The sequence below is a fragment of the Rhinoderma darwinii genome, chromosome 7, assembly GCF_050947455.1.
Source record: "Rhinoderma darwinii isolate aRhiDar2 chromosome 7, aRhiDar2.hap1, whole genome shotgun sequence".
Taxonomy (NCBI): domain Eukaryota; kingdom Metazoa; phylum Chordata; class Amphibia; order Anura; family Rhinodermatidae; genus Rhinoderma; species Rhinoderma darwinii.
Genome location: NC_134693.1, coordinates 55,729,707 through 55,873,885, shown reverse-complemented (window position 1 = coordinate 55,873,885; position 144,179 = coordinate 55,729,707). Strand labels below are relative to the sequence as shown.

General features: G+C 42.3%; 2 protein-coding genes and 1 long non-coding RNA gene across 3 annotated transcripts; 2 read left to right on the top strand and 1 right to left on the bottom strand.

Moving 5' to 3' along the window:
• Positions 1 to 36,270: 36,270 nt before the first annotated feature.
• Positions 36,271 to 50,815, top strand: DDX59 (DEAD-box helicase 59). The gene is made up of 7 exons (XM_075833393.1): positions 36,271 to 37,754; positions 39,011 to 39,178; positions 41,139 to 41,228; positions 41,420 to 41,671; positions 43,194 to 43,346; positions 47,005 to 47,133; positions 50,418 to 50,815. The coding sequence occupies exons 1-7, from the start codon at positions 36,444 to 36,446 to the stop codon at positions 50,676 to 50,678; spliced, it is 2,364 nt and encodes a 787-aa protein (XP_075689508.1). The 5' UTR covers positions 36,271 to 36,443; the 3' UTR covers positions 50,679 to 50,815.
• Positions 50,816 to 56,854: 6,039 nt separating this feature from the next.
• On the bottom strand, positions 56,855 to 58,844 carry LOC142657194 (uncharacterized). Its single transcript, XR_012849839.1, has 2 exons — positions 58,770 to 58,844; positions 56,855 to 57,103 (listed from the first exon to the last, which is right to left on the bottom strand). It is a non-coding gene; the product is annotated as an uncharacterized LOC142657194 (long non-coding RNA).
• A 162-nt stretch (positions 58,845 to 59,006) lies between these two features.
• On the top strand, positions 59,007 to 123,962 carry KIF14 (kinesin family member 14). Its single transcript, XM_075833392.1, has 30 exons — positions 59,007 to 59,082; positions 66,048 to 67,034; positions 70,091 to 70,345; positions 71,714 to 71,798; positions 72,260 to 72,358; positions 79,390 to 79,442; positions 79,580 to 79,610; positions 80,402 to 80,509; positions 81,494 to 81,610; positions 81,694 to 81,809; positions 88,222 to 88,394; positions 89,525 to 89,672; positions 92,041 to 92,104; positions 92,828 to 93,012; positions 93,122 to 93,224; positions 93,727 to 93,887; positions 93,997 to 94,144; positions 94,231 to 94,383; positions 94,699 to 94,816; positions 97,882 to 97,975; positions 110,635 to 110,776; positions 111,416 to 111,516; positions 113,153 to 113,247; positions 114,031 to 114,276; positions 115,365 to 115,549; positions 116,542 to 116,700; positions 117,984 to 118,106; positions 119,895 to 119,969; positions 121,364 to 121,487; positions 121,724 to 123,962. Exons 2-30 carry the CDS (start codon positions 66,205 to 66,207, stop codon positions 121,966 to 121,968), a joined length of 4,536 nt encoding a protein of 1,511 aa, XP_075689507.1. The 5' UTR covers positions 59,007 to 59,082; positions 66,048 to 66,204; the 3' UTR covers positions 121,969 to 123,962.
• Positions 123,963 to 144,179: the final 20,217 nt, after the last annotated feature.

The following is a 144,179-nucleotide window of genomic DNA, read 5'->3' as shown; positions in this document are numbered from 1 at the left end:
CTTTTGAAAAAACTAAGGTGCAAACATCTTTTTTTTTTTTTTTTTTCTTTTTGGCGTAAGTTTGTTTAAATCTATTTTTGCCCAAAAAAAAGCTTAACCCCTTAGTAGGGATGAGCGAACCGGGACAACCGAACCCGGTTTCGGTCCGAACTTCCGGAAAAGTTCGGTTCGCAGCGAATCCGAACTTCACCGGGTTCGGCCGAACCCGTTTTGACCGAACCCGGTCAAAAATATTATACAAATCGGCAGCCACTTGTCTCTATCAATCACTGATAGAGAAAAGAGGCTGCTGATTAAAAATAAAATAAAAAGCATTTCATACGTACCTGGTCGTTGTCTTGCGGACGAGTCCCTCTTCTTCCTCCAGTCCGACCTTCTTTTCTGACGCGGCAGCCTGTGATTGGCTGCAGAGGCCTCTGCAGCCTGTGATTGGCTGCAGAGGCCTCTGCAGCCCGTGATTGGCTGCAGAGGCCTCTGCAGCCCGTGATTGGCTGCAGCGCTCACATGGGCTGCATCGTCATCAAGGAATGTCGGGCCGGATGTCGCGAGGGACGCGTCACCAAGGCAACGGCCAGGAGACCGGACTGGAGGAAGCAGGGAGTTCCCGGTAAGTATGAACGTCTTTTTTTTTTACAGGTACTCTATATTGTGATCGGTAATCACTGTCCAGAGTGCTGAAACAGTTACTGCCGATCAGTTAACTCTTTCAGCACCCTGAAGAGTGACTATTTACTGACGTCGCCTAGCAACGCTGCCGTAATGACGGGTGCACACATGTAGCCACACGTCATTACGGGGCCTCATGCACACGACCGTAAAAACACCCGTTATTAGGGGTCGTAATTACGACCCGAAATAGCGGGCCCATAGACTTCTGTTAGCCACGTGGACCTTCCCGTTTTCTCACGGGAAGGTGCCTGTGCCGTTAAAAAGATAGAACATGTTCTATTTTTTTATTTTACGGGTCGTGCTCGTAATTACGACTCGTAATTACGAGCACGGCCGGCCACGGGCAGCCGGCCGCTTTTACGAGCCGTGCTGTCATTATAAGGGTATGTTCACACGACAGCGTCCGTTACGGCTGAAATTCCGGGGATGTTTCCGCCTGAAAACATCCCCGTAATTTCAGCCGTTACGGCATATGCAGGCGCTTGAACGCCGCGCCCATTACGGACGTAATTGGCGCTGCTATTCATTGGAGTCAATGAATAACGGCTCCAATTACGGCCAAAGAAGTGACAGGTCACTTCTTTGACGCGGGCGTCTATTTACGCGCCGTCATTTGACAGCGGCGCGTAAATATACGCCTCGTGTGAACAGACAAACGTCTGCCCATTGCTTTCAATGGGCAGATGTTTGTCAGCGCTATCGAGGCGCTATTTTTGGACGTAATTCGGGGCAAAAACGCCCGAATTACGTCCGTAATTAGTGCGTGTGAACATACCCTGTGTTCACACGCACTAATTACGGATGTAATTCGCAATTTTTTGGCCCGAATTACGCCCGAAAATAGCGCCTCGATAGTGCTGACAAACATCTGCCCATTGAAAGCAATGGGCAGACGTTTGTCTGTTCACACGAGGCGTATATTTACATAAATAGACACCCGCGTCAAAGAAGTGACCTGTCACTTCTTTGGCCGTAATTGGAGCCGTTATTCATTGACTCCAGGCGGAAACATCCCCGTAATTTCAGCCGTTACGGACGCTGTCGTGTGAACATACCCTAAATTTTATAGCAGCACGGCCCGTAAAATAGAAAAATAGAACATGTTCTATTTTTTTAACGGCACGGTACCTTCCCGTGAGAAAACGGGAAGGTACCCATGGGTAACAGAAGTCTATGAGCCCGTTATTGCGGGTCGTAATTACGACCCGCAATAACGGGTGTTTTTACGGTCGTGTGCATAATGGGAGCACGGCTTGGAAAAACGACCGGCTGCCTGTGGCCAGCCGTGCTCCTCTCCTGAAATACTCTGTGCTGCATTAAACTCTGTGGACAGGTCAGGATCCTGTTTCTTTTAAATGCTGCTAGGGAACCCGCTCGATCCACTATATAAGGCTGCGCTAGAGTGCAGCATTTAAAAGAAACAGGATCCTGACCTGTCCACAGAGTTTAAGGCAGCACAGAGTATTTCAGGAGATGAGCGTGCAGATTCAGTGCTGCTGTGAACTCTGCTCTTACCATTACGTAGCTCTCAGTCTGTTACCTCTCCTCCACTACTGTCCTCAATAACACCTTCATGATTGGCAAGTCACCACGTAACGGTAAGAGCAGAGTTCACAGCAGCACAGAGTATTTCAGGAGATGAGGGTGCGGATCTTGTGCGCAGTGGTGACTTGCCAATCATGTGAAGGTGTTCTTGAGGACAGGAGTGGAGGAGAGGTAACAGACTGAGAGCTACGTAATGGTAAGAGCAGAGTTCACAGCAGCACAGAATATTTCAGGAGAGGAGCGTGCAGATTCTGTGCTGTTGTGAACTTTGCTCTTACCATTACGTAGCTCAGTCTGTTACCTCTCCTCCACTCCTGTCCTCAATAACACCTTCACATGATTGGCAAGTCACCACCCCGCACAAGATCCGCACGCTCATCTCCTGAAATACTCTGTGCTGCTGTGAACTCTGCTCTTACCATTACGTGGTGACTTGCCAATCATCTCCTGAAATACTCTGTGCTGCCTTAAACTCTATGGACAGGTCAGGATCCTGTTTCTTTTAAATCCTGCACTATAGCGCAGCCTTATATAGTGGATCGAGCGGGTTCCCCAGCAGCATTTAAAAGAAACAGTGTGTGTGTTTGGGTATGTGTCTTTGTCTGTTTTTGTTTTTATATGTGTGTTTGTGTATATATGGGTGTGTTTGTGTATATGTGTTTGTGTATATATGTGTGTGTATATATGGGTGTATGTGTATGTTTGTGTGTAGATGTTTGTGTGTGTGTTTTTGTATATGTGTGTGTTTGTGTATATGTGTGTATATGGGTGTGTTTGTGTATATATATGGGTGTATTTGTATATATGTTTGTGTGTAGATGTTTGTGTGTGTTTGTGTTTTTGTATATATGTGTTTGTGTATATGGGTGTGTATTTATGTGTGTGTTTGTGTATATATGGGTGTGTTTGTTTATATGTGTGTATATGTGTGTTTGTGTATATGTGTGTGTTTGTGTATGGTTGTTTGTGTGCGTGTATATATGTGTGTAGGTGAGTAGAAGTATTGTTATTGTTCACATTGATAACTGTTTTTTTATGTTGTTGCAGATTTTGATGTACCAATTGGACTACATCTTCGATTCGTTGGACTACTGCGTAGATCTACGTTTTTTCAAATTTTAATAAAATGGTTAACGAGGGTTTTGTTGGGGATTTCTTATTTCAATAAAAAAAGAATTGTCTTTGTGGTTTTTTTTTAACTTTATTAGTGCCTAGATAATGGCAGTTGGCTGATTGACAGCGTCCATTATTAAGGCGGTACTTAGTGTTAGCCGGTGCAGAGGCTAACACTAACCACCCATTATTACCCCGGTACCCACCACCACCAGGGGTGCCGGGAAGAGCTTGGTACGATCCAGTACCCGACCATCTGTTGTGATGGTCGGGTACTGGGGCGGCCGTAGGCTGGTATTATGAGGCTGGGAAGGGCCAAAAACAGTGGACCTTCCCACCCTTGTAATGCTAGGCTGCTGCTGCTGTGTTGTATCGGGCTGGTTATAAAAATGGGGGGCACCCCACGTCATTTTTTTTTTTGAATTTAACAAATTTAACAATAGACGTTGGGTCCCCCACATTTTTAATAACCAGCCATATACAAGGCCGCAGCAGTCTGGCATTACATGGGTGGGAAGGGCCACTGGTTTTGTCCATTCCCAGGCTAATAACACTGTGTTGTATGTGGCTGGTTATGATAAATTGGGTGGAACCCCATGTCTTTTAAAAAAAATAAAAATAATAAAAAAAAAATAATAATTTTAAAAAAATGACGTGGGGGTCCCCCCCACTTTTATAACCAGCCAGATACAACACAGCAGCAGCAGCCTAGCATTACAAGGGTGGGAAGGTCCACTGTTTTTGGCCCTTCCCAGCCTCATAATACCAGCCTGCGGCCGCCCCAGAGCCCGACCATCACAACAGATGGTCGGGTACTGGATCGTATCTGGCTCTTCCCGGCACCCCTGGTGGTGGTGGGTACCGGGGTAAGGCAACTAGTGGAAGACCACCTATCTCACAATGTTGTAAACAGATCACATTGGTGTGCACCACCTGTAGTAACTATGTATTTGGGGAAGGAAGAAGAAGAAGTATGTGATCTGAAATTAATATGTAACTTTTATTGATATGCATTAAATGAAATGAAAATAAACAGTAAAATATCCGATGGTGTAAAAGGTATGTGTGAGTGACCCCCAAACTCACATACCTAGGCCATATATATTGAAGATGTCATTGTTAGTGATTCATGACAAAGTGTTCAAAAAGGAACACGTGTGACTATGCTTCCAAACCAGCAATTGTATTCTCAGGTCTGCGGTAGTGCAGTGTTAAAGCAGGGTAGCTAGTGTCACCACCATGCAGCTGCACTACAGCAAAGTGTGAACATGGGTCTAGAGACTAACCCTCTCATAGGTATGATGTGTGCCAGACCAGGAGCACAAACAGCCACTCAGGCTGTGCTGCTGTGATATGCAAAGACCTTGTGTGTATCCTTGTTATATAAGAAACCGTGTAGTAAATGAATTATTTATTATGAACTGAATTAGTCGGTTTCAGTAGGGATGCCGGCAACCTTATAAGAATTGAAGCAAACGGGTCAGAGTAGTGGGAGCCACTCATGCCCGTGATGTTCCTGGTTCAGGATGAATGTCCTACTGCACCCATACACACAATTGCCGCAGAGGGTGTGAATAGTAAGCAGACAGCTACGCTGTCATGCCTTCGCTCTGTGTGCCAGAGCAGTAGCCTGGAGATAAGCTCTATATCCCCTGCTGTGCCGAACTAAGACGCGTGTAGCCAGCCGCTCATGTGTGACAGCAGATTGCGCTGTGCTGAGCAGCACTGTCACTAAAGCACACGGGTCAGAGTAGTGAAAACCACTCATCCCCGTGATGTTGCTGTAGGACACGGCTGATTCAGGGTGAAATCCTGCCGTACCTACAAGCACAATTGCCGCAGAAGGTGTGAGTATTGAGCAAGCAGCTGCACTCTCACGCCGCCGCTCTGTGGATCAGAGCAGTAGCGTGGAGACCAGCTGTATCTCCCTTGCTGTGCTCGCGCCCAGTGTGAGCTCAGACGCGGCACAGATAATGTGCCAAGGCGCAGATCCACTGTGAGTGGACCTGAGCTATGTGTGCAGCCCTGTCCCCGTGGGTGACCGGGGTAAGCAGTGATGAGAGAGCCGCACGGCAATTGCACCGGCGGTCAGATTAGAACGGCGGCTGGAAGAAGCGTACAACCAGCCGCTCGTATATGACAGCAGGATACGCTAGGCTGAATAGCACAGCCGCACTGTTAACTGTCGGCTGAATAAACTGCTGTCAACCAGGTAGGAAGCATTGATAATTCATTAGCCTGTCAGGCATATATGGCCATGTGTTACACCAGGGAAGGATTAAAAGGATTGAGCACCCGACGCGCGTTTCGCCAGCATTCTGGCTTCTTCTAGGGGTGGGGGACCGCCATTAAACCGTCCTATTAATAGGACTGAAATTGATTGACATCCAGGCCAGCCAATCCTGAGCCTGGGAAAGAATGCAATAGTGATGTTAACTAAATAACCACTTGAATAAGGAGCAGTGGATTATAAATGCTCACAATTCTCAGACAATAGTATCAATGTCAATTATCCAAATAGGAGTAAAATAGATTTAAAGGGGCCAGAAAAAATCTCTACCGGAGAGAATCTCCTTGCAATAGAAGAAATGATTAACTAAAAGAAAATAATTCTTATTATCAGCAACAATAGTAAATAGTAAGGGAAGAATTATTCCAACAAATTAAAAATTCATTGTCAAGATATCCAGCACAGAATAATTCTCTATATTTAGAAATTACCAAATTGTCACATTTATCGCAAGAGTTATGTATATGTGTTTCTCAAATTATCAGAAGGTCCTATGAAAAAATAACATATTCAGAGCAAAACCAGTATCAAAGAAAACTACCGAACCCAAAGTTCTCATTCAGTCCAGATGGATTGACTGTATTGAGATTAAATATCCATTCACTTTCTTTTTTGAGGAGTGCCAGATCTAAATCTCCCCTTCTAATGCCCAATCGTACTTGGCATATAGCCCAGCCTTTAAGAGTAGTCCAATTCAGATTGTGTTTAATTTTAAAGTGTCTGGCTATTGGGGTAGGGCAGAATGGTCTATTTCTAGACTGACAATCACTCAGATTTTTATCGTAATTGATGATGGAGTTGATATGTTCCCTGATACGGATACGTAATTCTCTCACTGTTTTGCCAATGTATTTAAGGCCACAAGGGCATTCAAGGCAATAAATCACCCCAGGTGTGTCACACCTGATGTGGTCCCTGATGTTATGCTTGTTTCCATATGCGTCTATAAAGTGTCTTTTCTGTACCAGGATTCTACAAGCCCTGCACATTTTGCAAGGATAAAATCCAGGATTCAAAGTAGTCTTGACACTATTCGCCCTTGAAAAATGGCTACGTACTAGCACGTTTGAAATAGTCTGACCCTTTCTATAGCCCAAAGAGACTCTGTTGTCCAAAAGGTTTCTCAGTGTCGGATCACTGAGCAAAATTTTCCAATGGCGATTAAGGACGTTATTCATTTCATCCCAGTTTTCATGAAAATCGGTAATGAAACGTGGTTGTTCTCGTCCTGTATCTACTTTCACCTTTGGGACCAACAGCGTTTGACGATCTGTTCTCAAAGCCCAATTGTATGCCCTCTTAATGCTTTTTTTAGAATAATTTCTAACTGACAGTCTGTTTTTCAATTCAGCTGCCCTTGTTTTAAAGAGCTGAAAAGTTGAGCAATTCCGTCTAAGACGCAAAAATTCCCCCTTAGGGATCCCTTTGATAGTATTGATAGAATGAGCACTCGTGGCATCTAGAAGGCTATTTGTGGCCGTGTCTTTACGGAAAAGGTCAGTCTCAATGGTTCCATGTTCATTTACAAAAATCCTCACATCCAAGAATGGGATTGATTGTTGATCGTATATCATGGTCAGTTTTAATGGGTACCGGGGTAATAATGGTGGTTAGTGTTAGCCTTTGCACCGGCTAACACTAAGCCTCGCCTTAGTAATGGATGTTGTCACTCAGACAGCGGCCATTACTAAAGTGGTAGTAATAAAATTTGAAAAGAAAAAGACAAAGATATAGATAAAATATTTTATTGAAATAAAGCACCCCCAACACAACCCTCATTAACCATTTTATTGTAGAAAAAAAAACCGTCATCGAAGTAGTCCTCGAAACCGACGTAGTCCAAACACCAAACCTGTAAAAAAAAAAAAAATGAAATAAAACATGTCGTAGGCTTAGATTCAGTTTAATGTGTGATACTGACTGTTATACCATGTATAGAAGCCTGCCACGAAGTTGACTTAGATACAGGGCGCCAGCAGACAGTATCATACATGGCCATACAGACATATATACAAACAAACATACATGCAAACATACATACATACATATATACAAACATACACACATACATACATGCAAACTATCATACATACATGCATACACACACACATGAAACCATACATACAAACATGCAAAGATACATACATACATATATACAAGCATGCACAAATATACATGCAAACATAAATACATGCAAACATAATTACATACATGCACATATATATAAACATACATGCAAACATACATGCAAAAATAAAAACATGCAAACATACATGACAACATACATACATACAAACATACATACATACATACAAACATGTATACATACATGCCAACATACATGAAAACATACATACATACATGCAAATATACATTCATGCAAACATACATAAATGCAAACATACATACATACATACATACATGCAAATATATACATGCAAATATACATACAAACATGCACATATATACATACATGACAACATACATACATGACGACATACATACATACATGCAAACATACATACATACATACATGCAAACATACATAAAATGCAAACATACATACATACATGCAAACATACATACATACATGCAAATATATACATGCAAATATACATGCACATATATACATACATGCCAACATACATACATACATGCAAACATACACACATGCAAACATACATACATGCAAATATACATACAAACATACATGCACATATATACATACATACATACATGACAACATACATACATGCAAACATACACTCATGCAAACATACATTCATGCAAACATACATACATACATACAAACATACATTCATGCAAACATACATACATGCAAACATGCATACATACATGCAAATATATACATGCAAATATACATACACACATGCACATATATACATACATGCCAACATACATGCAAACATACATGCACATATATACATACATACATGACAACATACAACATACATACATACATGCCAAAAAAAATAATAATACGTTCATACTTACTTTCCTCCTGTCCGGCCTCCAGCGATGACGTTTCATCCATGTTGCCGCTGCAGCCTGTGATTGGCTGCAGAGGCGGTCACGTGGGATGAAGCGTCATCCTGACGTGCGTGACCGCCACTACAGCCTGTGATTGGCTGCAGCGGCGAAAGGGATGAAACGTCATCGCTGGAGGCCGGACAGGAGGAAAGTAAGTACGAACGTATAATTTTTATTTTTTTATTACATTTAAATTGTATTTTCCGCGCGCCGAGCATGGTACTGTCAAGGTTGCTGAAAGAGTTAGTGCAGCCCATTAACTCTATCAGCACCCGAGACAGTAGCATGCTCGGCGCACGTAAGTGACAGGTTCGGTCCGAATCAAACTTTTTTGTGAAATTCGGCGAACTAGCCGAACCGAACTTTTGAAAAGTTCGCTCATCTCTACCCCTTAGTGACCAGCCCATTTTAGGCCCTAATGACCAAGCTATTTTATTCGTTTTTCTATAGTCGCATTCAAAGAGCTATAACTTTTTTATTTTTCTGTCTACATAGCTGTATGAGGACTTGTTTTTTTGCGGGATTAGTTGTACCATTTTAGGGTACATATAATTTTTTTATTAACTTTTATTAACTTTTTTTGGGGGGATTATAAAAAAAAACTGAAATTCCACCATTGTTCTATGCGTTTTTAAATTGACGCCGTTCACTGTGCGGCGTAAATAACATGTTACCTTTATTCTATGGGACGGTACGATTACGGCGATACCACATATGTAGAGGTTTTTTATGTTTTACGACTTTTGCACAATAAAAACACTTTTGAACTAAAATTATTTGTTTTTGCATCGTCGCTTTCCAAGAGCCGTAACTTTTTTATTTTTCCATCAATGTAGTGATTTTTTGGGCTTGTTTTCTGCGGGACGAAACCTAGTTTTGATTGGTACTGTTTTGGGGTGCATGGGACTTATTGATTCATTTTTATTATTAATTTTTGGGGGGCAATGGAAAAAAAATGCAATTTCGCCATTGTTTTTTGCGTTTTTTTTTTACGGTGTTCACCTTGCGGTTTAAATTACATATTAACTTTATTAATGGAGTCATTACAGTAGCGACGATACCATATATGTGTACTTTTATTTATTTTTTACACTTTTATAAAACCACTTTTTATGGAAAAAAATGGTTTCATTTTTTTTTTTTACTGTAATTTTTATTAATAATCTTTATTTCACATTTATTATTTATTTCATTAGTCCCACTAAGGGACTTTACTGTGCGATCTTCAGATCGCTGCTATAATGCTCTGGTATACTTTGTAAACCAGAGCATTATTGCCTGTCAGTGTAAATCTGACAGGCAATCTGTTAGGACGTGCCTCCGGCGCGTCCTAATAGGCATATGTCCAGGACAGACCTGGGGGCTTTTATCAAGCCCCCGGCTGCCATGACAACCCATCGGAGACACGCGATTGCATTTGCGGGCCGCCGATGGGTGACAGAGGGAGCTCACTCCCTCTGTAAACAAGTTAAATGCCGCGGTCGCTATTGACGGCGGCATTTAAAAAACGGGTTAAACGGCCACGATCTAAGTAAACTTCGATCGCGGGCGTTGGAGCAGGAGCTCAGCTGTCATCAGACAGCAGAGCCCCGGCTCCAGCCTGCTCGGGAGACCTGCTTAGGACTTAGACTAGGCTAACGTGAAAAGGCGTCAGCCTAGCCTAAGGCCCCTTAGTGACGACCGTGAAAAGGCGTATTGTTGGTCACTAAGGGGTTAACTTCGTTCAAAATTCTGGTGCGACAACAATAGTATATTTGTCCCATTGTTTTTTATGCCGTTTGGTCTAATAGTGCAACAGACCTGGCTTCATACTATTCTGACCTTAAACCAGACAGCATAGAATAATGACAGATCTGCTTTAAAGGGGTTTTCTGGAACCAGTTAATTAATTTCTATTTCACTGCACATATAAAAATAATGTAATTTTTAATATACTTATGTTTTGATTTTATCTTCTAACACCCGATTCTAGAGCTGGTCACGTGAAGAGTCTCCAGCAGCAAAATCCTTACTTCCGGCGCTAGCCCGTCCATGATCTGAGTTCCGTTTTCCGGCTGGCTCAATGTACGGGTACGTCATTCTTGATGGAAGTGGTGAACCGGATACTCCCTTTCTTTTGATAGTTTCCGGTCTGCTACAGACCAAGCCCGAAAGAAATTAGGGGACTCTAGTCCCAAGGGAAAAAGTGCATTGCCACAGAGTGGAGCCAGCAGTAGGAAAGGAGAAATTAATTTAGCCGAGTACTTAACTGAGTTCCAAAATCGCAGGGAGTGAGTCAAGATGGGGTTGGTAATGAAAGACAGCTGAGATGGAAGAAACTATAAGAGCCCATCTAATGGGATCGGGTGGCATTCGGGTGCTACAAGCTCCAGCCATAGGGGTGTTCCTGCAGTAGTGCGATAACATTGTATCTAACAAAGACCTTGGGAGTGCTATAAAGGGTTTCAAGTGAAGTGATAAAAAAGGAGGGGAATCCCCACAGGCTCAGTACCACAAAGAGCTATGTCAAGGAAATAATATCCAATGGCTTCCTAATATCAAGGAAAAGAACATAGACTCAATATATATGGACAGTGATGTAAGGAGCAGAGAAGGAGTCCCAGGCAGAGCGCTAGCGGCTCTGCTCCTGGACTGTGTCTCTGGGGAAGCCCCAGACATCACTGTCCATATATGGACAGTGTTGTCAGGAGCAGAGCAGTGTCCCAGGCAGTGGCATAGCTATAGAGGTTGCAACTGCGACCGGGCCCTTAAGCCTGTGGGGTCGCCACACCGCGCTGATCGCACTGGTCCCGCTTCCAACTGACTCTGCAGGATGCACATTCAGTTGGGTTCAATGCTGGAGCCTTGCTCCAGCATTCACTGTGCAGCGAACGGCTCGGCGCTGGCAGGCGCGATGTAGTGACGTGGTCGAACCTCTCTGCACCGAGTCACTCACAGCACAGTGCAGAGGAGGAGAGGGATCCTCCACCCGTTGTGGGAACGGGGATAGGTAATTGTTATTATTTTTCTAAAGGGTACATACATATGGGGGCATTATACTGGGTATGGGAGGGGGGGCTCATATGGTAGCTGCTGAGGGGGCATTATACTGTATGGGGGCATTATACTGTATTGGACAGCTACAGGGGGCATTATACTGTATGTGGCAGCTATGGAGGGCATTATACTGTATGGGGGCATTATACTGTATGTGGCAACTATGGGTAGGCAATATACAGGGTGGGCCATTTATATGGATACACCTAAATAAAATGGGAATGGTTGGTGATATTAACTTCCTGTTTGTGGCACATTAGTATATGGGAGGGGGGAACTTTTCAAGCTGGGTGTTGACCATGGCGGCGATTTTGAAGTCGGCCATTTTGTATCCAACTTTAGTTTTTTCAATGGGAAGAGGGTCATGTGACACATCAAACTTATCGAGAATTTCACAAGAAAAACAATGGTGTGCTTGGTTTTAACGTTACTTTATTCTTTCATGAGTTATTTACAAGTTTCTGACCACTTATAAAATGTGTTCAAAGTGCTGCCCATTGTGTTGGATTGTCAATGCAACCCTCTTCTCCCACTCTTCACACACTGATAGCAACACCGCAGAAGAAATGCTAGCACAGGCTTCCAGTATCCGTAGTTTCTGTTGCTGCACATCTCGTATCTTCACAGCATAGACAATTGCCTTCAGATGACGCCAAAGATAAAAGTCTAAGGGGGTCAGATCGGGAGGCATTTCTTCTGCGGTGTTGCTATCAGTGTGTGAAGAGTGGGAGAAGAGGGTTGCATTGACAATCCAACACAATGGGCAGCACTTTGAACACATTTTATAAGTGGTCAGAAACTTGTAAATAACTCATGAAAGAATAAAGTAACGTTAAAACCAAGCACCCCATTGTTTTTCTTGTGAAATTCTCGATAAGTTTGATGTGTCACATGACCCTCTTCCCATTGAAAAAACTAAAGTTGGATACAAAATGGCCGACTTCAAAATGACCGCCAAGGTCAACACCCAGCTTGAAAACTTTCCCCCCTCCCATATACTAATGTGCCACAAACAGGAAGTTAATATCACCAACCATTCCCATTTTATTTAGGTGTATCCATATAAATGGCCCACCCTGTACTGTGGGGGCAAAAATAGGGGCATTATACTGTGGGGGCAGCTATGGGGGGCATTGTACTGTGGGAGGGGCAGCTATGGGGGCATTATACTGTGGTGGCAGCTATGGGAGCATTATACTGTGGGGGCAGCTATGGGAGAATTATACTGTAGGGGCAGCTATGGGGACATTATACTGTGGTGGTCAGCTATGGGGGGACATTATACTGTCCGGGGGCAGCTATGGGGAGCTTTATACTGTGGTGGTCAGCTATGGGGAGTATTATACTGTGTGGTGTCATTATACTGTGGAGGCAGCTACGGAGGCATTATACTGTGGGGGCATTCATGGGGTCTGTCGGGCAAGGCAGCTGGGCTTAGGCATGCACGGGGTCTGGTGGTGTTGGGGAGGGGTAGGGGGGCCCAAGCTAAATTCTTGCACCAGGGTCCATGAGCCTTTAGCTACATCCCTGGTCCCAAGCAGAGTGCTAGTAGTACTCTGCCCAGGACTATGGCTCTGGGGTTGCCCCTGACAACACTGTCCATATCTGGACAGTGACGTCAGGGGCTTCTCCTGATGCGGAATCCCCAGCCAGAGCATCGGCAATGCTCTTGCTGGGAATTCCACTTTAGAGGCAACCCCAAAGGCACTACCTACAGGGTGGGGGGGGGGCTGTGTGGCACTACCAGGGAGGGGGGGTTGTGTGGCACTACCAGGGAGGGGGGTTGTATGGCACTATCTACAGAGGGCACTACATTTATGGAGGTTCAAACTGGGGGTTAACTTCTATGTCGGGGCATAAACAGGGCCTAAGGTCTATATGGGGGCAAAAATAGAAAAAGAGGGGGGAGGAATCCTCCAGCTCACCTGACACTGTGGGTTGTGTCACAAATAGCGCCCGGATCCTCGTGTCGGCACACGGTCTGAAGCAGGGAAGAAGAAGAGTGTTTGGATCCTGCGCTGTATGCAGTTTAAAACGGAAGCAAGTTCCAAGTTTAATAGTCCTTGGTTTAAAAATTAGTCCAGAGGTATGGAGTCCAGGTGTGGAAATAAGCGGGCAGTGGTGTCCTCAGAGCCTACGCGTTTCGGACGCTTCTGCGTCCTTAGTCTTGGCTGTAGTGTCTTAAACCAAGGACTATTAAACTTGGAACTTGCTTCCGTTTTAAACTGCATACAGCGCTGGATCCAAACACTCTTCTTCCTCTATATGGGGGCACAAAGTGATGTTTTCTTCCATTTTACTGCCACCGTGAGTTCCCCCGCAAAGGGGCCTACTAAGTCTGTGTCGCTTAAGGGCCCACATAAACCTGGAGCTGGCTATTGGTAGAACCGTCGTATATTATACAAGGCCTACCGGCACTGAGAAAAGCCAACATGATCCCTGTGTAGCAAAGCACCTAAGCCAGTGTTTAAACGCAGGGACGGGATCTTCGCTAGCAATTTAACATCTATGTTTATTAAGGAAATTACGCGATAGTTGGACCAACTCAAGTGATCAGTTTTAGGTTTTGGAAACCTAGAGATAGATAGTCATCATGGTGGAGTTGGAGATCTCACCATTCTTGTGAGAGTTAACCCCTTGAGGACCAAGCTCATTTTGGCCTTCAGGACCAGACCCATTTTTTCAAATCTGACATATTTCACTTTATGTGGTAATAACTCCGGAATGCTTTTACCTATCAAAGCGATTCTGAGATTGTTTTCTCGTGACACATTGGACTTTATGATAGTGGAAAAATTTGGTCGATAAATTCAATATTTACCAGTGAAAAACACCAAAATTTGGTGAAAAATTGCAAAAATTAGCATTTTTCTAAATGTAAATGTATCTGCTTGTAAGACAGGCAGTTATACCACTCAAAATTGTTGCTAATTAATATCCTCCATATGTCTACTTTAGATTGGCATCGTTTTTTAAACGTCCTTTTATTTTTCTATGTCGTCACAAGGCTTAGAACTTTAGCAGCAATTTCGACACATTTTCAAGAAAATTTCAAAAGGCTATTTTTACAGGGGCCAGTTCAGTTGTGAAGCGGCTTTTAGGGCCTTATATATTAGAAACCCCTAAAAAGTCACCCCGTTTTAAAAACTTCACCCCTCAAAGTATTCAAAACAGCATTTAGAAAGTTTCTTAACCCTTTAAACGTTTCACAGGAATTAAAGCAAAGTAGAGGTGAAATTTACAAATTTCATTTTTTTTTGCAGAAATTCATTTTTCATCTATTTTTTTTGTAACACAGAAGTTTTTACCAGAGAAATGCAACTCAATATTTATTGCCCAGATTCTGCAGTTTTTAGAAATATCCCACATGTGGCCCTAGTGCGGTAATGGACTGAAGCACCGGCCTCGGAAGCAAAGGAGCACCTTGTGGATTTTGGGCCTCCTTTTTATTAGAAAATATTTTAGGCAACATGTCAGGTTTCAAGGGCTCTTTCGGTGCCAAAACAGTGGAAATCCACCAAAAGTGACCCCATTTGGGAAACTACACCCCTTGAGGAAATTATCTAGGGGTATAGTGAGCATTTTGACCCCGCAGGTCTTTTGCAGAAATTATTGGAAGTAGGCCGAGAAAATGAAAATTGTCATTCTTTCAAAGATAATGTAGGTTTAGCTAATTTTTTCTAATTTCCACGAGGACTAAAGGAGAAAAAGCACCACAACATTTGTAAACCAATTTCTTCCGAGTAAAACAATATCCCACATGTGGTTATAAACGGATGTTTGGACACACGGCGGAGCTTAGAAGGGAAAGAGCGCTATTTGGCTTTTGGAGCTCAAATTTAGCAGGAATGATTTGCGGAGGCCATGTCGCATTTGCAAAGCCCCTGAGGGACCAAAACAGTAAAAACGCCAAAAAAGTTACTCCATTCAGAAAACTACACCCCTTGAGGAATCCATCTAGGGGTGTAGTGAGCATTTCGCCCCCACAGGTGTTTCATAGATTTTATTAGAATTGGGCAGTGAAAATAAAAAAAATCCTTTTTCTTCAATAAGACGTAGCTTTAGCTCCAAATTTTTAATTTTCTCAACAAATAAAGAAAAAAAAGAACCCCAACATTTGTAAAGCAACTTCTCTGGAGTACGGCAATACCCCACATGTGGTCATAAAATGCTGTTTGGGCACACGGCAGGGCTCAGAAGGGAAGGAGCGCCATTTGCTTTTGGTGTACAGATTTTGCTGCATTTGGTTTCTGGTCGCTATGTTGCATTTGCAAAGTCCCTGTGGAACCAAAACAGTGGATCCCCCCCAGAAGTGACCCCATTTTGGAAACAACACCCTCAAGGTATTCACCTAGGGGTGTAGTGAGCATGTTAACCCCACAGGTGTTTTGCAGAAATTCGTGTGCACATGATGTGGGAGAATGAAAATGGGAATTTTTCCTTAGATACGCCAATATGTGGTGCCCAGCTTGTGCCACCATAACAAGACAGCTCTCAATTATTATGCGGTGTTTCCCTGTTTTAGAATCACCCTACATGTGGCCCTAATCTTTTGCCTGGACATTCGACAGGGCTCAGGAGTGAAAGAGTACCGTGTAAAATTGAGGCCTAATTTGGCGACATATAAAGTATTGGTTCACAATTGCAGAGGCTTTGATGTGAAATAATAAAAGAAACCCCTGAGAAGTGACCCCATTTTGGAAACTGCACCCCTCAAGGCATTTATTAAGAGGTGTAGTGAGCATTTTCACCCCACGTGTCTTTTCCATAAATGATTGCGCTGCGGAAGGTACAAATGAAAATTTTTCCCTAGATATGCCAATTCAGCGTCAAATATGTCGTGCCCAGCTTGTGCCACTTTTTTTTTTATATACAGCGTTCACCGTACGTTATAAACTACATGTTACCTTTATTCTGCGGGTCAGTACGATTCCGGCGATACCAAATTTATAGAACTTTTTTATAACTTTTTGCACAATAAAATTACTTTTGGAAAGAGAATGTATTTTTTCTGTCGCCATGTTGTGAGAGCCATAACTTAAATTTTTTCGTCGATGGAGCGGTGTGAGGGTTTGTTTTTTGCGAGACGAGGTATAGATTTTTTTGGTACCATTTTTGGATACATGCGACTTTTTGATCACTTTTTATTTCAATTTTTGGAAGACCAAAAAAACAGTAATTATGGCAGTGTTTTTGAGTTTTTTTTTTACGGCGTTCACTGCGCTGGATAAATAACATAATATTTTTATAGTTCAGGTCGTTACGGTCGCTGCGATACCAAATATGTATGGCTTTATTATTTTTTTCTATAATAAATGACTTGATAAGTGAAAAAGGGCGATTGTGTTTTGTGTTATTATTTGAAACTTTTATTGTATGTTTTACAACTTTTATTTTTACTTTTTTTACACTTTTCTTTAGTCCCACTAGGGGACTTGAATGTCCAACTGTTTGTTTGATGTTCTAATACATTGCACTACCTATGTAGTGCAATGTATTGGAACTGTCAGTTGTTCACTGACAGCAAGCCGATCAGGCTCCGCCTCTGGGCGGGGCCTAATCAGCTTACGTAATGGCAGACAGGAGTCCATTGTTAGGGCTCCTGTTGCCATAGTAACAGTCGCCAGCCTTGCCATCGCATGGCAAGGCTGCCGATTTTCTACAAACCTCTAGGATGCAGCGATCACAATGGATCGCTGCATCGAAGGGGTTAATGCCAGGAATCGGAGCTAGCTCGGGGTTCCTGGCGATAGATCGGCATGTCCGCTGTAACATACAGCGGACACCCACTGCTGATGACGCCGGCTCAGCTTCTGAGCCGGAAGCTGAGCCGGCGCCATCTTGCCGATGGTACCGGAAGCCTCCTGGGCCCCGCCGACGACGGGGCATAGGAGGATTCCGTTACTGGCGGACCGGGAGGTAAGCATTAGCCCTCCGATCGCCTTTGCAGCCACCGGCAACCCAGCGATCAAGTTGCTGGGGTGCCGGTGGCTATAAACACCTCACATGCTACGATCTCTATTGAACGCAGCATGTGAGGGGTTAATCGGTCGGATCGGAGGCTAGCTCCGGTCCTGGCCGATACCTCATGGTGCCAGCTGTAACATACAGCTGTCACCCGGCGGTGATGTCTTTGGCTCAGCTCCTGAGCCAGCTTCATCTCCATGACGTACAGTAACGTGAAAATGCGGTAAGACACCAGTTTTCTTGATGTTACTGTACGTGATCCGGCGGGAAGGGGTTAAAGGATTTAGAAAGGGGTATACTCAAAACAGAGGCATATTTTTTATAATATAAAGCAGTGAAGCCGTCAGGGCCTGGCTGTTTATTGAGCTTCAACATTTTATTGGCAGCCTCCACTTCTTCAGGGTAGATCTCTCGACCCAAAAGGTCAACTAACCCATTGGACAAGGGTGGCAATGGGGTGGTAGAGAGAAAATCATTCATTGCACATGGTAGTATGGGGGTGCAAGAGGAAGGAAAACCAGGTAAGACGTGGTTGTTATCTGACCATGGGACTGTGCGGATGGTGGCAAACTTATTTTAACACCATAAGATCGTGACCTCTTGGACCAAAGGACGCAGTGATTTACTTTTTTTTGTCATCTCCACATAACTTTTTTATTTTTCTGTCAAAGTAGCTATATAAGAGCTTGTTTTTTTTGCGTGACAAGATTTTTTTTTTTTAATGACACTATTTTGGCGTACATATAATGTATTGTATAACTTTTATTAACTTTTTTGGGGGAGATAGAAAAAAAAAGCAGCAAATCCGCCATTGTTTACTAGGCTTATTGTTTTTACGAAATTCACCGTGCAGATAAAATAACACAATTAAATGTATTCTGTGGGTCGCTATAATTACTGAAATAACAAAAATATTATATAAAAATCTAAAAGTATATAAAAAATAGTAAAAACAATAATTTTTTTAGCACATTTTTTTTTTTTGTGTTGCTTCAAAGACCCTTAATATTTATATGTTTCTCTCAAAGGAGTTCTATGAGGGTTTCTTATTAAGTTGTAGTTTTCATTGGTACCATTTTAAATACACACAATTTTTTTTATCACTTTTGATTTTTGCAAAAAACTTTATTAATGCTTTTCCAATTTGAAGAAAAAATTCCACACAAGAGGGGCATAAGCAAAAAAAAAATAAATGTAAACATCATGAACAACAAGGTTTAGAGCCTCCATTGTACATTACAGCCAAAATAGAGCATTGCATAAGCATCAAAGAGGAAAAGAACAAGACTTGTACAGTCCTGGTAAATTGTAGAATCTGGCAAAATGCTTCGCCTGGCGTCACCCTGAAATGAGATCCATCATGCTTTCCCAGCACTTCTCATCAAATTGTTAAAGATTAAAAAGTTTAATTAAATTAGATTAGTCCCTGATTTTTAGCCTCCTCAGTGCCTCTAAGATTTTCCCTGGCATACAATTAAGTGTATTGAAAAGTGGACATCAACGGAGATATCGGTTACACAGTTCAGTAAATAACAATAAAAGACTTCCATGTATTTTAACCCCTTAGTGACCAGTCTATTTTAGGCCTTAAAGGGGACCAGTCATTAGGTCCTAAAAAGTGAACCATCAGTCTCCCATTATTACTGCTGTCTCATGGACTCCAGCGGTGCTTTTGTTTTATTTCTAGATAGACACCCCCTCCCCCCCCCCCCCCCCCGTTCCTGAGATATGTCTCCCGGCTGTTTTTTCGGTGCATATATGCGAGTGAATCGCTGGCTAGCCAAGAGAGTGTCAACACCAGCGATTCTCCTGAGGTGGAGCTACATCACCGCCTCTGACGCTGTCCTATCAGCATGAGGCTGCTTTACACACACTTTACACTCAGTTTGGTCGCGCTAGATCACGCTGCCCTAAGACAGTGTGTGTTTTAAGCAGCCTCACGCTGATAGGAACGTCTGCTATGATTCCAAAGCATAAATCGACATGATGTGGATTAAAAAACCGCCGTGTGGATGACATTTGTCCAAGCTGTGTACAGGCTCATAGACTTTCTATTGAGCCCGTACACCGCTGCATTGGCTTTCCGGGAAAAGCCAAACAAGGATTAAGCTTTGTTTTAGCGATTGGTGGGTGTCTCAGTACTCAGACCCCCACCGTTCAACAAACTTCTGACATGTCATAGTGACTTGTCAGAAGTTTGTTGAACGTTTAGTTAACATTTCAAAAATAAAACATCATTTAAAGTACAACATCCCCAATACTTTTTTTTTTATTAAAAATTCTTCACTGGTTACTTTAAGGCACTGTTCACATCTTTGTCAGGCCATTCAGTTATTCTGTTCCGTCAGAGGAGTAGAACAAGGAAATACCAGAAGCAATGGTTCCGTTGCACCATTGGCGGCTGACGGAACCCATTGACTTTAATGGGTTCCGTTGGAGTATCCATGGTTTTAGCGGAAACAATAGCGCACCATGCTATGGTTTCCGGTAATCTCTGATGGATCTGCAAGGGAGCCCCCTAACAGAGCCTCTAACGCAGACGTGAACAGAGCCTTATCCAGTAAATTAGGATTTATTTGCTTTGTTTTTTATTTTTATGGAGATGTGATGAATTTAACAGAATCCGCAAACATTCCACCGACAATACATGTGAATATCCCCCAGTTACACGCTCAAGAAAATATCCATGCCTAATAATAAAAGCGGATATTAAAATCCATAGCCTGTTCATTATTGCAGCAAATTCCACGCTGAAAAGTTGTGGATTAGCTTCACTAAATTGCAATAGGGCTAAATCCATCTCAAGAAAAGAAGGACTATCAGCTTACTGCGGGATCAGGTTACTGCTGCCTGTAGAAGTCTATGGAGATCAGAGCAGGAGCAGAGGGAGAGAAACAAACGAGAAAGACACAGACACTGCAGCTGATCTTAATAAGAGTTATTTCTCAACCCAGTGCTGGATTCACAGCTACACTGCTTGTTGCTGCTATATGATGTCCTCCATGTTTCTGCATATACACTACCGTTCAAAAGTTTAGGGTCACTTAGAAATTTCCTTATTTTAGGAAGAAAAGCACCGTTTTTTTTCAATGAAGATAACATTAAATTAATCAGAAATACACTCTATACATTGTTAATGTGCTAAATGACTATTCTAGCTGCAAACGTCTGGTTTTTAATGCAATATCGACATAGGTGTATAGAGGCCCATTTCCAGCAACCATCACTCCAGTGTTCTAATGGTACATTGTGTTTGCTAACTGTGTTAGAAGGCTAATGGATGATTAAAAAACACTTGAAAACCCATGTACAATTATGTTAGCACCGCTGTAAACAGTTTTGCTGTTTAGAGGAGCTATAAAACTGATCTTCCTTTGAGCTAGTTGAGAATCTGGAGCATTACATTTGTGGGTTCGATTAAACTCTCAAAATGGCTAGAAAAAGAGAGCTTTCATGTGAAACTCGACAGTCTATTCTTGTTCTTAGAAATGAAGGCTATTCCATGCGAGAAATTGCCAAGAAACTGAAGATTTCTTACAACGGTGTGTACTACTCTTTTCAGAGGACAGCACAAACAGGCTCTAACCAGAGTAGAAAGACAAGTGGGAGGCCCCGCTGCACAACTGAGCAACAAGACAAGTACATTAGAGTCTCTAGTTTGAGAAATAGACGCCTCACAGGTCCTCAACTGGCAGCTTCATTAAATAGTACCCGCAAACCGCCAGTGTCAACGTCTACAGTGAAGAGGCAAATCCGGGATGCTGGCCTTCAGGGCAGAGTGGCAAAGAAAAAGCCATATCTGAGACTGGCTAATAAAAGGAAAAGATTAATATGGGCAAAAGCACACAGACATTGGACAGAGGAAGATTGGAAAAAAGTGTTATGGACAGACGAATCGAAGTTTGAGGTGTTTGGATCACACAGAAGAACATTTGTGAGACGCAGAACAACTGAAAAGATGATGGAAGAGTGCCTGACGCCATCTGTCAAGCATGGTGGAGGTAATGTGATGGTCTGGGGTTGCTTTGGTGCTGGTAAAGTGGGAGATTTGTACAAGGTAAAAGGGATTTTGAATAAGGAAGGCTATCACTCCATTTTGCAACTCCATGCCATACCCTGTGGACAGCGCTTGATTGGAGCCAATTTCATCCTACAACAGGACAATGACCCAAAGCACACCTCCAAATTATGCAAGAACTGTTTAGGGAAGAAGCAGGCAGCTGGTATTCTATCTGTAATGGAGTGGCCAGCGCAGTCACCAGATCTCAACCCCATAGAGCTGTTGTGGGAGCAGCTTGACCGTATGGTACGCAAGAAGTGCCCATCAAGCCAATCCAACTTGTGGGAGGAGCTTCTGGAAGCATGGGGTGAAATTTCTCCCGATTACCTCAGCAAATTAACAGCTAGAATGCCAAAGGTCTGCAATGCTGTAATTGCTGCAAATGGAGCATTCTTTGACGAAAGCAAAGTTTGAAGGAGAAAATTATTATTTCAAATAAAAATCATTATTTCTAACCTTGTCAATGTCTTGACTATATTTTCTAGTCATTTTGCAACTCATTTGATAAATAGAAGTGTGAGTTTTCATGGAAAACACAAAATTGTCTGGGTGACCCCAAACTTTTGAACGGTAGTGTATATATATATTTTTACACACAGACACACACACCTCAATATTGAAATTGCGTAAAAGTTTTGGAATTGTCAAAATCACAGGATCGATAGGCATGTTAATGATATGCAAATCATAAAAAAATGGATACAAAATATTCTTAATATATGTAGTATAGAGTATGAGCGCCACGCGCAGAAATACACGCACTTGCACGCCTTGGCATGCTATTAATGGTTGTCTGAGGAATGTTATGCCACGCTGAATGCACTTGGGCACGCAAATCATCAAGATTGACTGCTGGAAGCTCCCTTTGCAATTGCCGACCAATGACATCCTAGATGTGCTCGATGCAAGACAAGTCTGGAGAAGCTGCAGTACGTTTAGGCTACGCAGGCTGCTCACAGTAGCACGAGCAACATGCGGCCTGGTGTGCTGTTGAAAAACAGTTTCTAGGACACTGGAGAAATGGCCGAATCACTGGTTCCACGATCAAATCAATCAATGTAACGCCAAGCTGTTAGTGTACCTGAAATTAAGACTCGAGGGGTCCGGCTGCCTTACATTATGCCACCCACACCATAATCCTGGGAGTAGGACCGGTGGGACGTTTCCTTGTGAACAAAAATGTGGTTGTCACAGCACCGGAGAAAGATGTAAAAATGCTGGGTACAAGCCTCAGAGGGACCCAATCCAAAGTCCCACAACAGATATCCACAAACCAAATAGAGACGAGGCAGCACTTCCAAAATACAAAGGGATTTATTCACCCACCAGTGTGACGTTTCAGTCTAGTCGGACCCTTTTCAAGCATGCAAAAGATCAAATTTTTAAGCACGAGCTCCAATCTGTGGCATGTGGGAGGGGCATAAAAGCCCCTCCCACATGCCACGGATTGGGGCTCGGTGCTTGAAAATGTGATCTTTTGCTGTAAAGGATCTGCCAGGCACTACGTCTGTGGATACTCCCAGGATTAATCAGTCGACACCTGAGGCCAGACCTCTTATACTGACACCGGCTCCCACCAATCACGGTGGCAGGCTCAGGAGTGGGAGAGCCTATCACGGCCTGGTCAGTCGGAGTTAGCTCCACCCCCTGTCCATCTATACCTGCCGTTTTCTCTTCCTCATTGCTTGTTATTCTTCTTGGATTCCTGGCCCCACTGCTGCCTTGCTCCAGCCTGCTTCTGCCTTGCTTCAGTTCCCGCTTATCCTGCTTCGCTCTGCCCCTGGCTTGCTTCCTGCTCCGTGCTCTGCATTTGTATACTCCACTACATCCTGATCCTGACTGGCTCGTTCACCACTCCGTTTCCTCACGGTGTTCCGTGGGCTACTGCCCCTTCCTTTGCTTGTTCCCTGTTTGTATCCCCTTGCACTTAGTCAGCGTAGGGACCGCCGCCAAGTTGTACCCCGTCGCCTAGGGCGGGTCGTTGCAAGTAGGCAGGGACAGGGCGGTGGGTAGATTAGGGCTCACTTGTTCCCATCACCTCCTTCCTGCCATAACATTTGCAGATCTTAGCAAAACCTGCTACTTCCTCGATTTGAATAACCTTACGGCTTGTCCTTCTTGGTGTTGCAATTTCAATGTTGAGGAGCGTGTTTGTGTGTGTGTGTGTGTGTGTGTGTGTGTAATTATATATATATATATATATATATATATATATATATATATATATATGTTAGAGATAGGAGAGCAGCATGTTCTCTGCTCTGTGTGTGTTGTGTATGGGAAACCGGATAGCAGTTAAAGAGGCTCTGTCACCAGATTTTGCAACCCCTATCTGCTATTGCAGCAGATCGGCGCTGCAATGTAGATTACAGTAACGTTTTTATTTTTAAAAAACGAGCATTTTTGGCCAAGTTATGACCATTTTCGTATTTATGCAAATGAGGCTTGCAAAAGTACAACTGGGCGTGTTGAAAAGTAAAAGTACAACTGGGCGTGTATTATGTGCGTACATCGGGGCGTGTTTACTACTTTTACTAGCTGGGCTTTCTGATGAGAAGTATCATCCACTTCTCTTCAGAACGCCCAGCTTCTGGCAGTGCAGATCTGTGACGTCACTCACAGGTCCTGCATCGTGTCGGCACCAGAGGCTACAGTTGATTCTGCAGCAGCATCAGCATTTGCAGGTAAGTAGCTACATCGACTTACCTGCAAACGCCGATGCTGCTGCAGAATCATCTGTAGCCTCTGGTGCCGATGTGTCCTCGCTCGTCTGACACGATGCAGGACCTGGGGCAGGAAGTGAGTGACGACACAGCGTGATCTCTGGAGAACACGGCTGTGTCTGCACTGCCAGAAGCTGGGCGTTGTGAAGAGAAGTGGATGATACTTCTATGCACAACGCCCAGCTAGTAAAAGTAGTAAACACGCCCCGATGTACGCACATAATACACGCCCAGTTGTACTTTTGCAAGCCTCATTTGCATAAATACGAAAATGGTCATAACTTGGCCAAAAATGCTCGTTTTTTTAAAATAAAAACGTTACTGTAATCTACATTGCAGCGCCGATCTGCTGCAATAGCAGATAGGGGTTGCAAAATCTGGTGACAGAGCCTCTTTAAGCTCAACCCACTAATTCAGAGATAATTGAAAATTAGAGAGCTTGCAGAGAGAGGGGAAAACTATAGCGATACGGAAAGGTGTCCGCGGCCAATAGAACTGAATGGGTCCGAAATTGCGGAACGTATTACGGTCCGCAATTACGGCGATTTTATACAGTCGTGTGCATGGGGCCTTAGGGATCAGAGCGGCCACGTGGCAGAATCACTCGGATTTAAGCTCATTTCTCAAAGACCCTTTAAAAAATAAAAGCAATAACATGTATGGTATTTATTGGGAACTCCTCCACTTTTCACTTGTGCGAATTTTTATAACCCTCCCTACAAGATCTCTGCTTGCTGTCAGAGACCAAAAACATTTATTTATATTCATAGGCTGAAAACTTGTCTTGGCCTAGTTCTGCTCTTATAGTTCATGACGTTATTATAGGGTAACATTGCATATAATCTTTTGTGTGCTAAACACTGCAGAACAAATCTCCCAAGCTGATACTGCTTACCTAACAATAGCACTGTTTCCCACTGAATGCTAATTTACCAAAATACTCATGTTAAAGGGAAACTCTAGCAGGAAGATGAAATCATTCCCACAACCCCCTATCGAACCTCTTATAGCTGTGTTCTTCAATAACTCTCCATGCTACTTGCTTTTTAGAAAATAATAGTCCAGCCCCTGTCATTTTCATTGCAGGAATCATCAGCATGAAGTAGCTCTATGTCTACATATCATATCTCTACATGTCCCATGATTCCGTGCCCATGCATCAAAAAGGAAGGTGTGGCCAGATGACAGCTCTCAGATTCTATAGTTATATAGATCATTCTACATTGCGATCAGGATAATCAAGAGATAAAGATGCAGGTACAAAGCCCCTTTTACACGTACCGATGATCGGGTAGTGGAACGCTCGCTTTTACTAGTTTCCATTAAAAAAAAAAAGGGGGGGGGGGGAGATCTGGAATAACACATTAAACCTGATCTATACCACAATATATTCTTCTGTCCATACATCCCCTTCTGCTGTATATGGTACCTGTCGTGTGCAAAAGATAGCAGACACTATTGTGATATAACAGTAATATACAGCCTAGAAATAGATACATTATTGTGACAATCAAAATAGAGCAAACCCTAGAAATAATTATTATGGTGACATCACAATATTGTGACATTATTACGTTTTATTGCTCAAAAACCAGACAGCAGTGGCACCCGACATCATGATTATACTGAGAATTTACAAGTGAAACTATAGTTTATCAGAGTTTTCCTTTTACCCCTTCACTGCTAAGGACAGATGTAATAGATCAGTTTTGCTGCTAGAATATTAGGGCTAGAGCCCAGATCAAGCCAGGATCAAAGCTTGCAGCAGCATACCTTTTAAAGGACCAGTGTCACGAAAAAAAAATTTTTTTTTAGTGTTTTATTAAACATTTTTTTATTTATTTGTGTGTTTGTGTTTTACTTTTTTTTATTTTTTCACTTTTTCTTGTCCATGGGGGCTACCATTTCTTTTTCCATCTCTGTATGTGTCGATTAACGACACATACAGACATGGAATACGGCACATACAGTCCCATAGTGAATGCGAACGGGGCCCGTTCCATCCACTATGCTGTACGCCGTCTGTGTGGGAACGGCGCATGCGCCGCTCCCACACAGTCCAAATAGAACTGTGCGACGTCCGGCGCCATTTTCTTGTGGACCGGAAGTCGCGGCCGGACAGTAAGATTACTACTTCCGGTCGCGGCTTCCGGACTTGTGCACTTGGAGCGGAGGTAGCGGACGGACCGGAGGGAGCGGCGGCGGCAGGAGCAGGTAAGTTAGGTCTGTGTATGTACGTGTTTTACTGTGTGTTTACTACTGTATGTTAACCTACTACACTGTGTGTTAGCTCAAAAAATGGCGACACACAGTGTAGGAGGTTTGACCGTTCAATCCCCTCGTTTCTCCCGGCACTAGCCAGGATAAAGGAGGGGGGATTCTGAGAGCTCACTAGAGCGAGTGAGTTTTCTCAAATTTTGCAGCATAAAGCAATGTGGTTGCTTTACCACATGCAATGCTGCAATTTTGGGAATTGCTCCATCTAGTGACCAGCGCTGGGAAATATTATAAATTACAATCTAATTTATAATATTTCCTGACTCGTGAAAAAAATTAAAAAATTAGAACAATGTTTAATCACCTATACACGAACTGCTTAACTAAAAAAAAAAAAACGTTTTTCTAGCGACACATTCCCTTTAAGTCGGGGAGCAGGATTACATTTTTTACTTCCTGGTTCTGTGTTTGTGTAGGGGAGGAGGGGAGGTGGTATTGGGGAGCTGAAAGTGAGAGCAGTGAAAAAGATCAGTTGTCACTGCCTGTCATTGTGATCTCTTCTCCTGTACAGCCTTCCAGTGACCCCAGGGGTGTGATACATGAACTTTTCACACACTAGGGATATTTGTTTTCTAATAATAGGGGAAAGAAAAAAATGAGCAGCTAATCTAATCCCCCACTGTGCCTAATCAGGACACTTCTCTATGACTTCAATGTTTAGGAAAGGTTCTCCTGATTTTGTAGGACGGGATTGGCACTAAATGCTCGGCAAAGCGAGATTTTTAAAAAAGGACCTGTCACAAGTTCAGTAAAGCCCAACTTCCTACCTCATGTCACTTGTATCCAAATCCATTTTTTACTTTCCAAGTTATGAGGCATTTTCTTATTATGCTAATTAGGCTATACTAGCCAAGGAGGCGGAAATGCTGAGGTTTCACTGGCTTCGGTGTCTGTATTGGCTGTCCTACCAGCGTCATACAGCTTCTCCCACCTTCATGATAGAAGCTGAGATCATGCTGTGCAGGGACAGCGTCATACAGTCCACACAGACATGGCCCCCAGTGAAATTTTAGCGTTACTGCCCCTTGGCTAGTATAGCCTAATTAGCAAAATGGTTCATAACTCGGAAAGTAAAAACGGATTGTGATATAAACTATACTGACATCATCAGCGTGACAGCACCTATGACATGAGGTAGGAAATTGGGCTTTGCTGAACTGGTGACAGGTCCTCTTTAATTAAATATTTTCAGATGGAAAAAATTACGTGCTGTGAATAATGCAAAATTTGTTATATTAGTGCAAAGAAAATTACAAATACCTATCAAACAACAACAACAACAACAATATACTAGAGTACAGATTACATATTTGTTTTCAATATCAAACATATAAATACTCTATAGAATACAGCTAATAAATGAAGCGAGGGAGAATTTCATGTTGGGGTTAGGCGTTACTCCTGGTCAGTATACACGCTAAAGTAATTGTGTCCTTGTACATTATTCGTATCTTAGTAAATATCTCTACATGTATATCTTTTTCCTAAGCAGCAAAAAGTATTGGAACGCTATTGGGGACAGGGACCAATGACAAAGAGGACAATCTCTGCACAACTCTGGAATATGCTGGCGCTATATAAGCAACAAGAGATCAATCAGAACGATTTTCAGATTTTGGGGGACATTCTTAGGTCTATGGTCAGCTTTAGATGTAATTAGATAACGATCGTTGGCCGACAACTATTCCTAACGACTGCCCCATACACATACACGCTCGGCCGAGCTTGCATGTGTTTTTCAATGGGGAAGAGGGAGAAAGCCGCTGCCAGACTCCTCTGGCAGCGGCTTATCTGCTTGCATACAAAAGGGTCTGCATGTTGAGATTCAACAGCCTCATCCTTCTCTTCCCCCTGACATGGAGAGTCGGAAAACCGCCATACACATTCGATGGTTGGCCATTCCAGCCAAAATCAGGAGGTTCAGCCACCATACATCTAATGTGTACGGCCACCTTTAGAGATAGAGATTAGTATATAAAGCAGTTTACCCATAATCCATATTTATCACCAAATCAACTATAGGAAAACCTATTTAAAGAAGTTTTCCCACTATAGTAAATTATGCCATCACTAACTGACTGGTGGGGGTTTGACTATTGTGACCCCGTATTGACTCTCAGAACAAAAGAGCAGCAGCGCTGGTTAAATGCTGCTCCTCCATCACATATTTTGGACGGTTCTTGTCCCAAAGGTCGACCGCCATCGATCATAATGTTATGGAATATCTTAATTATAGCTCTTTAACTGATGGATATTATTAAAGATATATTGGGTATGATATTTGAATGTTGCCATTGCAGAGTTTGCTATTCATATTCTTAGCAGATAACCTTGTATATTTGTAATTGTATTATACAGATTGGTTATACATGAGGAATGCACCATATGGCCAGCAGTATATGGAAACCCCTACTAATTGAATCTGTTTCAGACACACCCATTGCCAACAGGTGCATAAAATCAAGCACACAGCTATGCAATCTCCATAGACAAACATTGGTAGTAGTATGAGTCGTACTGAAGATCTGTGACTTTGAACATGGCACTGTAATGCCACCTTTACTACAAAACAGCTTGTGAAATTTTGATCTTCTAGATCAGCCCCAGTAAGTGCTATTATTATGAATTGGGTGTCTAAAAGGAACAGCTCAGGCACGTAGCTGTAGACCACGCAAACTCACAGACCGTGGCCGCTGAGTGTTGAAGCGTGTCATATTGCTTATAATGCATTCGGAAAGTCTTCAGACCCTTTCAATTTTGTCATATTTTGTTATGTTGAGGCCTTGTGCTAAAATAAAAACTACAAGTTTTTCCCCCATCATTCTGCACTCAACACCCCATAATGACAAAGTGAAAACAGAATGTTAATAATATTTGCTAATTTATTGAAAAGGAAAAACTAAAATATTGCATTGACATAAGTATTCAGACTCTTTGCTCAGTACTTAGTTGAAGCACCTTAGGCAGTGATACCAGCCTCCAGTCTTCTTGGGTATGATGCCACAAGGTGTGCACACCTGGATTTGGAGATTTTCTGCCATTCTTCTCTGCAAATCCTCTCAGGTTGGATGGGAACCATCGGTGGACAGCCATTTTCAGTTCTCTCCAAATATGTTCGATTGGGTTCATATCAGGGCTCTGACTGGGCCACTCAAGGACATTCACAGAGTTGTCCCTAGGCCACTCCTGTGTTGTCTTGGCTGTGTGCTTAGGGTCATTGTCTTGTTGGAAGGTGAACCTTCGGCTCAGTCTGAGGTTTAGAGCACTCTGGATCAGGTTTTCATTAAGAGTCTCTGTACTTTGCTCCATTCATGTTTCCCTCAATCCTGACCAGTCTCCCTGTCCCGGCCACTGAAACCCCCCCACACACAGCATGATGCTGCCACTACCATGCTTCACTGTAGGGATGGTATTGGGCAGGTGATGAGCAGTGCCTGGTTTCCTCTAGACATGAAGCTTAGAACAGAGGCCAAAAAGTTCAATCTTGGTTTCATCAGACCACAGAATCTTGGTTCTCAGTCTGAGAGTCCTTTAGGTGCTTTTTTGCAAACTCCAGTCGGGCATTCACATGTCTTTTACTGAGGAGAGGCTTCTTTCTGGCCACTCTGCCATAAAGCTCAGATTGGTGGAGCGCTGCAGTGATGGTTGGTCTCCTGGAAGTTTCTCCCATTTGCACGCAGGATCTTTGGAGCTCAGCCAGAGTGACCATTGGGTTCTTGGTCACCTCTCTTACTAAGTCCCTTCTCCCCCGATTACTTAGTTTGGTGGGACGGCCAGCTCTAGGAAGACTGCGGGTAGTTCCAAACTTCTTCCATTTAAGAATTATGGAGGCCACTGTGCTCTCGGGAACTTTCAGTGCAGAATTTTTGTTGTACCCTTCTCCACATCCTGTGCCTCCACACAATCCTGTCTCTGCGCTCTACAGGCAGTTCTTTCCTCCTCATGGCTTGTTTTTTGCTCTGATATATATTGGTCAGCTGTGAGACCTTATATAGACAGGGGTGTGTCTTTCTAAATCATGTCCAATCAAATGAATTGACCACAGGTGGATTCCAATCAAGATATAGAAACATTTCAAAGATGATCTAGAGAAATGGGAGGCACCTAAAACCAAATTTCAAGTAACATAGCAAAGGGTCTGAATACTTATGTTCATGCGAAATTTCAGTTTTTCATTTTTAATAAATTTGCCAAAAATTCTAAAATTCTGTTTTCACTTACTCCAGGGTTTTGACTAGACCCTTTATCTCCAGTGAAGGATAATGTTATTGCTGCAGCATACAAAGACATTTTAGACATTTGTAAAATTGCCGGCCTTGTGGCAACTGTTTGGGGAAGGCCCTTTCCTGTTCCAGCATGACTTTGCCCATGTGAACAAAGCGAGGTCCAGAAACACATGATTTGACGAGTTTGATGTGGAGGAACTCCACAGTTCCAAACAACATTAGAAAATGTTTTCCAGGGACACTTTGGTTTTCCAGACAAATTGGGGCGCGTCTCAAGAAGGGGGCGTAGCTTTCTTACATTTTTGTATACACAAACAATTTTGGAAAAACCTCAAAAACACTATTAGCAAATGCTGATTTGTTCGATCTAAGGGATTGATATAAAATAATACATAGGGCTAAATAAAAAGGGTCCCTCGACCCACCAAACACAAAAATGAAGAGGCGACAGAACTGTATAAGGACTGCAGCCACTGTAAAGTTGTTCCCTGCACTGCGGCAACCCCAGCTACCTGCAGCACAGCCCTATTCACTTGTCAGGACCCCCACAAATGAGAAAATAATAAAAACTGTTCTGTATGAAGTTTTTACATTTCTATAACTCATAGGGTAGGAGAATAAGGAAACATTTCCCAAATGGGTGAGATTAAGGTGTTATACAAGATTTGAAATACCACAGGCAATCTGTTGACAGATCTGGAAGAAAGCAGCCCTCTAACTGTTTTGGGTAAAGAATGGAACTATGTTTCAACTAACCTTTGATGCAGAAAATCCTACCTGGTTAATGACACATTACAATTTTCACAGAGGACAGCCACTGTACTTACCACTGGTGGGTTGCATGTGACAGACTTCCAAGACTCAGATCTGGACGGTTAGATTTAAAGGATAAACATATAAAAGAAAAAACGGGCACAGGGTGTCTCATCGTGCAGAATGTTCAATGGTAATAAGAGTAGAAAAAAGCAGCAGGTATTAAAGAGACTGTCAACACATTATAAGTGCCCTATCTCCTATATAAGGAGATGGGCGCTATAATGTAGGTAACAGTAATGTTTTTTATTTTAAAAAAACAAACTATTTTTACCACTTTATTAGCGATTTTGGTTTATGCTAATGAGTTTCTTAATGCCCAAGTGGGCGTGTTTTTACTTTCGATCAAGTGGGCGTTGTACAGAGGAGTGTATGACGCTGACCAATCAGCCTCATGCACCCCTCTCCATGCATTTACACAGCAGCATCGCGTTCTTACTAGAACGCGATGTGCAGCCACATACACAGACATTAACGTTAATCACGTGTCCTGATAATGAATATATATGACCTCCAGCCAGGACGCCATGTGTATTCAGAATCCGGACACTTCTGAATCTTTTCTGTGAGATTTCCAGCAAGGGAAACGAAATCTCGTTTACCTCGTAATCTCGCGAGATGCAGCAGTTCCTTACTGGTCGGTGCGATTTTACCACCGCTGTACTTGTCGGCTAAATGTTTTCTAAAATGCGAAAACTTGAAAGAGATGCCAACACCCAAAACAACAAATCCAGAAACGTAAATATTTATTGCGGCTACGCATTTCAACGTCGAATCGGCGTCTCCATCAGGCCATTACCAAATAAAAATGCACTTATAAATACAATTTAAAACACCAAGCGTTTCTAACGTTATTATAACGGTAAAAGTGGAAAAAATAAATACGACAGTCATAACTATTAAAGGGGTTTTCCCACGAGGGACATTTATGACATATCCAGAGGATATGTCATAAATGTCAGATAGATGCGGGTCCCACCTCTGTGACCCGCACCTATCTCTAGAACGGGGCCCCCTAAACCCTGTTCTATCTTTGTCTGCTATCACTGACTCCCGGCCACTTCCTGACTTTATGGTCGGGAGTTACGAAAATAGCTGAGCTACGCTGTTTCCGTAACTACCATAGTAGTGAATAGCAGATACGGAAGCAGCGCAGCATGTGAGCTACGCTGTTTCTGTAACGAACATTCAGTTCTATGGAGCTTACGAAAACAGCGTAGCTTAGCGAGCTACGCTGTTTTCACCTTCATGGTCAGAAATCAGCTGACACACAAAGAGGTAGAACAGGGTTTTGGGGCCCCGTTCTAGAGACAGGTGTCATTTATACATTAGTATTGCAGTATATCGTGCAAGCGATCTAATGATCGCTGGTTGAAGTCCCCTAGGGGGACTAATAAAAAATAGAAAAAATGAGTAAAATAAATAGGTTTTTTTATGTAAAAAAATTAAAAGTTCAAAAAAAAAACCTTTTCCCATTTTCCCCCTAGAGCATAGTAAAAAAATTAATAAACATAATTGGTATCGCCACATCCGTAAAAGTCTGAACTATTACAATATATCATTATTTAACCTGCACGGTGAACGCCGTCAAAAAAAAAATTGTAAACGCCAGAATCTCTATATTTTGGTCATCTCATCTGCCGCAAAAAAATGAAATAAAAAGTGATCAAAATGTTGCATGTACCCCAAAATGGTATCATTAAAAACTACAGCTTATCCCGCAAAAAATAAGCCCTCATACCACTTAATCGACGGAACGATAAAAAAGTTATGGCTCTCGGAATTTGGCGACACAAAATACATTTTATTTTTTACACTTAGGTTTTTACTTGTAAAAGCAGTAAAACATAGAAAAAACTATATATATTTGGTATCGCCGTAATCGTATTGACCCACAAAATAAAGTTAACATGTTGTTTTAATTGCACCGTGAATTCCGTAAAAATGATGCGCAAAAACCAATGGAGGAATCGTTTTTTTTTATTTTCTACCCCACAAGTAATTTTTTCCCCGTATCCTAGTACATTATATGGCACAATAAATGGTGCTACGAAAAAATAAAACTCGTCCTGCAAAAATCAAGCCCTCATAGGACTAGATCGACGGAAACATAAAAAAGTTATGGCCTTTGGAATGTGGGGAGGAAAAAAACAAAATGAAAATCTGAAAAAGGACTGCGGCGGGAAGGGGTTAACAGGTAAGAGAGTTTATGGAGAAACATTTTGAAAGGCGGAGCCTGCTCGTGAAGCCAGGTTTGCATGATAGCCTTTACCCCTGATTCTACTACCTAATGCAATAGTCTATGAGCTCCGGGGTAACACCTATGCACCTCAGGATCTAAATAACCAAAGATTGCCCATAAAGCTGTGTCGGGAACATAATTTGTGAGATGTTTAGAGGTAAATAGCCGTATTCTGGACCATAAAGTCTGAATATTGGGGCAGGACCATAGACATTGGTAAAGATTTGCAGGGAGAAAAAATTGCTGGACCATCAACGGCGCTGCTGGTAATAAAGGTAGAAGCAGTTCCATTGTTTTGAAATACAAAAAGAAACAATTTATTGTAAAAGACTACGCGTTTCAACACTGAACCAGCGTCTTCATCAGGCCAAGTGAGTAAATGGTAAAGATTGACTTCTAGTGCCTGCCATTTCAAGCAGTGTGAGGTAGGATAGATACCACTTTTGTGGTCTAAACATGGGGTTAGGTAAGACCTATGAGCAACCTTCAATCTCATCTCCAGGAAACGTGCTGACGGGAGAAATTTATGTGCCTGTTCCAAGGCCGCTTGAATAGTTGCGTAAGTGAATATAGTCATCAGTTTGCCATTTAGTCAGAAGGGTTTGGGTATGGGAATAATCCAAAGGAATGTGGATAAACTGTTAATTGAGCAATATTTGTCCTTTAAGGGCGTTGTGCCATGAGAAATTAATGACAGTTTACAGCGAGATTACGCTTGCTGTGCTGTAAGTGACACACAAACGTTACTGAAGTGTCGGGATTGTGAATAGACATCTCGTCCTGGCTGGAAGCGATGTCTATTTACTGTCAAGACACTTCTGTAACGTTAATGTGTGAGCATGTGAATGCACATCATGATCTAGGAAGATCACTATGTGCTAAGTACATGAATGGAGAGAAGTGTATGACGCTGATTGGTCACTGATTGGTCAGCGTCATACACTTCTCTCCACAACGCCCACTTGGTCAAAAAGTTAAACACGCCCAGTTGTCTATTAAGAAACTCATTAGCACAAGGCGAATATAGGTCATAACTCCGTCAAAAAGAATAGTTTTTCTAAATAAAAAAATACTGCTGTAATCTACATTACAGCGCCGATCACATCATGTACAATATAGGCCTCTTATAATGTGGTGACAGAGCCTCTTTAAATACAGGGCCCAGCAGAAAGTATTCTACATGATAGGCTTCGATACAGGGCCCAACAGACAGAATCCATTCATATACTTACGCTCCTGAGTTGGGTCTGCTTTATCTCAGGTGCAGCGCTGGGTCCTGACGCCATTCAGCATCAGGGCATTACCTGTGCCGCGCATACAACACCCTGACACTGAATGGCGTCAGGACCCAGCGCTGCACCCGAGGTAAAGAGGACCGGGGAGGATAAGTATATGGAGAGTTTACACTGGCGGGCAGCGGTGTCACAGAGGGCGGAGTCACCAGCACACGCTGAGAAAAAAATTTGTCTCTGAATATTTGGCAAATATGGAACTGGAATGGCTGCACAGAGCCCTGGCCTTAACCCTATAGAAGACCTTTGAGATGAGATGGAACGATTACAAGCAAGACCTTTAGCACCGTATGACGCCTGGAGTATCGTGATCGGGCCAAATTTTTATTAATTGGGGTCATGCAACATTGTCACCCAGCATGCAAGAGCGTCTCTCCACACCCGATGTTAATCTGGACAGGGCAATATAACTCAACTGACATTTTAACATCAGCCTCTCATTCCTCCTAACCATCTAATTTTTCGCAGGGGTGTCTCACAAAACAGGAGGTGCTTATGCAAATAACCTCCCAAAATGGGCATTTATGGGATGTTTTGTGGGAATTCCCATGTGGATCGGGGGCAGGGCTTAAAATGTCCCGCAAATTATTTAAATGTTGGAAGGCATGGTGCCCGACCTCACGAATACTTCTTTGGGTAAATGGGTACAAATTCCAAGACGCATTTCAAATGTTGTAGAAGTCCTTCCCAGAAGAGTGGAGGCTGTTATAGCTGCAAAAGGAGGGGGATCCACTGCATATCAACTCCCATGATTTTGGAATGGAAATGTGCAACAAGCTCATATAGGTGCGATGGTCCAGTGTTCTTCATACACCGACTTGGTGAATAGTTATCTGTAGATGTTAGTCTTCTGCTTAGATTTCCTTCTGTTATTAATGTACATGAAGCTGAATGACACCCAGCAGCCGATACCGTGACTGGTCAGAGCATGGATAGAACTGCAAACCCAGACACGCTTCTGTAACCTAGGGATGAGACATGACGTCATCAATGTGAGACGGAAGGACTGCTGGCCGTGCGTCTACAACGTTGGATTTCACCTAGTGATCTCTTTTCCGCACAGCGACCTCTGCTGACCGGAACTAGAATTACTTTGTACGGAATGACGGTTTATTACCGAGCAAAATATTCAGCTGATAATGTTTGTGCCGAGAGCAGTGAAACGGCGGCAGGAGACCGAGGGAGCCGGCGGGAAGAAGAAGAGGGGGGCGGGAGAACTGAAATACCAGTCATCTATAATTAACACTATTTCCTCTGATTCAGGTCCAGATCTATTATCTGCTGCTCCCTGTTTGGCTTCACAACTTGCTGTCACTTCCCCTGATAATACCTTCCGCCCCAACTATACTGCAGCCTCCTTATCCACCTCCTGTGATGTTCCTCTCTCACCTCAGACTCGGTCTCCTGCTGCTGCAACACATGCAGCACCAACTGATGATGATGATGCTGCAATGCATGTCTCCCCATCTGACTCTGCTGCAACACCACATGCATTACCATCTGCAGCGAAACATGAACTACTATCTGCTGCAGCAAATGCACCGCCATTGGTCTCTGCCGCTGCACATTCACTGCCATCAGGCTCTGCTTCTGCAAAACATGCACCGCCATCTGTCCCTGTTGCAGCACATGCGCCGCCACCTGATGTGGCAGCACATGCGCCACCTGCAGCAGCACATGATTCTTCATCTTCACAGCACCCAACCTCTTCTGCGCCTCTATCTCCTGTGCCTCATCCTGCTCTTCTTCCAGCATCTACTGCTCTTACCTCATCCTTATTATCTACCCCTGATGCAGAGGATGAACCCATCAAATCATACAGCAAACTTCAGCGCTGGCCTCTCCAGGGAGAACCTGTATGTGTTGTATGTGGAAGATATGGAGAGTACATCTGTGACCAGACTGAGCATGATGTGTGTAGTCTGGAGTGTAAAGCCAAGGACTTACTGCAATGTACAGGGAAGTCCTATTCTGAAGACCCGACGTTCACTCATCAGCCTTTATCCTTCGTTAATAATGTAACCATAGAAAATGCTGTTGTGGAACATTTACCTTTCTCTAATCCAGATGACATTTTGGCTTTATTACCCCCTGGGCATCAATCCATGGAAGCAGAATCTTCCCAATCAAACAATTCAACCTACACCTACAAAGAGCACGAGTTTATCACCCAACTGGGCCAGGATCAGATAGACAATTTAAGACAGAAGCTTGGCTTATCTGTACAAGGAAAAGAGGTGTGCAGGCCAATTCTAGAGTTTGAGCATTGTAACTTTCCTCCCACACTTTGCACAAACCTGAAACGGGCTGGCTATGATGCGCCTACTCCCATCCAGATGCAGATGGTCCCTGTCGGCCTGATGGGAAGAGATATACTGGCAAGTGCTGACACAGGATCCGGAAAAACTGCTGCTTTCCTTCTTCCAGCAGTTGTCAGATGTATGGAACAGGTATTCTCTGGGGTTCAAGTAAAAACTCATGTGATTGTTCTTATAGGTAGACTAAAGGCCCTTTTACACCGGCCAATAATCGGCTGGTGCAGCGAGCACTGATCAACAAGAGATCGTCGATCGGCGCTCGCTTGCTCCTGTCACACTGAGCTATGGATGGGGACGAGCGGTTGTTACTCCGATCTCTCATCCAGATACGTTGTCATGTCGGCAGCGCGTCACCCTGTTTACACAGGGAGATGTGCTGCCGACAACGATAATATTTTACTTTTTTAAAACTATACGATCAGCTGATGATTGAGCGTTTGTGCGTTCATCTGCTGATCGCTCTTACACAGGGCAATTATCGGCAAGAGCGTTCTATGAACACTTGTCTGCCCGATCATCGCCCTGTATGCAGGTCAATCTCCATAGTAATGGATAGGAGATACTGAAGAGGCTGAGTGCTACCTCTGCCAGGAATGAGAACCCCCGTTCTTGGGATTATGAGGGTCCCAGAGGTCCAACCCTCACCTATCAAGCGCACATATATATATATATATATATATATATATATATAAAATGTGATGAGAAATCTTCTTTATTGACATTATTCAGACATGTTACAATAGTCCGATCAATGGGACTCCTATCTATATTCCCGGTCGCTCTACATTTAAATAAAACCTTAAAGTTCTCCCTAGTCATATATCTGGAGAATGACCGGGAACTTAACCCCTTGTTTTTAGGATTGTTGGGGATTGTAGTTGATTAAATAACAATTCCGCAGCACCTTTTCTTAGAATTCTGCATTGTGTCATTCCTCTGTTATTCCTCCTGGATATGTATGAATAAATTGACAATTGGGTGTTACCAATCCCCTTGTGTATAGGGCATGTCCCTATACAGTCTGGTAGGGACACGCCTCATTGACAAGGGGATTGGTAACACCCTGTTGTCAATTACGCCTTTATTGCCTTTTACGTTTGACCGGTTTAATGATTGTCCAGTTATGATCTTCTCTGACAATACAGCTGCTTAGTGCATGTTTATAGATGGTCTGTTTAAAAGATAGAAGGAAGACATGTTGTATAGCGGTAATCTCTAACCTGTGGCTCTCCCGTTGTCACAAGGAGGCCCTGACGCCTGAGAGTTTTCAACAGCTGGTGGGCCACTATTTGAGGCGGTGGGGAAAGGGACACTAGTGTAAAGTCTAGGAGGATAAATATAGATACCGGGAAGGAGTTTCATGAACCTTTTGTGTGTCTTCTGTTTAGAAGGACGCTCCAGCTGCGCTAATCCTTACACCCACGAGAGAGCTTGCTGTGCAGATAGAGAAACAGGCCCAAGAGCTGATGTTTAAACTTCCACAAATGAAGACCGCTTTACTTGTCGGTGGGATGCCATTACCACCCCAACTGCACCGACTGAGGCAAAATGTGCAGGTAATTGAACATGTCTCAATTTCCGCTACTGATAATGCAGTTGGTTTATTCATGTTTTCTGCTCACGGTCTTCGTTTAGTAGTTTTGGGGGAACATGTTTTTTCTTCTACAAAATATGTACAGTAAATGCATCAATTTCTGAGTCTGCTTTCCAAAACTGTCAGGTTTTCCATGCTACCTATCGCTAAGATCTAAGATAGAAGAAACGACTAAGGAGCCTCACACACGAGCGTGATCGGTCCGAGATATTGGGTCCGTAAGTCGGCCGCATTTACTGGACCGAACACACTGCAGGGAGCCGGGCTCCTAGCATCATAGTTATGTATGACGCTAGGTGTCCCTGCCTCCCCGCGGAACTACTGTCCCGTATTGAAAACAGGATTACAGTACGGGACAGTTGTCCTGCAGCAAAGCAGTGACACCTGGCATCGTACATAACTATGGCTGCATTTCCCTGCTCCCTGCAGTGTGTTCGGTCCGGGAAAGGCAGCCAACATACGGACCGAACACAGTCGTGTTTGAGGCTCCTAAATCTCATTCACTTTGCTTCTAGTGTAAATGCTGCGGAATTTCCACACAGAATTCCATTGTGAAAATTCTGCAGCATACACGCTTTGTGGGAACCCAGCCTAAAGGCCCTTTTACACATGCCAATTATCGGGCAAGTAAGCATTCAAAAAACGCTAGTTGCCGATAATTTCCCTGTGTAAACACGGCAGCGATCAACAGATGAACGTGCAAACGGTCGTTCATCAGCTGATCGTATCGTTTTAAATGTGTAAAATATTATCGTTGTCGGCAGCACATCTCCCTGTGTAAACAGGGAGACGTGCTGCCGATACAATACAAATGTATGGGGATGAGAGATCGGAATAAACAAGTGCTCGGCCCCATACTAGATCCTTGTGAGAGGAGCAAACGAGCGTCGATCAATGAGCTCTCATTGATCGTCGCTCCCTGCACTGCCAAAAGTACCTTAACCCCTTAGTGACCACCAATACGCCTTTTTTACGGCGGTCTAGTCTAAGTCCTGCAAGTCCCATGCAGGCTGGAGCAGGGTCTGCTTCACCTGCAAGGGACGCGATCGAAGTTTAACCCGTTAAATGCCGCGGTTGATATAGACCGCGGCATTTAAATAATTTACAGAGGGAGGGAGCACCCTCTCTCATCCATCGGTGGCCCGCAAATGCAATCGCGGGCCTCCGATGGGGTGCCATGGCAGCCGGGGGCCTGATAAAGGCTCCCAGGTCTGCTCAGGGCATATTCCTATTAGGATGTGCGGTGCTAAAAGGCAATAATGCCCTGGTATACTAAGTATACCACAGCATTATAGCAGCAATCTAAAGATCGCATAGTAAAGTCCCCTAATGGGGCTAATAAAAGAAGTAATAAATGTGAAATAAAAATTACAGTAAAAAAAATATAATTTTTTTTCCATAAAAAACAAGTCCCATGCACCCCAAACAGTAGCCATCAGAAGTAAGTCTCGTCCTGCAAAAAACACGCCCTCATGTCACTACATTGACGGAAAAATAAAAAAATGACGGCTCTTGTAAAGAGCAAAAAGCAAATAATTTTAGTTTTTAGTTCAAAAGAGTTTTTATTGTGCAAAAGTCGTAAAACATAAAAAAAACCTATGCATATGTGGTATCGTCGTAATCGTACCAACCCATAGAATAAAGGTAATGTGTTATTTACGCCGCACAGTGAATGGCGTGAATTTAAAACTCAGAGAACTATGGCAGAATTTCAGGGTTTTTTTTCTATTCCCCACTCCCCCAAAAAAAACAGTTAAGAAAAGTTAATCAAAATACGATATGTACCCCAAAATGGTGCCATTAAAAAGCAAAACTAATCCGGCAGAAAACAAGTCCTCATACAGCCTATGTCGAAGGAAGAATAAAAAAGTTACAGCTCTTTGAATTCAAAAATAAGTAAATTTTGCTCACAATTTTCTTAGGTTATTATTGCAACTCCTGGAAGACTTCTCGAAATCCTCAATCAACAGTCTGTAAACCTTGAAGAGCTGAAGATCCTGATACTGGATGAGGTATGTGAATTTGAATACTGGCATTGCTGTGATATTCCATATTTACTGTCCTTTAATATGTAAAATATTGTAGGCAGTTTCTTAATAAAATGCAGCGAGCGTCTGTGCTAAACCAGTTACCCTTCTTAATGTTTTATTGATCCAAAATGAAGCAACAGGATAACCGTCTGGAATATATTTTCATTTTGCAGGCAGATACTATGCTAAAGATGGGGTTCCAGCAGCAAGTGCTGGAGGTTTTGGAGAACACCCCCCTAGATCGCCAGACAGTCCTGGTGTCGGCCACCATTCCTGACAGCATTGAAAAGTTTGCGCAGCAGCTTTTGAGGGATCCAGTGCGGATAACTGTTGGCGAGAAGAACCAGCCATGCGCTAATGTTCGTCAGATTGTACTCTGGGTGGAAGAGCCTTCCAAGAAAAAAAAGCTGTTTGAAGTACTGAATGTAAGCATTTCATACAGCGTCCTCGTTGAAGCAGTACTAGATAATTTTATCATAATGTTTAGCCATTTCTTAGTTCTATCTGTGTCTAGAAAATCAGGTTAACAACCCGTGTGGACACTGTCAGGGTACGTTCGCAACCGATTTAATTGCAGAAAACCCGCAGCGTATTACAGTAGCAGCGAACAAATCTCATCAACACACTTTGGAAAAAATCAGCCGAAAACCCGTTCATAAATTGACCTGCGATGCGTTTTGTTTTAATCCGCAGCATGCCAATTTATTTTTCGGAATCGCTGCTCTTCCGTTGCAGTTTTTCACTATTGAATTCAATGGGAAGGTAAAACCTGCAATACATAGCAAGTATTTCGATTTTTACGGTGGAAAAGTAACGATTCCGCTGTAGGCCGGTCTTCTGGGATAACTTTTCATCTTGTGACTGCCGCAGCGTTATCCCAGGAGGACGGGCTGCACGGAGAACAGAAGAAAGTGTCGCTATCACAACGGAGAACGGGGTTAGTATTAACTTTTTTTTTTTTTCGAGCAGTCTTTCCGCAGTGGAGTTTTCACCCGAAAATCTGCACCACAATTTGGTGCAGGTTTCTCAGACGGAGTTCCCTGCGGGTTCCAGGGCGGATATGCTGAGTACTTTTACCCAGTGTATCTGCCCTGTGTGAACATAGCCTTATGGTAGCCATATCGGTTATTACCCAGCTTTTGCAAGAAACAGATAAAACTCCAAAAACGTAAAAGTTCACGCAAGTGGACAAGTTTTTCTATTTAAAAAGTAAGTAGTTTAGTTCGTACAGCCAATTCACAAACGTTTTTGAATGTTACACAACTGTCAGCTTGGCAGGATTGTGGCGTAGCCGATATGACCATTTTCAATGCTCACTAGCCCGCCACTGATACCCAATTCTTCCAGCGGGCATTCATTCATTTTTCCATTCCCTGTATACATATATTGCTGGTAGAATTGCAATCTCATCGCGAGGCACGGATGGGCTGACAGAGTTAAATGTCGTGACCAGAAGCTTCTCTGAACCCGGCCCGTACAGCATAAGCCCAGCTGTCAATCACAGCCGGTCTCCTGCTGTTGACCAAGGCAATCCATGACATTCAGTTACGTCACGGTGTATTAAGGGGTTAAACACTCTTCATAGCCTTTAATGGGGGTTTCTCATTTGCGAATGGATGAAATAGTACATGTTTGGCTTTTGAAATACGCACATTTTATACGCTCATGTATATAGCCTCATAGATTAACATTAGTTACGTATTCGGCATCATTCACATGGCAGTATTTTGGTCTGTATTACATGTTCAATAGGAACCTCTGTCAGATTCTGCAAAAAATCTAGGGAAAAATAGCGCAGCATGCAGCGCTATTTTGTCGAGGAAAATGACGGAACGTTTTCGTTGTTCTCCTATGACGGAACAGAGCATTGAAAATAAAAACTGCTGATATGAACTAAAGAATACGCTCGTGTGAAAGTGGCCTCACATCAAGCCTTTCTCTCAATAGGACTCAAAGCTTTTCCAGCCTCCTGTACTGGTGTTTGTGGATTGCCGGCTGGGAGCAGATCTGCTCAGTGAAGCTGTCCGTAAGATTACCGAATTAGAATGTGTTGCAATACATTCCGAAAAACCCCAGTCAGAAAGGACTAAGATATTACAGGTAAAATCGTTTGTGATGGATACTTACAGGGTAATGGGGGGGACCAAACATTATTAACAGTGTACACACTGCAGTATGTGAGTACACTCGCTAATATACACTCCGGTCCCCGACGCGCTGATTCTGAGATTTTTATAGTGCTGCCGGGGAACCGGAGGTGTAGTTCCACAGCTTCATTTGATGGAAATTCGACTCCTCGTAACATGACCGACCCCGCTGTACTCTATCTACAAGCAGTAGTACAGCGAGTACACAGAGTACAGCGGGGCCGGTTACGTGATGAAAGCTGTGCAACTAGACTTCCGGTCCCCCGGCAGTGCTATAAAAATCTATGAAAATCTCTGAATCAGTGCGATGTACTCACATACTGCAGTGAGTACTCTGCTAATAATTGTTGGTCCCCACATAACCCATTTAAAGAGGCTCTGTCACCAGATTTTGCCACCCCTATCTGCTATTGCAGCAGATCGGCGCTGCAATGTAGATTACAGTAACGTTTTTTATTTTTTAAAAACGAGCATTTTTGGCCAAGTTATGACCATTTTCGTATTTATGCAAATGAGGCTTGCAAAAGTACAACTGGGCGTGTTGAAAAGTAAAAGTACAACTGGGCGTGTATTATGTGCGTACATCGGGGCGTGTTTACTACTTTTACTAGCTGGGCGCTCTGATGAGAAGTATCATCCACTTCTCTTCACAACGCCCAGCTTCTGGCAGTGCAGATCTGTGCCGTCACTCACAGGTCCTGCATCGTGTCGGCCACATCGGCACCAGAGGCTACAGTTGATTCTGCAGCAGCATCAGCGTTTGCAGGTAAGTAGCTACATCGACTTACCTGCAAACGCCGATGCTGCTGCAGAATCATCTGTAGCCTCTGGTGCCGATGTGTCCTCGCTCGTCCGACACGATGCAGGACCTGGGGCAGGAAGTGAGTGACGTCACAGCGTGATCTCTGGAGAACACGGCTGTGTCTGCACTGCCAGAAGCTGGGTGTTCTGAAGAGAAGTGGATGATACTTCTATACACAACGCCCAGCTAGTAAAAGTAGTAAACACGCCCCGATGTACGCACATAATACACGCCCAGTTGTACTTTTACTTTTCAACACGCCCAGTTGTACTTTTGCAAGCCTCATTTGCATAAATACAAAAATGGTCATAACTTGGCCAAAAATGCTCGTTTTTTAAAAATAAAAACGTTACTGTAATCTACATTGCAGCGCCTATCTGCTGCAATAGCAGATAGGGGTTGCAAAATCTGGTGACAGAGCCTCTTTAAAGGGGTTTTCCGATTCTCAAAAAAGAAAGCAGAAAAAAAAGTTCCCTCCAAAACATGGTTAACATACTTAACCCCTTAATGACCAGCCTATTTTAGACGTTAATGACCAAGCTATTTTTTAAGTTTTTCCATCGTCGCATTCCAAGAGCTATAACTTTTTTATTTTTGCGTCGACATAGCGGTATAAGGTCTTGTTTTTTGCGGGACAAGTTGTATTTTTTAATAGCACCATTTTGAGGTACATATTATTTATTGATTAACTTTTCTTAACTTTTTTTGGGGGGGGAATAGAAAAAATCTGAAATTTCGCCACTCTTTTTTTGCATCCTAAATCTACGCCGTTTACCGTGTGGTATAAATAACACAATAACTTTATTCAGCGGGTTGTTACGATTGCAACGATACCAAATTTGTATAGTTTTTGTATGTTTTACTACTTTTACACAGTAAAAACGCTTTTTTTTTCAAAATTATTTGTTTTTGTGTCTCCATATTTGAAGAGCCGTAACGTTTTTATTTTTTCGCCGATGCAGTTGTATGAGGGCTTTTTTTTTGCGGGACGACTTGTAGTTTTTATTTGGTACCATTTTGGAGTAGATGCGACTTTTTGATCACTTTTTAATCAAATTTTTTTAAAGTCAGGATTCACAGAAAACAGCAATTTTTCCATCTTTTTTTATTTAATTTTTTACGGCGTTAACCGTGCGGGTTAAGTAATGTAATAGATTTATAGTTGGGGTCGTTACGGACGCGGCGATATCAAATATGTGTAACTTTTTTACTTTTATTTTGGTTTTTTTAATACTAAAGCAGTTTGTAAGGGGAAAAAGTGGGTTTTTCATTTTTTTTTCACATTTTTTTTAAATTAGGGGACTTTAATATGCGATTCTGCGATCGCTATTATAATACACTGCAATACTTCTGTATTGCAGTGTATTATGCCTGTCCGTTTAAAACGGACAGGCATCTGCTAGGTCATGCCTGCGGCATGATCTAGCAGGCATTCATTACAGGCAGACCTGGGGGCCTTTATTAGGCCCCCGGCTGCCATGGGAGACACTGACACTCGGCGATCGTATCGCCGGGTGTCGGTGGGAGAGAGAGGGAGCTCCCTCCCTCTCTCCAAAACCACTCAGATGCGGTGCTCACTATTGAGCACCGCATCTGAGGGGTTAAACGGGTGAGATCGATACTAATATCGATCTCACACGGCAGAGCAGGGACGCTCCCAGCCCTCAGCTACCTCTGGCAGCTGAGAGCAGGGAGATGTGACAGCTTCCTGCTCTGTTTACTTATTCTGATGCCGCGACGTAAAAAGTCTATGGCATCGGAATAAGGCCCGTTAGTGACCGACGTAAAAAGACTATGGGCCGGTCACTAACGGGTTAAAGGCTATGTAAACCTTTGAAACCGTTTTTATCAATCAGTGTGTTTTGTGCAAGTTTATAATTCGTTTTTATTAAAAAATATTTTTACTTTGAGATAAAGCTGCTTTGTATCCTGTATGCAGAGCAGCTGTATCGTGCGCGAAGACTTTAATCCGTCAGGTCCACGGGACTGACAGGTTCAGTGTCAGCGGGTCCTGTGTGTCTCTGACATGCAGGATCCACCTGTAATCGATCTTATCTAAGTTATGAACTTAGAGGTGATCGATAGCAGCTTGATCCTGCGTGTCAGAGCCGCCGACACTGAATCAGTTAGCCCCGCAGACCTGACGCGTAGAGGATTCAGCGTGAGATACAGTATACAAAGCAGCTATATCTCAAAAAGTAAAAGTAATTTTTCATAAAAACTAATTCTAAACTTGCACAAAACACACTGATTGACCTAATATATATATATTAGTTAAATTTTCGCTTTCAAAGGTTTACATAGCCTTTAAAACAGTAAGTTTTAAAAATGTTTTTGTTTTTTACCTTTATCCCTGCTTTAAGCGCGCACAGTTGTTATAATAGTCTTCTTTCTGATGTGGGGTGTTTTAGTCGTTTCCGTATTAGGCTGATGAATGTTGGACTCGAAAAGCCGCTTTAATGTGTTATTACCAAATTAGACATTTATGGCATATCCACGTGATTCCAGGTCAGGACTAAGTGGAGAGGAGGCCACGTTTGCATATGGCTCTCTCCCTTATGTTCTATGGGAGTTACAGAAACAGCCAAGCAAGCATGCCCCCTCACCACTTAGTCCCCGTCTGGTGAGCCGGTCAGCAGCACCTTGATGTAGGTGCGGGTCCCAGTGCTGTCAGATATTTTTGGCATATCTGTGGATAACAAAGACAATAAATGTCTAAATTGGGAATAATCCTTTAATCTTTGCAAGCCAGGTATGGAATGTTGGAAAATTGTTTCTTGGAATAACGCATGTATTTCTATTTTTACAGGGATTACTACAAGGGGAGTATGATGTTGTTGTTAGCACTGGTGTCCTAGGCAGAGGTTTGGATTTAGTACATGTGAAGTTAGTTGTGAATTTTGACATGCCATCAAGCATGGATGAATATGTCCACCAGGTGAGGAGGTATCACATGATTAATACATTTGCTTGCTGTTTAACTCCTAGATGACAATACTTCTATTTACATTCCAGCTGCTGATGCCCTGTACAGCTGCCCTGTCTTTTTTAACCCCTTCCGGACATCCGCCGTATATATACGCAGTACCATTACTATGAGGTGATGGTGCTGGCTCAGAAGCCGAGCCTGCACCATCACTGAAGGGTGACAACTGTATTATACAGCTGGCACCCTCCTGTAACCGCCAGGACCGGAGCTTTTCTCAATAGAGCACGCAGCATGAGGGGTTTTAACCCGAACGGCAACCCAGCGATGCATCTGCTGGGTTGCTATGGCAATCGGAGGACAAATAATGGCCTCCGTGTCTGCCTTCTACGGAAGCCATCAAGGGGTGTAGTTTCTCAAATGGATTCACTTTTGGGGTGTTTCCACTAAACTAGTACTACAGGGGCTCAGCAAATGAGACAAGGCGCTGAGAAACCATTCCAAAATCCAAATGGTGCTCCTTCCCTTCTGAGCCCTACCGTGTGTCAAAACGGCCGTTTAGGACCACATATGGAGTATTGTTTTACTTGGGAGAAATTGCTTTACAAATGTTGTGGTGCTTTTTGTCCTTAAGTCCTTGTGGAAATGAAAAAAAAATTAGCTAAACCTACATTTTCTTTGAAAAAAATTTAGATTTTTATTTTCACGACCTAATTCCAATAATTTCTGCAAAACACCTGTGGGGTCTAATTGCCCACTATAGCCCTAGATAATTTCCTCAAGGGGTGTAGTTTCCAAAATGGGGTCACTTGTTGGGGGGGTTTCCACTGTTTTGGCACCGCAAGACCTCTTCAAACCTGACATGGTGCCTAAAATAATAAATTTTAATAAAAAGGAGGCCCCAAAATCTACTAGGTGCTCTTTTGCTTCTGAGGCCTGTGTTTTAGACCAGTAGCACATTAGGGCCACATGTGGGATATTTCCTAAAACTGAAATCTGGGCAATAAATATTGAGTTGCGTTTATCTGGTAAAACCTTCTGTGTTATAAAAAAAAAAAAGGATTAAAAATGAATTTCTGCAAAAAAAAATCAAGTTTGTAAATTTCACCTCTACTTTGCTTTAATTCTTGTGAAACGCCTAAAGGTTTAAGAAACGTTCTAAATGCTGTTTTGAATACTTTGAGAGGGGCCGTTTTTAAAATGGGGTGACTTATTGGGGGTTTCTAATATATAAGGCCCTCAAAGCCAATTCACAACTGAACTGGTCCCTGAAACAATAGCCTTTTGAAATATTCTTGAAAATGTGAGAAATTGCTGCTAAAGTTCTAAGTTTGGAACGGCCTAAAAAAATAAAAGGATGGTCAAAAAACTATGCCGATCTAAAGTAGACGTATGGGGGACGTTAATTAGCAACAAATTGTGTGGTATAACTGCCGGTCTTACAAACAGATACATTTAAATTTTAAAAAATGCAAGATTTTGCAATTTTTCGCTACATTTTGGTGTTTTTCACAATTAAATACTGAATGTATCGAGCAAACTTTGCCAGTAACATAAAGTCCAATGTGTCATGAGATTGGGCTGAAACAGTATCTTCTGAAGTGACAGGGAGTGGAAATGATCAGATCCCTGTCACAAAAAATGCTAAACACAGTGCTAAAAGTGAGTGGTGTTTAGCAGTCGGACCTGAATGTAAAAAGCGTCCCTCCTGCGTTCGGGCCGTTGCCATGGAAGCCCATGATGTTGCAATAATGTCGAGGGCCTCCAACTCTCACATAGGGCAGAGAAGCATGCTGGGAGTACATGATCTGTGTCCTTCCAGAATTCCCTTTTGTGCAGATCACTGGTAATAGTTTAGATTTATTGGCCAGCAGGCATAGGATCAATATTATCTGTGATCTGCGTACAGAGGAATTCCGGGATAACACAGTATATGTTTTCCCAATTTGCTCCAGTAAAAGTAAGTAAGTAAAAAGTAAGAAGCAACAATAATAATTATAAAAAAATAAAATAAACTATGTGAAACCTATTCTTCAACCTACCTGCACCGCTAGGGACCATCCTCTGTGACATTGATGTATCTTACATGACTTCATGGACCCATATAATAATGCATCTATATCACAGGATATATGCTATATCAAATCCAAACAAATGACCTATAAATTGTTTTAGTTTCCATTACTGTGGGGATCCAGTTTGTTGAAAACCCTAGTAGACTGCGCTTTTCAATACAGTTAATTTTTTTAATTAAATAATACCAATGTATACCGGCCAAACGTGTGTGAAATGGATACTCTTGGCATATGCTTGGACGATGGTAGACTATGGGATTTCCGGAGCCCTTTCCAATGTATGTGACAAACATCGAGCCCAAGTGCAGTCCTTACAGAGCCAAGGAATTATACATTTTTGCTTGCACAGTGTGTGTGAACAAGTGAATTTCCACCAAGGTGCACCATTAAAAATGACACTAAGCAATTTTAATATGTATTTCTTACCAGGATTGCTCTGTACAATGAAGAGTGATTCCATAGTTGCTCTCCAGGCGCCATCCGAATACAAATGGCGTCTATAGAATAATGCAATTCCTGTCTAACATGATAACAATTACGGTAATTGTTGAGAAGATATGGGCAGCAATATTTTACGGGCTACAAAGAGTAAGACAAAACCATGACATAGGCCAGACATGCGTAAAAATAGTAAAATAATAAGTGCGTGATTATAATTGAACGTCAAAATGATGTCCCAGTACAGGGCTTTATGTTCCCTTGCGTGGATAATGATTGGATATTGTGGGCACGTAACGTTATGTCCCTGTGACCTAGTCCATGTGCTGGTCTGAAGGGTGGCTGGGTGGGACTGGAGCAGAATTTGGACAGGTCTATTAGACGTATTCTTTATTTTAGTTTTTTTTACATTTATTTTTTTAATGTAACCTAATTGAAAATATCTTATTTATAAAATTATTAAAAAGGATTTTCCGGGATTCTAGTATTTTTCTACTAATTACATAACGGTCTTGGCGTAATGGGAAAAAAATAATGTGTCAACCATAATGACGTCATGTCCATCAAACTTGTGACAGTCATGTGACCACATCATCCGATGGCTCTATTAGATAGAGTGCTCACGTGACATCACTATGGATGCGGTCTTATCGTGTACTCATGGACAAAACATTTTTAAAAGACATATATTAGGTATTTTAGCAGAGCAACAGTAGAAGTAAGAAGTAATTAGCACAAATTTGTCATATGTTTATGTAATTTCTTACTGATGTTTCTTTCAAGATCGGAAGAGCAGGAAGACTGGGTCACAGAGGAACGGCTATTACATTTATCAACAAGAACAACAAAAACCTCTTCTGGGATCTGGTGAAGAGAGTGCAGCCGACAGGTTCACTGCTCCCCCCACAGCTCCTCCATTCGCCATATGTTCTGGAGCAGAAGCGAGTAGAACAGAAAAAGCATCGTGACCGAAACAAGTTGGTCACAGGAGATCAGATCCTTGATCTCATCCGAAAACACGACAAACAAAAAGCACACAAGTGACTACACTGCTCACAATCCGGAACACATAGGCGAGTTGTATAGAAGGAACATTTTATGTTTTTTGTTTTTTTTTAGTTCTTGGGTAATTTTTGCTTTCTCACGAACAGTATTTTTCTCTCGTTATTGAGAGTTGCCTCGCTGATAATTAAATAAATTTTTTGTGAATTTCTTGTGTGAAAAGTTATTTGCGATTATGTAAATCTTTCGAAATATTGGTTAGTTGGTCCATGCAATTACCCCCTTAGTGACCAGCCTATTTTAGGCCCTAATGACCGAGCTATTTTTATTTTTTTTTTTTATTTTTTCTATAGTCGCATTCAAAGAGCTATAACTTTTTTTTATTTTTCAGTTCACCTAGCTGTATGAGGTCTTGTTTTTTGCAGGATTAGTTGTACTTTTTAATGGCACCATTTTGGGGTACTTATCATTTTTTGATTAGCTTTGATTAACTTTTTTGGGGGGGGGGGATAGAAAAAAACCCTGAAATTCCGACATTATTTTATGTGTTTTAAAGGGAACCTGTCACCAGCATTTCACCTATTGAACTTTACATATCCCTCACTGGCCGCTGCTATAATAAGTTCATTACCGTTATCCCCTCTCCTAAACTCATCCTCCTACTGTAAAAAACGGTCTGCAAACATTTTGCGCTTTTTATCATAATAATCCGGTGTCCCTATGTGCGCACACACCAGAAGAGGACATCAATGCTTAAAGAGGCTCTGTCACCAGATTTTGCAACCCCTATCTGCTATTGCAGCAGATAGGCGCTGCAATGTAGATTACAGTAACGTTTTTATTTTAAAAAAACGAGCATTTTTGGCCAAGTTATGACCATTTTTGTAGTTATGCAAATGAGGCTTGCAAAAGTCCAAGTGGGTGTGTTTAAAAGTAAAAGTCCAAGTGGGCGTGTATTAGGTGCGTACATCGGGGCGTTTTTAATACTTTTACTAGCTGGGCGCTCTGAAGAGAAGTAACATCCTCTTCTCTTCAGAACGCCCAGCTTCTGACAGTGCAGATCTGTGACGTCACTCACAGGTCCTGCATCGTGACGGCCACATCGGCACCAGAGGCTACAGTTGATTCTGCAGCAGCATCAGCGTTTGCAGGTAAGATCGACTTACCTGCAAACGCTGATGCTGCTGCAGAATCAACTGTAGCCTCTGGTGCCGATGTGGCCGTCACGATGCAGGACCTGTGAGTGACGTCACAGATCTGCACTGTCAGAAGCTGGGCGTTATGAAGAGAAGAGGATGTTACTTCTCTTCAAAGCGCCCAGCTAGTAAAAGTATTAAAAACGCCCCGATGTACGCACCTAATACACGCCCACTTGGACTTTTGCAAGCCTCATTTGCATAACTACAAAAATGGTCATAACTTGGCCAAAAATGCTCGTTTTTAAAAAATAAAAACGTTACTGTAATCTACATTGCAGCGCCTATCTGCTGCAATAGCAGATAGGGGTTGCAAAATCTGGTGACAGAGCCTCTTTAAGCGCGGTATTTGTGTGCTGGGGGAAGGCGACGAGCTGTCAATCAAAAGTAAGGAGGCGGGGTAAACTCAGAAAGACTTGAGGAATGGAGATTTGACTCTTTTCAAACGAAGATTTGACTCTTTTATGCTCATTAGCAAACGGTGCTGGAACACTAAAAAGCTGAACACTAAAGCTACAGAGCCGACTAAGGCCTCATTTACACGAACGTGATATACGTCCGTGCGACGCGTGTGCTTTTCACGCGGGTCGCACGGACCTATACAAGTCTATGGGGGCATGCAGACAGTCCGTGAGTTTTGCTCAGCGTGAGTGCGCTGAAAAAAACTCACGACATGTTCTAAATTTCTGCGTTTTTCGCGCATCACGCACCCATTGAAGTCAATGGGTGCGTGAAAACCACGAAGGTCGCACTTCCGGGTGATTCGCGCAAGAGCTGTCAAACTGAATGTAAACAGAAAAGCACCACGTGCTTTTCTGTTTACAAACATCCAAACGGAGTGTCTTAGAGATGAGCGAACCGAACTTCACCGGGTTCGGCTGAACTCGTTTTGACCGAACCCGGCAAAAAAATTTCCGGTACGCGACGTCAGGAGACAGTCACTGTCCAGGGTGCTGAAAATTAAACTGGTTCAGCACCCTGGACAGTGACTTCCGATCACAATATACATGTGTAAAAAAAAAAGAAGTTCTGACTTACCGATAACTCCCGGCTTCTTCCTCCAGTCTGACCTCCCGGGATGACAATTCAGTCCAATGACAGCTGCAGCCAATCACAGGCCAAGCACAGGCTGCAGCGGTCACATGGACTGCCGCGTCATCCAGGGAGGTGGGGCCGGATGTCAAGAGAGGGACGCGTCACTAAGGCAACGGCCGGGAGACCGGACTGGAGGAAGCAGGAAGTTCTTAGTAAGTATGAACGTCTTTTTTTTATTCACAGGTTGCTGTATATTGTGATCGGAATTCACTGTCGAGGGTGCTGAAAGAGTTACTGCTGATCAGTTAACTCTTTCAGCACCCTGGACAGTGACTGACGTCGACTAGCCTCATCTCTATGATGGCGGCTGCGCGAAAATCACGCAGCCGCGCATCATACACTGATGACACACGGAGCTGTCAAGTGCCTTTTGCGCACGCAAAACGCTGCGTTTTTTTGCGTGCGCAAAACGCCCACGCTCGTGTAAATGAGGCCTAAGAAGATAATTATAGGTTATATAGAAATGATTTTTCACCCACCTCCTGGTATTGCTGGTTTAATAGGTGAAATGCCGGTGACAGGTTCCCTTTAAATTCATGCCGTTCACTGTGTGGTGTAAATAACACCTTGCCTTTATTCTATGGGTCGGTACAAATGCGGTGATAACACGTATATAACACTTTTGAACTAAAATTATTTGTTTTTGCATGGCCGCATTCCAAGAGCTGTAATTTTTTTATTTTTCCGTCAACGTAGTGATATGAGTGCTTGTATTTTTTGGGACAAGACTTAGTTTTGATTGGTACTGTTTTGGGGTACATGGGACTTATTGATTAACTTTTATTATGACGTTTTTGGGGGGCAATGGAAAAAAATAGCAAGTTCGATATTGGTTTTTCCCAGTGTTCACCTTGTGGTTTAAATCACATATGAACTTTATTGTTTGGGTCATTACGGTCACAGCGATACCATATATGTGTACTTTTATTTATTTTTTACACTTTTACTAAATAAAACCACTTTTTATGTGAAAAAATGGTTATATTCATTTTTCCTACTGCAATTTTTATTAATTGTTATTTCACATTACTTATTTTTTTAAATGCACAAGAACGCGCCACTCAAGTTTGCAGTGAAATAATAAGAATATATTTTTATTTATTATATTTTTAGTCCCTTGAGGGGACTTTACTATGCGATCTTGAGATCAATGCTATGATGCTTTGGTATACCAAAGCATTATTGCCTGTCCATGTAAAACTGACAGGCAATCTATTAGGATGTGCCTCTAGTACGTCCTAATAGGTATATGCCCAGGGCAGACCTGGGGGCTTTTATAAGGCCCCTGGCTGCCATGACACCCCACCGGAGGCCCGCGATTGCATTTGTGGGCCACTGATGGGTTAGAGAGGGAGCTCCCTCCCTCTGTAAACAAGTTAAATGCCACGGACGCTATTGACCGTGGCATTTAACAGTTTAAATGGCTGCGATTGACGTAAACTTCAATTGTGGCCATTAGAGCAGGAGCCCGGTTGTCATCAGAAAGCCGAGTCCTGGCTCCTGCCTGCACGGGACACCCATGCAGGACTTAGACTGGGCCACCGTGAAAAGGCGACGGCCTAGCCTAAGGCCCCTTAGTGACCGCCGTGAAAAGGCATATTAATGGTCACTAAGGGGATAAAGGGTTTGGCCACTTTGTAGACATACTTGGCATATGTTATAGTCAAAGTTTAACAAAACGTTTAACAAAAAACGGCTGAAAATACGGAGCTGGTTCCAGGGGAAAACGGCCTCTGATTTTCAGCCGTTTTTTAAGCAACTTGTGGTTTTTACGGTCGTTTTTGGAGCTGTATTTCTATTGAGTCAATGAAAAACTGCTCCAAAAACGGCTCAAGAAGTGACATGCACTTCTTTTTACGAGGCTTTTTTTTACGCGGCCATTTTTAAAAACGCCCTCATAAGAAACGCCATGTGGGAACGGAATGCCGCTTTTCCTTTGAAACCAACGGGCAGATGTTTTGAGCCGTTCAGGCCCCGCATCTTTAACCGTTTTTTGGGGCGTTAAAAAACATCTGAAAATAGGTCGTGTAAACATCCCCTTACTCATAAGTTCTGCTTCCACTGTCTGATCTGTGGCGTACAAGTAGCAGCTTGTGTAAGTGTGCACACAGGCAGACGGGATGCCATGGATGTATTTATTACATAACATCACTGCTGCCGCTATTGTTGACATTCTCACCTGTAAATAAATTTAGATCAATTGGCCACTTACACACAACAATTTAGACTGAAATTGGTCTGATTGGACAAATTGGTCAGATATCTGTACCTGTAAGGCCACACAAAGCGGCACACACCCGACCGCGATACGGCCGACAGTCGCGCCGGCACCATGTTCGACGTGGCTGTCAAATTGCCTATTAATGGCCGCACATTGTTATGGGTAAAACGCCGCTTTACCTGCAAAATCGTATGGCCATAAAAGGTCATTAATGACGGCACGGTTTTGAAGGTAAACAGACGTTTTACCAGCAACAACGCGTGACCATTTACAGGCAATTTCACGGGTCAGTGCTGCTTCATGTGGACTTACCCTTACAGGTACAGATATCTGACCAATTTGTCCAATTTCAGTCTAAATTGCTGTAAATGGCCAATTGATCTGATTGAAATCTGTCTCATCTGCCAGAAAACTGATCTGACCGTCATGAAAATTTGTCTGACAATCACAATAATTGTAGCGAGTAATTAGCATGTGTATGAAATTGAAAGGCAACTCCATTATAGAGAATAGAAAGGTTTTATTGATCAAAAGATGAGGAAGTTGAGATCTGGTTCTAACTTAACGACAGATGTGTATGTAAACGACCAAGTCAGACCAATTTTTTCATCCGTAAAGTTCCTTTTACGCAGGCCAATGTTCGGGTGAACAAGCGTTTATACAAACGCTGGTTCCTGCTCATTGCCCTGTGTAATGAGAGGAACAATCAGCCAATGAACAGCTAAATATAATTTTTATGCGCCCATAAAAATGGTCACTAGTTGGCAGCATATCGCCCTGTGTTCACGGGATATGCTGCTGACCGAATGCAAATGTATGGGGACGAGCGATCGTAGTAACAATTGTTCATCCCCATACTCCCGATGATTGAATGGAGCAAAGGAGCATTGATCGACAAGCTGTAGTGTCGATCGGTGCTCGTTAATAGGTGGTAAACACAGGCGAATATCTGCCCATTTTAAACTACCCTAAGGCTTTATTCAGACAAACGGGAAAAACGTCCGTGCAACGCGCGTGATTTGCACGCGCGTTGCACGGACCTATATTAGTCTATGGGGCAGTGCAGACATGTTCGTGATTTTTACTCAGCGTGAGTCCGCTGAAAAAAAGTCACGACATGTCCGTTCTTTGGGCGTTTTGCGTGAATCACGCACCCATTGAAGTCAATGGGTGTGTGAAAACCACGCATGTCGCACGGAAGCACTTCCGTGCGAACAGAGTGATTCGTGCAACAGCTGTCAAAAGGATGAATGAAAACAGAAATACTTATATCGATCTCACACGGCAGAGCAGGGACGCTCCCAGCCCTCAGCTGCCTCTGGCAGCTGAGAGCAGGGAGATGTGACAGTTCCCTGCTCTGTTTACTTATTCCGATGCCGCAACGTAAAAAGTCTTTGGCATCGGAATAAGGCCCGTTAGTGACCGACGTAAAAAGACTATGGGCCGGTCACTAACGGGTTAAAGGGATTGTCCGAGTAAAATCTTTGATGTCCCTGATTATACACTCTCTTCCACAGCAAACATCTAATTTACTTACATTACCTAAAGTGGCTGAATTCATTCTGTTGCGCTTGGAAAATAGAAAATAGGGGGCATTATGGGATGCATTATGGAGTCACTGGATGGGGCAGGATGTCGGTGGGGCTGAGCGGGGAGATACAGACTCCTTAGAGCTTCGGAAAACCTCTTTAAGAACACCATCTGAATCAATATCTACATCCTTCAATATAATTCTCCACGACAACCCTTCACCTGGCACCAGACAAGAAATGTTAACATCAGATCCAGGCAGTTGGGCCGGGTTCCCACGGGTCGGATACGCTGCATATCCGACCATGAACCCACAGCACATTCCATTCTGGAAAACCGCACCACATCGCGATTCTGCTGCAAAAGTCGCAACACTTGGCTATTCGTTGCGGGTTTTGCATCCCCGTTGTATTCCATGGGAAAACCTGCAACAAAAAAGCAATGAAAACGCAGAATAAATTGACGTGTATTTAAATTTCGCACTGCAGGTCAATGTTTTTGCAGCATTTTTTTTTCCCGCAGCGTGGGTATAAGATTTTTAAAATCTCATCCACTAAATGCTGCAAAATTTCTGCGCAAAATTACGTTCTGGAAATTCCGCAGCGTTTACACTACATGGGAACCCGGCCTAATGCAGCTTCAGGCTTTGGGCCTGTAACTTCAAATGATTATATATCAAAATAGAAGATATGAAAAAATAAAGGGCTTTTTATAAGGCGAATGTTTATCTATATTTCAGTCTATATTTACTCCCATACTGCAGAGAAAAATACAGCTCAAAGAAATAAACCAATAATTATTAAAAGGCCTATTCACATTGCGTTTGCAGTGTATGCAGGACGAATACTCAGGTAAATGCTTCCGACTTATGGCAGTATGCATTGGCATACCTTTTTTTTATTTTTATTGAAAAGCATAGTCAACTACGCGACTAAATACGGAGGCTTCCCGCAAAAAAAAAAAAATGTATACTCTGCAGCATATGATTATTTTGTAGCGATATATACAATGTCTGGAGTGGTGGGAGTCCAGGATGTATATGTCCAACATACACTGCTGTGTGACTAGAATTTGCATCCCAACAGGGGCCTCCTTCGCAGATCTGGTTGTCTTTGCTGGACAAAATAGCGCAGCATTCAGCTCTATTTTGTCTGGCAAAATGGCGGAAACCCGACTGAACCTATTAAAGTCAATGGGTTCAGTCGGGCGCTGTTGGTTTCCGTCACATGTGACAGATTCGGTGCTGCTGCTATTCCCAATGTTCTACTCATGATCGAACCTGGACCGCAGATGTGAACACAGCCTAATGCCAGTTGCACATGACCGATGTGCCACTCGGGCGGTTTTTAACACTTTAGCGGGTGAATAGGGTAGGTGAAAACTGAACCGATTCTTCGCTTCGTGGAAAGATAGGACATGTCCTATCTTTTTACAGATCACTTACGGGACTCGACCCGGCGCACACTATAGTGTGCATGAGGAGGATTCAATGGTTTCCGTTCAACGGTTCCTCCGATTGAAAGGTTGAACGGAAGCCCGACGCTGATGTGAATAGGCCGTTCACATCAGCGTCAGGCTTCCGTTCATCGGTTCCGTTCGATCTTTTCCATGAACTGAAAGCCAAACGGAAACCATTGAAGACCATTAGCAGTTCCGTCATGTTTGACAGGGAGAAACAACAGACACCACGACGGACCATGCAATAGTAGATTCGTCAGGTATTAGGGCCTGTTCACATCAGCGTTGGCTTTCCGTTCCGGGGTTCCGTCTGAGGTTTCGGTCTCGTGAACCCCGCAACGGAAAGTCAAACTGAAACCACAGCTTCCGTCCCCATTGATATCAATGGTGACGGAAACATTGCTAATGGTTTCCATTCGTCACCATTCCGGAAGGTTTCCGTTTTTACGACGGAATCAATAGCGCAGTCACCTGCGTAGCCTAATCTGCCCCATCTAAACAGTGTTATTTTATTAACCCAAGTCTTACATTCCTGTAATATGTATTTTGGCTGCAGTAACATATCTCAACTTCACGTGTGGATCATTCTAAAAGCAACTTTACAAAATAACACCAAAAACACCCCCACTGTACTGTAATACTTGACAGGAAACAACGCCAGCCATAGCTGGGAGCTCGTGGACAGCAGGTCAGGGTCGTGTCTAGAATAGAGCAGCTCTCCCCAGCGGCAGCATATGAATACGTCACACAGATTCATTCTAGGTTCTGGGCGGAATGCCCTCATCAAAAATGGCCGACGTTTGCTCTACTTCCTAATACGGAACGTGTGATGTCACCAGCAAGACGTGACATATATTCCACCAATTGGGGTGAACGGAGCGGAATTCGAAATGTATCGCTAGCTGGCAAACGGAAGAAGGTAGAATGCTGCGCCTGATAAACAGAGGTAACCACTCCGGTGCTACAGTCTGTATTGTGTGGTTGTGGTTGCGGGCGGATTACGTGTTGCTGCTTCCTGATACATTGCGGTCATGAATAATTATTATTAGTATTGTGGATTGTATAATTTGTGTATGTCAAATCAGGACTGCGTTTTATATGACAGAAGTAACGTAGTAACCTTTGGGGATTTCCCACTTTCTATTAGTTTCTCTTAAAGTGGTATTACACCTTTTAAAAGGGTTGGCGCACTTGGCATGACCATATATTACATGGGCACCCATTCAATAGGTGCTGTGAGATAATACATTGCCCTTGTGTGTGCTGGTCCTTTGCCCAATGATCGCAGCTGATCACGATTGTTCCAGCAATAACTAATGAATCTGTCAAGTGGAAAGAAAACATGGAGTTTGGTCTGTGACTTGCTTCATCATTGACACTTGGAATAAAGACGTCCCATAGGTGGATTAACGCTAAACGTGCTGCTTGGACGTGTCTAATGACAAATCTCTAAAGTAACTCTGGATTTGGTAGTATTAAAAGTAGTGGCTTTTCTAAAGAAGAGCAGCATCTGATGCTTTCAGTTATGGAAACGATGAGCATAGCAAATCCAAACCAGGTGTCTGTGAGATCCTAGATCTCAGACCCCCACCAATCTAATCTGACATGTTAAAACGTCATCGCATCTTTTTGGTCACAGGACTTCTGTTTAACCCCTTCCACCTGCTTGCATTCTGGGCCCTAATAACCAAGCCATTTTTTAAGTTTTTCCATCGTCACATTCGAAGAGCTAGAACTATTTTATTGTTCAGCCGATGCAGTTGTATGAGGGCTTGTTTATTGCGGGACGACTTGTAGTTTTCATTGGTACCAGTTTGGAGTAGATGCGACTTTTTGATCACTTTTTATCAAATTTTTTTTACGCCAGGATTAACAGAAAACAACAATTTTTCCATTGTTTTTTATTTTATTTTTTACAGCGTTCACCGTGCGGGTTAAGTAATGTAATAGCTTTATAGTCGGGGTCGTTTTTGCTTTATTGTGTTTTTTTTATAATAAAGCAGTTTGTAAGGGGAAAAAGTGGGTTTTTCATTATTTTTTTCACATTTTTTTTTAATTAACTTTGTTCAACTTTTTTTTTTTTTACTTGTCCTACTAGGGGACTTTCATATGCGATCATCTGATCACATTTATAATACACTGCAATACTTTTGTATTGCAGTGTATTACTGCCTGTCTGTTTAAAACGGACAGGCATCTGCTAGGTCATGACCTAGCAGGCATTCATTACAGGCAGACCTGGGGGCCTTTATTAGGCCCCCGGCTGCCATCACCGACACTGGGCGATCGTATCGCCGGGTGTCGGTGGGAGAGAGAGGGAGCTCCCTCCCTCTCTCCAAAACCACTCAGATGCGGTGCTCGCTATTGTGCACCACATCTGAGGGGTTAAACGGGTTAGATCAATACTAATATCGATCTCACCCAGCAGAGCAGGGACGCCCCCAGCCCTCAGCTGCCTCTGGCAGCTGAGAGCAGGGAGATTTCACAGCTCCCTGCTCTGTTTACTTTATTCTAATGCAGCGCCGTGGAATGGCGGCGCTGTAGAATAAAGCCCATTAATGACCGCCGTGAAAAGGCTAATCGGCGGTCATTAAGGGGTTAAGAACTAACATATCGCGGGCGATAAACACACAATTGCGTTTGAACATAAGTTTATAAGGGCGCGTGACATTGCATGTGTGTAAAACACACGTACACGTGCAATGTCACGCGCCCCCGTAGACATACGTTAGTTCACAATTGCAAAAAAAACAAGCGGTTATCCATTTGTTTAAGATTATCGCAATATCATGCTTAATTTCCCTCATCCTGCTTAACCCCTTTAGGACTAAACCTGTTTTGGCCTCGAGGACACAGCCTTTTTTATTTTTTCAGATCTGACGTGTGTCACTTTATGTGGTAATAACTTTGGAATGCTTTTACCTATCCAAGCGATTCTGAGATTGTTTTCTTGTGACCTATTGTACTTTATGTTAGTAGAAAAATTTGGTCGATACATTCAGTATTTATTTGTAAAAAAAACAAACAAATGTAGAGAAAATTTGCAATGATTAGCATTTTTCTAAATTTATATGTAGCTCCTTGTAAGACAGATAGTAATACCCTACAAAAAAGTTACTGTATCACATATTCCATATGTCTTATGTTTGTGTTGTTGTTGAACGTCCTTTTTATTCTAGGAATTGTAAATTCCAACTTTAGCAGCAATTTCTCACATTTCAAGAAAATTCTGAAGTGGCTTTAGCGGCCTTGTATATAAGAAATTCCCAATAAATTACACCATTTTAAAATCTGCACCCCTCAAAGTATTCGACGCAGCATTCAGAAAGTTTCTTAACCCTTTAGGCGTTTCACAGGAATGAAAGCAAAGCAGAAATAAAATGTACAAATTTCAACTTTTTTTTTGCCGAAAATCATATGTAATACTTCATTTTAATACGTATTTTTTTTTTTTTTGTACCACAGAAGGTTTTATCTGAAAAACGCAACTCAATATTTATTGCCCAGTCTGCAGTTTTTAGAAATGTCCCACATGTAGCCCTAATGTGCTAATGGACTGTAACACCGGCCTCAGAAGCAAAGTAGCACCAGATTTTGGGGCCACCTTTTTGTTTTTAGAATACATTTTAGGCACCATGTTAGGTTTGAAGAGGTCTTGTAGGGCCAAAACCGTGGGAACCCCTCAAAAGTGACCCCATTTTGGAAACTACTCCCTAAAGGAATTTATCTAGGTTTATAGTTAGCATTTTGACCCCATAGGTTTTTAGCTAAATTTATGGGAATTAGTCTGAAAATGAAAATCTGGAATGGTTTTCAGTGCCATGTTGTGTTTGCAACGCCCTGGAGGGACAAAAACAGTGGAAACCCCACACAAGTGACCCCATTTTGGAAACTACAGCCCTCAAGGAATTTTTCTTGGGGTATTGTTAGCATTTTGACCCCACAATCTTTTTGCATAATTTATTGGAATTCGGCTAGATTCACAACTTGATGATTTTCACGTTCGTGTTGCCCACATGTGGGTCCTGTTTTCATGGATCCCCATAGACTTGAGCCTATGGAAGGATCTGTGAAAACGGAACAAAATAGGACAGGTTCTATATTTCAATTGACCCTTCACACGGTCTGTTGAAACAACGGCCGTGTGAATGGCCCCATTGAAAAACATGCGTCCGTGTAAAGGCTATTGTTTTAACAGCCGTCACACGGATGTATTCAACGTTCGTGTGAATAAGGCCTTAGTCTGTAAAATGTTTCGACTATCACGTTTTTTTCCACTAAAATTATATATTTTTTTTTCATTTTCACAAGGAGAAGAAATAGCACCCCAACATTTGTAAAGCAATTTCTCCCGAGTACTGCAATACCCCATATGTGGTCATAAATATTTGTTCATTAGAAATTATTTAAACCTTTCAGGACTGATCCATTGCTTTTTCGTTTTTCACTCCCCGCCTTCAAAGATCCATAAGGCCTCATTCACACGGCAGGGTTTCCCGGCCGGGTGCCGGCCGTTCATAAATCGGCCGGCACCCGGCTGCATTAGGAATAATAGACCCCTAATGGGGCTATTCACACGACCGATTTTTTGACGGCCGGAAAAACCGGCCGTCAAAAAATAGGACATGCTCTATCTTCGCCCGACCACCCGGCTCCCATAGAAGTCTATGGGGCCGGGTAATACACGGCCATCACCGGGATGTGTCCCGAGTGATGGCCGGGTTTTCCGGAGCTTGCGCTCTATCTCCTCCTCCTCCTCACAGCGCAAAGTGGATGTGAGGAGGAGGAGTTGATGCCATTCTGACGAATGGCATCGCTGTACACTGTGTGGCAGGGCCGGGGTGTACAGCAGGTGGAAGGGAGCGCTGCGCTGGCTCCCTTCCCCTGCTTGAAAAGCACCCTGGCCCGGCGACACCTTCGATGGCGCCGCTAGCAGCTGCTGCTGCGGCTGCTACTACTGTAGCGACGCCACTATAGCAGAGCAGGGAGGTATCTCCCCGCTCTGCTATGTGCTAGCCGCAATTTAGCTCCTTGAAGGAGCGGAATCCCCGTGTTTTCGGGGATTCTGCTCCTGGACAGAGCGCTTGATGTCTCTGTCCATATCTGGGCAGTGACATCAGGGGAAACTCCTGAAGCGGAATCCCCGAACACATGGGGATTCCCCTTCAGGAGTTGCCGCTGATGTCACTGTCCGGATCTGCCCGGCCGGGCACGGATGCAAAACTTAATGCAAAATGGCCGATTTTACCGGCCGGCACTCGGGCTCGGGAACGACCCGGTCGTGTGAATCCCGCCTAACTATTTTTGTGTTCTTTTAAAATGTTTCCGTCAATAGGGGTGTGAGGGCTTATTTTTTGCTGGATGAGTTGCAGTTTGTATTGACACTGTTTAAAGTAACATATAATATACTGGTAAACTGAAGAAAAATTATTTGCGGGTTGAAATTGGGAAAAACTATGATTTTGCTGTTTTTGGATTTTGTTTTTTACGGCTTTCAACGTGCGGTAAAAACAACAACTTAACTTTATTCTGCGGCTCAATACTATTACGGTGATACCAAATTTATATAGGTTTTTTTAATTTTTATGTTTTACTACTTGTTCATTTGTTAAAGAACGATTTTTATTTATTTTTTCGTTTCACCACATTCCAAGAGATGTACCCTTTATTTTTTTTATTTTTTTTTTGGTTGATTTGAGAGGTGTGAGGGCTTATTTTTTTTTGCGGGACCAGCTGTAGTTTTTATTTGTACCATTTTCGTACGTACAATTCTTTGTAAAAAAAAAAAAAACAAACTATTTTTGCCGTTTTAAATACTTTTATTTTTTACAGCATTCACCGTGCGAGTTAAAAAAATGGAATATTGCAATAGTTTGGACTTTTACGTACACAGCGATATCAATTTTGTTTGACTTGAGCAAGTGATCGTTAGCTTGCTTGTACGATACACTGCAATCATAATGTATTGCAGTGTATTGTAATTTTTACAGCCTCCTGTAACTGTTCCTGTCAGTTACGTTAGTCCCAGGTGTCAGCTGTAATACACAGCTGACACCCGCAGCTTATGGAGCGGGCATTGTCCTATTCTGAGCCAGAACTTTTTACATTTTTTCTCCACCAGAGCTGTGTGAGAGCTTATTTGTTGTGGAAAAATCTGTAGTTTTCATTGGTACCATTTTGGGGTACATTTGATTATATAGAATTTTACTTTATTTGATCACTTTTTTTAATTAAATTTATTGGCAAGCCAGGTGACCAAAAACCATAAATTCTGACCATGGTTTTTTATCATTTTTTATTTTATTTTTGGACAGTGTTTACCCTGGGCTGTAAATTACATTTTACTTCTGCGGAGCGATACGATTACGGTGATACCATATGTATATAGTTTCTTTACGTTTTGCAGTGTTTGCACAATAAAATCAGTTGTTGTTTTTTTCAGTCAAAAAAGCTGTGTAAGGTCTTGTTTTTTGCAGGACGGGTTGTAGTTTTTATTGGTACTATTTTGGGGTACATTGCGACTTTTTGATCACTTTTTATTCTACATTTTGGGAGGGGTGGTGACCAAAAAATAGCGATTCTGGCATTGTTTTTGTGCGGTGTTGACCGTGCAGGAAAAACAACATTATAGTTTTAAAGTTGGGTCGTTACGGATGCGGTAATACCAAATATGTGTACTTTTTATAACGGTTTATATTTTTTCTATAATAAAAGACTTATACTTTTTAAAAAACTGCTTTTTTTCCTATAATTTTTATTTTTACACTTCTTTTTTATAAAACAGTTTTATAAACTGTTTTTTGGTCCCACTAAGGGACTTGAAGACCTGCAGCACTGATCGCTGCTATAATACATTACACTACCTAAGCTAGTGTAATGTATTATAACTGTCATTGTGACGCTGACACATGGCAGACCCGGTCTCCATTGTCTGGTCTCTGTTTGCCATGCCAACCATCGACACCCTCCACAATTGCATTGTGCTACAAACCCTTTAATTGCGGCGGACACCATAGATTGCTGCATTTAAAGGGTTAATTGCCTAAATCCGTGGCGTTGGATCGCTGGAAGGCAACAGTGGAGTGTCTGCTTTCAGGAACAGCTGACCCTCCCAGGTTCCTGGACACTGTCTATTAGGACAGTGTGCACTGCGAACCGATCAGTATTTGAATGTCCTGGTGCTGGAAGAAACCTCTTGCCAGGCCGTGCAGTTACATCAAGGTGCGGGAACGGGTTGAACAGGGCGTTCCCATCTCAGACATTTATGGCATGTCCACAGGTCTCCGCTCTGGAATCTGCACCATTCCAGAGAATGGTGGTCCTCCGTCCCCGCCTCATGAGACGGCTGCTAACCGTGGTATCCAGACTTGGATCAGTGGAGAGATGGCCGGGTTTCCAGAAACCGCTGAACTCTGCTGTTTTGTAAGGGTGTGCACACGACCTCTTTTCAGACATAATGGAGGCGTGTTACGCCTCGAATTACGCCTGAAAAGACGGCTCCAATACGTCGGCAAACATCTGCCCGTTGCCTGCAATGGGTCTTACGATGTTCTGTGCAGACGAGCTGTCATTTTACGCGTCACTGTCCAAAGACGGCGCTTAAAATTCAATCACTCTCCACACTCTCCCATACTCCATGTTTCTGCAGTCCTCTAACTTCCATGGAGTTGTACGGTGGAGCAGCGCGCACTCTCCGACCACCGCTAATTGCAACTCCTCGTCGTGCCCATGGGCAGCAATGGGGAACTGGTATGTAATCTATCAATTGGTTGGTGTCCTATTGGTTGGACCTCCACTAATCTACCATCTATCACCTACTACCTATGTTAAGTCCTTCGAAAACTAAGATGTATATCCTATGTGGACATAGATTCTTGTTTGATATCTTAAGTAACTCGTCTTTTATTTCAGTATGATGGTATCCCCGGTGCTTTCATGGAAAATTTCTCTTTGCTGTTCGTATTCCAGTTTGAAGGGACTTTCACCCTCTTGAAGCCGTGATTTATATTTCAGTATTAATAGTTACATTAAAACTTTTTCTACAAGGCGGTCTTAAAATTTTAAAGAAATGTCACATAAAGCGCACCATCCGGCTAATATCAAAGAAATAAACAGAACATATGTCATTTCTGCATGTAAAAATGCGGGATCTGCCAACCTAAAGCTTCAGAGGAGGGAGACTATAGTGAAGAGTTGTCCCCAAGTGGAGCAACCAGTTCAGGAGAAGGATGTCAATCAGCGGGATGAACCTGAAAAGCGTCTGACTTTGCAGAGGAGGCCTAGAACTGGATCCATTGAAAAGGATGATGCTGAAAAGAATACAAAGTCAACTGACAAAGACAAATCTACACAACTAGTCCCAACCAGAAATGATTCTGTTATTCAGACTGAATTAAGGACTAAACTAACCAATGTAAATGGAAAACCACTCCATCCTAAATCTATGTTGGGTCAAAAAGCTGGAAATCCACACGTGAATGGATCATCAGATTATGTCAAGTTTCAAAGCTGGAAGAACACAAAGGGAAATGGTTCAGACAAGAACTTAAGCAGTTCAAGCCAAAATGCTGCTAAGACACCAGGTTTAAAAAATGGAGGTTTGGGGAACCAAAAACCACCCAAAAATGCGACCTCTGGTCTGATGAGATCAGCATCAACTCGGGAAATAAAGAGCCCAGCAGTAACCCCAAAACGTCCAGCATTACCTGCTGTCAACAGAAAGATCCCTTGTATGGTTGGTCAGACCGAAAAGACTCGGGAATTGAGCTTTCCATCTGAAGTTTTGGAAGAAAAGGTTGAGGCAAGTAGTCGTCATGTTGCTACCTCAATGGATGACTGTCACAAGGCAGAAAATTGTGCAGTGACCGTAGCGGTGAGAGTCAGACCATTTAGTACCAGGTTAGTAACACCCTCCTCATATTTAAGCGCTGTGCATTATAAATCACATTGCACCTTCATTTTTGTTGCAGTATGTTTTAAAAAAAATAGATTATATAGTGTTTTTTTTTTTTTTTTTTAAACTTTTTTTTCTGTAAGGTCTCATGCACACGACTGCAGTATTTACGTTCAGTAATGAGATGAGCATGGACTGGCCACAGAGTGTCACCCACATTTGCAGGGATGGAAAAAAAATGCGAAAAATAGGACATATCCTATTTTTTGTGGGCCGTTTCTACGGCCCGAACACACCCATAAATATACGGGAAGGTGTCTGTGGCCGATTAAAATGAATGGGTCAGTATTTTATCCGTAATTACGGTTATGTGCACGAGGCCTAAAACTGATGAGTGAGAAAAAAAAAAATATATGAACTAATGTCATCACTTTTTCAGGTGATTAGGATCGGTTTCAGAGCAAAAATTACTACACCAAAAAACTTTCACTCAGGGAACTTCAAAATAGTGCACGATAGAAATAAGGTTTATATTCTAATTTAGATATTTTTTATTTCATTATTAAACCGCTTTATTTGTAAAAAGTTTAATATCACTTTAAATGTGACGACCACCCCATAGACAAACTGTCTGTGACATTGACTGCAATATACAGTGAAGGAAATAAGTATTTGATCCCTTGCTGATTTTGTAAATTTGCCCACTGTCAAAGACATGAACAGTCTAGAATTTTTAGGCTAGGTTAATTTTACCAGTGAGAGATAGATTATATAAAAAAAAAAAAGAAAATCACATTGTCAAAATTATATATATTTATTTGCCTTGTGCACAGAGAAATAAGTATTTGATCCCTTTGGCAAACAAGACTTAATACTTGGTGGCAAAACCCTTGTTGGCAAGCACAGCAGTCAGATATTTTTAGTAGTTGATGATGAGGTTTGCACACATGTTAGATGGAATTTTGGCCCACTCCTCTTTGCAGATCATCGGTAAATCATTAAGATTTCGAGGCTGTCGCTTGGCAACTCGGATCTTCAGCTCCCTCCATAAGTTTTAGATGGGATTAAGGTCTGGAGACTGGCTAGGCCACTCCATGACCTTAATGTGCTTCTTTTTGAGCCACTCCTTTGTTGCCTTGGCTGTATGTTTCGGGTCATTGTCGTGCTGGAAGACCCAGCCACGAGCCATTTTTAATGTCCTGGTGGAGGGAAGGAGGTTGTCACTCAGGATTTGACGGTACATGGCTCCATCCATTCTCCCATTGATGCGGTGAAGTAGTCCTGTGCCCTTAGCAGAGAAACACCCCCAAAACATAATGTTTCCACCACCATGCTTGACAGTGGGGACGGTGTTCTTTGGGTCATAGGCAGCATTTCTCTTCCTCCAAACACGGCGAGTTGAGTTAATGCCAAAGAGCTCCATTTTAGTCTCATCTGACCACAGCACCTTCGTGTTCATTTGCAAGCTTCAGATGGGCCTGTACATGTGCCTTCTTGAGCAGGGAGACCTTGCGGGCACTGCAGGATTTTAATCCATTACGGCGTAATGTGTTACCAATGGTTTTCTTGGTGACTGTGGTCCCAGCTGCCTTGAGATCATTAACAAGTTCCCCCCGTGTCGTTTTCGGCTGAGCTCTGACCTTCCTCAGGATCAAGGATACCCCACGAGGTGAGATTTTGCATGGAGCCCCAGATCGATGTCGATTGACAGTCATTTTGTATGTCTTCCATTTTCTTACTATTGCACCAACAGTTGTCTCCTTCTCACCCAGCGTCTTACTTATGGTTTTGTAGCCCATTCCAGCCTTGTGCAGGTCTATGATCTTGTCCCTGACGTCCTTAGAAAGCTCTTTGGTCTTGCCCATGTTGTAGAGGTTAGAGTCAGACTGATTAATTGAGTCTGTGGACAGGAGTCTTTTATACAGGTGACCATGTAAGACCGCTGTCTTTAATGCAGGCACCAAGTTGATTTGGAGCGTGTAAGGGTATGTGCACACACACTAATTACGTCCGTAATTGACGGACGTATTTCGGCCGCAAGTCCCGGACCGAACACAGTGCAAGGAGCCGGGCTCCTAGCATAATACTTATGTACGATGCTAGAAGTCCCTGCCTCGCTGCAGGACAACTGTCCCGTACTGTAAACATGATTATACTACGGGACAGTTGTCCTGCAGCAAGGCAGGGACTCCTAGCGTCGTACATAAGTATTATGCTAGGAGCCCGGCTCCTTGCACTGTGTTCGGTCCGGGACTTGCGGCCGAAATACGTCCGTCAATTACGGACGTAATTAGTGTGTGTGCACATACCCTAACTGGTCTGGAGGAGGCTGAACTCTTAATGGTTGGTATGGGATCAAATACTTATTTCTCTGTGCACAATGCAAATAAATATATATAATTTTGACTATGTGATTTTCTGTTTTTTTTTTTAAATATAATCGATCTCTCACTGGTAAAATTAACCTAGCCTAAAAATTCTAGACTGTTCATGTCTTTGACAGTGGGCAAACTTACAAAATCAGCAAGGGATCTAATACTTATTTCCTTCACTGTAGATGGCTACATGTAAAGAAAAGAACAGTCTCAATAAAGTTATTAATAATTTCCCCCAAACTAAAAGGGGTTGTCTGGTTTAGAAAACTATTTTCAAATACCCTATTTCTGAGTTAATAGAAAGTAGACCTGAGCGGGGAATCTCTATTACCAATAACGGAGAGTGTCTCTCGCTCTGGAGGACTAGGCATGTCACTGCATTGCATAGGCAGCCAATAGATTCCAATGGGAACTGTGTAATGCTGCATTTCCCCTGCGGTGGTGCTGCAGGTGAATTGAACACTTGCTGCCATATTCCCCCATATTTCTTCACGACATTTCCATTCCCCAGGCAGGATGGCCTTCCACACACAGATGCCTGTGCTATCATTGAGTTACATGAAGACCAGAAGCATCAAATGACATAAAATATTTAGGTTCAGTTCACCCTTCCATCTGGTAAAACGAAAACTTAATGTATTATTTTGAGACTCTTTAATCTTCTTAAATGTGAATTCCTGTTTTAGGGAAATGAATGAGAATGCCACACAGGTTGTCTTTATGAATGGACACGAGACCATCGTACAACACCTAGACTCCAAGCAAAACCACAGTTTTATCTATGACTTTTCTTTTTCGTCTTTTGAAAAATCTGATCCCAATTATGCAAGTCAAGAAAAAGTGTACGAGAAACTGGCAGCACCTTTGCTAGAATGGTCAATCCTGGGATACAACACCTGCTTGTTTGCCTATGGTCAGACTGGATCTGGAAAGTCCTATACGTATGTGTAAAATTCGTACATTTTGCGGCAGTTTTACCAATCTAAAAAAAAACTGTTACTTTTTTTTAGATACAGCTTCTATGTATCCTGTATACATAGAAGTTGTATCGTTCGGTCTCAGACTGATGACTCGGCTGGATCACATCGATATTAGCTGGATCCTGCATGTTAGACATACAGTACCCGCTTCCAGCCTAGCCATCGGTACTGCTGACCTGACATACTCGACAGACTGAATAATACAGCTTCTATGTACACATGATACATAGAAGCTGCATCTAAAAAAGTAACATTTTTTTTTAAAAACAGTACATTCAATTAATAAGAAAATGATATACAAAGATATACATAGTGCTTAATACTGTTAGTATTTGCTATTTCTTACTGTTAATTTTCATATATAACATGTCATAATTGGGCAAATTGCATCGGGGCTGGGGCTTTGAATATGGCTGGCGAGGGGCATAATTTAAGTAGTTTTTTTGTTTTTTTTAAAATTTACTATTCTTTTGACATTTATTTGTTATACTCTCACCTTTTTAAATTTCCCTCCAAAGGTCAGAAAAGACCTTTGCGGGAGAGTGACATAATTATTATTTTTGTTTTACACTGCATGTTTCCCTGGTCATTGGAGCTGCTATAGTAGCTGCCAGGTGACCAGTATCACAGCCATAGCTGTATCGGGGTTAGTTAGAGCAGCTGATCAAGTGACTCTTATTTCGGCGATCACGTGATACTAATTGAGACGTTGGCACTGCTAATGCCTTTATTCTATACGCCTCTCATTATATATTTCAAGATATACAGAATATTATTCCATGTGGAAACTTACTCCGGCAGTTGCATATATTGTCTGGTGTGATACCATTGTAGTGTCTAATTGGCAACAATGGAACACATTTCAGAACAAATCATTTAAGTTCCATAAACTTAACAATAATAGGGACATTTAACAGTAGGATTTTTAATATTTCTTATTGCATCTTAAAGCGTAGCTCCGCTCCTAAAGTAAGGCTGTTTGCAAAGGTAACCATCGGATGCTGAAGCCTTCGACGTCTGATCGTTGCCTTCCTTAGTTACCTCCCCATCCCGCCTCTCTCCGTTTTAAACTTCTGTCGGGGGAGCCACATGCTTAATATTCGGACCTACGCTTTAGCTCTGATGCAATGTAGGCTTATGAAGAATATTTTTGACAAAATGCTCAGAAGTCATGCTGCTGCTTTTTGAAAAATGTTTTGCACAGGAGGTACATTTTAAATACTTTATTGGCTATTATTGATCATTCTTTTTATTTTTTAACACCCATTTACAAAAATACGATAGACAAAATTGTGGTTGACAACTAACAATTTTCTTTTTTTATTGCAGTATGATGGGTTTTGGTGAAGAACTAGGAATTACACCAAGGTTTTGTGAGCACTTATTTTCGCAGATTCAGAATGTAAGGCAGAAGGTACAGACATTTATGTGGGATTATTTACTTTACTAACACTATGGCAAGTTCTATAACTTATTAATATAAATAATATACTTTTGGACAACCGCCTTATTGTCCATGTCCGGTGACACCATTGCTTGACATTAGATTTTATTGTTCTTTGGGACGAAGGGTTCATTCACACGAATGCGAATCTCCTATCATTTATAGGAATGACTAACGTAGCCCGCCTCGGATGTTGGAACGACGGTCGTGTAAACGGCCCCATTGAAATGCATGGGTCCGTGTGACTGTCGTTGTTTTAATGGCCTTCACACAGACGAGATTCACGTTCGTGTGAATGAGCCCTCACGGTTTCTTACTAATTCTTGACCTGTCATCTCCCCAAATACTATTTTGGATGCACTGGCATAGGTTTTGCGCTAATTATTTTTGAGCCTGTTTTGAAATCGTTGTAATCTGTGTCTCCTGAACAGGTCTCCTTCCATTTGGAGATGAGCTATTTTGAAGTGTACAATGAGAAGATACATGATCTCCTGGTTTTTAAGGCAGATAACGGACAGAAGAAACAACCAGTAAGATTCCGTCCATTGTAGCTCTAGCTTTCGAGTTGCCGTCTCAAACGAGATTATAAAACTGCTCAGGTAGCAACTGGGTTTTTGGATTTCACTACACAGTATCACTGTTGTGAGAGCCATCCACATCTGTAGGGAATTTTAATTTCTACATCAGCTCTATGATCCATTTAGATTCCTCCCAAAGATAACATGAGGGGTTTATAGGATCATGCCTTTCCTACAGTAAAGTATAAGACTATTGGGAGCCACCAAGGTGGTACATGACCATATAAAAGCATGAGGCCACACCATACTGGTCATGCAACTATTCTTAATGTCTAGTAATCGGCATCATATTTCTTATACTACATAATTGAGTTGCTGCAGAATCTTTTTTTAAGAGTTCTGGAGGATTCCTACCCACGGCAGCAATTGAGGTGTGTGTTCTGATCTGCAGAAGATAAGACATACACAGCTGCTGAAGAACCTCTTTAGAAGGCGAGGGAGCACTTCTGGTCAGTGAATCGGGGGGTGACACAGAAGAAGGAACTTCCTGCAAAAGCAACCTGTGACCGTCCTCTCTGTATAATCTTCTGGTTATACAAATATTCTTTACGAACATGTCATTGGAAAACCTCTATAGATAAGTATTCTACTGGGTTATTGCCATTTAAGCACTTTGCTAATATTTTGATTTGATAAATTTACTTGTGGTCCACTGGAAAATACAGATGGAATGTATATTTAAATGCTGCACCGCCCATGAGGCAGCGTGAGGACCTCGGGTGGCCTCAGAGGGTAGCAAATTAAGAAAAATATGCTGTCCCCTGCATATTTTCACTTGTAGTTCGCTTTGCTGTGATTTGCTCAAACTACAATGGCCTCTATTGTAAATTTGTGGGTTAACATCACTATGCTTGCTTCTATTTTTCCCAGAGCACAGGCCGGAATAGGCCTGCACAGCTGGATTCATTGTGGGTACGGGGACATGTGCGGTTCAGGGACACCTTATATATGGCTCTATTTTGGGGACACTACTTATGGCACTATTTTAAGTGATATGATGTGTAGCACTATTTTAGGGGGCACTGCATGTGGTACTATTGTTGGGGACAGCGGGGCAATACTAGAAGTATTGCGGCAGCAAGACACAATATTGAGACAGCAGTCTAGGGCTACTAAAGGTGGTTACACTGCTAAAGTGGGCAGAAGGATGGGAAGTTTGTGTTGAAAATGTGCAGAGCCAAAGATGTCTGGGGAGAGGACTATGCAGAGAAGAAATGTAGCTGGTAAGGGCGTGGCCTGACTGGAGATGTGAGAGGACGCACGGTGTGTTAGCTCCTGCAAGTGATCCTTAAACTATCCTGTTTCGGAGCTCTTTCAAGTATACTTTTTGTACAGCCTGCCGGTACTTACCTGGGAGATCGTCCCCGCTGGGTTGCAGCCTGGTATCGCTGATTTTGTGGCCGTGACTTGCCAAAATAAGGACGTGGCGGTGGAGCGGGAAAGCCAAGGTGGCGCTTGTACTGCTTCGCTGCACAGGCTGCTGCAGGCCTCTAACCTGGCAGGATATGTGACAAACCCCGTCTGCTACACCAAGTAAGCCTGCACTGCTAGTGGGGACTCCTAAGCATGCACAGGTTCCAGCGCTGGAGGTAAACACTGAGGTGAGCGCTGATGAAGTATGTGAAGGACAGTTACTGAACTTTCAGCCTGCGTAGGGCTCATGCCCATCATTACCTCCTAATAAATTGCCTGTGTTGGGTAAGGGTGAGCCGTCCATGATTAGATTTTTTTGGGCCATCATTAAATGCAATACCACGCTATCCTCCATGCGCTACAGTTGGGAGGTGTACGTGAGGACTTGGGGCTTATCCGACATGATTTGCAGAAAGTCTGACAGGATGGCGGCAGTGGAGGGCCGCGTTAGTGATATCGAGGGCGCCATTTTACCTATGCAAAGATGTTTTGCACCATGACCGCGCCATTTGGAATCTGCAAGCTAAGGCGGATGATTTGGAGAACAGACTCCGACAAAATAATGTCCGATTGGTGGTTTTGCCTGAACGCACTGAGGGTAATACCCCGACTGAATACGTTGAAACGTGGCTGAAATCTACTTTTGGTGATGCGATTTTGTTGCCCATGTATGCTGTGGAACGTGCTCACAGGGTTCCCATGAGACCACTTCTGCCTGGGTCACAGCTGCGGACCATGTTTGTTAAGCTCCTACATTATGGTGACAGAGATGCCATTCTGAAAGCAGCCCGGGATATGAAAGATGTTACTGTTGATGGCCATCGTATAGCGTGCTTTCCAGACTTCTCAGCGGATATCCAAAAGAAACGTCTTTTATTCCTGGAGGTAAAGAGGAGATTGCGTGCTCTCCAGATCCCCTATGTGGTGTATCCTGCAAAGCTTCGAGTGGTTGCCTTGGGGGAAAGGCATTTCTTTGAGAACTCTAAGGACGCTGTGAGATGGCTTGACCGTAGTGAACGTCGTATTCGGGATGCAGATGGATAGATGGTGAAATTGGCCTAGACATATCTGCAAAAATAGTTTTTTCCAGGGAGCCGGTTGCTCCGAAACACTAGATGCTGATTTAACAGACTTTCCTTTGAATCTAGGAGTGGTTACAGGACGCTGAAGTTTGATTTGTCTGAAACATGTTGTCCAGGTTCAAGGAGGACTGGTGCCCTGACTTGCTTTGGCTAAAGCAGGTCTTTTGGCGTATGTGGGTTGTTTTGGTTTGGGGGAGGGGGTCCTGGGTAATTTTTTGGGGTTCTTCCAGAGTATGCATACTTGTTTTACATATACTGTATCTCTCCTGTTTCGCTTCTTTCTATAAAGCTTATGGCTCTCTTAATGTCACGACTATATCCTGGAATGTTCGGGGCCTTGGAGACCCTGTTAAGCGTATGGCTATCTTTGAATATGTTAAGTCTCATTTTCCAGCTATACTAGGTTTACAAGAAACTCACCTCTCAAGGGATAGAATTGCAACTATACATCGTGCGTGGATGAGTCATGAATATCATTCTGTTCACACCAGTTACTCAAGTGGTGTCAGTCTGGTGATACATCATTTGATACCCTTTCAGTGTCTTCAAGTTGATATTGATGACGAGGGGAGATATGTTTGTCTTCATTGCACTATATACTCTAAACAATATATAATTATTGGAGTTTATATTCCACATCCCTTTAACTGATGTACTTAGAAAGGTTCTGCATTTTACTGGCACTAGACCAGGTATACCGTTTGTTCTGCTAGCTGATTTTAATAACTACATACACCCCTATTGGGATAAATGTAATAATGATGGAGCGAGTGTGGATGGTCCTATAACTGCCCCACGATAAACACTATTCATGTTTTTCTAGCTCACATAACAGCCTGTCCCGTATAGATCTTGGATTGGGCCCTGAGACTGTAGCCGGGGCGATTGTAACAGTCGAATATCTACCTAGGGCACGCTCTGATCATTCTCCCTTCTTGTTGGTTATCTCTCTAGCTCAAGGTACTAGAACACATAGGACACTGTGTAGGTTGAATGCCTTTTGGTTAAATGTTTCTGATGTGCTTAAGATACTGAAGGATTATTTTTCCGAAACTGTAGGCACGGCATATGCAAGAATGGTTTGGAATGCTATGAAGGCTACACTAAGATGGGGTTTGATTCAGTTGGTAAGTAGGGTCAAATTGAAAACTAGAAAGTTGGGTGATTCTCTTAGGGATAGGGTGCAACAGACTGAGGCGACTCATGTTCTGAATAATACCATTACGTCTTTAGCTGATTGGCGTGAGACTCGGGACCTACTGAAAACGCATTTAATGGAAGTAGCTGAAAATAAGAGGATGTTTCAGAGACCACGTTCTTATGCTGAAGGGGAGAAGGCGGGACATATGCTTGCTATGGTCGCGAGAGCACAATATGGTCAAACGTATATTGCATCTATACGAAATATGGAGGGGGTTTTGGTGTCTGCTAGTGCAGAGATAGAAGATGTATTTCAATCTTACTATGCTTCTTTATATAGTTCATGTATCTGCGGAATCATGCTTGTCAGGTATTTCATTGCCATGTTTATCCTCTATTGATAAGGACTTTTTGGAGACCCCATTGCAGTTGCAGGAGGCGGTAGCATTTCTAGCTAATGGTAAGGTTCCGGGATCGGATGGCCTTCCGGTGGAAATTTAAAAAAAAAAACTAGGTGATGTACTTTTGACGCATCTTCTGGATGTTTTTACATCTGCTGTTAAAGACCAGAACCTACTTGATACTAGGAGAGAGGCTATGATGGTGGCTCTTTTGAAACCTGGTAAGGATCCTTTGCTAGCGGAGTCTTCTAGACCGATATCTTTACTGCCAGTAGACGTCAAAATTATCGCTAAGGCCATAGCAATTCACGCCTCTAAGGTCATCACGACGGTAATACACCCTGATCAAACTGGTTTTATGCCTAATAACTCTACAGCTCTAAATCTCAGAAAGCTGTTTTTTTTTGTTTTTTTGTTTTTTTTTTAAATTTACAACTTCCAGCTGATCACTCAGGTAGACGAGTGCTTTGTTCTTTGGATGCGGCAAAGGCCTTCGATAGTGTGGAATGGGCTTTGGGGATTTGTTTATCTCATGGATTAAGATGTTATATGATAGACCTGTGGCTAGACTTAGCGTGAATAACTTTATGACAGACACATTTCCACTGGGGAGAGGTACACGGCAGGGTTGTCTGCTTTCTCCACTGCTTTTTGCCATAGCTATAGAGCCGTTAGCAATTCTGATTAGGGGTTCAGTGGCTATTGTCGGGTTCCGTCATGGAGAGCAAGAGGATAAACTAGCACTATACGCTGATGACATGCTACTGTTTTTAGAGGATGATGCTGCTTCCTTGGATGCAGCCATGTCTTCTATTGGGGAGTTTGGTCGATTCTCCAGATTGACCATTAAATGGTCCAAGTCTGTTCCGATGCGGGTGGATGATACGAGCGAGCAGGTGACAGGTGCAGATCTCCCTATGAAGTGTGTTGCATCCTTTAAATATCTAGGTGTAGAAATCTCCATGAAAATGGAGGACTTTGAAAAATGTATTTGACCCCCCTTTTGGCCCGCTTTAAACTTTAAATTAGATGTATGGCGCTTGAGGCTCATAAATTTCAACAGCATACGAAAAAAATTCCAATGTTCTATTTGATGCACAAACTATGGTGGTGTGTTAGGGATATGCAAGGTATTGTGGGATGTACACTATATACGACTGTTTGGGATACACCTTGGTTATCTCCTATGATTACCTTAACCGATTTTGCTCTGTGGAAGAATAAAGTGGGTACGTAGAATGGGCCAGTTGTTGGAAAATCAGGAATTGAAGTTGTTCTCATGTCTGCAATGAGAATTTGGTCTCCCTCATACTCTATTTTATAATTCTCTTCAGATCCGTCACGCGTACGGAATGGAGAGTAGGAACACTGCAGTCGCAGTAACAGACCATGTCCTGATAGGAGTTATTAGCAAGGCCAGTCACATCTAGCCTTATTTCTCTTTTATACAAAAGCTTGTTGACAAGGTTTCTAGGCGAATTTCCTTCCATATTGCTGAGTAAATGGGAAAGATCTTGGGCCATAGAAGAAAGTCAGTGGGGGGATATATGATTGCGGATTCCTAAATTATCTATGAATGAGGCACATTGTATATCTCTATTTCTGATACATAGGGTTTATCGAACACCAGTGTTTCTGACTGAAAATGGCTTCAGGGACTCTTCTGACTGTCCCAGGTGTGGTGGGGAACCTGGCACGTTGATACATATGATGTGGCAATGTGTGCAGCTGAGACAGTTTTGGTCTGAGGTAGTGGACACTTTCTTCTGTATATCAGGTGTCAGTGGATTTTACACCATTTGTATGTGTTTTGGGGTACGAGGAAGATATCTCTGTTTCTGAACATGTTGCCGTATGTTATATGTGGCTAGGAAACTTGCACAACATTGGTTGGATGAATTTTGTAACGTGGCTGACACGAATGGAAAAATATATTCACACATTTGATAAAATATGGCCTTCATGGGTGGAGAGACGGGGTCAGAACTTGCCGACTGATGCTGCAGCTGAGGTGCATCCTGCAACGTCCTAGCCTTGTGGGCAATACGTGTTGTTTAGGGTAACCTGATAGACCTAGGGATTTGAATGCATGTGATTTATATGTATGTCATAGATTTACATATGTTATGTAATGTATTCGGTACTGTTTTATGTGCTACTATTGTGTTTGTACATAGTCTGGAAGCTGGGGGAGGAGGGAGTGGCTGTTTTGGATGTGATGTTGTATCACAATTGTTTTTCTTTTTTGCTGAGAATAAAAAAAATTACTTGATTCAAAAAAGAAATGTAGCTGGTAGAAGTTTTCATGACGGTTCTGGGCCGAATGGAGAAGAAAGGTGAAGGAAACTACTTCAACCAAAGAATGTGTCACCCGTGAGTCACTGAACGTCATGGTTTCTAGTACTGTGTATTTTTTATGCCTGGTTTTGGTACTGTATTTATGTACTAAGTTTAGTCCTGTTATGTACGTTGCTGTAAAAAAGTATTTGCTCCTCACTCTATTTGGTTCTATTTTTGCTGATATCGTCACATTTAAATTTTTCAGAGCATCCAACTAATTTTGATGTAAGATGAAGCCAAAACGAGTGAATACAAAATTGCCTCTTTTTAAATGATCATTCCATATATTAAAGCCTATATCACCCGTATGAAAAAGTAATTGCCCCCTTGATTGAATAACTGGTTATGAAGCCATTGGCAGTAAGAACTCTAATTAAATGTTTGCGATTAACTTGTGATGAGTCTTTTACATCACTGTGGGGGAATTTTGTCCCACTGCTCCCTGAGGAATTGTTTTTTTTTTCCGTGCAAGAACTGCCTATTTAAGGTCTTGCCACAGCATCTAAAGGGGAATTGGGTCAGGACTTTGACTCTGCGCTCCAAAACATTAAAAAAATTGGCACTTAAAAACAAACATTTTACTTTAACCAATGTCTTCTATTGACAGCTCAGAGTTCGGGAACACCCACTGATGGGTCCATATGTGGAAGATCTGTCCACGTAAGTAGACGCTTCTAGAGCAGCAACAGTCTGTTTACTTGTAGGTGTTATAAAGACACAGATGTTGTAATGTCCTGAGTGCATTAATCATGGTTTTCTTACTATACATGCTGAATTTGCTTTATTTTATTTTTCAGAAATGTTGTATCTTCTTTTCAAGACATCCAGGTGAGAGATGCTGCTTTTGAATTGATGATCTTCACTTTAAGTAGGGCTTGGAAGATCATGCAACAGTGGCAGAAATTTCTGTGCCTAAAAATCAGTTTTATTCATTTGAATGCAGCATGTGTATTTCTACAGGCCCCAATCAAATGATTGGCATTCTAAAGTGATAAAAAAAAAAGAAAAAGAAAGCATAGCGCCTCAATGTACAGATATGGAGTCATTCATAAAAGATAACATGTTCCCCTTATAGTAGCGTTGTTACTACCACAATTTTGCCGGATTTGTACAAGTCTCGGTGAGGTCAGTGCAGCACCATTGGAGAAATTGTCCCGCATCAGACATCCAGGACAATGGGATGGGCAAACAAATGTAACTTTTTTTTATTAGGTTTTCAAATTAGTGTCTTCCTCGAGCAGCGTACAAAAACAAGTAAGACACGTGTGTGTGTGTGTGTGTGTGTGCGCGCGCACACACATTGTAACCTTTTTGTGTAATATATACACTATGCCAAGTGCAGATAATAAATATGTACACTGATGGGGCAGTACATTTTCTGTAAGTTATGCCATGGACCTGCACACAACAATTACCAAGCCGTAAAATATAATTTCAACCTCTAAGAACAATGCCAGTAATAGACATTCCTATATTTTTAGTTTCCTATTGTATAGACCAAGGATTTCCTTCTGTGACTGTTTTTTTTAATTTTATTTTATTTTTTTCATTTCATCATATCTTATTTATTCTGTTAATCTAATTGGTGTTTATAATTCACCTTTTTTTCTGTGTTTTAGAGTTGGCTGCAGCTGGGAAATAAGCAGAGGGCAACTGCTGCGACTGGAATGAATGATAAAAGTTCCAGATCACACTCTGTGTTTACTCTCATCATGACCCAGACAAAGGTAAAACTTTTTTAATTTTAAAGTGGTTGTCCAGATTTTTTTTCCCCAGAGACTGCAACATCTGTACATGGGCACCGTCTGGTATTGCAGCTCAACCGTTTTAAAGTGACTGAGAATAAAGTACAATACCAGTCACAGCCCATGGACAGATGTGGCACTGTTTCTGGAAAGAGCAGATCCAATTTTAAATACTGGACAACCCCCTTTCACAATCACACGTGTTTGGATTTATGTCTATTTACATGACCCCAGGGTCACCATCAGGGCAGTATAGCCGATACTGCCGTTAGGAGCCTGACCACAAGTTTGGGCCTGCCTGCTAGACCGCTACAATGGGGCTCAAAGCTTACTTTGGGGAAAGGAACAGGCCCATTACATCACAGGGCCTGTTCTTTTCTACAAAGCAAACCATATGCAAAGAGCCCAGCTCCTCCTCTTAGTGCCTTGATATGCATGTGAGGAGGAGGCAGAGCTTTCTTCCATGCCAGCTGTGGCGACAGAAGATCCTAGAGCTTTGCTGCGGAAGAGCCAGCCAGTCGTGAGTGACTGTGGTAGGAAGGCTGGGGAGGTAACTAAAGTGGCTGCAATTTCTTTTATTTTTTTTATGTGCCCCTGCTTCATTCGTATTCCCCCTGACTCGCCAATACCACTTTCCCTTCCCTACCCCCACAGAGCCCTGCTCCTAGTGTCCCCACCCCTTCAGAGTCCCTGCCAGGATGCATCTCCTCCCTCCGCCCCCAACTCCTCTCGAGCACTCAAGCCGCCCATGTATCATGATTGTTTCCTCATCTCATCTATTTTTTATTTTTATTTTTTTTAACGTAAAACCATAAAATCTGAATAACAGTTCTTTGTATGCTCTAGAGAAGACCAAATACATTTCTTTAGCTTCCTCAGCTATTTTTATTATTGTCCTACTATATAGAGCAGTGGTATTGGAGTCGATCTCTGTGCAGTTTTACTTGAAGATTTATTTGCTTGCAGACCGAGATTGTGGATGGGGAAGAGCATGATCACCGGGTTACCAGTCTGATCAACCTTGTGGACCTGGCAGGCAGTGAGAGATGTAACACTGCAAAGACCAGTGGAGAGCGCCTCAAGGTGTGACCCTACAGATGCACACAGTGGTATACAAAGTTATTTAGCCATATATAGCATAGTAAATGACTCTCTAATGCCCACAGGAAGGAGTTAGTATCAACAAATCCCTGTTGACCCTAGGAAAAGTCATTTCTGCTTTATCTGAAAACTCTCAGACGAAGAAGGTCTTCATTCCATACAGAGAATCGGTCCTCACTTGGTAAGTAAAATCTTAAAATGATTACTGAACGAGGGGTCCAGATGGTAGTTGTCTGACTCCATTTTCAGAAAGAGTAGGCTGTCTTAAAGAGGACCTGTCACTAGGTCAAATAAGTTGTACTAGTTAACTGACCTGTATCGTTTTCTCCCGGATTCCAGCATTTTATTTTATTTTTTTTCTCCCTAGACCCTCCTGGTTCCTGAGATATTGTCCACTGTTGTATTGGCTCCCTATATGCTAATTTGTTGTAGTTAGCCAACAGGGTGGAGCCAGCTTCCCTGCCTCTGATGCTGACCAATCCATGCGAGGCAGCTTGAGGATAGTTTAACCTTGTTGGCTAACTACAGATAATTAGCATAGAGGGAGCCAACAAAACAGTGGATCATATCGGGTGGGGGGGGGGGAGGGGTCTAGGAAGAAAAAACCCAGTGCTATTCAGGTCAATTAACCAGTTTAACTTTTAAGACCGGTCCTTTTTAACCCTTTCACGACCAAGGACGAAAAGGAACGTCATGGTCGGCTGCTAGTTCCCGCTCCAGGACGTTCATTTTCATCCGCATTTCAAACTGTCACTCTGTGTAAACACTGAGTGACAGACGCGCGCTGACAGTTGTCCTAGACCGCTGAGACATCAGTCTCGCCGGACAGCGGACTATCGCCGCTGCTTTCGGCGGTTAACCCCTTAAGTGCGGCATCGGATTGCCGTCGCCGCATTTAAGTGGTTTGAAGCACATCGGCAGCCCCCACCAAGTGATCGTGGGGGCTACCGATGCTTGCCACGGCAATCTGAGCTCAGATAATGACCTCCGGGTTGCCATGTACGGAAGCCTCGGAGGAACAGCCTCCGGCCGTTCCTCCTCTGCTTCCTGTCAGTGTGACAGTCACGTCACAATGACAGTTAGAGTACATTACACTACACTACGTGTGTAGTGTAATGTACTCTAGCAGCGATCAAAGCTGCAAGTCTAAGTGTCCCCTAGTGGGACAAGTAAAAAAAAAAGTAATAAAAATGTTTTCAAAAAAGTGTAAAAATAAAAGTTATAAGTTCTATAAACACTAAATGCTTTTTTTCCTATAGTAAGACTTTTATTATAGAAAAAAAATGAACACATTAAAGTACACATATTTTGTATCACCGCGTTCGTAACGAACCCAACTATCAAACTATAATGTTATTTTTCCCGCACGATGAACACCCCAAAAAAAATCAATAAAAAACTACGACAGAATCACAATTTTTTTTGGTCACCACCGCTCCCTAAATAAAGAATAAAAAGTGATCAAAAAGTCGCATGTACCCGAAAATAGTACCAATAAAAACTTCTATCCGTCCCGCAAAAAACAAGCCCTTACACAGCTTTTTTGACTAAAAAATTATGTCTCTCAGAATATGGTGACACAGAATTTTTTTTTATAAATAAGTCATTTTATTGTGCAAACGCTAAAAAAAAGGACCAAACCTATATACATCTGGTATCGCCGTAACCGTACCAACTCGCAGAATAAAGTAAAAATGTAATTTATAGCGTATGGTCAGCGCCGCAAAAAGAAAACCTAAAAAACAGTGTCAGAATTCCTGTTTTTTGCTCAGGATTGCAAAAAAATGGAATAAAAAGTGCTAAAAAAAAAATCGCATGTACCCCATAATGGTACCAATGAAAACTACAGATTGTCCCGCAACAAATAAGCCCTCACAGGGCTCCGGTGGTGAAAAAAATAAAAAAAATTTGGCTTTCAGAATATGGCGATGCAAAATGTGCAGAGTGTTCCAAAAGTGGATAAGATCGGGCGCCATTTATCAGTGCGACACCGGCCACATATCTGCAAATTATTATTTATTTACCCCATTATTATACCCTCTTATTATGCCCTGATGATCTCCGCACAGATTACATATGCCCCCACATTATAAACTGAAATACCAGCGAAACCTAAAACAGAAACCTACCAAGCAAAATGGCGCTCCCTCCCTTCTGAGGTCTGCAGCGTGCCCAAGCAGCAGTTTGCGCCCACACATATGGCGTCGCCATACCCGAGAGAACCCGCTTAACGTTTTATGAGGTATTTGTCTTCTGTGGCACACACTGGTCACAACATATTATGCACTAAAATGGCGTATCAGTGGAAAATTGCAATTTTCACTTTGAACCATCCGCTGTGCATTAACCCCTTTGCGCACTATGACTTAATTGCCCATCATGGTGCGGCGGTTGATGTATGGAGCCGGCTCACGTGCGGAGCCCGCTCCATACACTGCGGGTGTCGGCTGTGTATTACAGCAGGCCCCCTCGGTACTAACGGACAGGTACAGCGATCGCTCTGTTACAGAAGCCTGTAAGAATAACAATATACTGCAATACATTGGTATTGCAGTGTATTGTACCAGTGATCCAATGATCGCTGGATCAAGTCCCCTAAGGGGATTGATTAATAAAATGTGTAGAAGAATTATAGTTATTAGTAGTGAGAATTTTTTTTTTTTTAAAGTTAAAAAAACAAAACACCTTTTTCGCATTTTTCTTCTGAAGTAATGTAAAAAAATTAACAAAATTGGTATCGCTACGTCCGTAAAAGTCGGAACTATTACAATATACCATTATTTAATTTGCACAGTGCACACCTTAAAAAAAATTAATAATTGAAACCGCCAAAATCGCTGTTTTTTTTTTTTTTTTTGTCACCTTCGCTCTAAAAAAAAATAAATGTAACACAACTTTTGAATCACTTTTTATATACCAAAAAATGGTACCAATAAAAACTGCAGCTCCTCCCGCAAGAAATAAGCCCTCACACCGCTCTATTGATGGAAAAATAAAAAAGTTATGGCTCTTGTAAAGCGGGGAGTGAAAATCTAAAATATGAAAGCAAAAAATGGATCAGTCCTGAAAGGGTTAATTCATTTCTAATGAAAAAACTTTTGACCACATGAGGGGTATTTCCGTACTCGGGAGAAATTGCTTTATAAAAAATGGTGGTTTTTTTCCTCCTTTATCCCTTGTGAAAATGAGAATGCAACATTTTAGTGGAAAAAATGTTGATATTAATTTTCGCGCCCTAATTCCAATAAACTCTGCAAAAGACCCGTGGGGTGTAAATGCTCGCTATACCCCTAGAAAAATTCCTTGAAGGTTTTTCCAAAATGGGGTCACTTTTGGTGGGTTTCCACTGTTTTGGTCAGTCCAGTGCATTGCAAATGCGACATGGCACCGAAAACCATTCCAGCAAAATCATAAATCCAAATGGCGCTCCTTCCCTTCCCCTTCTGAGCCCTGCTGTGGGTCCAAACAGCAGTTCATTACCACATATGGGGTATTGTCGTAATCGGGAGACATTGCTTTACAAATGTTGGGGTGCATTTTCTTCGTTATTCCTTGTAAATAATAAAAATTTCTATGTTTCAGAAAAAAAGTACATTTTAATTTTTACAGACTAATTCCAATATATTTAGCGAAAAACCTGTGTGGTCAAAATGCTAACTATACCCCTAGATAAATACCTTAAGGGGTCTAGTTTTCGAAATGGGGTAGTTTATGGGGAGTTTCTATCGTTCTGGCAGCTCAAAGCTTCTCCAAATGTACAGTGGGGCCTAAAACATTTTCAAGCAAAATATGAGTCCTGAAAGCCTCCGGGTGCTCCCTTCCTTTGGGACCCTGCCGTGTGTCCAAACAACGCATTAGGGCCACAATGTGGGTATTTTTGAAAACCGGAGAAAGAGGGTGATAGATTTTGGGGTGTGTTTCTTCATTTTCATGTTCGCTTTACAAAGAAATCTGTCTTCAAACAAATACTTTTATGAAAAAAGTGAAATTTTATTTTTTTTCACCTGATATGCATTAAATTTAGCAAAGAACTGTGGGGTCAAAATACTTACTATACCCTTAGGTAAATACCTTAAGGGGTCTAGTTTTCTAAATGGGGTCATTTGTGGGGGTTTCCATCACTCTGAGACCTATGAGCCTCTGAAAACCTGGCTTGGTGCAGGAAAACAAAATGTACTTCAAAATTTATAAAATTATTATTCAATTTGTAAGTCCTCTAAATTGCTGAAAATTTATTTTATTTTTTCAAAAGTGCTGCCAAAATAGAGTAAAGAGATAGAAATATATATTAAAAAAATTGTACAGTATGTGTACATATGTGACCAATTGCAGTTAAAAATAGGGGAAAAAGGTAATTTTTCCAAAATTTCTTCCATTTTTCTATTTTTTAATTAATTTCCGCAAATCGTATCAGTCTACTCTTACCACTAAAATAAAGTACAACATGTGATGAAAAAACAATGTCAGAATTACTTGGATATTCAAAACTTTCACAGAGTTATTCTCTGATAAAGTCAGACATACCAGATTTGACAAATCTGGCTTGGTCATTAAGGTACAAACATGCCCGTTCATTAAGGGGTTAAAAGACTTGTTATGGCAACATACCTCATAATCACTACATTGATGTATACATTTAGTTGGTCCATGGTAATGTATAGAATTTAATTTTTTTTATAAAAATATCACACACAAAAGGTTTTTTACCAGCTGACTGAATCACCCAACAAAGTTGTAAGTTTGAACACTATTTAACAATATTTATATATAGCTATAATCTGCATTAGGGGTAGTTCACACAGCACTTTATGGCTCTGATTTTGATGCGGAAGCCATGTCGGAATCCGCTCCAAGAAACGCCTAATATTACCACCCATTGATTTCAATTGGAGGCAGAGGCTTTTTTCTTTCCTGGGTGGCATTTGGCAAATTCCTCTGACCTCCCATTTGAAATAAATGGGAGGCAAAAATAACCCACGCCGCACATTTGCAACATTTTTGGCGAGGAAAAAAAAAAAGCGTAAAAAAAACGCTGGCAATTCAAAGTTCATGAAGGAACTTTGAGGCAGATATTTTCTGCCTGACCAAAATACGTTATGTGAACTCCCCTTTAGAGTAACTTTGTAAATATATTGTATTACTTATCGTAGCCCAATTTACAACATTTATTAGCCTATTCTCATCCAGAGCTGCCTTTAGAATGGTGCAATAAAAAATATTTGCATTTTATCCTGGACGTGAGTGCTGTCGTTTTGGAAGAAATATGTGATTCTTTTCAGTCTGGCAGTATCAAACAGCTGAAAAGACTTGATAAAAATGTAGCATTGGTGGTTTCATCTTCCATCTGTCCCCTCCTTTACTTCTAAACATTTGATTAGAAAGAAGCAAGACAGATGTAGGCGAGTTAGGCTGGGTTCACACGACCTATTTTCAGGCGTAAACGAGGCGTATTATGCCTCGATTTACGCCTGAAAATACGGCTACAATACGTCGGCAAACATCTGCCCATTCATTTGAATGGGTTTGCCGACGTACTGTGCCGAAGACCTGTCATTTACGCGTCGTCGTTTGACAGCTGTCAAACGATGACTCGTAAAATGACTGCCTCGTCAAAGAAGTGCAGGACACTTCTTTGCAACGTAATTTGAGCGGTTCGTCATTGAAGTCAATGAAGAGCAGCTCAAGATTACGGGCGTCAAAGACGCCTCGCAAAATGCGAGGAGGAGCTTTTACATCTGAAAGGACGCAGCTGTTTTCTCCTGAAAACAGTGTCTTTTCAGATGTAAAAGACAGTTCTCGTGTGCACATACCCATACTCTTTGCCCCCTCTTCTAGTGTCTTTAGGTTAGCAAGGGACAGAGTTGAGGAACACTACTGTAAGATCAGACTTTATTTGAACAGGTCCCCTTACTTTAGGAGCATCATTTTAAAGTGGTCCTATACTTTAACGGTTATCCAGTCCCTAAAAATTGCTGGCCTATCCTCAGGATAGGCCATCAATATCTGATCTGTCAGGGTCTGAATGCCGTGACCCCCGCCGATCAGCTGGTTTGAAGTTGCAGCAGTGCTCGTACGATCGCTGCTTCCCCTTTATTCCGGTCACTGCTCGCATTGTTAATTGCCGACACCGCAGTAGCAGCGTTTCACCTTCTCCCATTGAAGTGAATGGGAGAAGGATGTAATACCGTGAACCGCTGCTACAAGTGTGTCGCCGATTCACAGTGTGAGCAGTACAGGAAATGAAGGAAGCAGCACTTTTAACAGCTTATCGGGGGTCCTGTCGGTCGGACCCCGACCGATCAGATATTGATGGCCTATCCTGAGGATTGGCCATCAATTTTTAGGGACTGGGCAACCCCTTTAATCAAATTGTGCCCCACATGCAGCAATTTGGGAATGCTCATTTTTAACTGTACACCGTTTAAAGGAGTTCTGTGCTATGAAAAATTGCTGCGCCATATGCAGCAATTTGTATTGGGGTGCAGCCTTCTAATATACACCCCATCCCAATTTTGCTTCCCTAAGTATCTCTAAATGACATTAGGGGATTATAATTATACTATGCGTAAATGTATCTTTCTGATTCCACAAAGGTTGTTGAAAGAGAGTCTAGGAGGCAACTCAAAAACTGCAATGATTGCTACAGTCAGCCCTGCCATCAGTAATGTCGAGGAGACTCTCGGCACATTGAGATATGCAAAACAGGCCCGTCTCATCATAAACCTCGCCAAGGTCAATGAGGACATGAATGCCAAACTCATCCGAGGTAAGTGAAATGTGTTCTAAATAACCAATTCTTTTTCTGTGAGACCGGTTACATCAGCAGCCGGGCATACCCAATTATATGTCTACAATATACCTACGTTGCCTGCAATTCTCTGCTTCTGTAAAGAGCTACAATGCCCTGGCTGCAGGCTGATTTCTAAAGTTCTGACTTGAATTTTTCTGGAAATATACCATAATTTATAGACTTTCAGCTTCTTCATTGCAGCAACCAATAAGAATTCTACGAGTATTAAAACCGGTCATTCTAATAAATAAATTGCACTTGCTTTACAAAAAGGGAATAAAAATCAGCGTTCGGTTTCAGTTGATGGGTTCCGCAGGCCTTTCCGGTGGGGGAACCCATAGATGGAAAGGCAAACCATAGTCAATGGTAATTCTTCCGTTGCAAATAGTTCAGTCCGTCTCTGTTCCGTAAGGTTTCTTTTTTTTTTTTTGCGGAATCAATAGCTCAGTCGACTGCACTTTGGACGGGACGTGCTGCGGGTTCCAGGTCGAATATGCTGCGCAGTTTTTACGCAGTGTATCTGACCCTTGGGCACCAGACCTTAAGGCCAGAATCACACACACAGTTTTTGGCTCAGGTTTTTTGGAGCCAAAGCCAGTAGTGGATCCATAAGGAAAAACCGTTACAAAGTAGACTGATGCATCTCCCTCTTTTTTTTTTTTTTTTTGTATCCACTAGTGTTTGGCAAAAAAAAAAACTGTCTAAAAACTGTGTGTGATCCTGACCTAACCAGAATTGCTGCATGATGAGGTAGATTTGTCAGCGTGGAGGCTGAGGAAGATTGGTGACCTCTACACAATCTGTAATAGACTGGTTTCCTTCTGTTAAAGCTATTCGAAACTGCTATAGAAAAAAAAGCTCAATAAAATATTAATTTCTCTCAAGACCACTTATATTACATTTTTCTTTTTGTGTGAAATTCGCCACGTGTTTTAAAAAGGGCATAGAGACTGTAGTAAATAAAAAAAAACTTCGATACCAGACTATAAAATCTCCACCCAGGCATATTTGCTTTGTGTATTTCTGCCACTGTCCCTTTTTTTTTTTTTTCCCCCACTCTCTCTTTTTGTTGCTTTGTCTAGTAATGTTCACATTTTGTAATTTAGAACTCAAATCTGAAATTGAAAAATTAAAAGCATCTCAGTCGTCCGCAAGGAGCATAGATTCTGAAAAGTATCGTCACTGTCAGCATGAAATTACATCTCTCAAGCTCAAACTTAACCAACAAGAGAAGGAGATGTCAGAATTGCACAGGTAAATGAAGCTTGAAACTTAGTATTGATATACTTTATATACACATTTAAAGACTTTGTACACCTTTTAGAAATGATTCTGCAGCAGCATCGGCGTTTGCAGGTAAGTCGATGTAGCTACTTACCTGCAAACGCTGATGCTGCTGCAGAATCAACTGTAGCCTCTGGTGCCGATGTGTCCTCGCTCGTCTGACACGATGCAGGACCTGTGAGTGACGTCACAGCGTGATCTGGCAGAAGCTGGGCGTTCTGAAGAGAAGTGGATGATGATTCTCATCAGAACGCCCAGCTAGTAAAAGTAGTAAAAACGCCCCGATGTACGCACATAATACACGCCCACTTGGACTTTTACATTAAACACGCCCACTTGGACTTTTGCAAGCCTCATTTGCATAACTACAAAAATGGTCATAACTTGGCCAAAAATGCTCCTTTTTTAAAAATAAAAACGTTACTGTAATCTACATTGCAGCGCCGATCTGCTGCAATAGCAGATAGGGGTTGCAAAATCTGGTGACAGAGCCTCTTTAAATCTGTAACGGTCAGGTCAGCAGCACTGACTGGTTCAGTGACAGCGGGATCGAGCTGTTATCGATCACATTTAAGTTACGAACTAAGATGTGATTTGATAACAGGTGGATCACATTTAACGGACGGATTCAGGTCTCAGCACACGATCTAGCTGCTCTGTATACAGGAATATAAAGCATTTCCAAACGAATAGGCAGCACAACACCGGTTCCAATTCAGTGAAAAAAGGTTTATTCACCCATACGTCAGTGCAACGTTTCAGCCCACATGGGCCTTTCTCAAGAATGCTTGAGAAGGGCCCATGTGGGCTGAAACGTTGCACTGACGTATGAGTGAATAAACCTTTTTTCACTGAATTGGAACCGGTGTTGTGCTGCCTATTTGTTTGGAAATACATATGTGGGACTGGAGTCTGAGGTCGTAAGGCTTGTGCACACACAACTACGCATACTTTGCGTGTTTATGTGCTGCTATTCTTCTTCTTTTTTCAGCTGTATCTCAAAAAAGAAAAATTATTTTGAATAAAAAGTTATTAAAATGTTGCACCAAACACACTGATACACATTTTTATTAAAAAAACGTTTTCAAAGATATACATAGCCTTTAAGTAAGTTATCTTGTTCATAACTCACAAAGTTTTCTTGATCATGTTCAGATTCTCTTAGGCATCCACTACGCTGCAAAGACATACAGGGAAGTGGTTGTGTGGAAATTGGCTTCATTAAAAGGCACACAACTACAAACAGGGAGACCTCTCTGTGGTCAAGTGCCTATTAAAATGGTGGTTTAGGAATGGAAAAAGTATTTTTTATTTTAGTCTTTCCAGTAAAAATTACACTGACCGTGGGCGCTGTCTGGCATTGCAGCTCATTCCATAGACTGGCATGGTGATGGTCCTGGAAAAAAAAAAAAAAAAAGCAGAACCTGTTTTTTTTTTTTTCCCCTTCTAATCCTGGACAACCCTTATTTTTAAAGGAACACCCCGGTCGAAAATAAAAAATCTGCCGTTACATGGGTTTACATGTGTTCTTTACTTTTACATCAAAGTATTTTTGTGTATTTTCTACATTACAGCATCAAGTGGCTGCGTTCTCTATGACTGCGTTTTTTAAGGCCAGTAATTGCCAGTCATATGTTAGTTACCTCTCCTTACATGGATAACAGTGGGAGGTGCACACAACTAAGCCCCTCCGAGGCTGGCAAAATGTTAAACTGGCAGTTAGACAAGAATGCGTCATGGAGCCTGACTGCAGAAAATGTAGCCCTTTATACAAGCCCCATCATCACTGGTGTCCTATTAGTATCTTGCTGCGGGTAGTCGTCATTGTAAAATGATGTGATGTCTGGATATCCGTGGCTCAGGACCACGCTGCTCTGTTATGGTAGCCCAGGCTATAGTAGGGGATCTCTGTAACAGCACCGTTCAGGTAAAATAAGCTTTGCTTGTGTTTCTTTTAAGGAAGAGCGTTCTCAAGACGGATTGCTCTCACCCTGGCCCACTTTTATTGTACAAACAAATTATTTGCACCGCTATAACGTTTCTTAGGGTTCGCACATCCATTGATAAAATACATAAATTAATAAACTCCTGTAAACTTATCAAGATGAACCAGCCATTTCTTATATTCCTTTTTCTTTATTTTGCCAATGGTAATAGTCTATGTGCACTTTTTTCGAATATATTCTGAAATATTATTTTTGGAGGTCAACAAGATTATTTCAATTCAAATGGGATTGCAATGTGAGAAGATGGTTAATAGTGCTCATACCTTTAATGTAAATCCTTTATTGTGGGAGAAAAGTTTTATCTGTTTAATCTTTTATGGGTTCGTATCAAGGGCTTGGAAAGAAAAACTGGAGCAAGCCGAACAAAGGAAGAAAGAGGAAACAAAAGAATTACAGGTTGGTTTTACTTGCTGACATCTGAGCTGAAATCTGGGTTTCCATGTCCGAGCAGCTGCACACAAGTGTAAAATCACCATGCTCAATGCCAGGTGTCGGCTGGGGTGGTGTAAAGCATACCGCCACTAGACTGGAGTAGCGGCACCGTTCTCTAGAGTGATGAAACACGCTTCAATATCTAGCAGTCTGATGAACTGGTTTGGCGGATGCCAGGAGAAAGCTACCCACCTGACTGCTTGGTGCCTACTGCATAGTAAAATTTGGTGGAGTAGGGATAAAGGTCTGCTTCAACATACAAAGACATTTCAGACAAGTGTTTTGGCTGAATGGGCAGAAATGTCAATCTTGTGGAAAGCCTTCCCAGTCTTGGTCTGGATCAGCATTGCAGGAACATAGGTACACTGTATTTAAACTGCTACTATGTAAATCTTTAGTCAGCCGAAAGAGCTTCCTAAATAATGAATACAATGGAATCCTCTGTATTGGGTTGTGTTCTTACATGGATGCACTTTGACTATGTTGGGAAGTAGAGTAGTCGGTAGCCTTTTCCTGCTCTTAAGCTGTTCAGATAGTGCAGTATGTATTTTGTATGTATCATACCTTCTATACTTTTGTCTTTTTTGACACAAAGGTATTTAACATTGCGTATGTATTATGTGAAATGTATGAGGTTTTTTTTGCGATTTCTACTGTGTAACACGGTGTCCATATGTCGTCTTCTAGAAAGCCGGTATTACCTTTAAAATGGACAATCGTTTACCAAACTTTGTGAACCTTAATGAAGATCCTCAGTTGTCTGAGATGTTGCTTTACATGATAAAAGAAGGGAAGACCACAGTAGGAAAATATCAAGCTGGTTCATCTCATGACATCCAGCTGTCTGGAGCACTTATAGCCGAAAACCACTGGTAAGTTATGGGTTGTTAATATTAATTACTTTGGACATGGATCACTGTATATTAACACACCAGTCATGCTCGTTGTAACCTTTCTAATTTTATTTATTTTTTCTCCTAGCATTATCACAAACCTTCACAACACTGTGACTATTACCCCTTCAGGAGATGCAAGGGCATATGTTAACGGGATTCAGGTTTCATCTGCTACTGTTCTGCATCATGTACGTTCAGTTTTTTTGTTTTTTTTTCATGCTGATAGTTCCGGGGGAGTAGTTGTAACTCGTATTATTGGACAAGTGATTGGCTTAGCTGTTATATGCACCCTTGATACCAATAAAAATGAAATGGCCAGAGCTAGGATCCAGCATTTGAGCATTCTACGCTTGTCTTTTCTGTTAAAATAACAAAGCTTAGTGGTTTAACCATTATAGAAAATTCCTATGCAGACCTATGTATCCTGATGGGACAGGCTAAAAACAAACAGATCCTGCAGTTATATGGAACTCCTTTCCAATTGTCCCCTATTCTTGCTATCCTAAGGTCTGTTAAGGGACTGTAGTAACGTATGACTGGAAGATCAGGTGTTTGGAGGCATGTGTAACTGGATACACGTAGGTCTGCTACATTAAAAATCGCATATATTTGTGTGCGTTTGTAGTGTGGATTCTAATACTGATACATGCTCTTCTTCTTTTTTCCGTTTTTTTTTCTTATTTTTTTTAGGGTGATCGTGTTATTCTGGGAGGTGATCATTACTTCAGATTTAATCACCCTGTTGAGGTCCAGCAAATAAAAGGACCCTCTAGAGTTTCAGCGCGGTCATCAGAACGGCCCAAGGACTTTGAATTTGCTAAGAATGAACTCCTGCATGCACAGAGATCTAAGTCAGTAAAAACTTTCTAATTCATTATGGCCATTGAAGAAGCTATTCAAAATTGACCAATGACCTGTTCATTTTGCCCTAAAAATACACCTATGAACTTTGCATTTTAGGCTGGAAGAAGAGATCGAGGAAGCTCGATTGAGCGCAAAAGAGGAAATGATTCATGGAATTCAGATTGCAAAAGAGATGGCACAACAGGAGCTCGACTCCCAGAGGTCGGCTTATGAAAACAGAATCCAAGCTTTAGAAGCAGAGCTGGTGAGTTTCATCTTCCGCTTAATTATTTATAAAGCTGTATCCAAGTCCTCTATTGAACTCCATGAATAATTTTATTATATAACTAGAAAGAGGAGACACTGAAGAAACAACAGCAGGAGATGAGCAGCCAAAAAGCTGCTAGCAAAATCCAGAAGCTGGAAGAAGCGAAGATGTATCTACAGCAGGAAGTGCAACTTAACAAGAAGAGACTTGAAATGGAGACGACCGCCACCAAACAGGTAGATCTATCTTTCTAAACTTTTTCAAAAGGGAGCTAGGGAACAATAGAATATTTTATCTAGGATCTATTCTGGCTTATGCAACTATTCGCTAAATCCCCAGGGCCTTATCAAGTCAGAGACTTGGCCCTGTACCCTGTTCGTACCGAATGAAACTTGTAGACACCCATTACACTCAGTGGGTGCCATGCGATGCTCCATCTTCATTGGAGCAGGGTTGTATAGCTGATCCTGGGAGTTCAAAGCATTTATTCAATTGAAAAGATATCTACTTGTTCAAAACCTCGTTCATGGATTTCTTTGTCTTTTGTGTAGGCTTTAGAAGACCATACAATCCGGCATGCCAAAATCCTGCAAGCACTGGAGACGGAGAAGCAGAAAATTGGTAAAGAAGTGGAGATGCTTCAGCAGGAGAAAAACAATAGAGAAAGAGGTATATGAATATATAAAAATGGTGTTCCTTGTTAGGCAGCCTTGGATATATTAAAGAAAAAGTTTTTAAAGGGGTTTTCCCATCATGGATATTTATGGCATATCCGTAGTATGTACCATAAATGTCAGACACCACTAGGACCCACACCTACCTCTAGAACGTGGCCCCCTAAACCCCGTACTACCTTTCTCGGCTCCTGCGGCCTCCCGGCCACTTTCTGATTACATGGTCGGAAATTATGAAAACAGCGGAGCTTGCTGTGGGACCCGCATCTGTCCTGTGGATATGCCATAAATGTCGCTGATGGGCAAATACCTTTAACATGGGATCTATAAGCAATTACGATGCCCCTGAATTGTGCAAAATTGTATTGCTCGCAGCAGACTGTCTTCATATTAGGGCCACATAGTACTAAACAGTGTTCCTTTTTTGAAGATCTTCCACACTCTAATGACCATACAGTAGTGTAGGCCAAATAGAAGTGCAAGTACAGTAAACTACACTGAAATGTCAATGTCTGTAAAAGAATTTTAAAATAAAATATTGCTAGTCTCATAGAAGTTCCCATACAATAATCACATAGCAGTTCCCCCAGAATATTTAGTGCTATAACAGAGCCCACACATGTTAATGTCACCGTGCCACTATATTGTAACACTTTTTTTTTTTATTTTTTTTTTTTTTAAATCGTCTTGCACTCCTCTCTACTCCATTAAAGGGGTTGTCCCAGTATTAAATGTTGTTGCAATATAATTTTAGCATTAAACCATTAAGTAGTTTTGTATATGCTGTTTGTTTGCTCACCGAGCATCTAGTTTTCAAAACACAGGCTCTCTCCAGATTGGAGATCCCGTGATCGCACCGGGGAGCCGAACGGTGAGCAAATAGCATATACACATAAACCACAATAAAAAAATTTCATGGGAGTGCTTTTTAAATGAGGGAGGACACACATCTTCCGTTCCACTCTCCAACTGCCACCAGCCAATAGAAAATGCCTGCTCTTGTCAGTAAAGAAGAAGCTTTTATTCAGAAACCCAGTTTGCAGTGTGGACGGAGACTCTCACACCGTTTGAAACACGCAGGATAGGGAGAGCATGCATACACCACTTCTTACACCGCGTTGAGCTCTTCATTCTTATCCTCACACTCTGTATCAGCTGCAGGTTCTCCCTCTTCTTGAGTTTTATAGGGCTGGGCTCTCCCTCTAAAAAGACATGTAATGGTGGACATTTGTAAAGCTACATGCACATGTTGCGGAATTTGGTGCAGAAAATCTGCATCAAAACCGCAGGTAAAAGTAAAATGTATATTTTGCTGCATGTTTATTTTATTTAACCAGTTCGATAGAATTCGGAAGCGGAAACACAAGATAAATGGACTTTCTGCGGATTTTACAATACACACCGCAGGTCCACTTACGTGCAGAAAAAAATCTGCAATGTGTAGATGAGATTTCTTGAAATCTTGTTTACTTTGCTGGTAGCGTTATGCTACGGATTTGCCTCACGAAAATCCGCTCGTAACACGCTTCGTGTGCGGTTAAAACCGTCTATACGACACAGCACTATATTGTGCTGACCCTATTGGGTTAAGTTGTTTAACCCCTTAGTGACCACTAATACGCCTTTTTACGTGATTCACTAATGGGCTTTAGGCTAGGCTGACGCCTTTTCACGTCAGCCTAGTTTAAGTCCTGCACGGGTCTCCCGTGCAGGCAGGAGCCGGGGCTCTGCTGTCTGATGACAGCTGAGCTCCTGCTCCAACGCCCGCGATCGAAGTTTACTTCGATCGCGGCCGTTTAACCCGTTAAATGCCGCCGTCAATAGCGACCACGGCATTTAACTTTGTTTACAGAGGGAGTGCGCTCCCTCTGTCACCCATCGGCGGCCCGCAAATGCAATCGCGCGTCTCCGATGGGGTGTCATGGCAGCCGGGGGACTGATAAAAGCCCCCAGGTCTGCCCTGGACATATGCCTGTTAGGACGCGCCGGAGGCACGTCCTAACAGATTGCCTGTCAGATTTACACTGACAGGCAATAATGCTCTGGTATACGAAGTCCCTAGTGGGACTAATAAAATCAGTCATCAAAGTGAAATAAAGATTATTAATAAAAAGTACAGTAAAAAAATAAATAAAACCATTTTTTTCCATAAAAAGTGGTTTTATTTAATGTGTAAAAAAAAAAAAAAAAGTACACATATGTGGTATCGCCGCGACCGTAATGACTCCATTAATAAAGTTAATATGTAATTTAAACCACAAAGTGAACACCGTAAAAAAAAACGCAAAAAACTATGGCGAAATTGCAATTTTTTTCCATTGCCCCCCAAAAAAGTCATAAAAATGAATCAATAAGTCCCATGCACCCCAAAACAGTACCATTCAAAACTATGTCTTGTCCCGCAGAAAACAAGCCCAAAAAATCACTACATTGATGGAAAAATAAAAAAATTACGGCTCTTGGAAAGCGACGATGCAAAAACAAATAATTTTAGTTCAAAAGTGTTTTTATTGTGCAAAAGTCGTAAAACATAAAAAAACCTCCACATATGTGGTATCACCGTAATCGTACCGACCCATAGAATAAAGGTAACATGTTATTTACGTTGCATAGTGAACGGCGTCAATTTAAAAACGCATAGAACAATGGCGGAATTTCAGTTTTTTTTTTATAATCCCCCCCCCAAAAAGGTTAATAAAAGTTAATATAAAAATTATATGTACCCAAAAATGGTGCTATTAAAAAGCACAACTAATCCCGCAAAAAACAAGTCCTCATACAGCTATGTAGACGAAAAAATAAAAACGTTATAGCTCTTTGAATGCGACTATAGAAAAACGAATAAAATAGCTTGGTCATTAAGGCCTAAAATGGGCTGGTCACTAAGTTAAGGAGGGTAGTAGGCCTGCTATAGTTAGATCATATAGAAACCTACTCCAATCATGAAAGGAGCTAGGTGAGGGATTTGCAGAGGGAATATATAGTTTATAGAGTTTCTGAAATATTCTTATCCTGTATGGTAAAGTGCAATCCTAATGTTATAAATGTTTGCTCTTCTAGTTCAGCCCACTTGGAATGCTTTAAAACTTTCTGTGATGATTCAGGAAGCGAACACCATCAGTTCAAAGCTCGGGAAGCACACAATATTTAGTAGGTAGGTGGTTATTGTATGGATGCCATTGCTTGCTGCATGTAAACAGTCCGCCAGACAGAAGGGACGAGAAGCCTCCAGTGATAACATCAGATATCTTCAAAACACTTTCTGCTTCGTGCATATCTGCGAGACCGTGCTGTTACGACACTTTTATGGCTTACAAAGTCTCCTATTATGATGCATGCTATAATTGGCGACTTTTTTTTTTTAAAGTGGCTTCTCGCGGACCAACGTTTACCATCACTTACGCTACAAATTAGCGTAAATTATGGCACAAAGGGGTCGGCTGAGCAGGCGTAGATTTAAATTTCTGTTTCTCAGACATCCAAATGCGTGCAAAATGTATATAGATGTAGGCGCCTCTTAATAAATTTGCTGCATTGCTCTCCAGTGCGCTTAAGTTTAAGACTGACATATGAAACGTCAGTGTTTTGTAAATTCCCTTATCGAATTTGCAGTTTGCGTGCAGCTTTGTGGGTTCAAATGATCTTTTTTTTTTTTTTTTTTTTTTTAAATATCCTTTTTATTGTCAGTTTTCACATTTTCTTACAAACATTTCACGTAAGAGTTACATCATGAGTGCGCAGCACTCAACTGTCATGGGATTAACTTTTAAATTAAATTCAACATAACATATAAACACACCAACATAGAAACATGGCATAATTGTCGATCTTCAGATGGACCAAACAAACATGACTCCCCCAACTCCAACACCACCTAGATCATCAATGAGTTTCCACTCATCCTTTCTCCCCCAGCTGGTTCACAGTTGCATCCTCCCTAAAACGCCTGCCAAGAGCTGCGTGCAGTTCCACTTTGTGTACTGGAAAGGCCTAACAATTTCCGCTATTTCGGCTGCTGTACATTGCGTTTCTATAAATACTTGCCACTTATCAAATAGCTTCTTGGTTCCCGTTTCCTTCCGCCTTTCCACCTCCACCCTCTCAAGAACCAATAACTGTTTCAGCCGTGACACAATCAATTCTAACCCCGGCGTGTCTGCCTCTAACCAGTGACTCAGGAGGCATCTCAACGCTACCAGTAAAATTGTGTGCACCAACACGGGAGGTGATCTTACTCCTCGAGCACCCTCTTCCTCTGGCGGCCGCGCCTGATGGAATAGTAGCGCTTGAGGCGTCATTGGGAGATTCGTTTTCCAATGGTCCTTAATATATTTCTGGACCATCCCCCAAAATCGTTTCGTATGTACACACCCCCACACTCCATGCCACAAATTCGTCAGTGGTGTATTGCACTTGGGACAACTTGTAATGCGATCAGGGAAAGATTGTGAGGGCAAGATATTAAAGCCATATATAGCTGCATGCATCAACTTGAAATAGGTTTCCCTCCAGCTCTCATTTATCACACTCTTCCGTACCGTCTCCCAACCCCCCAGTATGGTCTCTCCTATATCTGGATCCTGAGTCCACCGTTCCCAGCTTTTAAAACTAATCCTTAATTGCGGACGAACAAAACCCTCTCTCAATGCTCTATACATTCCTGAAATGGTCGCCCGCCCAGTTGTTGGACCTATGACCTCATCCAGAGTGTGCGTAGTAGCTTCCTTACTCAAATCCCTGAGCCTGGAGGTACAAAATGTTCGTACCTGAAGTACTTGCAAAAAATTGACTCTATCTACTATGGGTCTGAGTTTAGAGGTGATTTCCTCCCCAGTTAACCACCTCTTTTCCTCTGTATGCATAAGATCCCCTGCGCTACCAATGCCTACCCTCCCCCATGAGGCAATTCCGTCCCCCTTGTCCATTCCCGGTAAAAACTCCGGATGACCGCTCAACGGCATATACTTCGATACCAGGTGGGGTAACCCAAACTGTTTACGTACCACTTTCCAAGCTAGAACTGTATCTCTCAATACAATGGAGGTTTTGAGACGGCACGGAAGAGAAGCGATTCTACAATGTAACAAAGCTTTCAGGTTCCAAGGTGAAGCATACTCCCCTTCCAGATCTAAATTGGAATAATTGCTTGTTTCATGAAGCCAATCTACTACATGACGCAAAAGACAGACCACGTTATAACCCCTGACATTCGGAAAGTTCACACCCCCTTCTTGTTTACCCATCATGAACTTGGCGAGTGCTATATGCGGCCTTTTTCCTGCCCATATAAATTTAGTGAATGAAGCCGTCAATTTCGAGACATCCACATGCTTCAATAAGAGAGGTAGCGTTTGAAAGGGGTATAGCAATCTAGGAAAACTAACCAACTTGATCAGATGACATCTTCCCAAGAGGGACAACGGCAATTGGCCCCATCTAGTGAGTTCCGCTTGTATTTTTTTAATTAACGGGGGATAATTTAAGCCATACAGAGTGTCTGTCTGGTACCCTCCCTATTTTGATACCCAGATAGGTAATGCAATGTTCCACCGGTGATATCCCGCAACCCAAGGATTGCCAAAAGGTCTTTGGCAATGGCCTGCCCAACTCCAGCAGTTCGCTCTTAGCTATATTGACTTTGTATCCCGAGCATTGCCCAAATTCCTGCAAAAATTGAAAAACCTTCCCTAAATGCTCCTGAGTGTTTGACATAAAAAGTATGACATCATCAGCGAACAGGGCTAATTTCACTGCACAAGATCCCACTTGAATGCCTCTGAACATATCCGATTCTTCCAAGAATCTGGCCATAGGTTCCAGTGCTAGATTGAATAGCAGGGGCGACAAGGGGCAACCCTGTCGTGTTCCTTTATGTAATTGGAAGGGATCTGATAGGAACCCCGAGGAGTGAACACGTGCTTGCAGGCTATTGTAGACTCCCTTCAGGAAGACCCGGAAATCTCCCTGAATGTTCATTTTGTCTAGCGCCATTCCCATTGTATGTTATCAAAGGCTTTCTCTGCGTCTAGCGCTAAAAGTGCCGGCCTGGTACCTGGCTGGGGATCGTGCCTGACTGTTTCTAGCACCGTCAATACCTTGCGTAAATTTGTCACTGCAGCCCTGCCTTTACAAAGCCTACCTGAGATTTTCCCACCAGTATGGGTAGATACAAAGCCAGTCGATTGGCCAAAATTTTTGTGAGCAATTTCTGATCTTGATCTATCAGCGAGATGGGGCGGTACGACCCCGGGTCAAGAGGATTCTTCCCCTTCTTGGGTAACACCTTTATATGCGCTACCTTGGCCTCTGCTGGTAAAGCTCCCGTTCCTAGTAAAGTATTATAGTATGCCACCAAGGTAGGGCTGATTTCTTCTCTCAGAGATTTGAAAAACTCCCCTGTGAATCCATCCGGACCCGGGCCTTTCCGTTAGATAATGTTTTAATGGCGCTCCAAACTTCCTCTAGTGTAATCTCCGCGCTCAAATGACCATTCTGCTCCTGGGTGAGCCCTGGCAACTTCACCTTCTCCAAAAATTCCCTCCCTTTATGGAGATCTATGGGTGTTTCTGAGTAAAGGGCTTGGTAATATTTACTTAATATGGTATTGATTTTTTTTGGGTCCGAGGTAGGAGTTCCGTTTGATTCTTTAAGTGTTGAAATATGTGCCGGTGCATACCTCCCCTTTGCTAACCGCGCTAATAATTTGCCCGCCTTATTGCCGAAACGCATTAAATCAGCATCAAATTGGGACCGGTAAATACTCTCTCTTTTGTCTAACCATTGATCAAACTGTCGCTTGGCTTCCTTCCATTTCTCCCCCAATAGCATTGATGGCGAATGTAGGCATGCTGTGTACGCACGCCGTAATCTGTCGCTCGCTGCCTTGTATCCTTCGGTCGTCTTACGTTTAAGATTAGACATATACTGCATGATTTTCCCTCTTATTACCGCCTTGGCTGTACGCCAATACAATGACTGTTCCGAGCGATGCGCTACATTATCCCCATCGAATTCCATCCACCACCCCTTAAGCTTCTGTGTAAAGCCCTCATCCTTTGCCAGAAAAGCGGGAAACCTCCAGATAAAATCCGTTCCTCTAGCTACTGTGTCAGCCAATGTAATGGTAACCGGAGCATGGTCCGAAATAACTAGATCTTCAATTGCCGCTTCACGTAAACGTCGCGCCATTGCGTCACTAACTAACAAATAATCAATACGCGACCATGACTGATGAACATGAGAGAAATGTGTATATTCCCGCGCATCTGGGTGTAAACTCCTCCACGCATCTATTAGGGCCGTGTGTCTTAAAAAGTCGGGCAAGATCTTATCTCTATTTCTCTGCGAACTAGTCCCTGCGCTCCTATCCTCCTTTTGAAGACCTTACAGTGTTAAGGTCTCCCCCTAAAATCAAAAACCTAGTGCGATCCTGCTGGAGTTGGGTTTCCAAGTGACCAAAAAAAACAGTGTTAACCGTATTTGGGCCATACACATTATGAATACTGATGGTTTCCCCTGCATGCTCCATCACTAGATGGATCCAACGGCCCTCGTCATCCCGCTCCTGGGACACCAGCGTAAACGCAAAGTTTTTATGTACCAGAATTATAACTCCCGCCTTACCCTCCCTTGCCGACGAGCCAAAAACCTGACCCACCCAGAACTTTTGCAAATACTTAAACTCCGGCTCGGTAAGGTGAGTTTCCTGCAATAGGGCCACATCAGGATGCAATCTTTCATGTGCCTTAAAAGTTTGGTCCGTTTCTGTGGGGATCTCAGCCCTTTAACGTTCCAAGAAACTATTTTCATGTTATTGGACCGTGTTTAAGATGAGCTAAAGTGCCTAAAAGTCGTGTGGAGTCCAGGGAGTCAGATCCGTCTTTTCCCAAGAGCCATGTACAAACATTAACATCATAACCAAACCCTGGCTTGTAAGCCAGAACCAACAAGGCCAACCATCCCTTACCTAACAAAATCATAAAATCACCTGCGGCAAGGGTTAGCAGTCACTTAATACCCACTGGTGTATGTGACTTCACTTTTTTCTGTTATGCCAGAACGCGCCCCTCCCTCCCCCTCCCCCTCCCCCCAGCCTGCCTATATGGCTCCTTCCATGAGGAAGTAACACCTGCCCTTGCCCCCTCAGTACCTCTTTGTCGCCTGCGCACCCTTATGTACATTCCCTTATTACTTTAACAGCCTAGAGTCCGTTAGGATTGCATCCTCACATTTCCCTATGAACCTTGCTTCGCTTCAAGGTTTCCCTACCTCCGTGTCCCCTATCTCCTACCACAATTTCCCTCAGTCTGCCATTGTAACAGATAACACTAATCCCTTGCGTGGGGGAGGCATTGTATCAATCCCGGTCAATCCCGCCCACCAGGGACAATCTCAGATCCTGATCTAACTCACTCACAAATATCTTGCAGGGAAATATCAGAATGCATATACTTCAACCTTGATAACATTGTAACAATAGGTCAACTGTTGACCGGTACATAGTGCTGTATAAGACCGCAAAATATCCCCCTCAATAACTCAGATTATCTGTAAACTTATCTGTATCTGGTCGGAATCTGCAATTGGTCTACAGCGTCCACAAAATCATCATCACAACAGCTTAAATAAAATGCGCCAAAAAGGACTTCGTCCGTCAATCAGGAGACGTGGATCGGGTGCGGTCCCGTGTTCGCCTCTGCGGCTTCGGAGAGTCCCCTCTATTTCCGGCTCGACCCCCCCCGGGATCTTCCAGGTGTGGGCATTAAGGCTTCTGCCCAGGTACGCTCCATATTTAGCCGGTTCCTTTTGTCTTCTCTTGACTTGCGCTGCGGACTATGTACTGGACTGTGACGCTCCTCTTGCTGTGATCTGTTCCCACAAAGCTCCTCAACTGCGTCCTCTGCTTCCTGTGGAGTGGTGAAAACCTTGTTCCGCCCGTTCTCTTGAAACACCCGCAGGATGGCTGGGTACTGCAGGCTAAAGCGTATTCTCGCTTGGAACAGCGCGGTGCAGATCTTGCTGAAAGCCCGCCTTCGTTTTGCAACCTCCGGCGAGAAATCCTCAAATAGTAGCACTTTCATGCCCATTATTTCCAAAGGACGCGATCTGCTGCGGAAAGCTTTCATGAGTGCCACCTTGTCATTGTAATCCAACAGTTTGAAGATCACTTGTCTGGGACAATGTGAATTGTGGTCAGCTGTTGCTGGGAGGTTTCTGGGGTCCGGCCCCACTCTATGCGCCTTCTCCACCTGGCATGGACGGGGGAGACCTAAGGCTTCCGGCAATGTCCTCTCACACACTCGTTGCAAATCAGCAGATATCACCGCTTCTTTCAGCCCCACCAGCCGCAGGTTGCTTCTCCTGGAGCGATTTTCCAGATCCTCCACCTTGTCCCCCAACTGCGCAGTAACAGACAGCACCCCTCTGAGTTTGGATTGCAGGCGTTCATTTTCATCCTCCAGCAGCGTCATACGCTGTTCTAACTCATCAGCTCTGATAGTGACTTGTGCCAGCTCCGCATGCACGCGGTTTAGAGAATCTTGCACCGTTTTTTCCAGCGCCTTTTGCAGGTCTGGCGCTATCTGTTTGGCTACTTCACGGGCCAGGGTTACATAGTCAATGGCTACTGGAAGAGCGGACAGTACATGCTCTGCTGGGCTTGAAAGCTGGGACTGATGGTGCTGCAGCTCATCTTCCTGTGTGTATAGCAGGGTCGCAGTGGCGGGAAGCGCCGCCATCTTACCTCCCTTTACCACGGCCGCGGCTGATTCCTCCATGGCTGGCTTCTGCGCGCTTCTGAGGAGGTACCTGTCCATACAGGCACCACCGATGTTGCCGTGTGCAGGGCTGGTGACTTCCCCGCTGATTATCGTCGCCGTAGCGACTATTGCGAGCTTACAGGCTGGACGGGAGCGGGAGCTCAGTCACTCGCGTCCTGCATCCCCAGCGCCGGAACCGGAAGTCCTCAAATGATCTTTAACCACTTAACGACATGCCACGTACATGTACGTGACAGCAGTTAAAGGGAAGTATGGAACGAGATGAGCTCACTCGGTAGTTAGCGGGTGATGTCTGTGTATTTATGATTCTGCCCGTTTAACCCCTTAGATGCCGCAGTCATTTGCAATCGCGGCATCTAAAGCGTTAGAATCAGTGGGGAGGGACTTCCGGTTCCGGCGCTGGCGATGCAGGACGCGAGTGACTGAGCTCCCGCTCCCGTCCAGCCTGTTTGATCGCAATAGTCGCTTCGGCGACGACAATCAGCGGTGAAGCCACCAGCCCTGCACACGGAAACATACCCGGTGGTGCCTGTATGGACAGGTACCCCCTCAGAAGCGCGCAGAAGCCAGCCATGGAAGATTCAGCCGCGGCCGTGGTAAAGGGAGGTAAGATGGCGGCGCTTCCCGCCACTGCGACCCTGCTATACACACAGGAAGATGAGCTGCAACACCATCAGTCCCAGCTTTCAAATCTGGCAGAACACATAATGTCCTCTCACCCTGCAGCCATTGATTATGTAGCCCTGGCCCGTGAAGTAGCCAAACAGATAGCGCCAGAACTGCAAAAGGCGCTGGAAAAAACAGTGCAAGATTCCCTAAACCGCGTGCAGGCGGAGCTGGCACAAGTCACTACCAGAGCTGATAAGCTAGAACAGCGTATGACTCTGCTGGAGGATGAAAATGAGCGTCTGCAATCCAAACTGAAAGGGGTGCTGTCTGTTACTACGCAGTTGGGGGACAAGGTGGAGGATCTGGAGAACCGCTCCAGGAGGAGCAACCTGCGACTGGTGGGGCTGAAGGAAGCGGTGATATCTTCTGATTTAGGGTGACTTCCGGGTCTTCCTGAAGGGTGTCTACAATAACCCGCAGGCACGTGTTCACTCCTCAGGGTTCCTGTCGGATCCCTTCCAATTACATAAAGAAACACGACAGGGTTGTCCCCTGTCGCCCCTGTTATTCAATCTCGCATTGGAACCTATGGCTAGATTTTTGGAGGAATCGGATATGTTCAGAGGCATTCAAGTAGGGTCTCGGGCAGTGAAGTTAGCCCTGTTTGCTGATGACGTTATACTTTTTATGTCAAATCCTCAAGAACATTTAAGGACGATTTTTCAATTTTTGCAGGAATTTGGGCAATGCTCGGGATATAAAGTCAACCTAGCTAAAAGCGAACTGCTGGAGTTGGGCAGGCCATTGCCTAAGACCTTTTGGCAATCCTTGGGGTGTGGGATATCCCCAGTTGAACATTGCATTACTTATCTGGGTATCAGAATAGGGAGGGTACCGGACACCCTGTATGGCCTAAATTATCCCCCGTTAATTAAAAAAATACAAGCGGAACTCACTAGATGGGGCCAATTGCCATTGTCCCTCCTGGGAAGGTGCCACCTGATTAAGATGGTTCGCTTCCCCAGATTGCTATACCCCTTTCAAACAATCCCTCTCTTATTGAAGCATGTGGATGTCTCTAAACTGACGGCCTCATTCACTAAATTTATATGGGCAGGAGAAAGGCCTCGCATCGCACTTACCAAGCTCATGATGGGCAAACAAGAAGGGGGTGTGAACTTTCCGAATGTCAGGGGTTCTAATGTGGCCTGTCTTTTTCGTCATGTAGTAGATTGGCTTCACGAAACGAGCAATTATTCCAACTTAGATCTGGAGGGGGAGTATGCCTCACCCTGGAACCTGAAAGCTTTGTTACATTGTAGAGTTGCTTCTCTTCCATGCCGTCTCAAAACCTCCATTGTATTGAGAGATACAGTCCTAGCTTGGAAAGTGGTACGTAAGCAGTTTGGGTTACCTCACCTGGTATCGAAATATATGCAGTTGAGCGGACACCCGGAATTTTTACCGGGAGTAGGCAAGGGGGACGGATTTGCCTCAAGGGGGATGGTAGGCATTGACAACGCAGGGGATCTTATGCACATAGAGGAAAGGAGGTGGTTAACTGGAGAGGAAATTACCACTAAACTCAGACCCATAGAAGGTAGGGTCAATTTTTTACAAATACTTCATGTACGAGCATTTTGCACCTCCAGGCTCAGGGATTTGAGTAAGGAAGCAACCTCGCACACTCTAGATGAGGTCATCGGTCCAACAACTGGGCGGGAGACCATTTCAGGGTTGTATAGAGCACTGAGAGATGGTTTTGTTCGTCCGCAATCAAGGGTTAGTTTCAAAATCTGGGAACGGTGGACCCAAGATCCAGGTATAGGAGAGATCATACTGGAGGGTTGGTAGACGGTACGGAAGAGTGTTATAAATGAGAGCTGGAGGGAAACCTATTTTAAGTTGATGCATTCAGCTATATATAGCTTTAATATTCTGCCTTCACAATCCTTCCCTGACCGCATTACGTGTTGCCCCAAATGCAATACACCTCTGACGAATTTATGGCATGGAGTGTGGGGGTGCGTACATACGAAACGATTTTGGGGGATGGTACAAAAATATATTGAGGATCATTGGAAAGCGAACCTCCCACTGACGCCTCAAGCGCTACTATTCCATCAGGCGCGGCCACCAGAGGAAGAGGGTGCTCGAGGAGTGAGATCACCTCCAGCGCTGGTGCACACGATTTTAATGGTAGCCTTGAGATGCCTGCTGAGTAAATGGTTGGAGGCAGACACGCCGGGGTTAGAACTGATTGTGTCACGGCTGAAACAGTTATTAGTTCTTGAGAGGGTGGAGGTGGAAAGGCGGAAGGAAACGGGAACCAAGAAGCTATTTGATAAGTGGCAAATATTAATAGAATCGCAATGTACAGCAGCCGAAATAGCGGAAATTGTTAAGCCTTTCCAGCACACAAAGTGGTACTGCACACAGCTCTTGGCAGGCACTTTAGGGGGGTTGCAACTTTGAACTAGTTGGGGGATAAATGATAAGTAGATACTCATTGATGACCTAGGTCGTGTCGGGGGAAGTCATGTTTTCGGTCCATATGAAGATCGACACTTATGCCATGTTTATATGTTATGTTGAATTTAATTCAAAGTTAATTCAATGACCGTTGAGTGCTGCGCACTCATGATGTAACTTTTACGTGAAATGTTTGTAAGAAAATGTGAAAATTGACAATAAAAAGGATATTTAAAAAAAAGGAATCAGTGGGGAGGCCCCCTCCGACGTGCCAATGGTCGTCATGGCAGGCTGGGGTCCTAATGAAGGCCCCCAGGTCTGCCATCTTTGTACTTCTATGGACTGTCATTATAGCGATTTTAAACTGCAATACATTAGTATTGCAGTATATCATGCAAGTGATCCAACAATCGCTGGGTCATGTCCCTTAAGGAAACTAATAAAAAATAAAAGTAACCGTTAAAAAGTAAATTTTTATTTCTTTGGGACATTGAAAAAAAAAAAAAGTTTAAAAAAAATCCAAACTATTACAATATAATGTTATTTAACCCGCCCAGTGAACGCTGGTAAACTAATTTTAAACAACCAAAATTGGTATTTTTGGGTCACTTTAGCTCCCCAAAAAAATGGAATAAATTCTCAAAAATTTGTACGTACTCCAAAATGGTACATGCAAACCTACGGCTCTCCCCGCAAAAAAATTGTGTTTTTTTTTAAATAAAAGTGGTAAAACATTTAAAAAAACCACAAATTTGGTAACGCCTTAATCGCATCAACACGTAGGATAAAGTTATGGCTTTTGGAAGGCGGTGAAGAAAGGGGCATAAGGGGTATTCCCGAATGACCTTTATGGCATATTCACAGAAATATACCATAAATGTTCGATGGGTATGGGTCCCAGAGGTGGAACCCGTATCTATCTCTAGGAGGTGGCCACTGACCCCTGTCCTACCTTCTGTCGCAGGACTCTGGCCACTGAGTGTCGGGGTGGGTGGGCTTTCCAGAAACAGCCCAGCGTGTTTTACTTTGCTTTTTCCAGAACTCCCATAGAAGTGAATGGGAGTTGTGGAAACCGCGTAGCACAACGAGCTACACTGTTTCTGTATCTCCCGAATATCGATTAACCCGACTACCATTCAGCCATAACTTTAAAACCACTGACAGGTTAAGTGAATAACATTGATTATCTTGTTACATTGGCGCCAGTTGAGAGGTGAGATGTATTAGTCCGCAAGTGAGGAGTCCGTTCTTGAAGTTTGTGTTTGAAGCAGGAAAAAGTGTAAGGATCTGAGCCACTTTAATAAGAGACAAATTGTGATGGCTAAATCACTGGGTCAGAGCATCACCGAAACAGCATGTCTTGTGGGGTGATCCCACTATGTAGTGGTTAGTACCTACCAAAAGCGGTCCAAGTAAGGACAACAGTTGAACCGGCGACAGGGTCATGGACACAAGGCTTATTGATGCACGTGGGGAGGGAAGGTTAGCTTGGCTTGTCTGATCCCACAGAAGTACTATAGCACAAATTGCTGATAAAGTTGCTGCTGGGCATGAAAGAACGGTGTCCGAACACACCGTGCAAACCGCTTGCTGCATTTGGGGCTGCGTAGCCACAGATTGGTCAGTGTGCCCATGCTGACCTATGTCCACCGCTGAAAGCGCCTACAATGAGCATGTAAACATCAGAACTGGACCCTGGAGAATGTAAGAAGGTGGCCTGGTCTGATGAGTAACATTTTATTTTACATCATGCGGATGGCTAGGTGTGTGTGTGCATCGCTTACCTGGGAAAGTTGTGACACCTTAATGCACTATGAGAAGGCGAGCCAGTGGAGACTGTGTGATGCTCTGGTCAATGTTCTGCTGGCAAAACTTGGGTCCTGGCATTCATGTGTATGTTACTGACCTGTACCACCTACCTAAAGATTGTTGCAGACCAGGTACACGTCTTCATCACCCTAATGGCAGTGGCCTCTTTCAGTAGGATAATGCGTCATGCCACACTGCAAAAATTGTTCAAGAATAGTTTGAGGAACACAGAGTTCAAGGCCCCATAATACTCGCAATCTCAGTCCAGTTGAGCAAAAAACAATTCTGATCCATGAAGGCCCCACCAAGCAGCTCACAGGACTTAAAGGGGTTTTTCCATGAAGGACATGTATGACATATCAACAAGATATGTCCGATGCGGGTCCCACCTCTGGGACACACACCTATCTCTAGAACGGGGCCCCCTAAACCCCGTTCTAGCTTTTTGTGCTCAAGCTGCTTCCCGGCCACTTCCTGATTTACATGGTCAGGAGTTACGGAAACAGCTTAACTTGCTGAGCTACGCTGTTTCCGTAACTTCCATAGAACTGAATAGTAGTTACGGAAACCGCATAGCTCAGCAAGCGCTGCTTCCGTAACTCCAGACCATGTAATCAGGAAGTGTCCGGGAGGCAGCTTGAGCACAAAAAGCTAGAATGGGGTTTAGGGGACCCCGTTCTAGAGATAGGTGTGTGTCCCAGAGGTGGGACCACGCATCTATCTGACATTTATGACCCATCCTGTGGATATGTCATAAATATCCTTCATGGGAAAACCCCTTTAAATGATCTTATATTAACGTTTTGGTGCCATATACCACAGGACACCTTCAGAGGTCTGGTGGAGTCCATGCCTCAACACTTCAGAGCTGTTTTGACGGCGGGAGGGGGGCGGGTGTGGAGACTCCACAATATTAGTTAGGTGGTCTTAATGTTTGACCGGTGTATATATCCACACGCAGCACTCTTTTGTGTGTGTTTGTATATGTAGGTATTCTAAGTTATGAAAACTGTCTTTTTTTTTTTTTTGCCCATAATATCCAGCCACAGCGCAGCTTTCATTGCTTTGTATGGGCAACAAAGACGGGCTTTTTTTTTTTTTTTTCTTGCCTGATAAACCTCTATTATTCATATGCATTTTTCAGGCATGATATGTCCGAGAAGGATAAAGAAAACCAACCTCTACCTGTACAGATCCTGGTTAGAAATCTCAAGTTGGGCATCGTTACATACTGGAGTCTTGAGAAGTTTGAATACAGGTTGGCTAGAATGAAGGAGTTGTATGAGGTGACTGATCAATAGCATAAAGGTTTTTCAATACATTTCCTATATTGAGCAACAGTTTGTATCTGACTGTTAGGGTATGTTCACACGCAGTGTTTTCAGACGTAATTCGGGCGTTTTATGCCTCGCATTATGCCTGAAAAAATGGCTCCATCACGCCTCCAAACATCTGTCCATTGCTTGCAATGGGTTTTACGTGTAAAAAGACGCCCGCGAAAAAGTGTGTCACTTCTTGGGACGTTTTTGGAGCTGTTTTTCATTAACTCCGTTGAAAAACTCCTCCAAAAACGGCCATAATATACGCCGCGAAAAATGAGTTGCTACAAAATTGTCTGAAAATCAGGAGCTGTTTTTGCCTGAAAACAGCTCCCTATTTTCAGACGTTTTTGGACACTGCATGTGAACATACCCTTAAAGGGAAGGCTCACCTTTTACATTGAGACCTGTCAGAAGATGTCATGTGACACCCACTGATTTCTAGAAAGAAGGAGCTGCAGTGCCGTGACAATTATTCTACTTGTGAAGAATTGGTACACCTGACTTACAGAGGGTGGCATTAATGTCACCGAATGCTATATGGGCTGGTTATAATTTGTTTTTAAATGGTTCTAAATAGTTTGGCTTTGCTATTTACATCCACAGAGTAATGGCAGTATAAAGGATGACGGCATATTCTATGATCCAGGAAATGAATGGGAGCCAGACCTATCAAAATCATCCGCGTCCAATTTCTCAAGGCGCAGGTAAAGTGCAGTGTAAGGGTATGTGCACACACTATTTACGTCCGTAATTGACGGACGTATTTCGGCCGCAAGTCCCGGACCGAACACAGTGCAGGGAGCCGGGCTCCTAGCATCATACTTATGTACGACGCTAGGAGTCCCTGCCTCGCTGCAGGACAACTCTCCCGTACTGAAAACATGATTACAGTACGGGAGAGTTGTCCTGCAGCGAGGCAGGGACTCCTAGCGTCGTACATAACTATGATGCTAGGAGCCCGGCTCCCTGCACTGTGTTCGGTCCGGGACTTGCGGCCGAAATACGTCCGTCAATTACGGACGTATTTAGTATGTGTGCACATACCCTAATAGTGGATTAAACATTGTAAAGCTTTGAATGTGCTAAAGAAACCCATCTGGATAAAAACAGTCTACCCACTATGCAGGGCATGCCAACTACACCAAAAGTTTTATCTTGGTTAAACTCCCTTTTTAGTTTTGTGGTTGTCAAAAGACGGAAAAACACAGGAAAGACGTATGAAACGCACACTGAGCCTAATGCATAAAAAACTCTTCTAACAAAAACTCTGTAGTACCTTTAACAACCAATCAGATCACTCTTTCCATTTTCAAACCTACTTTATAAAACTGTAAGGCTAAATCTGATTGGTTGCTATGGGCAATATTGACTCTGTTAGAACAGTTATGCAAGAAACTCGTGTGAATAAAATACTTTTTTTTTTTTCTCCAATCACTAACTTGTATCATCTTGACTCTACCCCCCGCTTCACATGCAGCGTCTTGAGGAAAAACGGCATGTTTTTTTTGCGGTGTTTTTTTCTGAAAAAAAAATCGATGCAGCCAGATGTTAGCTTGAAGTTAATAAGGAATTATTAAACGCACTACAAACACAAAGTTTTTTTTTTTTTTTTTTTTTTTTTTTTTTTTCTACATCTCAGCCAGCCTGGCTTTGGCTTTTCTTCCAGCATTTAGTGGTGTTTTTCTCCCATAGACTCCGATAGGTTTTTTTTTTTTTTTTTTTTTTTTTTTTTTCCTATCTTCCAAAAAAATGGAAGTGTCAATGTGTAGTAATTGTTCATGCCGTTTTTTTTAGAATACGTCATATGTTGTAAAGAGGAATCTTGGCATCACATGATCTTTGAATCACATAATATGCAATGTGGGAAACGCCACCTAGAAAAAACGCAGGTAGTAAAAAGAACACATATATATATATATATATATATATATATATATATATATATATATAAACCAGTGTCTGGCATATAGGCTGTATGGTATGTTTGGATAGAAGGGGAGTGAGAGCTATATTTCTGATGTACATCAGACGGAAACAGGAGCTTTACAGGTGAGGCTTCTGCATCTGACTGTTGCCTAGCAACTTCCCTTGACTACCCTGCCTCTCCTACAGCGTCTCCCGATGTCCGTTCTGTTCTTTGTACAGGAGAGATGATGATCTAAGTCACAGGGGCTACACTTAAAGTACCATTTAGGGGTCTTGCGGATGGAGCAGGGTATGAGTCCACCCTATTCAAAGTTATTTAAACAGTTATTTAAAAATCATTGATGCAGGACCTTCACCCCCTTTGGTACTCAACACTGCATACTGAGGAAAATCTATGTCCTTTCTTGTTCAAAGGAGCAAAAGCCTCATGAAGAATAAGAGGATTTCTGGATGTCTCTATGAAATACGAGTCCACCCTATTCAAAGTTTACAGTCTGGACATACATCGGGTGAGTTTTCATGTCCTATTGTATGTTGGAATGAACTTGGGATATTGCTGTCTTTTTACCCATCCATTAAATTATTGCTTTCTCAGTGATTTTTTTTTTTTGCCTTTTTATAGTCCTAGGAACATATTTAGTAAGGTCTTGAACTTCTTATTTTGCAGCGTTGATACAGTGGAAGGTCACACGCACGCACACCTATCCTACACACACCGCACACTCCTATCCTACACCACACCGCACGCACACCTATCCTACACACACCGCACACTCCTATCCTACACCACACCGCACGCACACCTATCCTACACACACCGCACACTCCTATCCTACACACTACACTACACCACACCGCACGCACACCTATCCTACACACACCGCACACTCCTATCCTACACCACACCGCACGCACACCTATCCTACACACACCGCACACTCCTATCCTACACACTACACTACACCACACCGCACGCACACCTATCCTACACACACCGCACACTCCTATCCTACACCACACCGCACGCACACCTATCCTACACACACCGCACACTCCTATCCTACACCACACCGCACGCACACCTATCCTACACACACCGCACACTCCTATCCTACACACTACACTACACCACACCGCACGCACACCTATCCTACACACTACACCGCACACCCGTATGCTGCACCCCACACACCTTTCTTTAATATTAGATGCTAATGAGGAACCTTTATGCTAAATGCATAATTCTCGTAGAAAAACTGTAAAGTAATTTTATATTTTGTGTTTATCTACAGGTTTAATGAACAAATCCAGCAGTTTCCTGAGTAATTCCAGTGGTGTTGACTCAAACCCCACAGATTCCCATCTTCCTGGGATCTGTAACGATTTAATAGGGTCTGCCCTGGATTACCTGGGCCAAAGTCAATCTGATGAAAGCAACATGGCTGACAGTCTGATCTGCTGTCTGCGTACTGTGTGCCGAGGAGTTCAAGCTCTGTCTCAAGCCTATGAACAGCAGGATGATGATGGCACAGATGCCTGTGAGTGCAAAAGGGTCTTGTGTGACCATTTATTAATTTCACTGTGTAGTACATTTTACTTGTTGGAAAACTAACCCTAAATTTTAGAGAGACCATCAATGTGTGATCAGTGGGTGTCCTACATCGGGACCCTCCATGATCAGCAGAATTAACAGTCGCAACGTACATGCATCTGTGACTGATATGGATGCTCCCGTGATCATTGGGGATCCCGCTGGTCATTCTCCCACAGTCACACATTGGTCCTTAAGATAGGCTGTACATTTGTTAACACCCCTTTAAGCAAAACCTCCTCTGTCAATAGGCAGAACTTCAAAGTTAGGCAACATATCGCTGCGTAACTGGGCATGTTTACCTGTTCAGTATTCTAAGAAAGCGGAGTGGCAACCCATGTTGGGAGCTTTAATGGCCACCATATTGTTTGTCACCCATCCGTCGCAAATAAATTTAGCCAAGAAACCGGTGAATAGACCAAAGAAGACAACTCAAGAATATGTTCCGATTTTAAGAACCTAAATGTTAAAGGAAATTCTCTTGTCCACTGCGTAGAACGACAATTACATTGAATAATTAATCTAAATGTATTTCTGTAGTACATACATTTCTTATTTGGGATTTGCTCATATTTCTTTGAGGATACAAGTTATTAGTTCTTCAAAGATTTGGGGAACCAATTCCTGTTTTAGGACTTAGAGTTGTCTCAGGCAGATAGCCCTTTCTAAATAGAAGCAGTTGTCATCACGTTTACAACATCCTGGGGTCTATAGACAGGCTACATGCTGCTGTACACAGTACCCCCTATAGTGTCTTTTTTTACATTTTTTTTTTACATTTTTTTTGAATTTATTTATTGGGAAATATGTGGAGTTTGAAGTGCCCGGCCTCTGTACTATATCGCTCCTGCAGCTGAAGTGATTTGGATTAACTCTAAATTATGGAATTGTTATTTATGCAGTTTACGAATTGGATATCACAATAATACTTTAATCTCAACAAACCACATTAGGACATTTTTAGTATATCAGTCTTCCAACCTTGTGTATGTGAGCGTGGATTACTACAATCCGTTATTCTTGCTGTCTTTCCAGTGTTTTTGGTTAATCGTGCGGCCCAATTACAGAGCGTACAGATGACCTCTGCATTTCAGCAGCTTGTTGTATTATGCAAGCATTGGTTGGACCATTTACCTGAAAACCAGTGGAGTTCCCAACTAGCTGACAACTTGGTATTGTCTGTAAGGAAATTGGGAGGAAACCTGCAGCTGCTCTTACAGGTGATCTTCATAATGCAATCTTTCTTGTCACTTTCAACTATCACAACTCATCAGTAATATATTCATTTATAAAATATTTATTTTCTAGTGATACAGATTTTTTTTACATTTAGGCTGTTAGGCTATGTTCACACAGGGTGGATATGCTGTGTAAAAGCACATGGCGTATCCACCTTGTGCACCACAGGGGGTGGCGCACAGGCTGGTGCGGTTTTTCGGCCGGAATGTCCACTGCGGAAAACTGCACATAAAACAAAAAAAGTTTCATACTTGCATAGCCATAACTATGCGTCCCTCCGCCGTCCTGCAGCCCCAGGATGACTTTTCATCCCATGTGACAATCACATGCTGCAGCGGTCACATGGGATGAAACGTCATCCCAGGAGGCCGACCTGGATGAAAAAACTTGGAACTCTGGGTAAGTATAAGGTTATATTTTTTCTGAGCTGCATTTTTTTTGCAACGGAATCGCTGCTCTTCCGCCGCAAAAAATGCAACACCTGCTGTTGCAGGTTTTACACCCCCCCCCCATTGAATTCAACGGGGAAAATACAATTGATATGCTGCGGATTAAAAAACTGCACCGCAGGTCAACTTCTGAGCATTTTATTCCGCTCAGCATTTACGCAGCAGTTGGATGAGACTTCTTCAAATCTCATGCACTCTGCCGCTACTGTTGTTCTGCAGGTTTTCCGCAACTAAATCCGTTGCGGAAATTTCGCAGTATTTACGCTACGTGTGAACTCACACTTAACGCTTATCTGACTGGTTGGTATGGGTTAGGCCCTGTTCACATCAGCGTTTGGCTTCCGTTCGACCTTTCCGTCAGAAGAACCGATGAACGGAAAGCCAAACGGAAACCATAGCTTCCATTTGCATTACCGTTGATTTCAATGCTGATGCTTTCGTATAGTTGGTTTACAGTTGATACATTATGCTTGAATGTAATATTCCTTTATTGGTTTTAATAACTGCTTTTACAATTCTCTTAGGGTTGTTGCTCAGATATATCGGCCATGGTAACAGAAGCAAATGTTAAAGCCAATTGTGCAACAGAGCAGATATTACAGAGCATTGGAAACTTGGCGGCCCTGAATGACACGGAGTTACATCTTCCAGAAGACGAATCTACAGAGGAACATGGTCTCCAGGTATAAAATGTGACTTTTTCTAAGTTTAGAGATGTAGTCATATAAATCTGTTACCACCTCCCCCATACAGGTGTCTGTTCTTTCGCTATCTTGGTGCTGGTCTGTGACATGGAGAGAACTATGTGGTCACCGGTGAATTATAAACAAATGAAATGCTTGATTTGCAAGGTTTAAAAAAATCTATTTTTGACTTCATGACTTTCCAAAGACACTCTTTATCTAGTCAGTGGTGGTTATTTAACCAGCGACCATCTTGTTCCCTTCTTTTTAGAGGTCCGGACAGGGACCGCTGAAGCAGTTCTTCACACTGCCAAAATATGCAATAGAGTTCGGTTTAACGAAAGCCTGGGTGATGAGCTGTAAGGCTATGTTCACACGGGGTATTTTGGGGGAGGAATATCTGCCTCAAAATTCCGTTTGGAACTTTGAGTCAGATTTTCCTTTCCCTGCACGCCGATTTTCGCGGCGACTTTCGCGCCGTTTTTCGCTCGCGGCCATTGAGCGCCGCGGGCATAAAACAGCGCGAAATACGCTTTCTCTGCCTCCCATTGAAGTCAATGGGAGGTCAGAGGCGGAAGCGCCCGAAGATAGGGCATGTCGCTTCTTTTTCCCGCGAGGCAGTTTTACTGCTCGCGGGAAAAAGACGCTGACGCCTCCCATTGAAATCAATGGGAGGCGTTCTCGGGCCGTTTTTGCCGAGTTTTGTGACGCGGTTTCCGCGTCAAAACTCGGCAAAATACCCCGTGTGAACATAGCCTAAGAGTCCGGTTAACTTTTTTTTGTCAAATTTTTTATTTTGTCTGGAATTGTCCCTTTTGAGGTGCTCTGTAATTTGGTTTTATAGAGTGATGTTATTGCAGTGATGTGACCTTGCTGGGGCTTACTGCCTACTTACATCATCTACTTTCAGGGAATCTTTCCTTGTTTTGCCTCTGCCAAGCTCCTTGTTTCATTCACAATGCTGTTGCCATTGTTTGTTTATTTGTCAATTGTATTTTTATAACATTTTGGTAATAAGAAACACATAAGAGACCATAAAGAATATAAGGGCTCAGAGGGACAACATGAGTGTTTGGGCACTTTTTTTTTATTTTTTTTTTATCTTTGCTGTCAATCACGAAGTGGTGGAAAGTACCAAGATGCTACCTACATGTTGGGCTATAATATTTATATAGAGCTTGTAGTATATAATATATTTTATTTTAAATTTGATCCCAAGGCTAGGAAGCCTACAAATTCTCTTAGCAGATTTGAGTTCTTAGTTGTATTTTGTTTTCTTCCAGAAATCGATCAGTGATTTACTTTACATCGGAATACGCTTTGGATTAGAGAGCCTAATCGACAGTGGATTGCAGGCTTCACATCTGATGCAAACCGATCTGGAAAGATTCTCTGTTTATGATAAGGTATGTGAACGTTCTAGGCTCATGCAAACTTAATGGGATGTTTAATTAAAATCACAGTTTTCCCTCGACTTCACAGGAAACGGTCCTAGTTTTCAGTGCTGGGGGGGGGGGGGGGGGCGTGTTAGGGAAAGCCTAGGGTATAAGCATGTCCTAAGGCAGTTGTAGGGAAAAAGCCTTTAGACTTGGTGACGTCCTTCTAGCTTAATGTTTTCTTTCCTTATTTCAGGTGATTTATTTTTCATTTAGAAGAATTTCAGTGGCTCACAATATTCAATTAACAACATATTTTTTATATGTTTTGTGTGTGCATTTTTTTTCATTCAAGCATTTTCAGCCGTCTATATACCTAAACTGATATGAACTACATAAGGGAAGTCTAGTTCAAATTTCTGATCCTATATCCATACTGGTCACCCTCCCATTCTGCATTTTAAGGCCTTATTGACACGAACGTGTGCAAAAAACGCTGTGTTTTTTGCACGCTGCAGTTGCGTGTGTCATCCGTATGACACGTGGTTTTGAAGTTTAGAAAAAGAAATTAAGTGCTTTTTATTTTTTCCTATACTGCTTTATCTACTGTTGCGCGAATCACGTGCGTCACATGGAAGTGCTTCCATGTGCCGTGCGCAATTTTCACGCACCCATGGACTTCAATGGGTGCGTGATGCCGCAAAAAAACAGCCGAGTATAGGACATGTCGTGAGTTTTAGGGTATGTGCGCACACGCTATTTACGGACGTAATTCGGGCGTTTTAGCCCCGAATTACGTCCGAAAATGCGCCTCAATAGCGTCGGCAAACATCTGCCCATTCATTTGAATGGGTCTTACGATGTTCTGTTCAGACGGTCAGTTTTTTTACGCCCCGCTGTCAAAAGGCGGGGCGTAAAAAAGACGCCCGCGTCAAAGAAGTGTCATGTCGCTTCTTCAGACGTAAATGGAGCCGTTTTCCATGGACTCCATGGAAAACCAGCTCCAGTTACGTCCGTAATGGACGCGGCGTTCAAGCACCTGCACATGCCGTTACGGCTGAAATGACGGGGCTGTTTTCTCCTGAAAACAGCCCCGTAATTTCGGCCATTACGGACGCTGTAGTGTGAACATACCCTTACATAGCGGACATACGCTGCGTGAAAATCACGGACTGTCTGAACGGCCCCATTCACTAACATAGGTCCTTGCGACGCACGTGATTTTCACGGACTTAATACACGTTTGTGTGAATAAGTCCTCATACACACATCCTTCACCATTTTCACGGCTGTAAAACAAGGGTCTGTGTGCCAGTTTTGACATCCGTATGGTTTCCGTTTTCACTCCGCATCCGTTCTGTTGCTCTGTATTTTCTGTCCTTTGTGCTTCCATATGTAGTTTTATATGGTCCGCAAAAAATCGTCAAACGCTATTGAACATCTCATAACGTATACGGTAAATGGATGTCTGTGACGTGTGCCATAGAGGGGCATACATCACCCATCAACTCCCATGTTTAAAAAATAAATAAAAATAATAAAAATAAAAAGTATACCGTGCAGTGTACTATTCTATTCCATACTGATATACCAGCCCAATGGAAGTCAAAAGGACATCCTTTTGGCCTCCATTGGGCCAATGTAGCCCTATTGACAAGTTTAGCATGAACGTTGGCATGAATGCTGAGCAAAAACGTGATGTGAATAGGGCCTTAGTAATAGTGTGTAAGCTGATCCCAGGATGTACATAGCTGTCTCCTGAGTCTCTACTCAGAACATGGTGACTTGGACTTACAGATATTTCTAATGTTTTTCTAGGTTCTTGGAGAGATAAAGAAGAATTCCAAAATATTAGCTTTCTTCATTCGGAATAGCCTAGCCTCTTGTAAAACGGTATGACTTACTGTCTTTTTATATATACCCATATATACATTTGGGTTCTTGTAATAACATTAATCTGCCAGTTTATTGTAAGTACCGTATATGTCGGCGTATAAGACGACTGGGCGTATAAGACGACCCCCAACTTTTACCCTTAAAATATAGAATTTAAGATATACTCACCATTTCGTGCAGGAGCGCTTCACTATGGCCATCGGCGGCAGGACCCAGGACTCTGTCTCTTTGAACTCGCGCATGCGCAGATAGGCGAGGTACATGATGGGGTTAATTACTATTAATGTGAGGAACATGGAGGGTAAATTCATCGCACCTCGCGCCTCACATTAATAAGTGAATGAAAGCCGTGTTTATTTCATTTTTTTACAGCGTACACATCATAAATGATGCAAAAACATTGTTGTCCGCGCCATTACTGAATGTGTGTATTTTATGTATTGAGACTTATTTTAATGTTTATTGTAAAAAAGGTGAAGGTGTATTTTTTTTAAAATGTAACCATACTTTGTTTTTACTTTATTTTTAAACTTTAATGTACTGACATATATCAGATATGTGCCAGTACATTATCCTGTATACTGATAGTACACAGGCTGTTGTTAGGACATACTTGGGTATATCCTAACAACAAGAGATATGGTCAGACAGCCCTGGGGTCCGTCAATAGACCCTGGGCTGTCTGCCCATATATGGTATGGCCCTCGATCGCGTCACAGGAATTCCCTGTGACGCGATCCAGGGGCATCCCCCCTTCTCACTTTCCCCTGAATGCTGCAGTCAGCTGTGATCGCAGCATTCACGGGAATAACGGCGGAGATGAGAGGTTCTCTGATCTCCGGCGTTATAGAGCGGGGCTGCGGCTGTGTAATACAGCCATTGCCCCGCTCCTGACAGGAAGTGCGCGCGCGGTCAGCATGAGGAGATGCGGCCGGCGCTGCACTAATGAGCGGCAGTTCAGGCACTGAAGACAACATGGGGGTGCTTTGTAGCGCGCCCGCCATGTTCTGTCTTCAGTGCCGCAGATCATTAGTGCAGCGCCGGCCGCATCACATGATGCTGACCCCGCGCGCATATGTCAGGACTCAGGAGCGGGGCTGTGGCTGAATTACACAGCCGCAGCCCCGCTCTCATAGTCATGTGTACTATACTGAGCTGTGCGGCTGCAACGTGCATCCCTAATATCCGACAATATCCGGCATATAAGACGACCCCACACTTTTGACATTTTTTTAAGGGTGTAGAAAGTCGTCTTGTACGCCGATATATACGGTAATTTCCTGGTATTGTATGCATATCCTACATGTAGCCATCTTTTACTTGCCTTTTAACGTGTTAGGACTATAATTTGTTCCGCTAATATTTCTATATTTCCTCTTAAACTTCTCCAGCTTAACACGGACCGGCTGGTGAAAGACTCATCATTCAGTGTCCGGAGTTCCCTGTGCACAGGGCTACGTCAGATCAAAAATAGCATGGACTTGCTGCGACATAATGTTGTTTCTGTATTAAAAGGTAAAATACGGTGGATCTTCACTGTTCCTTCGTTCCGTCTCTGTAGGTTTACTATACTGGTGACCTCACGGACTGCACTTCATGAGCGGGTCACTTGTAACCTGGTCTCCATACTAGTTGGCCAGATTTTGATTTTGAATCTTTTTATTGGTGGTTTCATGCATGTTCTGATCCTGGTCATTACTTGCCCTAAATTCCTGCAAGTCCTAATTTGTTTGTATATTCATCTTTTGCAGGTTCAGACGTAGATGCTTCAGAAGTTCTTACATCTCTAAATGACCTTAATACATCATCCAGTCAAGTGAATAAAAGCCTGTCCATACAAATCATTGGTCTCCCTGAGCTTCAAAACTTGTTAGAGGCCCTGTCATGTGCCATTCACAAGAGGTACAGTGAAAGACCCCATAAAGCTTTCAGTGTACAGTCTTTAGAGGCATCACATCTTGGTGTGTTCTCACCCAGTACCATCCAATGGGTATAATTTTCATATTCTATGTATAAGACTAGAGGTAGATTATGACTGCTACTATGTGACCCCTTATTTCATACAAATATATTGTGTTACGCAGTAGGACTTATGCATCGAACGTGTACCTGTATTGCCCGTTACGACTAATCGCAGCCCGGCCTACATTTTCTCAATCTAACTTGAGCTCTGAATAGGCAACAAGTAAACCTTTCCTCTTAAACGGTTTTAATACGTAAGGCCTAAGATGCGTGACTTCATTCGTCAGCACTGCATTAACCCTTAATGTTGTGGCTGATGACCCATTTTGTGCCATCCACAATGTCACAGCACTGCCACAGCAGTATTCAATTGTAATTGGGGGGAGAGAAAAGTGGTATCATGCAATTCAAGTCAAATCAGACTGTTTCAACACAAATTTGTACTGTATGGAGATTGCCTTGTAAAGTGTATATATTTTTTTGTGTGTGTTTTCTGTAACATAAGATTTGCTAGAATATTTTAAAAAAAGGCTTTTAAACCTTTTTTGTAGTGTAAATTCCACTCCAATGAATAACCTTGGATTTAAAGTTCTTCATACTCTGTGCCTCCTCGTGTGCTCGTTGGACAATATTTATTAATAATAGCGCATTTTGCACCAATGCAGCTAGTAGGTTGTGAGAATTGCATCTAATTTATAGGCACACGCCTATTAATGAATCTGGTGGATCTGGAATTGTCTGTTTTGATGTATGAGCTATGAACATTCGTACATTTGCACAGCTAATTTGCGCCTATTTTAACCTTTTGATTAATGAGGCTAAAAATGAAGTTACAGCTCGACCGTGCCTTTTTCTCTCGCCGTTTTTCTTTTTCTTTTTTTTTTTTTTGGAAAGAAATTATGTCACAAATGGCACATTACAATTTTCCAATACGTTGAACCTGTGCAATTTCCGCTAAAATCCAGCATAAACGAAATAATGTGGGCCATGGTCTTTATCTCTGTCTAGTAATTCACTTTGTATGCTCTGTTTTTAGCTTAGGCTAATTGTTGAATAGATTTTAAAGTGACAAATACTTCCCTATCAAACCCCTTTTCTATCTGAGGGTGCCCATTCATGTAGCCGTAGTGTGCCATGTGTCAAAACAGCACACAGTCTTATTCCAGCGGTATTGCAATGCATTTGCGGCTTGTACAGATAAAACATGTTTAAGCAGTGCGAGGAATTTATTGAGATCGGCAGTTCATACACCAGTCTTGGGGAGGATTTAATTATTCATTGTACGCCAGGTTTTTGGCATAGAAAAGTTACAAATCCCTCAAGTCGCAATTTGCTCATGCCACTTTACTTCAAGGGGGCATGGTTTAGCGAGGCCTTGCGTGGCTTGGAAGGAAGCAGCTTTACATAGCTTGACAAATTTTAGTAGAATTTACGCCAGAAACTGGAGCTGAAACTAAAACTGGAGCTGGAGTAGATTTGACTATTTGGCAGATGGACAGCCAAAGATACACTTGGCGCGCACCACTTAATCTAAACTTGAGAAAGATGCGCATAATTTATTAAGACTGGCATCTGAAACATGAGTCTTAATGAATTTCCCCCCATAAGTTTCACCTGTACAAGCTGCATGGCTGAAACCCACATTGCAGAACTACAGCACACTACCACTGCGGGCACCCTCTTGGAACTTAAGGTTACATGCACACGTTGCGTATTTTGCTGCGGAAATATGCACCAGAACCGCAGCAATACGCAGGAAATTCACAGGTAAAAACAGCGATGGATCGTGCAAGTTTTTAAAAAAAATTAATTTTATGCGTTTTTCGGTGCATTTATTTACATCTTGATGCGTTCTTCGGCTCGTTTTCTTGCTGCGGGTTTTGGTGCAATTTTCCACAGCACTAGGCAGATACAATTCGCAAGTGGAAATGGAAGATAAATTGACATGCTGCGGATTCTAAACAATGCACCGCAAGTAAGTTTCCGTCCAGAAAATTCCCGTAGCGTGTACAGTTTCCTGGAATCTCATTGACTATACTGGTACTGTATTACGCTGCAGATTTTTCCACATGCAAATCCGCATGGAAAACTGCACGTAATACGCATTGTGTGCATCGAGCCTAAGACCGAATGCACATGTTGTGTATTACGTGCAGATTTGCCACGCATTTTCACGTGCGGCAAAACCGCAGCATAATACAGTACCAGTAAAGTCTGAGATTCCAGTTAATCATGTCCACGCTGCGGTATTTTTCAAGACCTAAATTGACCCGCGGTGCGTATTTTCAAAACTGCAGCGTGTCAATTTATCTCACGATTCTACTTGCGAATTCTATCCCTTAAGCTCTAAAGAAATACGCACCAAAACCGAAAAATGCAGCAAAAAACGCACCTGCAGGTGCGTGTTTTTCCTGCAACTTTCCTGCAATTCTAATTGCAACGTTTGCATGTAGCCTAAAGGTAGGAGTAGCAGTATTTTTGCATCTGAATTGCTCTTTATTTATAATGTAATCACATAATCATTCAAGCCAAAGTTATGGTGTAGTGTGTAAAATAGTGCAATTGTCTGCCATGTCTATCTATACTGTGTCAATATTTATGGAAAATAAACTGAAGTCACATAAAACATTCATCTGTGGCTGCCTGTGTAATTATTTGCCATACTATTTTTCAGGTGCAATGTCTTGTATTATATTTATTAATAAGGGGTGTGTGTAGAATGTGTTTTTTAAACATATTCTACCTCTTTTGATAAAGGTATACATTGATTGTTTTTCCTTGATACTTCTGCTATGATTTATAAGGCCAGGGCTGCAATGATTTTAATTTTTTAATGCTACTGATTGATTTTAAAGTTTAACTAAACGTTTGACAAACTTCTGACATGTCATAGTGACATGTCAGAAGTTCTGATTGGTGGGGGCCCGAGCACTGAGACCCCCCACTAATCGCTAAAACAATGCGGCAGAAGCAATCTTATGAGCGCTCAGCTTCTTCGTGTCTGATCCATCGGCTTTCCAGAAAAAGCCGAACAGAGTACGGGCTCATAGACTTTCTATTGAGCATGTACTCCGATACATAGATTTCTGTAAATAGCCAAACAGAAACGAAGCGGCTGAGCGCTTCTGCCGCTTCGTTTTAGTGATTGGCGGTGGTCTCAGTGCTCGGACCCCCACCAATCAAAACTTCTGACATGTCAGAAGTTTGCAAACGTTTTGTTACCCTTTGACTATTGCGCTACAGCTGCAGTCCAAATGAATACATTGAGTTGCATGCAATCTTGTAGACTGCAGCTGTCGCTCAAGAGTTAAAATATCAGTAGCACTACAAAAAGTCTAGGTGTAGCCCTGGCCTAAGGAGTAACGCTAGAGGAGTACAGACCATTGTAATGAGTCCAAGCATCGCAATCAAAGCAACCCAATGATTGAGTAGAGGCTTTTAAAGGGTTTTTTAATTTAATAAAAGCGAAAATCAAAAGGAGCCTTACATATTTAGAAGCGACAACTCCTTCTACTAGGCTAAGCAGACAGACCTCTGGGGAACAGGCACCTGGGAGCCCTAGATGGGAGTTAATAAAATTGTGCACCGGTTTCCAATAGGCAGAAATAAAGTGAAAGTCCCAGACCATGTCAAAAAAGTGGGCACTGAGGGCATCACGAATAGTAAATAAATCTCAGATTTTACATGCAGTGCCTACACTTGCTGCTTCAGATAAACCTCAAACACGATCATGATAAAAATCAAATGTATTACGGGATTTTTGTCAATGTTTTTTTTTTTTTTGCTGGTATGAACGTACCATTACAGTGCTGAGCGCAGTGTTCTCCCAACACAAGACTGTAAGTGCCAAACCCACTGCCTGAACTACGGTCCTGCCTAAAGTGAGATCACTAGCAATGCGTTCAACATAGTATCGGGCAAGGTCTGAACTGGGACAAAAATGTAGCCCCCTGGAACGCACAACACACCCTCCCATGTAGAAACCGTTCATTATAAAGTGTTCGCCCGCCTTGTGCTTTTTCAATAAACTTTATCTGGTTAGTTTAGTCTGACTTGAAGCTGGTTGATCACAATACGAATGCCATCTGCACATGACCGATGTGACACTCGGGCCAGTATTCACGGACCCATTTTCCCGATTCGTGGAAAGATAGGACATGTCCTATCTTTCCACGGATCACTGACGCGACCCGGCCGGCGCACACTGTCCTGTCCATGAGGCGTTAGTCCTATAAAGTCTGATTTTTTTTTTTTTTTTTTTCTTTATACAATGCAAACCTACAAATATAACCTCCCTTCAACAGACCACATCCCAAATTATGGAACAAGATTTTTTTTTTTTCTTATTAATCTCTCAATTGTCATGAATGTAATCATTATGTCCTGCTGGAGTTACTTTCTATTTTCTGGCAATTATTTAACATCTGCTAATATAATCTTTATAAAGGTAATGGCTATAAAAACATCAGTCTGGTTACGCACTAGTCTGTGGAATCGCACATCTGTCAGTTTAATCCCCAGCGTCATCTCTGCAATATGGAAGTTTATTGTCTTCCTCACCGAATCCACCAAATAAAATTGCCCGATTTTGCTCCCTGTTCTTCTAATATAGTAATAGATAAATTACTGTGGCCTTGTAATGTCAATTTGCATCCCATGGATTAACATGTTATCTTTATGTTAATCGTTCACATATGGGGGATAAGAATACAGCCACATTTTCCAGTAACTGATCTGTATTGTACCGTGTTTGTCCTCATTCTGGGATCTTGGATCACCTAAACTGGCCACAAGCCATTGAGCGCCAGGAGGCTCCATACTCATCCAGTATGATTTCCGCCACCCAGGTGATCTGTAAAATAAAACATCAGGAAATTCTGGAAGCGTGGCTTGAGCTTTTCTTACTTCGTTACAGCCTGTTTCTATGAAGGGCTGATACATTCCCTGAGACAGGCCAGTTTCCCACAAAATACTTATCTTTTCTGTGCCCGTATTATGTCTGCAAATCACTGACGAACTGTTGCTCTAATGACTTGAACTAATAGACTATAGACCTGATGATGTGGTGGTCAGGTATATACACTATATGCTCACTTCTGTATATAAACTAATATTTGTGGTTGCACCTTGGTTGAAATAGTGCCCATGTACAAGAGGTCAGAACAGTAGTCGGGAGCCCAGGATATAATGCACACTGCACCATTTGCAAATAGATTGTATGTAATTTATATTTTGTCCTAAAAATAAGAATAATGCCCATCTCTAATATAACACATAGGCAAAAATCTATTTTAGATACTGTTAAATGGCAGGAGATATTTAGGAAATAACTGAGCGGTGAGGTCATGTGTAAAAGCAGATTTTTGCATTCTAACAAGCTACCACTGGGTGTCAGTAAAAACCTTTCCATTGGTTTTATAGATTGTTCTATAATAAGTTTAGTGTCCCAATTCAGGTCGGGTCCTGGATCCTCAGATTTTTTTTTAATTTTTATTAATGTACTACTATAAGGCTGGATTCACACACTGGGTTTTTTTTAATGGTGTTTTCTAGCGCGGCCAGATGTTCCATTAAAGTCTTTAGGGAAATATAAAACGTACTACACACAACTGTGTGTTGGTTTTGAGGCAATCTTGTGGTCAGTGGCTTTTTATCAAAATGCAGCAATGCTCTGGGCACAGCATTTTTAAGGTGTCCCCCCCCCCCCCCATCGGCTTTTCTGTAGGACTTAAAAAAACACCAGTAAAAAAATAACACCAAATAAAAACACTTACATTTTACAAAATGCTGGCGTTTATACATGCATTTTTTTCAGGCAGTTTAAAATGAGAGAGAGAGAGAGAGACACCTAAATTAACTCCATCCAAATAAAATCCATGTACAACCCTTCCCATCCTGCCTCAATATGCACATTTTAGGCTGTTCTATCAACTTGTAAGCATGTTCCTACCACCCAGAGGTTCTTCACTCCATCCTTCCGTGCACTCTTTGTAGATTGTCAATGTCAAACACAAACAAGGGACCCAAAAACAGATTTAGCCGTCTTTAACTTGACTTTTAACAAATTAAAAGCCACATCTGCGTCAGGGTCCCATTCTCACGTACCGTCGGAGCTTCCGGTCAGAACGGGACCCGGACGGAAACTCTTGCACAACTGAGACAAACGGAAACCATTGCCGTTTCTCAGTTGTGCAAGGGTTTTGACGGAGCAATACCGTAGTCGACTACACTTCGTTTCGTCAAAACGATGGAACCCTTGCACAACTGAGACAAGCGGAAACCATTGGCACCAGATCCGTCACCATTGAAATCAATGGTGATGGAAATGGAAACCTATAGTTTCCATTTATTTCAGTCAGAGTTCCGTTCTGACAGGAAGCTCCAATGGAACGTCAGAACAGGACCCTGGTGCAAATGTGAACGAAGCCTAAATACACAGGGGCAAGAAACTTAAACTTAACTTGCTGCAGCATTAGAATTTATCAATTAAGCCATTGAAAAAGTCATCAGTCAAGATGAGGATTGCTATGTCTGTGTGTGTCGCTGGCGCTAAACAGGGCTGCCATCAGAACCCAACAGTGAGAGTCTGGGTTAATTGTATTTTTTTACTCACCCTTTGACATAAAAAAATGGTAACCGGGTTGCTCGCTTTCGCCATCTTTATTCCTGTTCACATTGGAAACAATTATACAAGCGATCTGCCAACAACCAGAGATTGGTGGGTTGAAAGTGGGTACAGAGACACACCAAGTAGCGGCTTTCACGGATGATGTGTATGGGTATGTTCACACGCAGTGTTTTCAGGCATATTTCGGGTGGTTTATGTTCAGGGATATACTTTCTGCTCAGATTCAACTAAATTCAGCAAGGTTGATTGTCCATCCGTACTTTGAGGCGACGTCCAATGACCCAAAACACACTGCAAGATCAACCCAGGAGTTTTTTAAGGTAAAGAAGTGGAATATTCTGCAATGGCCAAGTCAATCACCAGATCTCAACCCGATCGAGCATGCATTTCACTTGCTTAAGGCAGAAAGACCCACAAACAAGGAACAAGTGAAGACAGCTGCAGTAAAGGTCTGGCAAAGCATCACAAAGGAGGAAACCCAGCGTTTGGTGACGTCCATGGGTTCCAGACTTCAGGCAGTCATTACCTGCAAAGGATTCTCTACAAAGTATTAAAAAAAAAAAAACAACACATTTTATTTATGGTAATGTTAATTTGTTCAATTACTTTTGAGCCCCTGAAATGAGGAGGCTGTGTAGAAAAATGGTTGCAATTCCTAAACATTTCACAGGATATTTTTGTTCAACGCCTTGAATTAAACCTGAAAGTCTACACTTCAATTGCATCTCCGTTGTTTCATTGCAAATCCAATGTGGTGGCCGCAGAGCCCAAATCATGAAGATTGTGTCACTGTCCAAATAATTCTGGACCTAACTGTAGTTCATACGGTTGAAAAAAGACATATGTCCAAGTTCAACCAAGAGATGGGAGAAAGAGAAGGGATGGGAAAAATTATAGAACTTCGTTTTATTCCTATTTGATCTAGAGGAAGGTTTAAAAATAAATAAATAAAGTAAATCTAAAAATTACCCATAAGGCATTAACCAATCTTCCCTAAAAAGGAAAAATTCCCTGCTAATCCCAAGTGGCGATCAGACTGGATCAACATTCACACAAGAATTCTATACATTGACATAGCAGCTGATATTTTTTAGTTCTAGGAAATTATCTAACCCTTTTTTATAGCCATCTACTGTCCCTGCTGTGACCAGCTCCTGCGGTGACTATTCCATAGATTCACAGTTCTCACTGAAAAGAAGGCTTGTCGCCTCTGGAGGGAACTTTTTCTTTTTCCAGACGGAGGGAGTGCCCCCTTGTCATTTAAGGGGGTTTTACATGGAACAGGTTTTCACTATATATCTTGTATGGGCTATTCATATATTTATATAAGTTAATCATGACCCCCCCCCCCCTTAGTCACCTCTTTTGAAGCTAAATACGTTTGTCTTTTAATCTTTCCCCGTAACTAAGATTCTCCATGCCCGGTATTAGTTTAGTATATACAGTAATTCTACAATATACTTCCAGAATTATTCCTCTGTTTAGTTCATTTTTGTTTAGCAAAAGCTTCAGGTAACTTTATCAGTAGAAAGAGGCATTTTATAATAAAACAGAAGGAGAATACAGGCTGCAATAGCTACTTCTAAGGCCAAAGTCGTTTTCCCAGATATGACTTTTAAGGCATATGGACTAGATTTGCCATAAGCCAGATAAATGGGGGGCTGAGACCCCCCACAAATACGATAACGGGGGTGCCCAGTATTCATTCCTGACAAAGAGGCTGTGCATGAGTAGTCCTCATCCATTAAAGTCAATAGAAGATACAGAAACAGCCAAGTGAGCACTTCTGTGATAAAACTCCTTTGAAATAATTTTTTCATGTGTGATTATTTTAGCTTTACCACAAGAGGGACATCTTTACCAGAGCCCAACGACAATGAGATCTTAGATATTATATTTATTTATTTTCATAAAACTGTGTTAATTACTTTAACGTGTGAGTTTTAACCGGTTGTGATACGATGTACTCTGTGGCGTTCCATCAAGCACTCTCTTAAGGTGCCTTTACACACTCCGGTAATGCGTACCATTCGACTAGTTGCTTATGATCATCTCAACGTGTATATATTCAGAACATCTACTCTAAAAAGTCTAAAGTCTACTAAACATCTACTCTAAAAAGTCGCAGTACTTCAGATATGCTAAAGAGTTATATAGCAAGATCAATAAGTTGCTTAATTCAGAACCCTAAATGCATTCAGACCCTAGATCAGTCCACAAAATTCATTATGACCAAGTCTGAAAAAAACCCAAAACCCGTTATCGCCTCCACGACTACATTATATGCACCACCGCACACAACGTCCCGAGGCTGACCAGCTCAGGACCTTGTATCCAGGTGGCAGTAGTTACACACGTTACATTGGCAGACCAGCCATCAAAGATGCATTGGAGGAGAACCTGCGCTCCTTCAAGGCGTCTATAATGGCAGGTCTGTGGGGTAAAACAACTGGTCATGATCACGGCAGAACCCCAGTTGGAAAAGACTGCCATAGAGTAATGTAAGTAGAATAATTGGACTTAATTTAAAATGGATATTTGGATATGTTACTGATGTTCTCATCAGTGTCTCCCTCAGTGGACACACAGAGGGGAAGGTTTAGGCTAAGGTCACACGTACCGTTTTTGTTGCAGTATGGCCGCACTGCAGGACATAGTGCAACTTTCTAAACTTTTTCTTTAAAAAACTACATACATTTACTTATGGTTTTTCACCAAGAGGCGTGGAGGTGCAGCTTTTATTGGATGAACAGATTTTGTGCGTTTTTATATCAGTAACCCTTTATTAAATCAAATGATTTTGTCTTCACCTATCATTATGATAGGGACGCGTAAAGGGAAGCTCCACCTTCACAACCAATTTCTTTCATTGTTGAAGGCTTCTAAAATAAAGCAACTTTGCAAATAATCTAAATTAAAAGAAAATGTTGTTTTGTGTCTTCAGCTTCTATTCAGATCTATATTCAGATCTATATGTTGACATGATAAAAGACTAGAAATAAACTCTGGGAACTCTGATCCTGCAGTCATGTTGGCATTAATCTGTCCCCTGCATCTGTCCCTTTTTACATGGGCCAATTATCGGGCAAACTAGCATTCATATGAACGCTGGTTCCCGATCATTGCCCTGTGTAAACAGGGCAACGATCAGCCGATGAATGGGCAAACGCTCTTTCATTGGCTGATCTGCACATTTATGCAGCAAGAAATATTATCGATGTTTGCAGCACCTTTGTAAACCGAGAGATGTGCTGCCGACATGATAGAAATGTATGGCGTTGAACGATCGTTGTAATATACGCTCATCCCCATACATAACCAATCATAGCTCCTCGTTGATTAGCGCTAATTTTCACGGCCCATATCAAATTGGGAAACTCAGCTGATTCTGATATGTCATAGCTTTTTAACCTATGCAAAGATTAGGAATGTTTTTTTTTCCCCCATCACTTTATGTACAAACAAAAATAATTGCCCAGAATTGTGTGTGTGTGTGTGCGTGTGCGTGCGTGTGCGCGTGCGTGCCAAGAACTTAAACGTGGCATGCAGTTGAAATCTTAAACTAAAGAGCTATGCTTATGCAGCTACACCGGGAAGAATTGATGGAATAAAAATGTCATAACACGGTGTATATATTACTCCAGATTGGTGTAAGTATACAAGGATGTGTTTATAGCATTCACTGCCTGATCCTGTCCCCCTGGATTTCATGCCATGATTAGTAAACTAAAGGACAAGACATTTCACATTTCATCAGTCAATGTGTATTCTATTTGATATCCAGTAGAAGGCATATATTGTCCGTAATGCAACCTAAGATCTAATATATGGCTACATGCAGTATCCACATTCTCATCAATTCATTTTGTTTCCTTATCTGCCTCATCTTAGATTTCCGTCCCTCTTTAACCTATGTAATATGTGCCTGCCTTTTTTCTACTAATGGTAGTGTATGATTTTAGGGTGGCATTCTGCAAAAGCTGGATTCCTGCCCATCATTGTGTTTTACTATGTGGACATGGAGGTTGTACTTCCCTCATAGAGATCGGAATAATTGTTGACTATTCTATGAGGGCAGGAATCTATCATCACCTAGTTTAGCATTGGGTGGTAACAATTTTTGTCTTACATAGTTACATAGTTTAATTTTAACTTTCAATAGGCTTTTATTAAACTTTACAATTATAAGTGGTGTAAAGTTACAATCTGAGATCCAATCATGACATATCAATGATTACAAGGGGAAATAAAATTTGCATACACCAGGTTAGTAGTCACGATATGGCATCACCAATGAGCACACCTGATTCAGTGACAACATCAACAGTGAAGGAACGGAAAAGAGCATCTCGGAAAAGGATACAAAATGTAAAGAAGGACCGGAAAGGAATGAAGGTTTCTTAGTAGAATAGCTATGTGTGCATAATTATTGGGCAACTATTAGTGTGCAGTATTATAATGTAACTAAATAAAAAAGGAACATTTTTGCATCTCGCTTGTTTATTTTTATCTGTTAACCCCCTTAACTACCAGCGTATAGCCTTTTTATGTCGGCCGTTTGGGGTAGTTCTTCTGAAACGCCGCTTTTTCACTTTGGCACTTCAGAAGAACTTTTCCCGCATCATGCAAGCTTCAGGGCAATGATCGGAGACCACTAGCAGTGGTCTCCGATTATATTTAACACAGATGCGGCGCTCAATAGCGAGCGCCGCATCTGAGTGATTTTAGACGGAGGGTGCTCCCTCTCTCATCCCACTGACACCCTGCGTGCATCGTGGGGTGCTGATGGTTTCTATGGCAGCCTAGGGGCCTAATAAAGGCCCCCAGGTCTGCCTTTAGTGATTGCCTGTTAGGCCATGACAGATGTCTGTAGTGCAGTGTATTATAATAGCTTTCAAAAGATCGCACAGTAAAGTCTCCTAGTAGGACTAAAAAAAGGTAAATAAAAGTTTGAAATAAATAAATGAAAGTCCCAAGTAAAAAAACAAAAACAAAACACTTTTTCCCCTTACAAAATACTTAATTATGAAAAAAAGTTACTCATATTTGGTATTGCCGCGTCCGTAACGAACCCAACTATAAAATTATTGCATTATTTAACCCACACGGTGAACGCCGTAAAAAATAAAATAAAAAACAATGCCAGAATTGCTGTTTTCTCTTTCTCCTATGATAAAAAATGATCAAACAATCGCATGTACTCTATAATGGTACCAATAAAAACTACAAGTCGTCCCGCAAAAAAAAAAAAGCCCTCATACAGCTGCATCGGTCAAAAAATAAAAAAGTTATGGCTCTTAAAATAAGGAGACACAAAACCAAATCGTTTTGAAAAAAAAAGTGTTTTTACTGTGTAAAAGTAGGAAAACCTAAAAAGCCTATATAAATTTGATATCGCCACAATCGTAACGATCCGCTGAATAAAGTTGTTATGTTATTTATACCACATGGTAAACGGCGTAAAATTAAGATGCAAAAAAGAATGGCAAAATTTCTGGGGTTTTTTCCAGTACCCCAATAAAAAAGTTAATAAAAAGTTAAAGTGTAGCTAAACATTCTACAAAATTCTGACATGTCATAGTGACATGTCAGACGTTTGGATTGGTGGTGGTCCGAGCACGGAGACCCGCACCAATCGCTAGAATGAAGCAGCTGAAGCACTTGTGTGAGCGCTCAGCTGCTTAGTTTCTGTTTGGCTTTTTCCGGAAAGAGCGATGTATCGGAGTACGGGCTCATAGACTTTCTATTGAGTCTGTACACAGATACATTTATTTCCAGAAATAGCCGAACAGACACGAAGCCGCTGAGCGCTCACACAAGTGCTTCAGCTGCTTCATTCTAGCGATTGGTGGAGGTCTCAGTGCTCGGACCACCATCAATCCAAACTTCTGACATGTCGCTATGATATGTCAGAAGTTTGACGAACGTTTAGCTACACTTTAATCAATAAATTATATGCTCCCCAAAATGGTGCTATTAAAAAATACAACTTGTCCCGCAAAAAAAAAGTCTTTATACAGCTATTGTAATGGAAAAATAAAAAAGTTATAGCTCTTTGAATGCGAGAATGGAAAATTTAAAAAAATTGCTCGGTCATTAACCCCTTCCCTACATTTGACGTATCCATACGCCAAAGTCGGGTAGGGGAAGTATGGAACGGGCTCACGGAGTCAACCCGCTCCATACAATTCCGGTGTCGGCTGTATGTTACAGCCAACACTTCAGAGTAACGAGCAGCATCGCGCTCGAGCGCGATCCCGCTAGTTTAACTCGTTAAATGCTGTGGTCAATACCGACCGCAGCATTTAAATCGTTAGAAAGAGGGGGCGACCCCCTCTAACAGCTCATCGCGCCCCCCGCAAAGCAACGCGGGGGGGGCGATGTTTGCTATGGCAGGTCCGCCATCTTTGTGCTCCTATTAAAGAGGCTCTGTCACCAGATTATAAGTGCCCTATCTCCTACATAATGTGATCGGCGCTGTAATGTAGATAACAGCAGTGGTTTTTATTTTAAAAAAACTATCATTTTTGAGCAAGTTCTGAGCAATTTTAGATTTATGCTAATTAGTTTCTTAATAGACAACTGGGCGTGTTTTTACTTTTTACCAACTTGGCGTTGTGAAGGGAAGTGTATGACGCTGACCAATCAGGGACCAATCAGCGTCATACACTTCTCATTGTTCCAGCCCAGCTTCTTTCACTGCACAATCACACTGTAACAATGGGCTGAAACAATGGGAAGTGTATGACGCTGATTGGTCACTGATCAGCGTCATACACTCCTCTGTACAACGCCCAGTTTTCTATTACTAGACTAATTAGCATAAATCTAAAATTGCTCATAACTTGCTAAAAAATGATCGTTTTTCAAAATAAAAACCACTGCTGTTATCTACATTACAGCGCCAATCAGACTATGTAGGAGATAGGAGAGAAAATATAGGAAAAAAAAGTGGAGTTTTTCTCTGGCGCAGCCGGTATTCGCAACTTTCATTCAACCCAGTCAGAAGACAAGGTGAGTAGAGCAAATTTTTAATTCGTACAATAACAACAATAAATTGTTTCGAGACCGAACAGGTCTCTTCCTCAGGCAGTGTACAAATGGTTAAAAAGAGCACAATCCCTGTTATATAACCGGGAGAGGAGTCGGCTATACTAACGACTACCGAGTCAATAGTAACAGGTCAATTGGTCGATAAAAGCAATATGTATGTAGATGCAGATAAAAAGACATTTAAAAACAGATGTGCTGTATATTATAGTATGTTATAGTAGATCTGATGTCGAAATATTCTTTTATATTTAAAAATTGATTAAAATTGTTAAAACATAAAATACAATCATATAATTGCGTAAAAAACATGGGTATGTGAATGTATTTTAATAAATCATTGTAATTATGTAGAGTCTTTAACAATATGATATTAATAAGTTAGAGTAAAATAGAGCTAAATGTGGGTGTTTTTTTTTTTACAAAGCATCATTCGTAGTCATGGTGATATGACGTTGGATTTCTTCTGAGGTTTTTTTTTGTCCGAGTCTTAATCAGGAATAGTCACAGTGAACATAGATCATAAAAAGAACGCTGGAGGTGAGTAGTAGGGGGCATAAAAATAAGGATATGTACTGGCTGTAACGATGATCAAATTTTCAGTATGGATTTTAAACTTGTCATGTATGTTACAATTTAATAAAAACAATCAAATATCCAGTGATGGTACAAAATCTTGGTTATAGTCCGTTAATGTATTTCCTCTAGATGGGATATATTAGTGTGATTATCTCAAATCAAATGATAGTCTCCATCACTTCGTTTAGACCTTCTTTAATTTATATATCCAAAAGTTTTCTCTTTTACAGAGTGACTCAAAACGATTTATTTTAGATTCAGGTATATGTTCGATAGGTGTAAAGGTAAAACACGCAAAATTGTTATTATGTGCAAGTGTACAGTGTTTGGAGACACTGTGTAACAGAAATCTATTTTTACAATTTGATCTATGTTTATTAACACGACAGTGTAAAGGTTGTATTGTTCCGGCTACATATTGTAAACCACACTGACAATTGATTAGGTATATTATATATTGCGATTGACAGTTCAAATTTTTCTCGATTTTTATACTTATTTCCGTTTTGATTTGATTTAAAAATGTGTTGGTAATCATATCACAACCGAGGCATCTCGTTTTTCAACATCTGGAACTGCCTTTTTTTAACTGATTTTGAATTTCCACGGATAAATGGTTTTAATTCGGTGTTTTTACATTCAAAATTTACACGGCTAGGTGCTAAAATGTTTTTGATCGTTCTTGCTCTCATAAAGGTTATTAAGGGCTTAGATGGTAAGCTATTGCTCAAATAGGGGTCGATTTGTAGGATGTGCCAATGTTTGTTTATATCTCTGATGTGTTTGTGTGCACAGTTATATTTAGTAATGAAGTTGTAAATGTATTATTATTATATTTTGATATTCTCCTATTTTAGCAAAAACAACCAATAATTCGGTCAATTTCCAAACACCAAAAACATCAGGAATTCTGAATCCCTTAAGACAAACACCAACTCTCTACCTGATTCATTAAATTTTACAGCTAACAATACAGCTACCATTATAGACAATACCAAAGCCGGCACTACCATGTCGGTTCCTTTTTTTACCTCAGCCTTTCCTATTACTAATTTAGAAGAGCCACTACCGTCTACTGCGGAATCTTCACTTTTTTAGGAGTCACTCACTCACAAAATCCCCAATTATTAACCATAACCCACTTCTTTCACCCCAAAAAGAAAAAATGCTTCATAGGAAGTAGGGGAGGCAAAAATCCCTGCAGCAAATCCCTGCAGCAAAACACATCTCCATTTTTAATATATCTAATCATATTTTAAGCGAACCAGAGATTTCACTCCTTGACAAAGGATTGTCTTTTTGCCCCACTGTCTCGCACTGAAAACATGATTACAGTACGGGACAGTTGTCCGGCAGCGAGGCAGGGACTCCTAGCATCGTACATAAGTATGATGCTAGGAGCCCGCCTCCCTGCACTGTGTTCGGTCCGGTACTTGCGGCCGAAATACGTCCGTCAATTACGGACGTAATGACCTCGTGTGAACATACCCTTAGAAAGCTTTGACACTCACAGGATCTCTGGGAAAAATAACTTAACCTAATTATATCTCTATAGTTATAGCTTTGTCAGTTGTGATTTATTCCTTTTTACACACTATGTTATATGTGTCCAAATTCCAACCAACTGTGTTTTTGTTTATGATATTCCGATTTTAAATTTTCTCTTCTCTTTCTAAATGTCCCTTTATGTTTTTCTTATTTTGAAACTGGTTGCAACATTGGTATGTAATTAGGAGTCATTCACACACAGGTACACAAGCTCAATAAGGGTTTAAATTTACTTACATCAACAGTGGATTGCCGGAGCCCCGTTTTCGATGCGGCTATTCGTCAAGTCGGTCCACCTTCCAACCGTGGACCTTCATATATAACGCAGCAATAAGCCTAGTATTAGCAAATTACCTAAAATATGGAACCATATGCAGATGCATTATACGAAATTAAAACGTAAAAATAAAAAACACACAACAAACACATAGGTATTACATCTATATTGCTCGTATATAGTGTTTGTGTATATTTGCAAACACTAGCTGAAGCCGCTAAACCCATATACCTCGAAGGGTTAATTGCTTCATTTTGCTATCGAAACACACACAGGGTGCTTTTGATTAAACACCTGAGAAGGCTTCCTGGCTCCACCTACTAAAACAAACCATATAAACCCACACTCTTGAGTCCCAGTGAGTGACTGAATGCCATGACTAAGAGCACTTGACGTGCTTGAAACGCGTAGGCTCACTATACCTACCGACTACTGCCTTGATGCCAAGCCTGTTACCGAATTTTAAACAAATCTTTTTGATACAAATAAAATTGGGAATACGTTCCTTTTTAACCATAATACTGCAGCGCTGGATCCAATCCTTTCTATCGTACTACTACAAACTACCACTCTGAAGCTATCAACATTTTATCAGACACAAACTATTATATCAAATTAACAACTAATCCACTACCTACAATTATAGAAAAACGAAAACTAATAGTCAATCAGGCTTTTTCCGACAAAATTTTAAATAAAAAAGAAAAAAATTACCATATTCCTACTAATATAAATATGCCTTTCTTTTACCATCTCCCAAAGATCCACAAAGATATAAAAAATCCTCCAGGTAGACCTATTATTTCGGGGATACAATCACCTACTTGCCATCTCTCCCACTACTTAGATATAATCTTACAATACTATGTAGTAGAACTACCTAGCCACTTAAAAGATTCTACACAATTAATCAAGGATTTGACTCCAATTATTGCTAAAGAAAATCGACTATTTATCACCCTAGATGTAACTTCGCTATACAGCAACATTGAACATGGAATTGGCTTGAAAAACGTAAAAATTATGTTAGATAGAGATCCGGAACTATTATTGTTACAAAAGGATTTTCTATGCAACAGCATGGAGTTTATCCTAAAAATGTTTTTATTTACCTTCGATCATAAGATTTATCACCAGGTCAAAGGCACTGCAATGGGGACAAGAGTGGCACCCAGCTATGCCAATATTTTTATGGGTATGTTTGAAGAAACATATATCTGGCAACACCCATGGTCAACTACCCATATTGTACTCTTTAAAAGATATATAGACGACTTATTTTTTTTTTTATCTGGGAAGGGGATATAACTACTGCCACAACATTCTGTCAATCACTAAATAAAAATACGTGGGAAATTAATTTCTCTTTCAACATCCCAAAAAATTAAATACACTTTAAAGATTTGGTCGTCACAAAGAGAGAACAGAGCATTATTACACTGACTTTAAAAAAAAAAAAAAAAAAAAAGTGGATAGTAATAGCTATTTAAACTTTTACAGTGGCCATTACTCCAAATGGTTGAAAAATATACCCTACAGCCAGTACATGCGGATTAGAAAAAACTGTACACTTAACACAGATTTTAACAGACAAAGCCGCATTCTATACAAGCGTTTTAGAGAAAAAAACTATCCTCATACATTGCTGTCTGATGCTTACAAAAAAACAGAGGGTCTGAAACAACTGGAGTGCCTTCCAACCAGTAATAAAAAAGAAAACATCCGGATGACAGGTCAGGTAACTGGATTTGTCCACTCCCGGGCCAGCATCGACACCAGTTAGAACGCTGCTGCCAGACCTCCTGCCTTCTCCTAACGGTGAGTGACGTGAAGGCAGAGCGGAGAGTGGAAGCAGTAGGCTATCTCTACCACTCTCCGCTCTGGCAGCATTGTGGCACAAAGTAAAAGGGGAGGGGGGATTGTGTGGCAGTATGTGCAAGGGGGAGGGGAGTTGTGTGGCACTATGTACAAGGGGGAGGGGGGTTGTGTGGCGCTATGTACAAGAGAGGGCTGTGTGTGGCGCTATGTACAAGGGAGAAGAGGAGTTGTGTGACACTATGTACAAGGAGGGAGGGTGGGTTGTGTGGCACTATGTATGAGGGGGGAAGGTGAGTTGTATGGCACTATGTACAAGGGGGGAGTGGGGGTTTTCTGGCACTATGTACAAGGGGGAGGGGAGTTGTGTGGCACTATGTACAAGGGGGGGTTGTGTGGCACTATGTATGAGGGGCTTTGTGTGGCGCTATGTACAAAGGGAGGGGAGTTGTGTGGCACTATGTACAATCGGGGAGGGGGGGTAGTGTGGCACTATTTACAAGGGGGTGGGGGGTTGTGCGTGGTGCTAACTACAGGGGGCTTTGTGTGGCGCTATCTACAGGGGGCTGTGTCTACAGGGGGCAGTGTGTGACACTATCTACAGGGGCTGTGTCTGGAGCGATCTACAGGGGGGGCTGTGTGGCGCTATCTACAGGGGGCTGTATGTTGAGCGATCTACAGGGGCTGTCTGTGGAGCGATCTACAGGGGCTGTCTGTGGAGCGATCTACAGGGGCTGTCTGTGGAGCGATCTACAGGGGCTGTCTGTGGAGCGATCTACAGGGGCTGTCTGTGGAGCGATCTACAGGGGGGCTGTGTGTGTAGCTATCTACAGGGGGGCTGTGTGTGTAGCTATCTACACGGGGGCTGTGTGTGTAGCTATCTACATGGGGGCTGTGTGTGGAGCTATCTACAGGGGCTGTGTGTGGAGCGATCTACAGGGGGACTGTGTCTGGCGCTATCTACACACAGCCCCCCCTTGTAAATATTGATAATTTTATTTTTTGTTTTGCAGGTTCCGCTGGACTGTTTGGACTACGTCATAGATTTGTTGGACTACTGCGATGATCTAAGTTTTTATTTTTCAAATAAAATGGTAATGGACGTGGTCAGACAACTGCCATTACCAAGGCGCTAATAAAGTATTAAAAAAAACACAGAGACATAAGAAAATATTTTTTTATTTAAGTAAGAACTCCCCCACACAACCCTCTTTCCCCATTTTATTTAAACAAAAACCGTAGATCATCACAGTAGTCCAACAAATCTACGACCTAGTCCAAACAGTCCAGCGGAACCTGCAAAACAAAAAATAAAGTTAATAATATGAAGAATAAAAAAAATTCTCACCTCCATTGACTTCTGTCTTCCCTGTTTCTTTGTGGTACTCCGCCGTGGGGAAACATTTTTCCCTCTGATGGACGATTTTTCCAATGACCGGTAGCAGAGTTACACAACTGGAAAAAAAAAATTCCCCATCATGTAATTCTGCTACCTGTCAATTAAAAAGTTATCCACCACAGGGTCTCCCTCTTGACTATAATTGTTCTCAGCCTTTTGGTTTATCCTGCAGCTGCTGCTGTGATGAGCAAATGTTATACGCAAGATAGAAAAAGTAACACAAAGACGATATAACCGGATCCATAATATCTGTGATATCCAGACAGTGCAGAGATCCGCAGTGAGAATGTGCGCTTGTTATTTGCAGAAGGATCTGGCCGTTATTTGATGCACTTATGTGGGATATTGGGCGAGGATAGGGGGTGTGGCTTAAAATGTCCCTCTTTTCCGAATTCAAAAGTCGGGCGGTATGGTTGAAGTCCCCTAGGGGGACTAATAAAAAAAAGTAAAAATGAGTTAAATAAAGTATTATGTAAAAAAATGTTTAAAAATGAAAAGTTAAAAAAAAAACCCTTTTTTCCCATTTCCCCCCTAGAGCACAGTAAAAAAATAAATTAAATTAACATAATTGGTATCACCGCGTCTGTAAAAGTCTGAACTATTACAATATATCACTATTTAACCCGCACGGTGAACGCCGTAAAAAAAATTGACAGAAAAATAAAAAGTTATGTCTCTCGAAATTTGGCGACACAAGATAAATTCTCTTTTCTACACTTAGGTTTTTACTTGGAAAAGCAGTAAAATATAGAAAAAACTATATATATTTGATATCGCCGTAATGGTTTTGACCCACAGAATAAAGTTAACATGTTGTTTTAATTGCACAGTGAATTCCGTAAAAACTACGTGCAAGAAACAATGGAGGAATCACTGTATTTTTCATTTTCTACCCCACAAATATTTATTTTCCCGTTTCCTAGTACATTATATGGCACAATAAATGGTGCTACAAAAAACTACAACTTGTCCCGCAAAAATCAAGCCCTCATAGGACTATATCGATGGAAAAGTAAAGAAGTTATGGCTTTTTGAAGGTGGGGAGGAAAAAACAAAAATGAAAATCTGAAAAAGGGCTGCGGCGGGAAGGGGTTAAGGCTTAAAATACCTTCGGTATTAGGGGTTAAAGTGAGAATAATAAACAAACAACTCAAAATTAATAAACTTTTTTGACATATCCCCCCCAAAAAAAATCAGTGACCAATATAGCCACTCTTCTTTTCAATAACAGTCATAGCCTCCATGGAAAGAAGTTGTCAGTTTCTTAATTTGTTGGCAGTCAACCTTTTGTGCAGCAGCAACCACAGCCTCCCAGACACACATAGCATGATATAGTGCTGGACGGAGTACCGTTAACAGGCGGTGCCACGGTAGGGGGGCCCAGAAAATTTAGCTGTATGGGGCCCTGAAATTCCTGATGGCGGCCCTGCATATATATATATATATATATATGTGTGTATGAAGAAATGATCGCAGCACTCCAATAGGTTGATGTCAAACAGAAATGTGGTTTATTGTTCCATGTTTCAAAGGATAAGCTATGTTTCAGTCCTCTCACAGGACCTTTTTCAAGCTTCAAAAAGGTCCTGTGAGAGGACTGAAACGTAGCTTATCCTTTGAAACATGGAACAATAAACCACATTTTTGTTTGACATCAATCTATTGGAGTGCTGCGATCATTTCTTCACATGTCTATAGGACCGTTTTGGATTAAGGTCAGGTTTGCATAGCACCAACCTATACAGTCACGAACTGCTGCTTTTTTCTTCCACCTTCTACATAATATATATATATATATATATATATATATATATATATATATATATATATACATATAAAAGTAGAAATCTTGCAGCACTCCAAAATGTGAAAAATAAGTTGTTTATTCAGCCAACAAACAGCGATGTTTCTGTCCAACAACAGGACCTTTATCATGCTTGATAAAGGTCCTATTGTTGGACAGAAACGTTGCTGTTTGTTGGCTGAATAAACCACTTATTTTTCACATTTTGGAGTGCTGCAAGATTTCTACTTTTATATACTGCTTCGTCCTTGGATCTGGACGACTTGCTTGGCACCCATACACTTGTCTCTAGTGAGTGCTGCTGTAATGGCAGGAAGGAGGTGAAGAGAACAAGTGAGCCCTAATCTACCCACCGCCCTGTCCCTGCCTACTTGCAACGACCCGCCCTAGGCGACGGGGTACAACTTGGCGGCGGTCCCTACGCTGTCTAAGTGCAAGGAGTACAAACAGGGAACACGCAAGGGAATACAGTAGCCCACGGAACGCCGCGAGGAAACGGAGCGGTGAATGAGCCAGTCAGGATCAGGAAGTAGTGGAGTATACAAACGGGAGCACGGAGCAGAAGCAAGCCAGGGGCAGAGCAACGCAGGATAAACGGAACTGAAGCAAGGCAGAAGCACGGCAGAAGCAGGCTGGAGCAAGGCAGCAGTGGGGCCAGGAATCCAAGAAGAATAACAAGCAAGGAGGAAGAGAAAACGGCAGGTATAAATGGACAGGGGGCGGAGCTAACTCTGACTGACCAGGCCGCGATAGGCTCTCCCACTCCTGAGCCTGCCACCCTGATTGGTGGGAGCAGGTGTCAGTCTCAGAGGTCTGGCCTCAGGTGTCGACTGATTAATCCTGGGAGTATACCCATACGTAGTGCCTGGCAGATCCTTTACAGTACTCCCCCTTTTATGAGGGGCCACCGGACCCTTACTAAGAGGACCCGGTTTAGTGGGGAAGAGAAGGTGGAACCTCCTGATCAATACCCCAGCGTGAACATCTTGAGCAGGTACCCAAGTCCTCTCCTCCGGCCCGTATCCTCTCCAATGGACCAGGTACTGGAGGGAGCCCTGGATCATCCTACTGTCCACAATCTTGGCCACCTCGAATTCCACCCCCTCAGGGGTGAGAACGGGAACAGGAGGTTTCCTCGAGGGGGA

What these genes read in the sequence shown, in the direction of transcription:
- KIF14 (XM_075833392.1), top strand. Translation starts at nt 66,205, where the DNA reads ATGTCACATAAAGCGCACCATCCGGCTAATATCAAAGAAATAAACAGA. An exon ending in CTTCTTTTCAAGACATCCAG is followed by an intron (nt 79,611 to 80,401) that starts GTGAGAGATGCT and finishes TCTGTGTTTTAG; the next exon opens with AGTTGGCTGCAGCTGGGAAA. An exon ending in GAGATGTCAGAATTGCACAG is followed by an intron (nt 89,673 to 92,040) that starts GTAAATGAAGCT and finishes GTTCGTATCAAG; the next exon opens with GGCTTGGAAAGAAAAACTGG.
- DDX59 (XM_075833393.1), top strand. Translation starts at nt 36,444, where the DNA reads ATGTTTGTGCCGAGAGCAGTGAAACGGCGGCAGGAGACCGAGGGAGCC. An exon ending in AGATCCTGATACTGGATGAG is followed by an intron (nt 41,229 to 41,419) that starts GTATGTGAATTT and finishes TTCATTTTGCAG; the next exon opens with GCAGATACTATGCTAAAGAT. An exon ending in AAAGGACTAAGATATTACAG is followed by an intron (nt 43,347 to 47,004) that starts GTAAAATCGTTT and finishes CTATTTTTACAG; the next exon opens with GGATTACTACAAGGGGAGTA.